The sequence below is a fragment of the Canis aureus genome, chromosome 13 (assembly GCF_053574225.1).
Source record: "Canis aureus isolate CA01 chromosome 13, VMU_Caureus_v.1.0, whole genome shotgun sequence".
Taxonomy (NCBI): Eukaryota; Metazoa; Chordata; class Mammalia; order Carnivora; family Canidae; genus Canis; species Canis aureus.
Window position 1 is genome coordinate 56,547,315 of NC_135623.1, and position 144,179 is coordinate 56,691,493.

General features: G+C 43.9%; 5 long non-coding RNA genes across 10 annotated transcripts; 2 read left to right on the forward strand and 3 right to left on the reverse strand.

The window, feature by feature from the left end:
* Nucleotides 1-40,570: 40,570 nt before the first annotated feature.
* LOC144282550 (uncharacterized) lies at nt 40,571-52,119 on the reverse strand. 3 transcript variants are annotated; one of them, XR_013351025.1, is made up of 4 exons: nt 51,981-52,119; nt 50,444-50,506; nt 43,911-44,028; nt 40,571-42,034 (listed from the first exon to the last, which is right to left on the reverse strand). It is a non-coding gene; the product is annotated as an uncharacterized LOC144282550 (long non-coding RNA). The 3 variants fall into 3 exon arrangements; XR_013351023.1 differs by lacking the exon at nt 51,981-52,119 and adding an exon at nt 51,030-51,611; XR_013351024.1 differs by lacking the exon at nt 51,981-52,119 and adding an exon at nt 50,671-50,787.
* On the forward strand, nt 51,702-86,966 carry LOC144282552 (uncharacterized). Of its 4 annotated transcripts, XR_013351030.1 has the most exons (8): nt 51,702-51,822; nt 52,782-52,870; nt 53,222-53,395; nt 56,608-56,703; nt 56,813-56,911; nt 76,573-76,732; nt 82,832-82,892; nt 86,510-86,966. It is a non-coding gene; the product is annotated as an uncharacterized LOC144282552 (long non-coding RNA). The 4 variants fall into 4 exon arrangements; XR_013351028.1 differs by lacking the exon at nt 56,608-56,703 and having other exon boundaries at nt 86,510-86,965; XR_013351029.1 differs by lacking the exons at nt 53,222-53,395; nt 56,608-56,703 and adding an exon at nt 78,488-78,550 and having other exon boundaries at nt 86,510-86,965.
* LOC144282553 (uncharacterized) lies at nt 86,487-101,735 on the reverse strand. Its single transcript, XR_013351031.1, has 3 exons — nt 101,597-101,735; nt 91,315-91,401; nt 86,487-86,617 (listed from the first exon to the last, which is right to left on the reverse strand). It is a non-coding gene; the product is annotated as an uncharacterized LOC144282553 (long non-coding RNA).
* LOC144282551 (uncharacterized) lies at nt 99,658-102,290 on the forward strand. Its single transcript, XR_013351026.1, has 3 exons — nt 99,658-100,151; nt 101,153-101,235; nt 102,118-102,290. It is a non-coding gene; the product is annotated as an uncharacterized LOC144282551 (long non-coding RNA).
* A 27,784-nt stretch (nt 102,291-130,074) lies between these two features.
* Nucleotides 130,075-132,499, reverse strand: LOC144281670 (uncharacterized). Its single transcript, XR_013350099.1, has 3 exons — nt 131,775-132,499; nt 131,123-131,278; nt 130,075-130,720 (listed from the first exon to the last, which is right to left on the reverse strand). It is a non-coding gene; the product is annotated as an uncharacterized LOC144281670 (long non-coding RNA).
* Nucleotides 132,500-144,179: the final 11,680 nt, after the last annotated feature.

The following is a 144,179-nucleotide window of genomic DNA, read 5'->3' on the forward strand; positions in this document are numbered from 1 at the left end:
TGCCCGGGCATAACCTACTTGCAAGATGCACTGGCAATTAATTTACATATTGCAAGCATAAAAACCCAGGCAAAATAAAAGTGAGAAGGTCCAGGGAAAGCACAAGCCACGCTGATAATCTCCTCACCCACGCTGATAATCTCCTTGCCCGAACTCGCCCTTGTGGGAAACTCGCTGAGCATGACTCAGAGTTCCAGGCTGCCAGGCAGCAACTGAGGGGAGAGCCCTGAAAACCAGGTTTGCTCTTAGGAAATCAGGGGTGGCAGCTGTGAAGTAGAGTTCAGTGAGGGCATGATGTACCATCCCAGCGCCTAGAACAGTGTCTGGCACACAGTAGATGGGCAAGAGAACTTTGTCCTTGGGTCAGACATTAGGTGGTCGCTAAGAGGTAGCTGTCTCAGGTTCTTGCAAGCAGTGAACACCAACTTTGGGTAGCCAAAGCAGAGTGGGTACTTAGAGCAATGCCTCAGGGACAGGTGGAAAAGCCAGACAAGAATTAGGGCAGTTCCAGGAGTTCACGTGCAAGAATCATTTGAGGATCTCTTCCAGATGCTGCCACTGGCTTGGATCGGCTCCAACCATTTTCAGCCTTTTTGCCACTCTGCTCAAGATTCAAATTTCTAGGAAGAGTGTCTGCAGTAGACTGTCCCTGACCTTAGCTTGGATTGTGTGCTCACCTTTTGCCTGGAGCGTGGCTGGAACACATGGGGCCTAGCTAGAAACTTTAAGATCCAGTCTCCCTTGCAGTCAAGTACAGCTAAGTGACCAAGCTCATGCCAGTGGAATATGACTTGAAGTGATACGTAGCCACTTACAGGACTGGCACTCCTCTGTGCTTCCTTTCCGTCCCACTGAGTGGAACGGGCAAAGACTGGGACAACATTGGAAACCATGCACTGAGGATGACAGATCTGTCCTGCTAAGCTGGGTCCCCAGATCACTGTGGAGCAGAGGCTGTTTCCTGGCTCCAGATTGTTATATGAGAGAGGAATAACCTCGTGTCTTGTTTGAGACATTACATTTTGGAGTCTTTCTGTTAGGGCTAGTAAGGCTTCACCTTTATACCAGGGGTGTGAAGAGAAACATCCCCCCCCCCAAAGCAATCTGTAGGGACACTCTCATCCAAAGAAGGAGAAACGGACACGTGGAAGCAAAGACAACAAATGCCTATTACAATAGTTGCTATTATTGGCGATATGATCATCATGCACAAGCCACATGCGCTGCAAGTATTCACAGCTCCTGCTTACAGACCAGACTGTCTGGTTTGAAATTCCTAACCAGCAAGTGCCTCTTTCTCTGACCCTCAAACGCAGGACATGTCCCCAGTGTATGGATCCCTTCCACTTACTGAGATGCCAATCACAGAATTCCTTTTTTATGGGACTGACGAATTAAATCTGAACCCACCATAAAATGAAAAGAAATGAAGTTTTGTGCCTGCCATCTTGTCTCTGTAGCTGCCACTAGTTGAGGCACAGACTAACCTCTAATACTGATTAGCACATCCCCAGCCTCAGTAAACACCATTTTGTACTAACAACCCCTAAGGAGAAGCTGTCACCAGTGAAATAAACAACTCATTAGTCCGGGGAAAGAATGGTCAGCAGAGGCACGAACTTCTAATTTATATTTTTATTTTGTGATTTATTTTCAATCAATCAACAAATACTCATTGATTGCTTACCATGTGCCCACCACTGCTTTCATTTTGAGTAGAGCAATGCATTGCTCTCAACAGGAGTATCATTATTGGTGTTTACCACCAACAACAAAAAAGTTTCTGACTTTTATTCCTGGTTAAAATACACACACATACACACTCACTCACGGATAGTCACATACTCTTGCTGGGTAAGAGCTCTTGTTAAGGATAACTTTCCCATTTCACACTGAAAGTCAAAAGAAAAATGGGATTTATTTAACATAATTCCCTTCTAGAGTAAACTTTTTCTGAAGTGTGTTTATTTCATTGGTGAGGCCTTGCCCCCCACCCCCAATCCCCCACCTCCACCTTCCTTGGTGTACTTATTCTCATTCCTGGGTCAATCTGTTTGCCACATTCTGGCACTACAGATTTGAGACCTTTCATCATTAACTATGTTGGTTGTTTAACCAGTTCGGGGTTCTCCTCTTTGATGAGAGAACTGACCCTACTGACCTCTCTGTTCCCTTCCATCTGTCAGTCTGCATATCTTTAGATATGGTCTTTCACGGTTTGCCCAAGAACCTGGTTCTAATTAGCTCAGCTCTGATCATCAGTGTCTGTACACAGAGTCTTCTAGCTGCCCACCTAAGTTGAAAACTCGGATTCCTCCTTGGTCTTGGTCTGCTGGCCCCCATGGAGGCTGGCTTGCTTCCCTGTCCCCGAAAGAAAAAAAAATCAGTCCAGGGATTCAGCATTCTAGCAGAGAGGAGATTCTGATCAGAGGTGGAGAGGTGGCCCTTTGTCATAGGGAAAACCTTTGAACAAACTTTCCTTATATAGAGATGTGTAGAGCCTTGACTAGGGAGGGGGCTTAGCCAAAGAGAAATTGTGTTTTCTTGTGTGTATTATAAAGGAATGGGGTTTTGAGGAAAGGGCAGTCGGGAGCTAGGAGAGTCTAGATCAGAACTTTCTGCAAGGATGGAACGGTTTCATTTCTCTACTGTTCAATTCACAGCCACTTGACCACTTTTATTTACTTTAAATTCATTTAAATTTAAGTAGCCACGCATGTGGCTAGTGATAATCCTACTGGACAGTGTAGATCAAGATGAGAAGTTCCAGCAAATTTTAGTTAGGGCCTCAGAAGAAAATGGCCAGTGAAAATTTGCCTCTGTTGAGGATGGCTGAAGGCCTTTGGTTTTCTGTCCTGGCTCACCACAGTCCACAATGCAGAGCTGAGAAGGGAAGAGGAAGACGTTGGGTTTGTAGGACAATGGGAGAGGAAGGCTGGAGGTTGGCCCAGCTGATGAGAGGGTGAGCATAGAGACTCAGGAGAGACATATCTCTCTGCACATCTGGTCCCCTGGTTTTGCCTCATCTCTCCAGGCCCCTGATGCTTGGCAAGTGTCTCTGACTACCAGGCCCTTGGTTGCCGTGAGAACTGGTGGGGCTGTGGCTGGGAAAGGAAGTGGGCATACTTGACAGCCCACAGCTCACAAGCAGCATTGACTGGATAGGGAGAAGGGAGATGGAGTTTGATCTGCTTTTTACTCACAGCCCAAGGACCCTGCTCCAGCTAGCCAAGTGCTGTCTGGGCAGGAGAAACAGTGAAAGAATGCAAAATTACAGGGAATGCCGGCTTCACTCCGCTGTTTCTCCCCTTTAGCACACATCCCAAACAGCCACCAGAGGTGAGACTCTGTGGGATCCTCTTCCTCCCTTGCCAGCCATCATCAGAGCCCATCCCAATGTGAACCTCACATTCGTAAACTCCCACTGGTTCTGAAGACAAAGTGCATCAAAGAAGTGGTACCAGGAGGTAGGGAGGAGTTGTAAGAAAAAAAGATTTATTTGCAAGTACAGAGAAAGCAATGTCTCCAACTTTTCCCAACTTACTGTGTCATAAGCATGACACCAGGCTGGAAGCAATAGATGCAGCTAGAAGTTGGTGAATCCAGATAAAGAAATAAGCATATCGTTTATAGTTATAGTGGTGATTACAATAAGAATGAAAATCTTTGCTCTAGGGTGGAATGAGAAGATGGAGGAGAGAAAATTTGCCTTTCCATTTTCTGTCTTTTTATAGTCCAACCCTGAATCATTTTCTCAAGAAGAGTCTGGCCATGTTTACAGTAATGTTGATATTGAGGAAAAGACAACAGGCCACAAGACAGTTCACTTTAGAAGGCTCTTTGGATAAGAATAGATAATTGGAAGTCTAAGATGGAGTTTCTTGAGGGTTCATGTCTAATAATGGGAGGAGTGTAGTGAGCCTATGCTTTGATAAAACTGTGGATCTGAACGTGAGGGAGGATTGGGTAACAGAGAGCTGAGCTCTGTGCTGAGAGCACTGGGGTCTTGTTTAAGGACATTCTGTGTACAAGACCCTATAGAGCCATGAGGCTCAGGGTATCAGAAGAGGTACAAGAAGAGCATCTGAGTTCTTGACAGAAAGATCCTTTGAACCTGAGTGTCCAAAAGGGTATCACTTAGATGAAACTAATTCAAACAAAGGACAGGGAAAATTAGACATGGGTCCAGTAGGAACTCTGAACATCTGATCTACAGGTTAATATGTCAAAGTTAGGCATAAGAAATGAGGCTGAGCTTACATCCTTTTTGTTTTTTGTTTTTTGTTTTTTGTTTTTGTTTTTGTTTTGCTTTTTTTTTTTTTTTTTTTTTGGCTTACATCCTAATGGAATTTGTAGGACAAAAGCCCTACAGGCTGCAGTTCCACACCAAGCTTTAGAGGATGTGATAGGCAGGGGAGGGTCTATTAGACACCCACAGGGCAAATACAGCATCCACCCCATAGCCTACTTTGGGGGAAATATTAACCCCTTGAGTGGCAAAAGCTAGAAGTGACCCTAGAAGATGTCAGGCTTTCCTTTCAGAAGCTGCCATGCTCTCCCATCAACCAGAAGGTTTTCTCCTCAAGCACTTTACTTTGCTTCATTTGTCCTCCTCCTCTTCCTTCCCTCCATTACATCATAAATACTTAGAGAGGAAATGAGCAGGATCCCTTAACACCCACAGGGAGGACCTTGCAGCTACGGTGGTTACCTGGTAAATGTGGAGGTAGATCTGCGTGAGTGCCCAGTTAAGGGACCTAAGGTCTGAAAGCAGCAGAGGGCAACACAAGCCTCCCAGCGTGCTCCCAGAGGCTGGACAAGCATGACTTATTCCCCCTTTGCAGGAGGCCAAGAGCTCTCTCGAGGAGGAAGGCCTCTACTGCTCCTCCTACCTGGGGGGTAATATCATCTCTGGTTCTCAGCTCATGGGATGCTGGTCCCAAAGTGCCTACATAGCTTCAGTTCCTCTTGGTCCTGGCTGCTGACAAAGAGAGGCTTATGCTCTCCCAGGCTGCCAATTCCAGCCCTCTTCCGGACATTACATTGGCTTAATGATTTTAATTTAAAAAATAGGCAACTAATGATTGCAGCTCTCTCAGTCAATATATAATGGAGCCCCAAAGCTAAAGGAGCTGAGGTTCACTGTGAGTTTTTAAAAGCTTCCTGCCTCAGAATGGCTCTCACACTTGGCTTGGAGCAGGGGCTCCCACTCCCCTTGGGAGGGCTAGTTAACGTAGTCAGTGTCAATTCATTCCTTCTGCCTTTTGTGGAAAACCCAACCCATAGCTCTGCCTGAGTCAAAAGGGTTCTGGAGTGCCTACGATTTCTGTCTTAAGAAAAAGAATGGCTTTTTGCATAATTCTGAGAGCAAGCAACATGACTCTTTACCACATCCTGGAAAATTCTGAGATACACAATGCATAAAATGAATAGAGGTCCCAGCACGCAAGCAGTGATAAGGAGGTGTGTGGCATTCCACAGCCAGTCTCCTGCCTGTGAAGCAACATAAAAGCCCAGTTAGTGCAGCATAACAGCTGTATTTTTCTTGTCTACAAACTCCAGTTGTATGAAAGTGGAACGCAACAAGGAAACACCGTGTCTGCCAATAATGGAAATTGCTTGAGATTTCCAAGGAATCGTCAAATGAGAGGGGGTTGCAGAGGTAGCTTTGGGAGTTCGTGTCTTGGCTTGAGATTTTGGACACAGGTGTGTGGCTCTTAACTTAGCAGCCCCAAAGAAGGGGTGAAAGCAAAGTTGGTAGGTACGTGGGACAGGGGGATAGTGGGGGGAGGGGCATGGGAATTGGAGGCCAGTGGAGGCTAGACTTGTAACATGAGGAGAGATTCAGGGGATGAAATTCATGCCCAACTAAATATCTCCAACCCCTCATCTGAGGTTCTTCCCATGTCTGCAATTGCCACCGCATCCTGAGTTCTCCTGCTCAGGATGAGGCCTTAGAAGAGCCAGAGCAGTGACAGAGAAGAAGCTTATTGGCTCTGAATCAAGGTGTTCACCACAAGGAGCCTCTCAATTGTTTTTCCACCTGCAGTTCTTATACCTTGTAGATCTCCGGTGTCTGGTGAGGGGAGACACAGGGCATGGAGTTCACAACTACTTATGAGGTGGACATGGGTAGGCGTCATTAAGTCCAGCTTACCAGATAAAGAGCCTAAGACTTGAACAGTTTAAATGCCCACATCTACGCAGCAAGCACAGAATCCGCAGAATCACATTTCAAACCTGAGCCTTTTAATATCCCTCTCATAGCACTTTATTACCTACATGACCTCTTTCATAGGTGGGCTGCTTTCTGGTCAACCTACCCACTGGGCCCCTCCCTTGCTTTGCCCTCCATTGTGTCCATCTGGTCCTAAAAGGCTGCTTGCCACACCCTAGAATCCACATGTGCTCCCCTTTAGCTTATAGGAAGGGCTCCAGAGAGCGTGGTGGTCATTGCTGGTTTCCAAACTTCCGACAGTCTATCTTCCTGCTTTCTGACCCCAACTTCAACCTGCACCAGATCTGACAGTCTCAGAGTTTTGCTCTGTCTCTGAGCTCCATTGGTCATGTTTGCTAGAGGACTGTCCATAAAGCTGGGTCATGTTTGCTGGGAGCTGGGCCAGACAGCAGGTCATTAGCCAATAACTGCTCCATTGAGATGTTGGACCAGATGGGAAAAGCAGAGTCAGAGCCAGGAAATGGAGCCAAAGGTACATTAGGTGCAGACTCTGAAGGGAAAAGGCATCAGAACCTGTGCAAAGGTCAATAGGATGGAAGCCAAGGGGAGATGCCAGGCAAAGTCAGATAAAATGGAGGTAGTTCTGGAGTTACCTCTATGACCACTGCGCATCTACCCATGGGATGTTCCTTAAAAGCACAACCAAGCACGTTTTACTAGTTGTTTTCTTTTTTTTAAGATTTATTTATTTTATAGAGAGAGCATGAGTGGGAGGGACAGAGGCAGAGGGAGAAAGAGTGAGAGGGGAAAAGAGAGAGAGGATCTGAAGCAGACTCCCAGTGAGCATAGAGCCTGATGCAGGTCTTGATCTCACAACCCAAAGATCACGACATGAACTGAAACCAAGAGTCAGTTGCTTAACCAACTGAGTCACCCAAGCACCCAAACTAGTGTTTTAACCATGTTACCTCAGGTGAGATATAGTAAGGCCAGATGCAGACCAAGGGAGAGAAGCCGAAGAGTGTTTTATAGTTATACTCACAGTTCCCTGGGAAGAACATAGTGCACTATGTGGAAGCACCAGGGTTGGTCACAAGGAAGAGAGAGAAAGTAGAACTGTGGGAAAGAGGCCCTTGTGGTTTCTATGGGAAGGAACATGGGAAACAAGTTAAACCAACTTAGGATTGACTAGTTGAGTAATGGGGCTCTGGGGCTTAGGACCTATCCCTGATGGTGTGGTACCTGGCCCTGGGGTGATTAGCACAAGTGTATAGTGGTCTGAAGTGGAGAGCACCATAAAGGAGGTAGCTGGGGTTGTGGAATTAATTGTCAGCTCAAGAAGGGGACCTGACCAACCTCTACCCAGGGCCTCAAAACTGGGTCAAGACAGCCTCTGTTACTACTGTGTTGGATGGACTCCTAAGGAGAGTCTTTGTGTATTTCTTTTATAATCACAAAAGTAGTACATGGAAGTTGAAAATTCAACAATACACTGAAAATGGATTTTAAAAGTGAGTCCCAAATGTCAGAGGGAGATAAATTTAATAGATAAATCATGTAGCTAAATTTAATAGATAAATATATATATTTTCCAGAACTTCGGCTATGCCCATAGGAAATGTGTGTTGGTGAATATACACGTTACTCACTCATATTCACATTGTTTTGTAGTTTATAATGAAGATAAAATAGGATCATACTATGGTGTAAAGTTATTTTTTAAGCACAGTAGTATAACATGGATCTTCTTCCCCATTAGTACATAAAAGCAACACTGTTCTTTTTAAATGATTGCATAGTATTCCACAGTATAGATCAACTGTAATGTTTTCTAAATCATTCTACTATTAATTAATATTCATGTTGCCATCAGATATTTCCTAGTACACTGATTCAGTAAACATTGTACATACTTGCCTGACTTTTCTGAAAAAAAAGTGTCAGTGGATTTCTGGAACAAAAATTATATGCATTTTAAATTTAATGAGAAACTATTGAATTTTTCTCTGAGAATGTTTCACCAGTTTATATTCCCACACAGTTTATGACTAGACATTGGATATTATTGATCTTCATTTTTCCAATCTAATTGGTGAGAAATGTGTCTATGTTTTGTTTTGTATGTATCTAATCACTAGGGAGGTTTGTGCATCTTCTTAAATATTTATTGCCATTTGCATATCCTCATCTGTAAATGAAATTTTCAGGTCTTTTCCCAATTTTTAGACTTTTTTTTGTATTTTAAGATTATTAACTTCTCATTGTGTAGATTATAAATATTTTTAGGAGTCTGTCATTTGCTTTTAATTTTGTTTGTAGTGTTTTTTTGCCGTATAAAAACTTTTCTGTTTTCTCTAATATATCTGTCCATAGTTTCTTTTTTGGTCTCTAGGTTTCTTGTCATGCTTAAGAAGTTGTTTAAATTCTAGTTAACATATAATGTAATATAGATTTCAGGAGTAGAATTTAGTGATTCATCATTTGCATGTAATATCCAGTGATCATAACACGTGCCACCCTTAATACCCATTGCCCATTTAGCCCATTCCCCACCCATCTCCTTCCATCGACCTTCAGTTTGTTCTCTATCATTAAGTCTCTTAAGATTTGCTTCCCTCTCTATTTTTCCTTCTCATATGTTCCCTTCCCATTTTGTTTCTTAAAAATCCACAGATGAGTGAAATCATATGGTATTTGTCTTTCTCTGACTGACTTCTTTAGCTTAGCATAATATACTCTAGCTCAATCCACATCGTTGCAGATGGCAAAAGCTTTCATTCTTTTTGATGGCTAATATTCCATTGTATACACATACCACATCTTCTTCATCCATTCATCAGTTGATGGACATTTGGGCTCTTTCTGTAGTTTGGCTATTGTTGATAGTGCAACATTGCTATTGTGATAAGCATTGGGGTACATGTACCTTTTTGAATTTGTATCTTTGAGTCCTTTGTGTAAATACCTAGTGGTGCAATTGCTGGATCATAGGGTGGTTCTATTTTCAAATTTCTGAGGAAACTCCGCACTATTTTCCAGAGAGGCTGCACCAGTTTGCATTCCCACCAACAGTGCAAGAGGGTTCCCTTTCTCTGAATCCTCGCCAACATCAATTGTTTCCCGTATTGTTAATTTTAGCCATTCTGACAGGTGTGAGGTGATATCTTGTATTTTGTATTTTTCTTAAGATGAGTGATGTTGAGACATGTGTCTGTTAGCCATCTGGATGTCTTTTTGGAAAAATGTTTAATCATGTCTTCTGCTTATTTCCTAACTGGATTACCAATTTTTTGGGTGTTGAGTTTGATAAGTTCTTTATAGATTTTAGATACTAACCCTTTATCAGATATGTCATTTGTAAGTATCTTCACCCATTCTGTAGGCTGCCTTTTAGTTTTGTTGATTGTTTCCTTTGCTGTGCAGAAGCTTTTTATCTTGAAAAAGACCCAATAGTTCATTTTTACTTTTGTTTCTCTTACCTCCTTGCTTGGGAAGCTCTTTATGCAACTCTGCATGGTCCACCCCGGATAGTCAACTTCCTCATGGCCCCCAAATGTAAGGGTGAGTGTCACCTCAGCTCATGACCAGTCACCCAGCCCCTTCCTTTCAGTGCAGCCTCCCCCAACTACACTCATGTGTTCTCTTGGATTGCTCTGACTTCACACTTGAGTTCAGACCCAAGGAGATGATTCTGAGGCTTCTACACATTATAGTGTGACTGAGGAAGGGACAGGGGTTTGCAGAGAGAGATGCCAAGGGCTGCAAGAGAGGTGCTAAGAACATTGTAATCTACTTATCTTTGGAAAGCCCATAATGAAGTTCAGTACATTTAGCAACAGGATATTACAAAGGCTCTGAAGGGGAGAAGTGAGGAACTTGGAAGTTCAAGGTCTCTTCTGGGAAAACCAATAGACTGTCATTGAGGGAAAAGGCTCAAGGACCTCTCCGAAGTGTTAGGCCTCCCCAAGTGCCAGAAAGAGAGGCAATCCATTATGGCCCTTGGACACCTAGGAACTTCAAAATAGATGCAAACATCCTCTGAGGTTATCTCTCTCTCTGATAGGAAATTCCTGGGCAAAGCTACACAGGAGCACGAAGGGGCTGCTCTCAGCTTGAGAAATGTCAGATTTAAAAGGTTCTGATTGCTTTCCACAGGGCTTTATTGGCAAAAGCCTCAGTGCAGAGCATGAAGACCAGGGCATTAGACACTCGAATTTAGGACTATCCTCTAACCGCCCCACTTTCAATAGGAATTCAAATCCCATCTGAAACAGGCTCTGGCTCTCTTCTAATCTGTTTCCCCCATGCATCCCTTCTCCACCTTGGATTTCCTTTGGTTATCTACATGCAACGAATAAAATGTTTGTTTGACTATTTGTGCCTTCAAACATATTCACTCTTAATCATAATCCTCCCAGAAAAATAATTAGACAAGATTCAACTCTTAGAGAAATATGGAGAGTAAGACACCAAACCCAAAGGAATGCAGATCAATCCAATTTTAGCCATAGGCTTTATTTCTCCCAATTGGCTATATTTGTTTTATCTTCCATTTCTCATAAAAATTCAAGTGAAGAGGAGGACGATTACTACCCACAAAAGAGATCTAGATGAAGTGGAGAAGTCCCAGGCATAAACAGCTGGCTGTGGGGGAGAGAACATTTTTTCCAAACCTGAGTAGCATCCAACCAATGCAGGCTTTACCAGAGAAAAGCCTGAGCTGAGCACCATTCCTTTCCTCAAAGAACTTTCAGTTCAAGAAGTTTCTACTAACAGAAATACATGGGCAAAACAATGGCTAAGTGCCATCCAATGTGCTTTTAGATAAAGCATTTGCTACATGTACCAATCTAATGTGTACAGGCCCATAGACAAGTTGGGAGTGTAAGGACTACTGCTTTCCTATTTTCCTGGGTACTAAATATTGACAGTAATAATGAAGCAATATCTTTTTTTTTCTTTTAAAGATGTTATTTATTTATTCATGAGAAACACACACACACACACACACACACACACAGAGGCAGAGACACAGGCAAAGGGAGAAGCAGGCTCCATGCAGGGAGCCCGATATGGGACTCAATCCCTGGACTCCAGGATCATGCCCTGAGCTGAAGACAGATGCTCAACTGCTGAGCCACTCAGGCGTCCCAATGAAACAATATCTTAATTGACATATTTATAATCAGCGCCTGAGGTGGTGTGGTGGTTGTTTTTTAATCTTGAGATTTTACTCAAAGACAAGAAGACAACCACTGAGCCCACATTCTAGAATGTGAACATTTTGGAAATATGTTACTCCAGCATTTATTTACATACAGCTACATATGTCATATCTTGAAGACCTGATATCAGTCTTCACTTATTGTTCCCCAGGGAACATATGCAGACCTCTAGTTGGTGAGTCAGAAAATAGTTTCTTCCTGGAGTTTTTGCCAGTACCTCTTTCATTCATCCTATGGTATGATTAACTTGTGGAGATCTCAGTTGGAGTATCTCTTTCTTGTTTCATTAGCAAGACATCCTTAATGTCACCTTGCCTTCACTATCAACTAATTTGTTTAAGGGTTAGTCTTTCCAAAACCCCTACAGAATGCTGTTTGTCCACAGCTCACCTCTTTTCTCTCCCTTGCTTGGTGTCTGGATTCTCTTTTCATCCTCTGCTGCGATCAGCATACTCCACACTGTGAAGATGGAAGGGAAATGTCACATTTATTTTTTTGGTGGAAAAAGTCACTTGTAGTTGGGATGTAAAATCAAAATTAATTTCCTCAACTTCCCTCCCTCAGGGCAGAAATATGAATAACTGGGGATTCCAGTGTAACACAAAAATCCCCGCCACACACACACACACACACACACACACATACATACATACAATTGCACAAAATCACAGTACGCCAAGAATGGTTCCTTCTTAGACTTTTATACCGTATGATAAAAGCCAAAGGGCAACACTGGCTAATCTGGGCAGTATTTTTAGTAATACAGATTCCTGAGCACACCCTGGACCTCAATTTTGGGGATAAGCCTGTAGAGTCCTTATGTCTAGGTAACTTTGGTGCTTTGCTTGGCTCAGGTGTAAAAACTGGGATAGGTTACAACAGCAAAAAATGCGCTGAGAACACTGCATAATTGTGCAAAGTAAGAGAAGCAGAGAAAGTGTCCCTTTCTTGAAATTGGGGAACAATTCATGGAGGAATGGATATATCAGAGTAGTCTGAATGAAGAGGGCTCATGGAGGAGTGGGGCATTTGAGAAAGAAATGAAGCCAGGTTGGGATTCAGAAGAGAGAATCCTTTTTTCCCTAGGACAAATAGAGAGGCCAGACTGAAGGGCTCCAGGATTTCTGATCCTTCGCTCCCCTGGGATTCTCAGTCTTTGATAAAGAAGCGCTTTCATCCCAAAGCCATGAACCTGGGCAGAGGGAAGGCTGTGTGATAGTGATGAAATTCCCGAGCAAACCAGAGGGGCCCTACAGCCCCCTCCCCCGGAGATCCTTGACTGCAGCTGTACCTCCTGCCTGAGTGGGCCCACTGCACGGGTGTTCGAGCCCACCCACCCTTGTTGCATATCAGATCACCTGGGAGTTTTTACAAATACCAGTGCCCATCCTCTTCCCCAATATTCTGATTCAATTGGTCTAGAGAGCATGCCCCAGTATAGGTATTTTGAGTTCTCAGTTTATTCTAATATGTAGCCAGAGCTGAGAACCATTCAACTGACCAGTTGGAAGTAACAGTTGAGAAGTCCCTGCTTGTCACTGTGCCTCAATTTCCTTATCTGTGCTGAAGGATGTTGCAGAGGTGATGTGGGTCTTCAGTGTGGTTGCACTTCTACCGTCTCTTACCTCTTCCGAGGCATCTGGTTCCCTCTGCAATTTGCTGTGTTGCTCCCTGGGTTATCTCCCTCCCATCTTTTCCCTTCAAAGCTTATGTTATGCTTTGGTTCCTCTGGGCTCCTGATCTCTGCTAAGTGACAAAGACTGCTAATTGCTTAATCAGATGAACTAATTGCTGTTAACACTACCTGGCTGAAGTGTTCTCCAAGCCAGTTAGAATTCATTCCCTGAGGAGCAGTCCCTACAAAGGGAATTTCACATAGGGCCAGTAGTAAACAATAGGGCTTCTCCGTCTCTCCAGTCCTACCCTAGAGGGACCAAATCTGCAGAGAGAGGAAAGAACAGAGCTCCATCCTTACTAGTTGTGTGAAACAGGGCCATTATTTAGTCTCTCTATGATTCAGGGGATAGCAACACTCACTTTCTAGAATCATTGTAGGGGCCCATCAAAGGGTGTGGCATTTGTAGATATTCTATAAATATTAGCTTCGTTTTCCTTTCTGCCAAAGGCCAGATCCAATTATATCTTTTGATAGCCACATCTCACTTTCAACACACGGAGACTAAATCTGCAGCTAAGCCAGGTCTCTTTCATCCTGCACTTGTGCAGTTCGTTTTTAGATCTAAATATTGAATTTTATATCTTTACCTCTTAAATTGTCTCTTGTTATTTCCTGCCCAGCACTTCAGTCTTTCCAGAGCTGTGGATCCAGACTCTATCTATTATCCTACATGGTGGCTAAACTTGCTGGTATGGCCCATCAGCGGAGATAGACAAAGGGCTCTCAAAGTCTTCACCTGAATCCCAGATAATTCCGTTGTTGAATGGAATGGGGCAAAAGATAAAGCCCCTTTTCACCCTAAGCTCCTAACATGAAGCTAATACATTAACCAGATCTCTTTGGTTTTAATATTAGTTTCAAACCAACTGAACCATACCTTCATTCAGTTTACATGTCCACATTTCTCCACTGTTCCTTTTATGGCAGAACTAGTTTCTTGTCCCAGTATCCATTCTTTTCTTCTTCCTTAGTGACAGAAGCCCATATTTAGCTGCATGGATCCTAGCCTCTCTCAAAGCTAGATATGGCCATATGCATCTGTTAATTTTTTTTTAAGATTTATTTGTTTATTTTAGAGCTAGAGAGAGAGAGAGAACATAAGTGGGGGGATGGGAGAGAGAGAGAATCTCAAGCAGACTCCCAGCTGAGCATAGAGCCAGCTCGAGGCTCGATCCCATGACCCTGAGATCATCACCTGAGCTGAAATCAAGAGTCGGATGCTTAGCTGATTGAGCTACCCAGGCGCCTCTGCCTCTGTTATGGCCAATGAATTGTAAGTCATTTTTTTTTTTTTTTTTTTTTTTTTTTTTTTTTTTTGTGGAACTTCAGACAAACCTCCCTAAAAGTGATTCAGCTGAGTGGATCTAGCCTTCTCTCCTTCCTGGTGTTTGAATGTGGATATCAAGGTTGAGTCACCAGTTCTCTTGCAGTTATCTTGGATCATGAGGTGACCTTGAGGATGAAAGGTCCTCCAGGGGCCTGGTCTTTGCTGAACATGAAATCATCATAGCAGTCCATGACTGCCTAAATATTTTCTTACAAGAGAGAGAAATAAGTTATTTTGTTCAAACTTTTGAATCTATCAATGCACCTTCTTAAAATCCAAATACTCTGTGTCTTTCTCAAGAAGAAGAAAGGGAGACAGAAAGAAAAGAGAAAGAGATTCTGTGCTTTCTGATGGGAATCTGGGATTTCTCCCATGTCTGAAAGAGTTCTATACACCCACAACCTTTTCAACCTTTGAAAAATAGCTTGGGAGGTCATTATGAAAAGAAGGAAAAAAACAAAAAGGGAAATTTGTCAGCATGTTTTTGAGTAGATCTCCTAATGTTAGGAGCTAGAAAAGCATTTCTTTGGAGACCTAGGCCATTTCTAACAGTTTCTTTTGAAATCACTAATTATGCTCTAAAAGAGAAGGCATCATCGGAGCCAGAACCAGCAGCCAATTACCCACAAGAAATCGCTCACTGTGTGGGCTGCCTTCTCTCTCTGTTCGCATAATTTCAAAATGTAATTTCTAGAATCATGCTAAATACTTGTAAACAGAGATTGGTTTAATTGCAAGGAGGAACAATTTCAGGGGATAAAAATGAGAGTTGTTTCTCATTTTGTCGATAACAGAGCAGTCCTCCTTGGGTCAGATTTGCAGTTCCCATCTGTCTTCCCACCCAACTCAGGTCTCTCTCTAACTCGCATGAGAGGTGCTGACCTCTACAGGATGCTACGGAGTCATGGAAAGAGTAAAGCACTTGAAGTCAGAAGGTATGAGTTCAAATCTCAGTTCTGTGACTTACTAGGTTGTTGTCACTAGGACATTACTTAGCCTTCTTAAGCCTCAGTCTCCCCATCTCAAAAATAGGAGTCAAAAGGAAGAAGTGGGTAATATGTGTGATGCACTGTGAAGTGTGCTACTGGGATGTAAGTCCCATGAGAGTTGTGGCTGTTTTATCCACTGTTGCCTTCTCCAGTGTTCTCAGCAGTTCCTGGAAGATTGCAAGGATGTGGATCCATGACTATTGCCACCAAATTGTGGCATAACAAAAACTGGAAAATGGTCATGGCTTAATTATCACCAATATTTATTTTTCACAGGTCTGCAGGTTTAGCTGATCTTGCCCAGGCTTGGCCCATCTAGCCCAGGCTGGCTGGCTCATGCCTCTGTACTCGGTTGGGCCATGGGTTTCTCATCTGCCTCGGTGACTAAGGGCTAAGCTGGGCTTTTCCATCTCATGGTGATAATATTAGCACAAGAGGGAGCAGGACCAGTATGCCCACTCTTTACCTACTGATATCCCATTGATCAATGGAGAAAAAGATTCATGGCTAAACTGAGGATGGAGATTTCACTCTGCCGACAGAGCAGAAGGATGCTGCAAAGTTACATGGCAAAGGACATGGGCAGAGGGAGGGGAAATATTGGGCCATTAATGCAACCTATGACAGGATGCAATGAACTATTTTTTAAAAAGATTTTTATTTATTTATTCATGAGAGACACAGAGAGAGAGAGGCAGCGACACAGGCAGAGGGAGAAGCAGGCTCCATACAGGGAGCCTGATGTGGGACTCAATCCTGGGTCTCCAGGATCATGACGTGGGCTGAAGGCAGGCGCTAAACCGCTAAACCACCCAGGGATCCCCTGAACTATTTATTGCTGGCACAAATACACCTGTTTCATGAATGAATGAAGACAGATGTGAGAGGTGGGTTTCTTAAAGCAAGCCCTCATATTGTCCATCAAGGCTCTCCTTCCCATACTTGTAATCCTTTAACTAATGGGGATAAAGCATCTACATGATGTGAGAAGGCCATGTAGTCAAAGAAATTCATCTGTGGTCCTTCTCTCTTGCCCCCTAGGGTTCCCTCCTTCCCCCCAGCCTTCACTGGGGGCCCCTTCCAGCATCTAGCCAAAGTGTTTTTAGCTCACTCTTAACTAGTTGTTGCTAAGCCTGCAATTGATTTCTAAGTGCTGCCTGAGATGTTGAGCCAATTTAAGAAGTACAGGGACAACCAAGGTGGAGAGGTACATCTCTGTCTCGTTTTCTCATAGGAAATGGTTAGAGAGTTTCTTGAATTGAAATAAACAATATATATAATTTAAAATTATAATGACTACCAAAAAAACTTCCAAACTGTTAATAGTGGCTCCCTCTAAGGAGTTAGTCTAGGGGTAAATAAATGAAGAAGAGATTTCCTTTATATATTATACCTTCCCGTGTTACCGGGGAAAAATGTTTAACCACATGAATGCTGTTTGCATAATACATTTTTTAAAGGCTTAAATGCACAATCTGTGAAACTCTATTCTTGTGTGTATGTGTATGTGTGTGTGTGTGTGTGTGTGTGCTTTCAAGTCCAGAGAGATGAAGCTATAAAGGTGGCATGACAGGCATTGGCTGTAGGAGATCAAATCCTACCCTGTGGACGTGGCTTGCCTACCCTACTCACAAGGCCTCCACTTTAAAAAGGGAAAAAGAAGGCAATTCACCCTTCTTCATAACAATACATAGATGAGAGCATGAATGAAATTAACATTCTCATCCGCTCACCTAGAATAAAATGTCACTGAGTGAGTAAGAAAGCGATTACTTCCAAGGCTGAATGAGCAAACCATTTAGGCAGATGGGGGAAGTTTTGTTGTACTACTGATTTGGGGGTTATTTCCCTTGTCTTTCCATTTCTTCCTGCCTCCTCCAGGCTTCCTGTGGGCCTGCGTTTGCATAAAGAGTGTGTTTGGGGGAGCAAATCTTGGGAAGGCAATGGCCTCTTTTTGGAATTTGCAATTTGGTTTTTAAATGTTGCTGTACAGCGGGAAGGCACAGTAGGAAAAGGCTTATGAGATAAGATAGATTTTTTGGAAAATGCTGTTCATAGCTCTCATCTGGTAAGGCTTGGTTGGATGGCTCTGGTCTTGAGGTTTATTTCTGCTGCAGAATAATACAGGTGAGAGCGACCTGCCTGGACTTTTACTTTGCATAATGGCTAGATAGAGTCCTCTAGCTACTAAGTCCATCTCCGACATCAGGGCTGATGAGAAATCTGCTCATTTTCTCCTTGGGATAGACTCAGCCCAGCTGCCACTGAAATGATGAGAGGGAGCAGACTTGAATTCCCAACTTCCTTATTTATGGCTGAGACACAAAGTTGGTGGGGATGCACATACTGGCGAATGTGTGCTAGGGAGGAGGGGAATGCTCTGGAGAAGAAAATCCTGGAGCAAAATGACTTTTCCAAAGAGGAACATCATCTACCTCATACTTCTGTCATTCAGGCCACGGAGAACAGAGCAAACCATAAAAATGAAAGCTCCAGCCCCTGATAAACTAAGACAAATGACCACATGCCTCAAAGTCACTCCAACCTTGAGACCAGTAAGAATGGGCCTCGAGTGCCCAACGACCTTGAAATGCACAGCTTGGCAAAAAATCTTTCCATAACAGGGAGCCACAAGTCATCCGGTCCCAGGGTGGTTGCCAGTAGGTAAGGGCTGCCCTCTCAGACTGGGGTCCTGGAATAAGAAGAGGGTTTGAGTCAGCCCAGGTCACAGTACCTTCCCCCCCAACCACATCCTCCCTTCCCCTCCTCCGCCTTTACTCTCTTTGCAGAGATTTTCAGAGTATAGCAGCATCTCCCCATTAAAGAGTGCTTTCCCGAGAGCACATCTTTGATATTTCTGCAATTGTGCCATAGCCAGCTAATGGGTAATGCTGTAGTTTAATAGACTATTAAAACACAGCACTGCACATTAAAATCTCTACTGTATCACTGCAGATCTACTTAACAAAGACGAGGTCCCCAGAAAGCACTATTCACTTGGTGAGATTTGCTGCAACAGAACAGGGGAAGCCTCTTATGGCAGAAAAATTGAAGGGGGAAATAGGGTGGTGAAGGGGTCAATAAACGCCTCCCCTCTGGCCCCATCCCTAGTAGAGCAGACCCTTTGCTCGTCTGGAAGGACCCAAATCTGCTGGTGCTACGGATTGCATCTGGAAATTCTTCAAGTTTAAGAACAAATCCCTTCAGATCAAATCTCATTACTCAGATCTTTATTTGGAAGCACTTCAGTTTCCCTTCTCTCCTTCTCTGAAAGAAACAGGGTTCAGGAAAGCTGCCCCCAGCCGGGAAAATGCTCAACGGGCTCCTCCCTCCAGAACAATTGCTAGGGCGGAGGAATTCTTCAAACAGCTGTAAATCCTCCCACCAACTTCTCCCTCCTTTAGAAACTACAACAGAGCCCCACATCAAAGCCTCCTGTCAGCTGCCAAGAGAAAGAATCAATAGTTTAACAGAAACAAGCAGTGTGAACGCTGGGTATGTGGTGTAAACACCTGTATTGCAAATAATCCAGGTATCACCTTAGAAACAGGGGAGAATCAGACTCCTGGCGCTGTGGCCTCCGAGGGCCTGGCAGCAGCGCGTGCCCACAAGTGAGCAGTGAAAACACCTGCAGTGGCTGTGCTGTCAGTAGGGGAAAGACAAGAAAGATGGGAAGCTGAGGATCTGAATTTGATGGTGGGATCGGCAGAGCCAAAGACCTGAGTCAAGAAACAAGGGAGAGAAATGTGGGAGAGACACCTTTTGGAATGGGCATCCAGACCTCTGCCCATCTCCAGGCTGCCTCCCAGGTGTTGTCGTGATGGCTCAAGCCAGTAGCCTTGGGATCTTCATCCATATGAGGAGGACAGAGAAAGAAACCGGCATATGTCACCCCAAATATACCTCTTTGACGTAAAAATTATTTCAAGCTGAAGGCAATTTAGGAGCAGTAAATGCAGGAAAAGCTCCCCCTTTTCTTCCCAAACGCAGGAAATAAATTCTTCTTCTACTGGAGACCCACTACTCTCTGCCCAGAGAAGACACCAGGAGAATCTGCAAACACACTTTGTTAAAGGAACCCTTATCTTCCTAGCCAAGGAAGGTAAGGACTACCTAGCCCTAGTTGGACTACACCCTCCTCCCCAGCTCAAACCCCTTGGTCTTGCCAATTCTTCACACATTTATTGTTTCATGGTCTTAAAGGTATAAAAGCCTCCTGCTCTGGCCATTTCTTTGTATCTTCATTCTCCTGTGAAGGCTCCCACTGATGTGGATGAAATTCCATAAAAGATGATGCTTATCTCTTATTAATATCTTTTTTCCAGTTTAATTTTTAGAACCAGCCAGGGACCCAAAGAGGGCCAAAGAAGACTTTGTCCTTCCTTACAACAGATATTTCTGGATTTTCCCCTCAGTTCTTCAAGTCCTTGGAATCCTAATGAGCCTGCACAGTGCGTGAGTGCATGTGTAGGGCTGCCCAGCTTTAGTCATCTTCGTTTTTGAACTCTGAGGACAACTTGATAATTGCTTGTGGTTTAATTTATTGGGCTGCTATGATGTCTACAGTGGTTCCATGTCATAAAGTCAGAGCTTGCTTGAATTTGTGGTAGGCCCGCATTTTCCAAGCAAAGGCCCAGGTTATTTTGATTTGGTGATTTATACCAGAAGTATCTGCTCCCTAGGTGTCCAACATGTGATCCGCCTCTGACAGATGATTATCCAGAAAGCAACCATGGTTTCGCCTCCTCCTAACCCTACACAGAGACTTCTGTGGTCCCAACACACTTTTCTCCCCATGGAAAAACAGAGGATGTTGCCAAGATCATCATTTTCGGTGGCTTTCTTTTTCAATCCTTTCCTTGAAAGTGCCAGTTTGGGCAGGGAGAAGAGGTCTGTGGGTTGTTGTCAACTCTCCAGCTCTTCTCAGAGCTGCTCATGTAATCGAGCTGCTTTTGTGTGCTGATTTCACTCCCGGCTTCCCCCCAACCCCTCCAACAACTCATCTTCCCCATGTCCCAGTGTCCTCACCAGCTTACTTTAACTCAATCTAAATGTGTATCTTACTATAAAGGCCCATGTTGATTTGATGGAAATCCTATTAGAGGTAGAGCAGTTACAAATACATGAATGAATAAACTGATAATTCCCTGACCTCTTTCTCTTCTTACAGTGCATGTGTGTGTAGGGAAGGGGGGCATGGAAGAAGAAAACAGAATTAACTTGGTGACTTGGGGTGGAGAAGAGGTGAACTTTTACTTGGATTCTAAGTGAAATGAGATGAGTAACAGTAAAAAGATTAAGGGTAGAGTCTTCAGTGAGTTCGTATGTTTTTAAGAGGACAAATAAAGAACACAAGGACAAAGTGATTGCCAAAGTAAAAGGTGATATTCTTCTTTGGTTTTCAATTCAGAACGAAGGCACAGAGAACCTGCTCTGGAACCCTGTGTCTGGGAAGGGACCTACGCTTCACTGAGTCCTTCAGGGGGCCAATGACTTTCCCATGCACTATCTCACTAGGTCGTTACCATGACTCTTCCAGATAGTAATTAGTCACATTTTATAGATGGAGAAGCTGAGGTAGAAAGCAGTGATGCGATGGACCCTAGGCACACACCAGCAAGGGGAAAAAATAGTATTTCAAGACAGTTCCTCTGATCATCTCCTTCCATACATCCTGGGGCCACTTAGCCCATTGAAAATATTGGACTATAAAATAGCAAATAAGCCAGTGTCTTCTCCCTCAAGCCATGAAAAATCTGGGAGATGGAGGAAGAAGTCTAGGAATGCCTGTTGTGTAAAGAAGGGGCAAAAAAAGACCAAACGAATGTTTTCAGGAGGATGGCAACACCTCTGCTTGTTCGGTCTGAAGGACATCCAAGGGAAGAGGAAGGTCAGGAAGCAGGCCCCGTTCGCTGCTCTGGGTCCACCTGAGCCTCAAGTCCAGGAGTGACCCAGATCCTCGGAGAAGGCTTCCCTGTGCCCCGGCAATCACCCCCTCCCCAAGATCCCCCCTGGCCTCAGGACCTGGAGGCATCCTGGAGGAAACGGAGGGATCCTTGTGGTAAAGAGATAAACAGGCAGGCTGGGAGCTGGGCTGATTTCTCCTCCCCTCTCTCCACACTGGAGACTGGTAATTGTACATGTTTGTCTTTGTGTGAAGGGCTCCCAAATTGAAGAAGTGAGAGTTATACTCACAAATCCAGGGGAAGGGCTCTAAGGGAAGAACTGCCACACCCTTATCTCTGCCCCCAGCTGTGAGGCTGATTGATGCTATTAAAATTCCCAGGGAGCCTCTGCTGGCAGCACTTGGGGGGGGGGGGGAGAAGTGTAGGGTGTGTGTGTGAGAGAGAGAGCACGCAAGCGCACAAAACAGTGAAAAAGAAGCAGCCTGGGAAATGCTTGTTGATTTCCTTCTCGAAATAGTTCAGGTGGGAGGGGTGGTAAGTGAGGGCTGAAAACGCCTGATAGTGAGGATTTCATGGCTGTTGCCCACGATAGTGTGGGGTAGGTGCCATCTGAAGACCAAGTCCTAAAAGACTTTCCTTTGCCACCTTAGATACAGGAATTTAGAACCATGTTTCTAAATTAGAATAATCAAAATGCACAAGTCTCATCTCTCAGGCTCTTCTTTAGGTTTCCAATACAGGATTGGAGGAGAATTTAGGAATGAAAAGTCTGGGCTCCAGGCTTTATCTTGGGAACACTTAGTAGCTTCTTGGGTCTAGATGGTTCATCATCAACTTCACCTTCTTGTTGTTATAAAATGAAAAGAAAAAGTGAAGGTGAACACACTTTGCACTCCGTGGAATGCTTTATAAATAATATTATAACCAAGGTTTAGCTCTGAGAGGCCCAAAACTTCATAGGCCAGTTCCGATGGATACCCCGATCTTGCCCAAGCTGTCCTGTCTCCCTCATAACTGACTTCACAGGGATCCGGCACAGGGTCCTGGAGGCTTGGATGCCTCCAGCAGCCTTCATGGGGCAGTGCCAGGAAAGGGCCAATGAACTTACCTCCAAGAGAGAGCAACATGTGGCCAGCAGAGAGATCCCCAAACCTTGCCCCCCAAATGAGTGCTTTGACAAGTCCCAGTCAGGCCTGAGGCCTGGGAAAGAAATTACAGGGTGTGCTGTTGTTCCTCTGGCCATGTGGACAAATGGAATGGGCCATGGGACATCTTTATGGGGGGGGGGGGGCTTGGTTCCCTCTCTGCCAAGGAGAGGGGCCCAGTCCTGCCCTCGTCCAGGAAATAGGGGTGCTCAGTTAGACATTTTCCCTCCTCCTCTCAAACACATACATGCACAATCTCTCCTTCGGATCAGCTGGAGAGACAGTGAGTCATTCTGTACCATCTCGAGATCTCCCTGGGCCTTTTTTGGGCAGGCAGGTTGGGATGTAGAGCATCATTTCTCATCACCAATGACTGTGGTTGGTTTTATAAGCACTCTTCTCTGAGCAAGCACCTCTGTGCCTCTCTGAGAACTTAATCTTCCACAGTGCAGATCCTCACTCCATGGTTCCCTCCACCGGCCTCCCTCACAGCTCGCTGCCCCTAAGTTCCTGAGACACAAAGTGCACAAGCATACCCAGCCTTACTCCTTCAGTGCTTTCCTCCTAGGGACGCTTGGTATGTCCTTCAGACCTTTGCTATGAACACCCCTCCCAGGCCCTCCATTGTTTTCCTTTCCACTTCTACTAAAACCTATTCTGTGGGAAGAAAAGCATCCCACCCTTTATACCCACTGTCCTGGGACAGAGATGTTATGTTCCTTCTCTGACTTCCTTAGCCAAAGCTGTTTCCACTCCCTCTTTTCCTTTCCCTCCTCCTCCTTCTTCTCCTCTCCCTCTCTCTCTTCCCCTTTCTCCCTCTCAGTGCCCCACATACTCCACCTCACCCCCCACTTTTGCCCTTGACTGAAATACCACCGTGGAAGGTATGGCATTTGGTTCCCAAGATGAGGGTCTAATAATATAATCTGGAAGTCTGGGGGAGTAGCTTCTTCTGCAGTGAGACCTGACAAATGGGAGGAGGGAGAAAGGTGGGGAGCCCTATAGATTAATCTCTCTCCTTTCTCTCCCCTGTGTACCATTCTGAGGTATGAGATGTGTTTCTCCTTGTACTCTTCCCTGAGAAGTCCCTCATGTCAAGTAAAGACCTTTGTTAAGCCTCTGGCTGTTTTTCTCAGCTGGCACCCAACCAGAGGGGAAGCACATCCAATGGAATCCCTTCTCATCTTGACTTACCTCCCTTCGACCTTCACCACCCAGCTTGTACCTCCCAATTGTTTTTGCCCTGGTCTCTGTGTTTCTAGGGGACAAGGACCAAGATGACCTTTTTATTTTATTGTGAGATCAAGGCACACATGTTTACTTCTCCTCAAAGGTACTTCTGGGAGAAGAAGACAGACATCTCTACCTGGGGTCTTTCTATTTTTTATTCAGGTAAGAAGAGGTGTGAGGGAGGAAGGGAAGCTCTGAGATGGGGGAGGAGAGACAGAGGGTCCCTCACTCGCTCCTAAAAGCTCAGTCACAGACCCTGTTTTATCCTGAAGGGGAATTCTGATATGTGTCTGTACACAAATTCCCAAGCTTTTTAGAAACAGGCGGGCCTGGAGCACAGAAGTCTTCACCGGGGTGGGATTTAGAGAGAACAGTTTGACAAGCCTTTTCCAGGCTGGGAGGAGCTTGGGAAAAGCTCTTGTTTGTCCATCGACAAAAAACTTGCTCAGAAAGGAGAAGGCAGGTGCAGTTCAGCCATTGTAAAAAAGACTTCTGTTCTCTCTCTCTCAAGACGATATAATCAATGAAAGGATTTAGAAAAAAAAAAAAGAGCTGCAGAGTCCTTAAGGAGTCTTGAGATGGACTTTTTATCTGCATTGCTTCTCTCCAGGTGGCTTAATTTTATTTGCCTTTTGAAAAATGGGGCTGTGTCAATAGCAGCCCGTCACTCCATTAGCCGGGCTGAGGGGCAGAAGTCACACCGGTAGATGGGGACGGAGTGGGGCGGTCCCCCTCCGGGCTCTTTGGAATTCTCCTTGTGGCCCACGCGCCCGTGATGGGCTGCTGACGGGCAGTGACCCGCGCTACAGCAGGGGTCTGGCCAAGATGTGCAAACTGCAGAAACTGGCTTCTCCCTCTGCCCTCCTGCCGGAATGTGAGGACCACACAGAGAGGAATGTTGAGTGCATGAGGAATGTTGGCTTCTGTCTCACTGTCTCTAGGTGCTGTGTCTGGTGGACGTGGGGAAGCCAGGAGGGGGACCAGACTAGATGGCTGAGTGTTGATGTGGGCCAGCCACATGGGGCAGGGAAGGCAATTTCAGGCACTAAAAGGCAGAGATGGCACCCGCATGCCATGTGTCTCCATGCTCATGCAGACCCAAACCCCAACAAACTGAGTTCATCATCTTCCCTCAGAGGCCTGATCCTTCTGGAGAGGCCCTTCCGTCAGCCTGCGACATTATGCCTCTTACCCAGTTCAACCTAGCTTCAGGGATGAGGGTCATCCTTCACCTCTCTCTTCTTTATCCCCCCATCCCATCACCAAATCTCATCCATTTCTTTCTCTAAGATTCTAAGATGATAACATGTCTGGATCGTCTATCCCCCACCTCCACTGTTCCGTCATAGCCTCCCCTGAATGACTGCGATGGTATTGTCCTTACTATACTTCTGTCCATTCCTGATGCTGCAAGAAATTAAATTGTTTGAAAAATATAAATCATATTATTATCCCTCCTGCTGTAAAGGGCTTAAATGTCTTCCCATTGTCCTTCAAGATGGTCAGGGTCCCTGGAAGCTTGAGTTCAAGTCCCAAGGCCCTTAACCAAAGGCCTTTCTCATACCTTTCTGCCACTGTTAACTGCCCTTCGCAGCTCTCCACTCTTGGGTCCTTTCACATGCTCATGCTGGCCCCAGAGCCTTGGAATATGTTGTTCCCTCTACCCAAGAAGGCTTCTACTCCCTCTTCACAGCACTCCACAAGCTTGCTCTAATTTATTCACCTAATTTTTGTATTTCTCTTTCAACAGCACCGCGGAAGAAGGTACTATGTCTGTTTGGGTTACCATTGAAACTAGCACCCAACCTAGTGCCTGGCACCTAGTAGATGCTCCAAAACATTATATATATAATTCTTACATACAAAACTACTGCAAAGCCTAGGGAATACTGGAGATTTTTATTTCTTCTTGCTAGCTCAGAACAAGCAGGATAGAATATTCTATTATCATCTGGACTTGAGTGGAACTTATTTATATCTGTGTGTTAAGGCTTCAAGGCATTTGCATCTTAAGCTTTTTATTTATACCTGCAGAATGAAGGGATTTGTGCTTCTTTAAAGGAATTTCTGGCAATAGCCAGCAGGTGGGTTCATTAAGGAAGCAACAGAACACTCTTATCCCTATTTTTATTTCTGTTTTATAGTTTGAGAACTGAAAAACAGAGAAGCAGCTGAGGCCAAAGAAAGGAAGTGGGGGCTCCACTCTAGCTTTGGAGTTCTCTTCTCATCTCCTGTAAAAGAATTGACCAGATTCCGCACTGAAGATGAGGGGCTGCTGGCCCACTGGAAAGCAGTTTTGTGGAGTAGGAAGAGCCAGGGCTGCCCTCAGGCATCCTGAATTCAAAACCTCTGTTACTCCTGAGACTGAACCGCCACTTAGTTCGTGCCTCAGTTTCTTCATTTTTAAACCAGATTAAATCTCTGCTCTCAGGATTATTGTGGGGATTAAAGGAGGTAATGTATTAAAAAAAAAACACAGTATAAGCTGCAATGTCAATTCAAGGTGCTGGACGATACCAGCACACTAAATTCCCCAAATACAAAAATAAGGTCTGATGTTTCTTAACCATGAGCTGCCCCACCAGTGTAACCCCATACGTGATCACGTGTCAGCAACTTTAAGACTAATGGTGAGTATTTGCATCTCACCCTCTTAGAGTGGTCTGTAAACTCAGAGATGGACCCAAATCATCTTACATCCCTAGTAATCAACAATGTCCAATATCCAGTATGCTTTGAATAAATGTGTGTTGAATGAATATAAGGTGGGAAGCAAGGAGGAGAAAGGTATGAAGGCTAGTAAAGTAGGGATGGGCTAGATCCCTAGGGAAGTTTACATTTTCTTAGAAGTCAGGGAGAACAACTAGAGGAGCCAAATTAACTAGGGTATATGCCCTCCTAACTCCTATGGCTCATATCCCAAGTCCTAGAACTCTCCTGAACCTGGGCCAGCCTCAAGGATGGGGATAGGGAGGGAAGGAGATGCTCTTTGTTTAGGCTTAATTCAGCTGCATTGGCCTCTCCTTGGGGTGGGGGTAGAGGGGGCGGGGTGCTGCTGAGCTGCTGGGAACAGTGGTAGAAGAATGCCCAGATTTCTAGATTTGGGAGTTTCTCAAGAGACACATGCCCTGGCCTCGTCTCCAAACAAAGCTGCTAGAGCTAAAATGCAAAGAAACCTATCTTCCCAGTCCCCCAAGCATCTATCCATCCATTAAATACCTGTGAAGTCCCTGCTGTGTGCTGCACTAGGTGTTGGAGAGACATAAAATGAATCATACCCTGTGCTGATCTCAAGCAGGGGGAACATGACTTCTTTTTCATGAGGAAAACCCATGGAGGAGGCAGCAATGTAACAGACCCTGGCAGGGGAAGAACACAGCCCTTGCCACCTGGCAAACCTGGTATTGCCACCTTTCTCTCCACTGCTCTTTTTTTTTTTTTTTTTTCTCTCCACTGCTCTTGTGTCACCGTTGGCCTGTGGGGGTGCCAGAGGTGCCTAGTGCCAGGAACTCGGGGGACTCCCTTGAGCCGTCCACCCTGCTGGGAAATTGTATATCACCAAACAGGATGTTTGGCACGCAGAAAGCTTTTGTGATCACTCAAAAGCTTTATGCAGCAGTCTTTTCTGGAGCTAACAAATAAGGAAATCATTCCTTTAGGATCACAAAGATTTTCTTTTTTCTTTTTTTTTTCTTTTTTTTTTTAAGGGATGTGGTTTTCCACTGTGAATTGAAACTAGTTTTCCCTTCTGCCAGAATGGAGCCCATTTGTCAGCACCACGCCAGACCTGGGAGATGATGATCTAGGGACTTTTCTAGGGTCAGAGAAAATGTTCTCAGAACCCATCTTCCCCACTGGCTGCCTTCTGCATCCACGTGTCAGGTGGTGCAACCGGAGGCAGAGAGAGCATGGCCCTGCACCCGATCACCAAGTGTCCTTCAGCGGCCAGAAGATCACTTCAGGGGAGAGGAAGCAGCCACAGAAGGAGAAAATGGTAATTACTCAACTGGTTCTAGGCCCCCTGTTGAATCTATCCTGCTCTTCAGGCTTTTCCACACACAAAGCAAGAGGCTGTCATTTGAAAAGATTGCACCGGAGCGTCAGTGTTGACTGACCCTTCTCTGCTGGAGATACTTTCTCAACACATTTAATGAGCAGGGGCTGCCAAGGGCCCTCGGCCAGCCTCACGCAGGCCTGGGGACACCTGAGTGAGGTTTGCCACAGCTCTGGCCAAGCCCCTTAAGCCCCATATTTGGACGAGCTACAACTAACCAGCTTTCAGCAGGAGCCCCCTCCACTCTCAAAGCTGGTCAGTCAGGCAGCTTGACTGTGAGGCCTTTCTTTCCAGGCCTTGAGGAAAGAACCAAAGGAAGCTGCCTCCATTCATGCCTGCAGTGTTTCTGAACAAAGGGGCCTGTGTGCGCGGCCACAGCAGTGTCTCTAGACCGGAGCACGGGCCTTGCGTGGTGCTTCGGGCTGGAGCGCCAGCAGCAGGGCTGATGGTGTGTGCTGGAATACAGATTGCCGCCAAGCCTGGGGGCAGTGCCCATAATGTGGGGGGGCCCGGTGTTGGCAGCCTGACATTCGGCTGTCAACAGCTCGCAGGCCTGTTTGCTGCATGGCCAACATCCTGTTCGGTGATTTGACAAGAGTCCCAGGCCCTCTTTGCATATCAGAACTGGGGGCTCTGTGTCCCGGGCAGGGGATGACTGCATCTGGTCAACTGCGGGGTTCTCTGCCATTGATCAGTCACTTGCTGGGCTCAGAAAATGCAGCTGGAGACTCTGGGAGAGCCCTCTCCGTACTGCCCTTCAGCCACAGACTCTCCCTGTGAAGTGGGGGTTCATTATTCACGGACAGACTCTGGTATCTGTTACAAGACTCTGCCTCGAAAAGGGCTGAAATACTTCACCAGATTCTAATAAAGATAAACAAAATCTGATGGTATCTTCCTTTATTTTCTAAACAATCCCCACCCCAAGAATAATAATTGTGACATGACTCTGGGACCCAGTCCAAAGGGCCCTGACCAAGGTAACTGGCATGCATCTTACGTAGCTTCTCCTTTAATCCACCTTCAGTGGATTTACATGAGCAGCTTGCCTAAGGGAGCCCGGACTCGTACATGTTAGGGTTTGCTGTTCACTCGTAGGCCGCACTCATAAAACTGTGAGTGGGGTAAGTACGTCTCTTCTGATTACTTCTGTGGGTCCTTCCAGCTCTCTTGCATCCCTGCTTCCCCTGACGCCTCCGTCTTCTCCCCATTCATCAAACTTCCTTCATCTCCTAGCTGGACCCAGTGGCTCATAGGTCTCACCGGATCCCTCAGTGCCCCCCAACTCTGACCAAGCCAAATATGGACTTGGATGTACAGAAATTCTCACTGCTGTTGTCTTTGCCCTATCTTTGAGACTGAACACTCCTGGGGAAATGGACACTCCTGTATAGGCTACACCACCACAAGTTCACCGCCCCTGGCCTCCTCAGGCCCTCATGCTGCCCATGTCGCCTTTCCCTGTCCTTGAAGAGCTTGCATCTCTGGGCTCCCAGGTGACCACTCTGAGTCTTCCAACACTCTCACCAAAGCTACTCAACCTTTATTCCGTCACACTAAGCAGATAAACTTGCCTCCAACTTCAAGGTCATCAAGCTCATTCTGCGACTTCCCACCTGCTTCGTACAAACAGCTCCACATGCATGCCCATCTTCACCTTCTGTGTCACAGGTGTGCCCCTTTCTGTGCCCTTTACTGTCTCCCTTGATGCCAACTCACACACTTTGATCTTATCCCTTGTTTCATTTTTTAAATTTCTTTCTTTATTTAAATTAAATTTAAAAAATAAAAGAAATAAAATAAAACAAATAAATTCAATTTAGGAAACACATAGTGTATTATTAGTTTCAGGGGTAGAATTTAGTGATTCATCAGTTGCATGTAACACCCAGTGCTCATTATATCACGTGCCATCCTTACTGCCCATCACCCAGTTACCCCTTCCCCCACTCCCCTGCCCTCCAGACACCCTCAGTTTTTTCCTGATTAAGAGTCTGTTATGGTTTGTCTCCCTCTCTTGTTTTATTTTTCCAATTCTTACCCTATGATTCTTTGTTTTGTTTCTTAAATTTCACATATGAGTGAAATCATATAATAATTATCTTTCTCTGTCCACAATAGACAAACTATGGAAAGAGCCCAGATTGTCTATTGGCAGATGAATTGATAAAGAAGATGTGTTGTATATATGCAATGGAATACTATTCAGCCATCAAAAAATGAAATCTTGTCATTTGCAATGATGTGGATGGAACTAGAGGGTATTATGCTAAACAAAATGAGTCAATCCCCTGTGTCATTTTGATAAAATCTCTTCTACCTCCCTTTAAGTTTCTAAATTACTCAAGTTTCATACTGCATGTCTTCCTCCAGTCACTCCGGACTTCTTGCTGTCTACACATCCATTCATCCTCAGCTCTTTGTCCTCTGGTTTCCATTCCCACCACCACAATACTAACACTGCTGTCTCTGAGTGGCCAGCAACTTCCCTGACAGAAAATTGAAAAGACTAGCTGCAGTCTTTTCCTTACTAGAACTTTCTGAGGCATTTAAAAATATGGGGGCCCTTCTTTGAAGTGTCATGATTCCTTAACCTCCACATGTTACATTCTCTGTTTCTCCACTGTCCCTTGGAAAAGCCTCCTCCCCCTCCTCTGTCAGAGGTGCGTGGGTGTTCTCCAGGATTCTTTTCTGACTCATGGCTCATCTTGCTCTGCCACACCCACTCCCTGGTGAAGCTCATTCTCTCTTATGGGATGCACAGGGAACTCCCAAATCTCTCTTTATAACCAAGATCTTTACCCCTAGCTTCTATCTCTCACAGGCACCACTGATTCAGTATTTCCAGAGTGGCAATTGGGGGCAATTTTTTTGTTAAACCACCTCTTTCTCACCTTGCTGAAGGCACCGTGGCCTCCCTTGCAATGGTGGGGATGTTGCTACCTTACTCCTCTATACTCAGCCACTGCAATCATTAAGACCCTCCAGTATCCCTCAAACTTACCCCTTCTCTTCCTGCTATCCCTATTACCATTTTCTCACTTGGCCCAACACTACAGCCTCCTGGACGTTTGGCCCATTTGCAACCCTTACTATCTTCTACCTAGCTGCTGGAGTGACCCTTTTGAAAGGCAAAACTAGACTTGTCAAGTCCCTGCTTAAGACTCTTCCATCATTGCTCTCTGGTTTGGACTCTGCAGGTCGTAAAGAACCTCTGTCACCAGAGGGCTGATCCTTCTGTGCGGCCTTGAGCTTTCTGCTCTAGCACCAAACTGCAAGTGTTGTCTCTGGTTTCCGCATGTGTCCAGTCCACCTCCTCCTTTGCCCACTCATCATCTCTTCACTTGGCTGGCTCTTATTCCTTAGGACCAATTAGGTGCCTTTTCTTTATTCCTCCTCCATAGCCATGTCATATGGGTTCCCATAATACCCTGAGCCAACCCAATGGGTTGGATTCTGTGCCCCAAATTGGTAGTTGAAGTCCTAGCCCCCAGTTCCTCAGAACGGGATCTTATTTGTGAATAAGGTCATTACAGATGCATTTAGTTAAGATGGTATTATACTAGAGTAGGGTATAATCCAATATCACTAGTGTCCTTATAAAAAGGGAAAGTTTGGACAAAGACACACACACACAGGATGGAATACTGTGTGATGATGAAGGCAGAGATTGGGACGATGCTTCTACAAGCCAAGGAATACCAAAGATTGCCAGCAAACCATCAAAAGCTAAGGGAGAGGCCTGAAGCAGATTCTCCCTCACAGGCCCATAGGAATCAACCTGGCTGACACCTTGATCTCACACTTTTAGCCTCCAGAGCAGTGAAACAATACATTTCTGTTGTTTAAATGACCCAGTTTGTGGCACTTTATTATGGCAAGTTAAGGCAGCCCTAGGAAACAAATACACCCACCATCATACTATTGTAGTGTATTGTCATTAACTGCTTGTGTCCCTCACTCCCCACTGTAAGCTTCCTAAGGGCAGGAGAATTGTCTTATTCATCCTTACATCCCCAGTGCCAAAAACAGCATCTTACAGCATAAAAAGACTCAAATATTTGGTAGAAGAACTAATGAAAGCACAACCTTCCCAGAAAGTCAGATGAGCTGCAGACTAAGAAGCTTTTTTGCACCTCAGTTCCTTACATTTCTTTTTAATTCCAATGGATTATTGTTGAACATCCATGTCTTCCTGTTCCCCATGGGTGAATATGCTGGTGATTCTCTGGTTGGCCTTCCGAGGAATGTTGTGCCCTTTACTGCCCATTTCATGCTAATGGCTTTAGGTCCTGTTGTGCAGTCATCTGTCCAGCTTCCAGCTCTCACTAGATTCTGACCACTCTTCTCTGTCCCCTCATCCCTTCAGGCCTAGAGATGATCAGGAACTTTATTTCTTGTTGTTGCCTTAATTTTGCCCAGTCCTCTGGAAATAGTTTCTCCATTTAGCTCTGGTGAACCATCTGTTTCCTGCCAGGACCCTGAGGAATACCATCAGTAGGCAGGCACGTGACAATAAACATGGTGCAAAAATAATTGCTTGGTTTTTAAAAAATAATCTTTTTAATCCCATTGCTTAATTCCCTTCCAGTTCTGTTTTTAAGGCATCACATGCCTAGCATTTTTACATAAAGCCTGCTATTTGACCTCATCTATGCATTTGACTAAATATAGAAAGTGTTTAGTTTAATTTGGCATTTTATTGAATACCTGCAGTTTTCTAGGCACAGTGATGGGCATTAGAAATCCAAAGTGGAAAAAGTCCTGTTTCTGCTCAAGAAGACCCAGAGGTTAGTGGGAGAGACAGACATGTCATTGACAGAGCATGGGGCTGTGGGACCACCAAGGAGAGCACTGTGCCTGGCATTGGGCCAAGTTTCCACACCTGCATTAATACTGAACTATGGATTATCTCCTCGCAATCTATACATTTTAGAATAAACTGGTCCTTTGACATCAGTCACTTTTCATAAAATCATATTCAATTTTTTTCATCAGAGAGATGCCTTCTGATGGCCAAATACACACAAGATAATCATTTATCATGTTTTGGGGTCAAACTTCTACCTTATATTTTCTCTTTACCTGACATTATAGGTCCCATGTATTAGAAAGAACTTTAAATGATCACCTGGAACCAGCAAGTCCCAATTCTGGATGATCAATGAGAATGACTCTTAAAAACAGAAGTTCCCTAGACTCATAGCTATTTGCTGAAACAGAACCCCGAGGCAGGAGAGGAAGCTGGGGGGAGAGGACACCTAGAGATCAAGACTTTTTCTCTTTGAAACCCTTGTAATGATTTTGATGTTCAATCTGGTTGGGAACCATTGTTTTGGATTAGCTCTTATTTACAAAAACTGTAATTTTAGATCAAGGATTTTCTAAATGTCTTGCTTGACCATCCAAGTGTATGGCACTGGCATACAAATGTATCAAAGGGATATAATTGAAAGTCCAAAAATAAGCTTTTACATTTATCATCAATTGATTTTCTACAAGGATGTCAAGACTATCTCATGGGGAAAAGAATAGCCTTTTTAAAAAATGATGCTGGGACAACTGGATGTCCACATATAAAAGAATGAGGTTGGATCTTTACCTCACACCACATATGAAAGTTAACTCAAATGGATCAATGATATAAATGTAAGAGCTAATAAAACTCTAAGAAGAAAACATGGGCATACATTTTTGTGACCTTGGAGTAGACATTGTGATCCTGGGTTAGATATGACATTGAATGCTCAAGAAATATAAGAAAAATAGATAAATTGGACTTCATCAAATTAAAAATTCTTACACATCAAAAGGCTATCAAGAGAATGAAAAGATAACACATAGAATGAGAGAAAATATTTGCAGATCATATATCTGATAAGATTAATATCCAGAATACATAAAGAACTACATTCAACAACAACAAAATATCCAAACAACCAATTAAAAAAATGAGTAAAGCACTCAAATAAACTTTTTTTCCAAGGAAGATACATAAATGTTCAATAAGCACATGTAAATATGTTCAACATCACTAGTCATTACAGACATAAAAATCAAGACCACAAGGACTTATGACTTCACACCTAGCAGGATAGTAATAAAAAAGATGGAAAATAATAAGGTTGATGTGGTTATGGGGAAATTGGAACCCTCATACATTGCTGATGGGGAATGTAAAATGGTTAAGCAGCTGTGAAAAACATTTTTGGCATTTACTCATGACCCATGAGAACTAGGAACATGCGTCCATACAATGACATGTATACAAGTGTTCAAATCAGCATTATTCACCCTAGCCAAAGAGTGCAAACAATCCAAATGATCAACTGATGGATGGATAAAGAAAATGTGGTATATCCATACAATGGAATATTACTCAGCCATAAAAAGGAATGAAGTATGTACGGATGCATGCTACAGTATGGGTGATACTTGAAAACATTATGCTAAATGAAAGAAGCCAGTAACAGAAGACCATATATTGTATGATTCTATTTATAGGAAATATTCAGACTAGACAAATCCCCAGACCAGAAAGTAGTTTAGTGATTGCCAAGGGCTGGAGGGAGAGATAAATGGCAGGGTGACGGCTAATGTGGATGTGGATGTGGATACAGTTTTCTTTCTAGGATGATAAAAACGTTTTGGAATTAGATGGTGGTGATGGTTACACAACTTGGTGAATATACTACAAAACAGCTGAATTATACAGTTTTAAAGAATGAATTTCATTATATCTCAGTTTTTAAAGTTAATTAATTTAAAAAACTACCTGAGCATTTAGGGCCCAGGAATTTGCATTTGAAACAAATCTTCAAAATGATACTTAGGCACATTGAGGTTTGAAAACCACAGCATCTCATTTATATCACTTTATCTACTGAAAATTTGAAGAATCTAAATATTAAAAACCAAAATAAACAAAAAGCAAAAACCAGGGCATAGAAAGTGGTCACTTATTGAACAAATATTTAGCTGCTGCCTACTGTGTAGCAGATAACATGCTGGGCCCAGTGAGCTAGTCATATAGGTGTTTAGAGTCCAGGAGGGCAGCGGACCTGCAAACAGTTACAGTACAACAGGACAACCGGGACATCTGCCTTAATAGAGGTTTGTATAGAGTAGGGCAAGGTCAATAAGGAGCCCCAGAGCTGGCCTAGAGTTGTCAAAGGATGAGATAGTATTTGAGTTTAGGCTCAAGCTCTAGATGCCCAGAAAGGTGGAAGAGAGTATGAAAGAGGGACAGGAGGGCTTTCCAGGCAGAAGAATAGCACGTACAAAGGCACAAAGGTTTGGGGGAGTTTGGTATACAAAAGCAACTAAAATACCAGGTTAAAACAAAATGCCCAATAGAAGAGGCAGGAGAGGGATCCCTGGGTGGCGCAGGGGTTTGGCGCCTGCCTTTGGCCCGGGGCGTGATCCTGGGGACCCGGGATCGAGTCCCACATCGGGCTCCCGGTGCATGGAGCTTGCTTCTCCCTCTGCCTGTGTCTCTGCCTCTCTCTCTCTCTCTCTGTATGACTATCATAAATAAATAAAGAAAAAAATATTAAAAAAAAAAAAAAAGAAGAAGAGGCAGGAGAGAAAGCAGAGAGTTAATCAGGCAAGGAGGAGCCATTGGAGGATTTAGAAAAACAGGACACCAGTCCTAGTTTGGGAAGATCAATCTGATAGCAGGATGAGAGACTGGACCAGAGGAAACAGGGAGCTGAGAAGCAGGTGGGAGGAAAGCTTTGTCTGAAATGCTCAAAGCCCAAACTAGGGCAGTAGAAGGGAGAGGCAAGTGATTAATTCTATACTTATTTAGGAAGGGGCACATATAGACACTGGAGATAGATGAAATGCCTTGTAGGAGGTTTAGCAGCATCCCTGGCCTCTGCTCACTAGATGCTAGGAGTGCCTCTTCAGTTGTGAAAGACAAAAATATCTCCATAAATCTCCTGGAATGCAAAATCTGAAGGACAAAATCTGGTCCAGTTGAGAACCACTGGCCTAGGTTATCTGAATCCTGCAATGGGGTGTATAGTTGCATCAGCCTCAAGGTGAGCTTTCCATGCAAGGTGTTTTTGAGTGCCTAGTCGGTAGGAAGCTAGGCTTCCACTGAGCTTACACAACTGGCCGTGTGACCATTTTTATGCTTGTCTGTCAGTCAATGTCTGTGAGGCAGAATTTGGTCTGAGACATGCTCTGATTGTGAGGTTGTTGGGGAAAGGGACTTATAGCCCTTATTATCCTCTCTCATTTGAGAGATGCCATTAGCTACTCAGTACAGAGTAATTGTGACCAACGAACCTAAGTTTGGTCAGTTTGCAACTGAGTTGTCAAAGATGGTTTGCTGTCTTCTGGTTGGATGGGTGATGCCATTCGCTGATATAGAGAATCCCCAAAAGAGTGCTCATGGCTCAGGACAAGAAAGAAGATTCGAGCAGAGCTAGCTCCAGGATTGGGAAATTTTAGAATGCACAGAATGGATTTCTTCTGGGTTTCTCAAGTGATGGGTCTATAGGAATTCTCACCCCAAACCCCCATGGGCCTATAATCATCACAGTGTGACTCAAGCATGGCTCCTGCTAGCTTTCATGCCAGGCAGATTCTCTCAACAAAGAGTTCCACTTTGCATTGTTTTAAAATTTCATTTATTTATTCATGAGAGACAGAGAGAGAGAGAGGGGTAGAGACACAGGCAGAGGGAGAAGCAGGCTCCATGCAGGGTGCCTGATGTGGGACCCAATCCCGGGACTCCAGGACCACGACCTGGGCCGAAGGCGGTGCTAAACCACTGAGCCAACTGGGCTGTCCAAGGGTTCCACTTTGATAGCCATGGTTCCCAGATTACAGTCACAGAATGTCTGAGTGTGAAAGGACCTTAGAGATATCTCAGCTGTCATCATTTACTACAGTTCTATGCCCCATATCAGCTAATGTGCAATCTCTCCACATCTGTCTGCCTCTGCCACCACCCTGATCCACGCCACTGTCATCTTCTACCTCCTACAAGCCTTGTTCCTCCATTGAACTCTAGTTATAGGGGCTTCTTTTTGGTTTAAAAGCTCTTTGGCCCTTAGAGCTTCCTCATCTGGAGGCTTTAGGACTTTGATGGTCTCTTTTCTAGGAATGCCTTTCTCCAGGTCTCTCCATGGCTGCCTTCTTCTCATCCATCAGGTTCAGCAGGATGATGCATTCTCAGAGAGGCCTCACTTGCCTTCTCTGCCTAGAGTAGCTCCTGGTAGCTGCACCCTCACTGTCATATCACCTTCTTACTCCTGTGCTACCACTTTCACTGTAGTAAATTACCTATGTGTTGATTGCTTGCTCTTCTCTCTAAAATGCAAGATCGTTGAGAGCAAGGGATGGCCCAGATCTTGGTCAGCATTTTATCTCACATGGCCTGACATGTGCCAGGTACTCAGCTGATATTCAATTGATATTTGGTGAATAGATGAGTGAACTTTATGGCTTGTGTCAGAATAAATCTATTTGACTTGTTAGATGCACATTGATGGCCAAAACAAGATCTCTCTGAATCCTTGTCTTCACCAGAAGTTGAGAACTTTGTCTTTACCAACTACGTGAAGGCCTACTTGTCAGTGTCCAATTATTTTAGAGCACCCCACCCATCCCACCACAGCACAAAAGAATGGAGATGTCCTTGGTTAAGGACTTCCAGTTAGACTTCTTAAAATTGTTGCTCCTGTCACTGTAGTTCTTCTTTTTCTCTCCCTCTCTTGCTCTCTCTCTCTCTCTCTGGCTTGTTCCTGAAAAGTTATGTGTTAATTGTATAGTTTAACATAGAATCCTTCTTCCTGTTAACTTCTAGAGTAAATTCAGAAGTTCTAAAGGCTCTGATTGGCTGCACTTGAGCTCTTGGCCTCTTTGTAAAATGATTAATGATCTGTAAACAAACACTTACATAGGCTGGCTAAAGTACTTGCTATTTAGAGGCCCCTTGTGGTGAATCCTTTTTGTAAATGGAAGAACTATCAGGTTTATCTCGTCTGTAAATATGGATTTTCCCATTTTGGAAGCTGTGTTGGCTATACCTGCCCCATTTATATGTATCCAAAACATGCTGCTTCCACCTCTCCCTCCTTTTACCTGATCATTCCATCCATTCAGCATACTTTTATTGAGCACCTACTATGTGCCACAGAGATTCACAAAACAGTCCCTGCTCTCTGTGATGCACCATGTGTTAGGGGAAATGGACACAGTAATTATCACAATATAGTCTGATGTAAGGAAAGAGCCCCTAGTTAAACCCCAGGATATCGGGGAATACTTTCATGACAATCCTTGAGCTTTTCAGGGGAAGATGAGTGGCAGGTAGCCAAGTAGATGGAAGGTGAGGGTCAGCTAGGGCAAAGAAATTTTACATTCAAAGGCATGGAGGTGTGAGAGATAGTGTGAGAGAGAATAGCTCCATTCAAGTGTGAGTGTGGAACACTAAAGGGCTGAGCTAGGAGAATAAACAGCACCAACATAGAGGAATTTGCTCTTAAGGTGATGGAGGACCATCAACAGGTGTTACACAGGACACTTAAGAGGCCATGGACAAACCTGCACTGCTAAAAGATTGCTTAGGCAGTGGGTCAGATAAAGGGCAATATATTAGTGGCAGAGGGAACTATCAGAGGACAGTATTTTAGTCCACTTGGGCTACTGTAACAGAATGCATGGAGTGGTTTATAAATGACAAGCATTTCTCACAAGTCTGGAGGTCAGGATGTCCAAGATCAAGGTGCCAGCAGATTTGGTGTCTGATGAAAGCTTACTCCGTCATTGACCATTGTCTTCTCCATGTAACCTCACATGGAGAAAGAAGTGAGCTAGCTTTCCAGAATCTCTTTCATAAGCCACTAATCCCATTCATGTAGGCTCTGCCCTCATCACCTAATCACCACCCAAAGCCTACCTTATAATACAGTTGCATGGAAAGTTGGGATTTCAACATATGCATTTTCTGGTGGGGGTGGGGCGGGGCACAAACATTCAGAGCCAAGCACACCACAGTTATTCATGCAAAAAATAAGGAGTCATTGAGCCAGAGATTTTTACCTTTGGATATAGTGGCACTTGGGGAGGGACATCCATGCTGGGCTTTGGAAAATCTAAAGACTCTTTTATGAAGAATATGTTGTTTCCATGCATGTTTTCCTGAGAAGACGACCCATTGCTTTTATTAAATTTACAAAGGGATCCATGATACTGAAAACAAGGTCACAGCAGCGAAGATGGAGAAATTAAGTGCAACAGGAGAGAGACTTAGGAGGATACACTAAGAAACATGAAAGATGGGATATGGGTGGAGAGAATAAGTAGGGGATGCTTCAGGCCAAGCTTCTGGCTTGGGCTATGACTGGGAAAATCATGCACTTTTTACCTAGAATCCTGGAGAAAGCACAGTTAGGGGGCAGCAGATAAGAGAGAAGAAGGAGATAAATAAATCATTTGTTCATCAATTATTTATTGAGTTCTTACTTTGTCTCAAGTATTGTTCTAGGTGCTGGGGATTCAGCTAAATAAACTTATATTCTAGTGAACAGGATAAACAGAAATAAACACATTCATGTAATGTCATGGTAACTACTTTGAAGCAAAATAAAGCAGGGGAAGGGGATAAGGATATTATTTTGACAGGCTGGTGGGAGAGGCTTCTGTGAGCAGCTGGTATTTCAGTAGAAAACTTAGTGAGGTGGGGAAGAGAGTTTTGTGGCTTTTCCAGCTGGGTCAATAGCATTTCAGGCAGAGCCCTGTGATAAGTACATACTTGGCGTATTGGAGGAACTTCAAGTTTGTATTGAGCAGAATGAGTCATGAGAAAAGTCTAAATAATGGGGTGGACAAGGGAGCTAGAGGTTATTAGACCATTTAGATCTGGAAGACCATAATAATTATGGATTTTTTTTTTCTAAATGCAACGGCAACCCTTTGAAGAACACTAAGTAGGGGGAAAGATCCAACTTCATTTTGGGACATGTTGTGTTTGAAAGGCTCTGTGAGGGATGCCTGGGTGGCTCAGCAGTTGGGCATCTCCCTTCGGCTCAAGGCTTGATCCCAGAGTCCCACATCGAGCTCCCTGCGAGGAGCCTGCTTCTCCTTCTGCTTGTGTCTCTGCCTTTCTTTCTCTGTGTCTCTCATGAATAAATAAATAAAATCTTAAAAAAAAATGAAAGGCTCTGTGAGACATCCTGGTGAAGGGATGCAATAAGGATTGGATATGAAGCTGCAAGGACCATGGATTTAGGATATATTGGTGAGAGTCATCATCATGCAGGGGAAACCATGTGCATGGATGACTTTGCCCTAGAATGTTGTAGAATGTGAAGACATCAACAGTTAAGAGGTAGAGAGAAGAGAAAGAATTTATGAAGAAGCTTAAAAAGGAGTGGCCAGAGAAGATGCAAAAAACTAGGGAAGTGGGAGCGTTCAAAGTAATGAGGAGAGATTTTGAAGGTTGATAGTCTCAGATGCTGCAGACAGAGTAAAATAAGGCCCAACAAGTATGCTTTGTATTTTTCAGTCTATAACAGTGCAGAGGGATTAGAAGTGGGAGGATTACAGTGGGCTAAAGAATAACTAAGCAGTCATGACTCAGTGGAGACATCAATCCCAGTTGACAGGCCTGGCTCAGACACATTAATGTGTACACTTTCTTGGCCATGCCCATCAGGCTGATGGCCAAGCTGTGGGCCTGATTATCAAGAAGACAGAACCAAAATATCTCATGCCAAGTGGTGGACCAATAGGCAAATTAGAAGGTTGTAGTGATGGAGTATGGGTAGCCTGGGAAACGCAAGACCAGAAAGCTTCTAATAAAGAAGAGTCAATGGAAGAGTAAGGGTCTAAAACTCTTTATTAATCTTGAAGTGTAGGTAAAGTGGGTGTAACAAGCTAGAGGACTATAAGAATAGGAGTCTGAGGTCTAGGGAGATACAGGAGTTACAGATTCAAAAGGTGACAAGGGGAAAAGCTGAGGGTGTAATTTTAGGAAAATATGGGAAAAGTGGAGCAGAGATGAGGTTCCCTGGCTTCAAGGAGAGAAAAAATAATTCTGCTAATGTAGGCTGATAACTGTAGGCTAGTAGACCACAAACATAACAAATCTATGGTTTATCTAAACAATTTAGTAATCTCAAGGAGCATTTTTTTAATGGATTGAAATAGAATTAAACAGAAATTATCTGAAGCATCATTCTTAATAAAATAAGAATGTTTCAAGAAACTTTTGTTTTAAGTGTGTATGTGTGTGCGTGTACTGGATCAAAATATAAAATGTGTTTATTATTGCGGGTCGTGACAAAGAAAGATTGACACTAAGATGATATGAGCTCCAAAGCAGAACTTTCGCAGGAAGGTGGAAAAGTTGTGGAAGATGAGACAGGAAATCTCAGCCTGAGCTTCTTGTGGTCTGAGCCACATGGAGTCCGGGAGAACGGACAAGAATCCAGAGGTAGACCTACATGAATAGTGGATATTTGTCCTGGACATGCCAATAAAGGAAGCCATTTCTCTAAGCTCTGGAAGTTCTAAGAACTGAACGCTCCAGAACAAGGTATGATCATTACAGATAGTATGACTTGGTGGTTTAGGCTTGAGTTTACAATAGCCAGGAAACATAAACAATCAGTTAAATGCTCTTATTTTGAGGAAGACTCAAGTTTTAGCTTAAATTTAACTGTGTCAAAACATCCCAAATCTGCTGATGCAGCTCTGTGAATGTTGCCTTGGTTTCTTAGAGGCTTCACCTTCAGAGTGTTGTATAAGCAGAGAGGCTGAATGTTGATTTTTCCCTCTTGGCGTAAATTTCGTTTGACTTTTCCCTTTGAGAGTCCTTAATATCTACCACTCTCCCTTTTATTCTATTTTGTCCCTGTACTGTGAAAATTTGCCTGTAGTTATGAACCTGGGGACCAAAGGACTAAATACCGGGGGTGTGTTACAAGAATGAAAACAAGAAAGAATGGGTCTTAGATTTCCCAAACATGGAATCCCTGGTGTTTGCAGGTGCACTGTGTAGCAGAAACTGACTGCTATTCTGAAAATCCATTTCCAGTTCCTGCTTAACAGATCGTTTTCCCAGCTTCCTTTGCCATTAGGTACAACCATATGACTAAATTTTAGCCAATGGAGTGTGGAGATAGAGGTGAGAAGTGTGCCTTCCTGCTTCCCCCATCTGTAGGCTGGAAGTTGATGCCAGGTCAGACTTGGGAGCTTCACGCTGAAGATGGTAAAGCCTCAGCCAGCCAGAGCCTGGAAGGACCCCTTTCACATCTCTTCCATCTCCAATTTTTTGGACTTCCTGTGAATGAGAAAGAAATATCTTCTTTGGGGTTTTTTCTGTTATAGCAGCTTGTATTACCTGGGCTACTCCACCTGGCTCTAGAGCATACTTAGTTGATCAACTTCGGTCAAAACTGGATATCCACGTTCATTTGTAGTTTGCCTTTGGAGCTGAAACAAATTGGTGAGTTCATTTTCTCTCTCCACAGAGGCTGAGCCTAGTGTTTTGAAAACAAGCTTTCTTAGTTCAGTTTTTATTTTAATTTGAGTTTTTATTTTCTCACTGTCATGGAAAAAGCAGGCAGTCCTCCCTGCCTCCCCACCCCCAACGAAGTCCAGAGCAGATACTCAGTAAATATTGCTCAGCTGTTTGTTGAATTTTGCTTTAAGACATTATTTTCCCTCACTTTTGGAAATCCTCAACTTAATTTACAACTGTGGGCCAAGCCAACAGTTAGTGGAAATGCCCAGGGATTATAAATACTAGTCACCACACAGTAGGCAATGCAAAATGACAGGCGCTGCGCTAGACATTAGGCATGCATTATCATGAATCTCGTAGCCCTGCAAGGTGAGCATCAGTACTTCGTTTAGTGATTTTGAAACAGAACCTGAGAATAACTACAGGACTTACCAACATCACGCAGCCTGTGATTGTTTGGAGCCAAGATTCAGAATCAGACACAACTAGCTCCAAAGCCTATTCTTGATACATTTGAATTCCAATATGTGCTTTTCAGTGGCTTATCTTAAATGTCTGCTCATTCCTTTCTTCTTCTTTCCTTTGATACCAATTTTCCTGGCTCTGCTCATTGACTGGCTAACACAGTGTGCCCTCAATTCAGCCAGGGCCACTTAATTTTGACAGAGGAAATAGAACTCGAGCCATTCAGTGCAGGGAGCTTCAGGCCTGCCTTGCTGGGTATTAGGATATATAAATGTTTGTGTAATTCCTCTGGCAAACATAGGAGCATGGACTGCTCACTTTAAAAGAGTAACAGGCATCCCCTCTCGGGCTCCTCCATGTCTGTCTGGCAAAGTAAGCCTATTGGTGCAGTTCTTGAAGGTTCTTGAGGTCATGTACCACATTGGAGAAGAACTTTGCACCCCGTCCTCCCCTCAGGCCTTGCCAAGGCCTGAAACCCACCATGCATCTGTTGAAAGAGTTGCCGAGCTTACATTTGATCACAATTTCTATTAAAAAAGGGGTGGGGGTGTGCAAGCTGAGTAAGCAAAAGCCAAGGCTACCAAGAGGCACACTTTGGTGGGAAGAAGGAAGAAGGAGGAGCTGATAGATTGCTTTTCTGAGGTTGAAATCAAGGCTTTCTGGATTGCTACCAAATAGCCTTGGTCATGTTTCTGGACTACAGACATCTGGCTTTCTTTCCAACACCCCTTCTCACCTCAGGCAAGTTTCTTAACTCCCCGGGAATAACACTGTGTCCGTGGGTGAGAGCCTGTTGGCACTGTGAGTCCCTTCTGGACTAAGACGCAGGAGGTACGAGTCCTGGCTCTGAAGGCCTTCAATCCAGGCTAAAGCCCTGGCCCACTTGCCAGCTGGCTATACATTTGGGGCATGAGGCTTGGTCCTCCGGACCCTCCTATTCCTCAGCATAGAAATAAGATTGATGTTATTACCTGTACCTCAGGCTTACGTTAGGGGCTAAATCGGCCGTGTTAAGCATTTAGCATGGTGCTTGGCACCTAGGAAGCACTCAGGGAATTAAGCTACTGCTAATGCCCATGTTTATTAAACTGGGCTTTTCATCCTGTGCCCTCACTGAAGCCTTAACTCATCCAGAGAAGGAAGGGTTCTGAACTGGCTGCTGGGATCGGCACAAAACCAAAAAGGGGGGTTTGGAGTTTATTTTCAGGATTTAAATATTAAGACTCACAAGATCTTGAGCAAGTGACTTGCTGCTTTTTGCCTGAGCTTCCACACGTGGAAGGAGAGAGTGGACGGGAAGGAATCTTCTAACCCAATGTGTCCACGGGCTTCAATGTTGGCTGGAGCTCAATTACAGACAGAGGAAAGAATGATTAGTCACCACCCTGGTAAACATAGGAAGGTTATCATCTCGTTTTATTAATAGACTCGGCTACGCAAGCCATAAAAATAGGGTAGCTTCAGATTTTAATTCTTTGAGTTTTAGTTTTTGTTGCATCTGATGAAATGTAAGAAGAGAATGGTGTTATGTATGGACTTTGTATAATGGTCTTCTATCTCACACTGCAAATCAATTACTTATTAGCTTTTATTGCCAAGGAAAGGAAAATATATTACTATTCATTTTAGCCTTTTCCTTATCGATTCTAAGAGTATACTGCTGGTTCTTTAAGAAAAATGGTTATATTCATTCTTCCGTTACAAAAAGATCTATACCACATTACATAAAATTAAAATGGGTAAAAAGCAGAAAAAAAAAGAGAAGCTTATCATGCTATTCAGCCACTGTTAGTATTTAAACATTCTACTTCCATTTTTCTTCTGCATAGTTACATCGACTATTACAGTTTTCACTAAACACTGTATAATGAGCATTTACCATGTTACTACATAAAGTTCATAACAATTTTTAATTGTGAAATAATATCCCAGGAGATATATCCTGGTTTATTTTACTATTCCCCATTCTTGTCAAAAGGCAGTAAAGAAGGAACATGAGACTTGGTGCCAGGGCTGGGTTGAGACGTGGCTTTGACACTTCCTAGCTATGTGACCTTGGTCAAGACACTTAATTTCTCCAGGCCTCAATGGCTGTGCTAGTACCAATCTCACCAAGTTGTTGCGTGGATGAGATGACATCACATTTGCAGAAGGCTCTCTGGGATCTGGAACACAGTAGGGTTCGGGGATGTCAGTGGTTGCTGCTGTTTTCACCTGCATTCCAATCTGATGAATGGTTTGATTTTTGTAAACATCGCACAAGACAATGCACATCAAGTATCAGGCCATGTCACTTCATCTCTCTGGGCCTGGCTCCGCATTTGCACAGTGAAGTGGTCAGACTACAAAGTGTGACCTCAAAGGCCCTTCCACGAGGAACGCTCCGTGGTATGCCGTCATCACTAGAAGTGGCTGTGACCACTGCAGGGAAATGACCCGTGGAAATGTTCAGCCTTGCTCAAGAAGAAAGAATCCTGCAAGGGCCTGAGGGCCTCTGCCCATCAGTTTCTCTTTTTGTCCAGATAAACATTTGACATTTTTGTTCTGTTGCCTTCCTTCTAAAGGCTCCTTCTAGTTCAGTTTGTGTACTCTTTAGATCTCCATTTTTCAAGTGGGTTCAGCAGCCAGAGCGCTCGCCAACGTTTTATTTATCCATTTCACATTTCTAATGTCACTTCGCTGCTGTGATCATTTTCCTATGTGGTCATTTAAGGAAGATAAATTGGACTACAAATCTCAGTAGAACAGGCATTGCTCTTAGTCCCTAAGGGACAAAGAAGATTTTTTTCCCCTACTCTTAACACCACCTGCTTGTGCTCTCCCTATAAAATCTCCTAAGAAGAATTTTTAATTTAAAAAAAAAAAAAGAAAATTCTGACACCAGAGTAGTGGAATGGGATCCCTCCCTGGTACGTGCACTGTTACCCCTAAAACTCCAAATTCTCTGATTCCCAGAGCCAAGTGCATTCACTTCACATAAGTATCAGAGGTGCCGCTGCAAGGGGAACAGACATTGTTAGCATAGAACTGCCACCTGCCACCTCCAACATCTTGTTCTCGGGGTATTTCAGCCTTCCTGCCACTCCCCGACAGTGCTTCCTGGGCAGGCACATAATTGCATTAGAAAGGAAATGTGGGATGGAGAGGAAACCTGGCCCATGTGAGGCAGAGTTATGGCACGAGATCAAGCCTGCAGGCTCTGGATCCAGACTGCCTGGGTTTGAACCCTGCGCTGTCCTCACTGTGTGACCTGAGGTAGGTTTTTTAATCTCTCTGTGCCTCCGTTTCCAAAATAAGAATAATAGAAAAGCTTCCCACAAGGCATGAGAGAACTAAAAGAGTTAATGTGTGTAAAAAATGTGGAATGTTCCAGCAGCTTCTACCATGGGCGACCATAGATGCTGTACTAAATGAATCTGACCATCATTTTAAGGGATAGTCAGTAACAGTGGAGAGTGAAAAGAGTAGGAGAAAGGGTTTTAGAGGCAGACTTAAGTTTGAATTCCACCTTCAGTTTGTATTTAACCTGCACTAAATTGCTGGACTTCTGTACCCTCAGTGTTTTCATCTGTTGAATGGGAACACTTTGTCTTGGAGGCTGACCATAAGGACTAAATGGCAGAATGTGTGTTAAGCACTTAACACAGTGTCGGACACGTAATCGTGATAATGTGAGTTCCAGACGTGGCCCGGCCAGACAGGATCCAGAGGCCCACCAAGCTTTTGAGAGGCATGCGCAGTTTCAGTTATTCCTGGCATTGGCTTTGCTGCTGCCAGCCTAGTCTTGGCGTTCCTGGGGCTTGGGCCATCAAAGCCATTGTGAAAGTGGGGGGATGCCTGCCACACACTAGGGCAGCTTATGGGATTCTAGGTTGCTCTGTAGTTGTCTAGTGCCTGGGTGGCTTTGTCCTTCTAAGGACCACCCACAGGGAGCCCTCTGTGCAAGCCCCCACTCCCTCTTTCCTCTCAGATGCAGCGCAGCTTCCTTCCACTACTGAGAGACCAAATATACTCTTAAAACCAACAGAGTCCTGTTTCTTATCCTCCTCTGGCTCACCTCTATGGAGGGTTGGGACTATGGAACATTCATTCTTTCCTGCGACTGTTTCTTCCAGTAGCTTCTCCTCCTATTACTATTTTGTTGTCTCCCCTTTTCTCTGTACCTGGCCATCTGCCCCACCCGGCATGCCTTCTCTGCCACCTCATATCCCATGTCCACCTCCTTAGTAAAGCCCTATCTTTCTCACAAAGACTTCCAGACCTCTCCAGGTGCCCAGGAGTTCTCCTCTGAACTTCCAGAAGGCTCACCCTTCATATTGCTCAGGAAGTCCTTGGGAGAATGGTTGCTGCATGTGCATACCTATGAGCAGTGCTTCTCTAGTCCTCTGGTTTGCAAGATCCTTGAGGGGCAGACACAGGACCTTCCATAAGAGTGGGGCTCTGCCAATATTGGTCTTAGTCGATATACTAGAATAGCTCCCATTTGTTGAGTGAAGCCAGGGTATGTACGTGTGCACATTGATCTATGCTAACAATGGATCTATTAACCTATCATCTACCAATATCTCTATCTCTCTCTACCATCTACCTTATTTGCTCGTCATAATATTCCCTGAAGTAGCTATGACTGTTGTTCATTTTACACTTGAAGAAAATGACATTTAGAGAGAAAAAAGTACTTGACCAAGGCCAAAGAGCCAGAAAAGGAGCTCAGAATTGGAATTCAAGCACATTTCTCAGATATATACTTTAAATAAGTAGGTCTCTAAATTGTATTTGGTATGTATGTTTCTTTGTCATTCATAAATGTTATCTACTTACCATAGTATTAATATATTATGCACATTTTTATTTTTAAATAGTTTTAAAGAATTTTTTAAAAAGGATAATCTAACCCTAAGTATAGATTGTGGTCTTTAAATACTATTTCCCACTAAAAGGAATCAGCTCCTTGGAGAAGTCTGGGAAGTACGCTTGGAACATCTTGTCATACCAGAAAACAAAGAAGCTATCAATTAGTAGTGGGGTCATGTCAAAAGGACTCAGGAACCAACTTGAATAGGTTTCCACTGGCCAAAAATTAGGGACTTTGAGTAACCACAATGGGTTAAATCACATTATATATGTGCAAATTCATATGCTTATAGCTACTGAAAGATAGGTGGTAATCACTTTTGGAAAATACTAGATGATGAACTTATTATTTTGAAAACTGGTCCAGGAAAAAAATCATTTGTCCTGCCTTTCCTATAAGAGTTATGCCTCGGGGTTAGCAGAAAGCTAATGAGAAGATTCTCCTTATAGAAGTATTCCAGCTAATAAATGAGGACAGATATATAGAATGTCACATTTTGTAATCCTTAGTGAGTTACAGGATTTAGCAATGATCATCACAGATTGCTGATATCACAAAAAAAGAGAAAACCAAATATTATGTTCTCCCAATAGATGTCCACAGCACCATCTACAAAGTGTTCTTGCCAGAAATATTTAATTTGAACCTGAGAGAGCCTCTTGATTTTTCATTTATAGCAAATACAAGGGATAAAAGCACATGATAAATGATACCATGGGAATGTAATCAGCAAAATCCAACCTGTAGATTAACCAGGAAAAATAATCCAGGTTCTTCAACAAAATTTGCAAGAATAGAATAAAAGGTTGAGAAAGGGATCAATAAATTAAAAGGGATATAAGGGACATATTTATCCATCACAATGTATTGACTTTGTTTGTATCCCAGTTCAAACTGTAAAAAAATGGGACAATTGAGGAAAAGTAAACAGTGATTAGATACTCAATTATGTGGAGGGATTATCATTGATGCTTTCAGAATATAATGATGGTATTATGGTTATGTTTTTAAAGATGGAGGACTTGTTTAGATCCATATATTGAAATATTTATGGCCATAATGAGAGAGTGTACAGCAAAACACAGAGCAGCAGTTATCAGTTCTAGGGAGCAGAACACTGTGCACTGGTTACCAATCCAAGGATGGACTCCAAACTCTTCAGTTCTTTTTATTGTGGTGTTGGAATCACCAAGGAAAATGCAAGGTGGAACATTTTCCTTACATAGAGAAGAAACATAGATTGGTCTCTCATGGCTGTTGGGTCTCACCCAGCAGCCAATAAAGGGCAATTGATCTATATGTAGGTCCTCTCAGAGTGGAAGGACCCCAACTTCTCTCCCATGAGGTCTGAAATACTGAAGACTGAGGACCTGTGACCCATTGATGTGCATGCTTAAGCAAAGGAACATCCATTGAACCTAAAATAGGGAAAGCTATTCCCACACAAGGCAATAAAACCCAGTACAGGCTGTGTGGGTGCTTTATCTTTTGGTAAGAAATGTTCTACGGGGTGGTGAGGAGTGTCCAATGACTGCATGTACAAGACTGCTTTTCCCAATGTATACGGTGGCATTTGCTTCAAAGAATGTGGGAGGAGAAGAGAGTGGAGCAAGTAGGTGGATGAATAGTGGAAAACAGCCTAGCCACGAATTATTGATGATATTTGAAGTCAGATGATGACTACATGGGTACATGGGAAGTTCATTAAGTTATTCTACTTTTATATATATTTAAAGTTTTAATAACCAAAATGGTTTTGTATTGATAACATAAAAAATAAGTATAAAAAGTGAATACTTTCTTCACTTCAAATGAATTGCTTGGGGATAGCACCCTCTGGGTATGACACCCCACCTTGGAGACCACTGCTCTAGTCTGTTATGATGCATCGTCTCTCAACCCAGGGTCCAGCAGGGACATGTCCCTCAAAGGATCTCTTACCCCTAGGAACCAAGGTCTGCATTCCATGTAAAGGAAAGCCTTGGTGGCACCCACCGTGCCAAATGAGCAGTACTTAAAACCTTGTCATGGGGATCCCTGGGTGGCTCAGTGGTTTAGCACCTGCCTTTGGCCCGGGACGTGATTCTGGAGCCCCAGAATGGAGTCCCATGTTGGGCTCCCTGCATGGAGCCTGCTTCTCCCGCTGCCTGTGTCTCTGCCTCTCTCTATCTGGGTCTCTCATGAATAAATAAATAAAATCTTTAAAACGAACAAACAAAACAAACAACAACAACAACAAAAAGCCCTTGTCATCAGGAATCCCTTCATTCTGAGGATCCCGAATCCCTTTTATAACAATGGAAGGAATCTGCTCTTCAAGATCCCTTTGGAAGGAAAGATTTGCATTGTTTAAAGGAGAAAAAAAAATCTAATGTTTAAAGAGAAAGACAAAACTCTCCTTCAAGAAGTAACAACCCTGCCAGCTTGCTCTGGGTGTGAAATAATGCCATTGGCAATGAGATTGGGGCATTCTATCATAGTCTCAATAAACTTTCTCTCCCCTGGGTAGTATTTTATAGTTACTGCTTCTATGCCCCATTGGCACAGGCATAATTTATTATTTGTTTACATGTTTCACATACTCGGCTAAGGTGGAAGCCTAGTGATGCATTATTACTGAAAGCATCAGTGTGTGTGTGTGGTGCGTGCACGTGTGCGCCCGCATGGACACACACGGAGAGATTCAAGACCTGCCAGGTTCTGAAAGTGGGGAACCATCTACTTTTCATAACACAAGTGGCCTCCCCAGGACTACAGGAGCCTGCCTCCCTGGGCTTTTGGCTTAGATCAAACGTATACTATGTCCCCTCCGTCCTTTCTCATTCTCTGAGAAGGAGCAGGACAATCCCATGAATCTGCAAGCTCCCGGGGACTGTCCAAGTCCGCTACCACCTCCTTTGACTTACCTTCCTGTATGAAGATTAGATCCTCCCACTTCTGGGCAGAACGTAAATTGGCACAGCACTTCCCTGGAGACAACCGTGTGAAGGAAAGAAAGCGGGTGTAAGTATCTGCCTTATGGCTCCATATGAGACCCAGCAAGGTCAAGGGTGCTTGGGAGTTCCAACAGCTGGAGAGGACTCCAGTCTGGGCAAGCTCTGGTGGGACAGGTATGACCATGCTTGTCACTCACCGGCTCTCTGACCTAGCGCAGGTCCCTAACACTCGGGTTCTTCAGTGTTAAAAGATGGAAATGATAGTACTTCATGCACAGGATTGTTCTGAAATGCTGGATTATTTTAAATGTTCAGCAGAATGACTGGCATGTCATAAATATGCAAGGAATGTTATCAACACTAGTGATCTTTGCAAAGCATTGTTGGCTGTAAAAGCTCCGGGATCTCATAATAAGAACAACAACAACCATAGGTAACCCATAGAATAATAATAAAAATAGGCGTCTTGGTACACACCGGGCACCATCTGAAGCCCTTTTAATGAACTGACCCATTTATTCATCACCACAGACCTACCTAGTAGGTAGGAACCTACCTCATCATATTATGGGTGAGGAACACACAAGATTGTCAGGTTAAGTAACCAGATGATATCCTTGCCTTTCAAAAAGAATAAGCCCACAATTGAAGTGTTTCCTCGCTCTGGCATCTTCTGGCATTTTCTGTCATCCTTCAATGGGCATGGACCTGTGCCTGCCACTGGGGCCTCCAAATCCCCCCTCAGCACCTGCTGAGAGCCCTCCGTGGCATCCACCCCCTAGCTTCTGCGACGTAGTGATAGTAGCAGTTTCATGGGCCAGGGTTTTCCCAGGGAGGAAACCAAAGCTCAGTGGGGAGCAGTGATTTGCCCAGATCCCTTCGGTGAGCTCTGAGGGTCAAAGCTGCATCCTTAGCGTCCATCCTTTTCCCTCCAGGCTTTAAGAAAGCAGCCGGGTAGAGCTGCCTGCAGCCCCCAGGCCTTCCTACAGCCTCCCTGGAAGGTTGGCCTGCGCCTCTGCAGGCGTCAGGAACAGAGGGCCGAAAACATGCAGTAGGGGGCACCTGAGAGCGCAGCTGGCCCCAGAGCCAGGCAGAAAGCGGCTGGCTCCCCTCCTTTGGGGCCAGCCGACTGGGAAGGGCTCGGAATTTAATCCTCTGCATTCCATCCAGGGTTCCTGTGACATAATAAAGCCCAAGGAGGGATCTTGAGTGACTTGTCAGCAGAACCCCCAGAGGGATTTTCTATAGATAGCCTGGGCGTGTCTCGAGCTCTGTCCCTCTCTGCAGAAGGGGGGGTGGTGGTGGTGGAGTTCTTTTATGCTTGGGCTGGGCACCGCCTTGTGCAGCAGGTGGGTGGGGCGGGGGGCCAGCCAGGCACTGAGCCCCCAGGACTTTGTAAGACTAAGACATGCATGACAGCGAGGAGGGGCGAGGAACCCAGGGCAGGGGAGGGAATTCCAACTATGGCGTTTTGGAGAAAACTATTTAGTTATTTGCCCTCACTGACCTCACCCCACGTTGGGACTTGGGCTGCAATGAGATGTCCCACATACTGGGCCTCACGCAGCCTTTGATGCTGGCTCTGAAAAGATTCCGTGGCATGAGCCAGGCTCTCTTTGGGGAGAGAGGCGTGTTTGGAATGTTGGTGTGCCCGGTGCTGTGATTGGAGGTTTGGGGTTTCAGAGTTCCTTAATTTGCATGGCCATGCTGCAGGGTTATTACTTTCCACAATAGAGGGTTGGAATTTGAAACTCTGTTTACCTTCCAGATTCCAAACAAGCAGCATTCCTATCAATAATGGCACATAAATACCGGCGTGATAGCATAGAATCCGACCATTGCTAATATTTTTTTCATCCTGTCTGCTGGTGGAGAAGAATTCTCAGAAGCCATGCATATATTTTACATAAAATAATAGCTAAGCTGCCAAGGACTTTAACGATATAATTTCATCATGGGATTCTGGGCTCTTTGGTTTATGCTGCCATCAGAACCCCAAGACAGAATTAATTCATGTAACTGGGACAAACCCAAGTGCTGTTTTTCCATTCCCCTCATCAGTGAACTCAAACTATCTCAATTGCTCAAGCATTTGGTGGGTAGCGTGTGAGATGGAGAAAAGCTTGTCCGATATATTCGTTAACCTCACAGTTAATTCATGGACAGCAACATACTGTTGTTAAAAATATGAACATTCAGGCCAAGCAGCCTGGGTTTGAACCCCAACTTGGTGGAAAAGCTGTGATTATATCTGAGCCTCCATTTATTCATCTCATATAACATGTGCCGGCTAATATCTACCTCTCAGGGTCTTTGCGAGGACTAAGTGCTGTCAGGATTGCCAGATGGATGCGTCAAGAACCTGCAAAAGGTCCTTCGTACGGTGCCTACGACACGGTAATGTCAATACAGGGCTGCTGTATTATTAGCTACACAGCAAAAGCAAAACATCCCTGGACCACGAAGTTCCAGGAATCCTAGCCACTTCCAGCCAGGAGCTTCTCTTTTTTAGCCCCTAAATTCCCCAGATGCTCCACATTTGTGAATTGTATTATTCCCAGCCGGAGAGAGCAGGGCGGCAGCCCCCACCCTGTCTGGAATCCCAGAGCACCTCAGAGATTCTGACCAAGCACAGCTGCCTGTTGCAAATAATTTAGGAAACATGAAACAGAACATAATGCAGTTTCGCAGAAAGGTCTGAAGAGTGAACTTTCTATGTCTGGCATAGACCTGCTTTTTTTTCTGCAGAGGAATGAAAGCAGGGCTCTGCCCTTTTGCCCCACGAGGCAGGAAGCAGCAACTCCTCAAGTGCAAAAGATGGGGTGCAGGAGGGTCCCATTTCTCCTTATCTTCTGCTACGATTCTACTTTGTCCAGAGTGTCTGGAGGGGCTTCGTGGTTGAGATAAACATACTTCCTGCCTGTAAGTAAGCCTCAGCTTGATAATAGCAGATTATGGCTTCCAATATTGCCTCCACTATGTGTTAGCTGTGTGACCTTGGGCAAGGAACTTCATATATCTGCACTTGTTTATTCTTAATATCTGCAAGAATAAGAGAATGTTAAGCCCCTCGCTGACAGGTTGGGTAGATTAAGTGGCTTATTACATGTAAAATGTCCCATATAACTCCTGGCACATGGCAACTCTCCCACGAAACTTGTTTCCCCTTCCAAATAGCAAAGACCAAAAGAGAGAGGCTCACCCCTATCCCTTTTCCCAGGGTGGTATATAAGCCTCAGTTACCACTCAGTTACCAGGCTGTCTTGGCGTCCCATACCTGGGATGGGTATCCCAGGGGGATGGGTATCCCGGGGGGGGGGGGTGGATGGATGTACATATGTATGTAACTAAATTCATTTTTCTGGGCTGCCTGGGTGGCTCAGTCGGTTAAGCATCTGACTCTTGGTTTCAGCTCAGGTCATGATCTCAGGGTCATGAGATCAGGCCCCAAGCCAGGCTCCACACTCAGAGCAGAGTCTGCTTGAGATTCTTTCCCCCTCCTTCTCCCTCTGCCCCTACATCTGCTTGTGCATTTATGCTCTCTTTCTCAAATGAATAAATAAAATCTTTAAAAATTTTTCATTTTTCTTCTGTTAATGTGTTTTTAGTATAGGGGATCTCAGCCAAGAATAAAGAATGGTAGAAGAAAAAAATATATTTTTAAAAGATTTTCTTTCTTTATTCATGAGAGACAGAGACACAGGCAGAGAGAAAGGCAGGCTCCATGCAGGGAGCCGGATGCAGGACTTGATCCCGGGACTCCAGGATCACGCCCTGTGCCAAAGGCAGATGCTCAACAGTTGAGCCACCCAGGCATCCGAAAAATTATTTTTGAAACTATTTTTCCTCTCCTACAATGTCACCTGCCAGCATTATTAGGTGGTGGGAACGTGAAAGGTAGCTGAAATGCACTATCTTGCAGCCCAAACCTGAGCAAGCTACAGGACCGTTGCCATCACAAGTCGCTTAGTTATCGCTACCACTCTGTCCTTTTCTGAGCACACCAACCTAAATGATGGGAGGAAAAGTATTTTAGAAATCCAGATTTTGCTGTTAGTTGTCGAAAGGAAATTTTATCTTAAAGAAATTTGTTTGGGTCACTCTATTTCCTTGCTGTGACCTCCAGAACTGGAGTCCCAGTTCATTGGGAGTAGAGTTTAGGGTCTTTAAATATTCCCATCTACTGTACTTGCCAAGCAATGGCAACCGGTAGCCATAAATGGAGAAGGGGAGTGACATGCCCATAGGTTGCTGGCAGGGTCCCATGTAGGATGCATGTTGAGATTTTTCTTCATAACTGGAGAGACTGCTACCTCCTCACAACCAACAGTTTGTGTTGGATTTATGCAATCTCAAGCCTTTTCTACTTATTTTATGTGACTTTTTCTCATGTACCCCTGCTCTCTCTGAAAATATTTTCTTCTCACCTTTGTGACTGAACTGGTCACAGTCATTTTTAGGAACTGTGAATGTAGTCGAATTTATTTGCAGGTCAATTCAGCAGCTGCTGAGTACCCAGAATAGATCTTTAGAGAGAAAGAACCCTAGTGACAAAGGAAAATAAATGTAGACTTGCTTGTTTTCCCCTCTAAAGCAAGTACCATGCCTGGTAAGTCCTATGTATTTCCCCAAAGCACCTAGAATAGTTCTCTCTGGTGATTGGCATTCCATAAATAGCACAGTCTAGTTTCAGGCTCAGGGGTACTTGGGAGTAAATGGACTGAGGAGGGGGCTTCAGAAAATGGAGTCCCTTCCTTTTAGTGATCCCTTGTTGGTGACCCACACTATCATACATCCTGAGGGAGCTAAGTATATAGTTTATGAGAAAGCATCAACATAAACATTCCTATGTAAAATTTCCACTGGACACTCTTTTAGATTATAATCACTAAAGAGGCTGAGCCTCTGCTTGGTGTGCTTTGAATCATGTCCAGCATCACATTACTTACAAATAAGCTCAAAAATAAATGCTATTAGAAATTGGCAATGATACTAGGCAGATCCCTGGGTTCAGATTGCCTCCATATTTGCAGTGAACCAACCTGTCTCTTTGGTAACTCTCCTGGCTTGCTGGGTCTTGGTTATATTTGTAAAATAACCAGATCATTGCCTCCTTTAATAATCAGACTTTTAAATCATCAAACAAATAATTATTGAACACCCTCCCCCAGCCCTGCCACTTCATTCATTTGCGTAACAAATATTTACTGAGCACCTACTATGTGCCAGGCATTCTGCTAGGAGTTTGGAATACAATTTGTGAGAAAAACAGATGCATTCGTTGCCCCCATGAAGCAGATAGTCTAGCGGGAGAGACTGACATGAAATAAACGGCCACAAAAATAAAAATGCAATTAGAAATTGTGTTAAGTGCTTTAAAAGAAAGCAGAGAGATCTGACTATAAACGTGGAAGCCTAATAGAGCACAGAAAAGGCCTGTGGTTGTACTTTTAATGTCCTTTGTGAAACCACATAATGTAAAAAGTTACTGTCAGTTGAATAACGCTTTAAAATTATTTACATTTAAAAATAAATAAAATAAAATCATTTGTATTTTACTAATTACAACACATGTGTATGCGTACGGAAAAAGGTAGTTTGTATGTCTACAATAGTTACAATCCATGCCTGCTTTGCATATGAATGTGTACATGGACACCTGATAGTCTACAAACTCTCCAGTCTCCCAGAGGACTGACGGCCACTTAACCAGAATACCCCATGGGATCTCCTGGCAACAAGCAGGGCTCCTCAGGAGAGATCTTAAAGAAAATCCTGGTTTCCCAATCAGGACTCATATCAACACTCAGTGAAGGCCAGGTCAGCTCCCTCCTCTCCCAGAGCCCCAAACATCCATCAGCTGTTGGCCAGAGGTGAACCACGTCCCCACCCCCTGGCAGAATTTATTTACCTCCAGGATGGTCTGATCTACTTCAAACTCAACATTCAAAAACTACACCAAATCTTTTCAACGTTCAGGAAAGAGGTTCCCTCCTTCCAAACTCCGACACTGTCAGTCTGTATTTTATTTCTCAGGGCTCAACTAGGTGATTGTATGTTACCTCCTAGGAATTTGTATTTCTTCCCTAATGGCCTCCTCGCAATGAAAATACATACTTGATTTATGTTTCTAGATTATAGTCTTTAAGGCTTTCTGTCAAGCTCTCCATTGGAAGGGGAAGTTCTCAATATTCTAATCCTTCTTGCTTAACCAGGAAGCAATGAATGAGGTAAGAAGCTGGGTCCAGGATGGGAATGATTCCTTTTAAAAGGCAAAACCACCAAAGGATAGATGAGGAATTCAAATTCTACCTGTGACTGATGGTCTATCTTTTCCAGGAGGAGGAGACAAGAGGTTTGCTGTGTGCAAGACTCAGGACTGAGCTTGGGGGCTGACCTGGAGCAGACACGTAGAAGAGGAAAGTCCTTGTAGAACTGGTAATACCTCATTTAGACCCTAAATCCCTGGATAGCAGAGATGACATCTTTGTCATGTGGGCCCAGTGGTGGCTAGCCCAGTGGATATATAGTTGCTTTTGTCCAAATTCCATATCTCCCATTTCTTAGCCATGGACCAGTGTGAATTGTGTTAAATCAGCTTCTCTGTTTTCTCTCATTTTATTGTGAATATTTCGTTTATTTTGTAATCAGTTTTAGTATTTTGATGATGTGGCAGAGAAATGGGTCTCCAGGACTTAAATTCAAATTTTATCAGACTGATTTATGCACATGATTAAAATATCAAATGGTCCAAAAGGTTTTGCCATGTAAAGAGACAGTACCCTGACCCACCTCTCCTCACCACCATTCCACTTCCCAGAGACGACAGCCTTTAACCAGCTTCTGTTTTTAGTTCTGCTTGTGGTTTCTTCTGCATCTTCAAATAATATGTTTACCCGGCTATGTCTTGATCAACAACCTCAGTAGACATTATCCACTTCCTTTTAGGGTAGATAAGGTTTTAATTTGTGTCTCCCCCACTCCTTGCTAAGTTTTGAAAGTTTTAGCTATTTTAGTTTCTCTGTTACTGTTGTAACTGTAGACAAACCTCTAATTCTTGTTCCATCAACAGTCAATGATACCTTTGACTGCTCATTCAGTAAGATGAAGATAGAAGCCAAATGTCTCTTTCTTCCACCTTCTACTCCTTCTACCTCCCAAACTCCATCTATTCTGTAACCACAATTAAGTTTCCTCTGCTTTGTTTATAGGTTGATTCTAAAAATTGAAAACCAGAAAACAGTGCTTACAATATGGCTGTGTAAATATTGTTACAGAGCTAAGTAGAGCACCATGATTGCATTTCTTTTCTATGGTTCCAATGTCACGACTCCACTAACTTTCAAAGAAAAATATTTCAAGAACAAATAGCATCTTCTTTCTCACACTCATCCAATTGCTCAAAATACTGCTACATTTTAGTTTAGTTCATATTTGTGCAATTTTTTGTTTTTCCTGGAGTTACTGATTGTATTTTTTTCTTCCGGTAGAAGAAACATATGCCTCCTTTATCATATTTAGTCTTTACTCATCTTACTCTGTTGAGGGGGTAGGATGGGGGAATCCATTCCATTCTTCTTGAAAACATTTTTCTTAGAGCCTGTTGATATTCTTTTAATTTGGACAAATGATTTACTAGGTCACTGACAATTGGTATCCAGGGATTTTTTTTTAGTAAATTCTATGATTTCTTCTATTTAAAAACTTTCCATTCTAGGATTTTTGCTTTACCTTTGCTGGACTTGACACACTCAAGTAACCTCCCCAATAAACATGTGTGGGAATACATTTCTTTCCTTCTCGAATATCTGAAACAGACTTCATTAGATGCTCATGCTTAAATATTTGGTTTGATATAGATTTCTAGTTTTAAAATAATTTGCTCTGAGAACTCTAAAAGATTTTTTTTCTACTGCATTTTGGCATGGGTGGTTTTGGATTAGAAATCTAATACCAGTTGGATTGGAAAAATAAGGAACTTACTTTTTTTCCCTTTGGAAACTCTTAGAATCTCTGGCCCTTGGTGTTCTGCAATTTCACAGTCAGTATGTAAAAACAGAAACATTCTCTTTTTGTTGTTGTTGGTTACTCGATAGCCCTTGAGTTTAAAAAATTCTGAGTCATTTCTTCTAGCATTTCATTTATTATTATCCTTTTTTCTTTTCACTGTTCTCTGTTTTGAACTCTTTAAAAAAAAGCAGGTGTCCAAAAAATATTTATATTTTATATATCTTTGTCCCCCTTTTCTTCATATTTTCCATATTATTCTCCTTTTTCTCTATGTTTTGATGATTTTCTCAACTTAATATTCTACCATTTCTATTAAACCTTAAAATTTTACAATCAAATATTTTAATTTCTGAGAATTCTATCTTGGTTTCTGATTGTTCCTTTTTCTTAGCGTCCTGTTCTCATTTACATATATTATACCTATTCAGATCTTTCAGGAGTAGGGTGATAGCTTTAGTCATGCTACAGACTGTGTAGCTAAGACAACAAACATTTATTCCTTTTTTTTTTAAAGATTTTATTCATTCATTCACGAGAAACACAGAGAGAGAAGCCAAGACATAAGCAGAGAGAGAAGCAGGCTCCTCATAGGGAGCCTGATGTGGGACTTGATCCCCAGACTGGAGGATAATGCCCTGAGCCAAAGGCAGACACTCAACCACTGGCACCCAAGGCATCCCCAAACATTTATTTCTCACAGTTCTGGAGGCTATGGAGTCCAAGATCAAGATGCTATCAGATTCAGTGTCTGGTGAGATCTCCACCCTTATGGCCTAATCACCTTCCAAAGAGCCCACCTCCTAGTACCACCACATTGCTGGATAAGATTTCAATATATGAATTTTAAGGGGACACAAATATTCAGTCCATAACAGCAATCGTCTATCTTGGTTTGTTGAGGATAGTCATAGTTTATACCTGTCTGTCCTGGCATAAATATTAATAGTTCACTGTATCACTCTCAACATTGTCCCAGCTTGAGTGATAAATAACATTATTACTCTCAAGATATTGATGAGAATTTCTTTAAAGTTTTTTTGTGTTCTTGAGTTATTTTTGTTTCATCAGGGTGCGATTTTCAGGTAATTGTTTTTTGTAACCTTGATTGTCCATTGATAATTAAGAATGAGGAAGTAGTAATTAGTAGCTCTGGGTATATAGGGCTTGTTGACTAAATGAGCTTTGTTCTAATGGGGTGGATAGGGAACTGACTCCTGTTCTGTAGACTTCTGAAAGAAAGAATAAGAAGGATTGTATTCCGTGCTACTAATAATCACACGAGTTAAATTCGTCTCATGCCATTTTTAGAATTTCTATAAGATGTATAAATCTTTTTCTTTTTATCTTTTCTAGTGGTGATCACATCATGTCCTGGCAGTCATGCAATCTATGTGTAGATATTGGGAATAGGGGTGGGTGGGAGTGGGGAGCAATTGTTTCATATATGAACCTTTAATCAGTCCTCATTTTTCAGTTCCAGTTCTCAGTCTTCTCTCCTGCCTTCCCTGCCAATTCAGGCCCAGAGCTTCTCCCAAGTTCTAGATGATCGAATCCATTCTCTACTGTGAACCCTACCAAACTTTCTTGCATGTACTTTCTGGCTGCAAGAAATTTGCTAAAACTACTCATCCACTTATAGTGTCCCCTCTCCATGTTCTTTGCTGTTATGTGTTTATGGGTTTTTTCCTCTCTCTCTATGTGTGTGTATGTGTGTGTGTATGCATGTGTGTGTGGTAACAGGTAGAAAATGTGCTCAGTCCAGCATCTTGAACAGATAGAAAGTTATTTTTTTATCCTTTATAATGAGAATACCAATATTTTTCCCATTTACTTTTTGGCAGATTCAGACTGAACCCCAATATCCATTCTCCTTAATTTGTCACAGAATCCCAATTTTTAGCAGGCACACAGTAACCCGGAACAATTCTAGCCTCCCTTGCAACTTGATGTGACTAAGTTCTGGTGAAATGGGTTATAAGTGGAACGGCCTTAGAGCAACTCCCTAGAACTACCCTTAAGTGATAGGAAGTCTTTGGCACTGTCTTGAGCCATGAGCTGAGGCTACATAAAGAGCCTAGGTTTCTGACACCATGAGCCCAATACTAGTCCTGGACCACTCACCTAGACTTTTATGGGACAGAAATTTTGTTTTGCTAAAGGCATTGTTATTTTTATGTTTTCTTCACCAACTAATACAACCTTAAAAATTATCAGATACTATTTTTTAAAATATTTCATTCATTTATTCATGAGAGAGGCAGAGACAGGCAGAGGGAGAAGCAGGCTCCCCGCAGGGAGCTTAATGTGGGACTCGAGCCCAGGACCTGGGATCATGACTCAAGCCAAAGGCAGATGCTCAACCACTGAGCCACCCAGGTGCCCCTAGATACTATTATTATATCTTACACTAGATTGTATTTTAAACTGCACTGGCCCAGTGACTTTTTGGAACCCCTTGTCTTTGTCTTACTCATTTTTCTCATCAACAGCTGGCATAGAGTAGAATTCCTTATATTTATTTATTAAATAAATTATCTCAATAGTTATTAGTTCTTTAAAATAATTTAAAGCCATAAAACCACAAAATAAAAGTGTTAAAATGATTTCAGCTCATTAATGTTTCTAATATATAAAGGGCTTCTAAAAAGAGAAAAGACCAAAAACTCAATAGAAAAATGAGCCTAGGACATGACACTGAAGGTAAAATGCAAATTGTTCTGAAATATACAAAAAGGTGGTTGGCCTCACAGACAACATAAATACACATGAAAAATTATGTGAAAATACTATTTCTCACCTATCAGATTAGTAAAAGTCTAAGTATGACCTCATCCTCTGTTGGTGAGGCTGTGGGGAAACAGATGTGTCATGCACTTTTGGTGGGAATGCAGCATGGCACTACTTTGTGATAGGGAATCTGTCCATAGCTACCACAATGTAGAATTATTTATGTATTCACTCAGCAATCCTACTTGTAGAAATCTCTTATACATGCTTGATATATATATATATATATAATATATATATATAATATATATATACACATATATGATTATATATTATAGCAATGAAATAACAAAATATTGGTAACAGCCCAAATATTCCTTGGTTGGGGAGCTAGTCAAATAAATTATGGTCCATCATGCAATGGAATACTATGCAGCAATACAAAATGAAGATCTTTGTAGTTTGATATGGGAAGAGTCCCAGCATGTTTTCTGAAGTGAGAATAGCAAACAAGGAACTAATATATTTAAATGTTGCCTTTTATGCAAAGAAAAAGAGGGAATTCAAAATATTAATTGATAACATAAAGAAAACTTGTCAGGATAGATAAGACGCTAATAGTTACCTAACTGAATGAAGAGAAACAAAGATAGAAGTGAGACTTTTTAAAAATTTCCATATAGTTAACACATAGTGTTACACTAGTTTCAAGTGTACAATATAGTGGTACAATTCTATACATTACTCAGTGCTTATCATGATAAGAAGTGAAGCTTTTGTTTTAAAGGTTTATTTATTTGAGAGAGAGAGAGAGAGAGAAAGAGAGGATGTGGTGAGGAAGAGGGATAGAGGGAGAGGGAGAGAGAGAATCTCAAGCAGAGCACAGAGCCTGATACAGGGCTTGCTCTCACAACCATTAAGATCATGACCTGAGCTGAAATCAAGAGTTGGATGCTTAATCAACTGAGACACCCAGGTGCCCCTTGGTTTTGTTTTTGATTCGTGTAACTCAAATGTATATTTGAAAAAAAAAAGAAAATATAAGTAAAAAATAAACAAGTATGAAAGTTTAAATAAACGTTATAATTTCCTAAAATATAGCCAGTGCCTGAAAGGGACTATAGGACCCACTAGAATTCACAGGCATGCAAACATATTTATTACACTAGCTTGATTGTAGGTTTCAGACTTACAGAATCGAAGACAATTAAAATTAGTAAGGATCTGGATATTTGCTTGTTCCAATCCTCTCATTTTGCAGATGGATAAAATGAGTCCCAGAAAGGCTTAGTTACTTGACCAAGGTCACACACTTATTAAACAAAGCCAGATTTTACTATAGTTGGCTGACCTCTAGCCAAGTGTTCTTTCTACTATTCTGTGTTCTCTAGATATGTAAAGGATGAGTTAAGTGACACATAATCTCATACTGCACCATATTGCTTAAACCAGAACCTCAAAAAACTAATCAATTTGTTCCAGTATTTATCATGCCCCTCTATGTCCCAGAGCCTATGTTAGGAGCTACAGTCAAGTCAAGGAGGTCCTGCCCCCTCTGTTATCTGCACTCTAGCTCCTACAGAACCTGGTCCCCAAATGAGATTAGGACAGTTAGTTGTGATAGTTCCTATCTGAGCTCACTCTTCTACCTCCCAGGAGATGTCAAGAACTGCCTGGCCTCCAGGTCACTCAGGTTTTGGCCTTGGCCATGGTCAACCTTCAGAGAGCAGATGCCAGAAGTCTCACACTGAATGTGCTTGGGTCAACCAGAACAACAAAGCCAAATCCCCTGATTTCCTAAGCCTTGAGGGAGCAGAGTGAAGAGAAACTAAAATGTGGATTCAAAGTGAGAGGCAATTAAGGAAATGGGAAAAGCAAGAGAGAGGAGAACAGAACAGGGGTGGTTTGGAGGCATCGTGGAGACAGAATTATATTAGTCAGGACAGGCTATGGTAACAAATAATTCCCCAAATCTCAGCTGCTTATGACAACAAAAGATGATTTCTTGCTCATGAAAAATCTTCTCTGAGTTCAAGTGACTGTTCAGAGCAGCTCTCCTCTCTTCAATGACTCAGGGATCTAGACTTTTCCAGTATGTCTCCAAGATTGAGTCTTTGGGTTTACATGGTGACAGGGATTGGAGGAGGGAGAATTGGAGACAGTGGGTATGGTAACTAGCAGCCATGAAACTCTCCAGCCCAGAATCACATACACCACTTCTGCTCCTAGCCCATTGGCCGAAACTAGTCACAGATCTCACGGGCCCTACAAGGCAGGCTGAGAACTGTGGCAGCACATACGGGGTATTTGGTGAGCAATACTGTTTGCCATGGAAATTACCAAGATCACAACTTTCGTATTGTCCCAACTGTCAGTGGGTTGATTATTTAAAAGTTGCAGAGTAAGACAAAAATAGGGCTGAAAGTGATCCCTCCTTTTTTTCCCTTAGTACTCACACATTATTAACATCCATTTTTTAAACTCAGTTTTTATTTAGAGTTGGACCAGGACAAATTTCGGTCCTTTCAAAATAACAAAGCAGTAGAAATTTCAGGATGCTAAGAGACTTAGATCATTGAGGAGTTATTCTATTATCCTTTTAGTCTCCAATCCCAAGCATTACTAAAAAAACAAACAAAAACAAAAACAAAAAAACAATAATCAGATGTTACCTACACAGTTTGGGGCTTCCAAAAGCCAACTCCATATTCTTTACCAGCAACATTCAATTGTTACTCAACATAATTTGGATGCAGACTATCTCATCTCCCATACTCCCCTGTAAGTTCCTTAGAGTCAGAACACACAAGATAATACACACACACTTAAGAGTGCATTCATCTCTCTCATGGTACCCACCCACAGTAGGTGCTTGGTCAGTGAGGGTCCATGAATTAAGATCTCTCAAGTCCCCAGGGTGCAGGATGCACTTGCAGTCCCATGGGCTGGAGGCTGTGCTGCCTTAGTCTCTCCATCTCTTCTGATCACTCGGGCCTGGTGGCCCAGACTGGTTCACCCAGTGCAGCTCAGGGGGCCCCATCTCTCCTCCAAACTGTCACTGCATTCACTGAAATGGCTTATGGTATCTTCACTGTTGTGCCAATCGTTGTGTCACTGATCTGTCACCCTTTTTATTACTGGTAATACCTCATTTATTCAAATATTTTTTTGTAGAAATGAGACATTTTCATTGTTTTGAAAATGTATGTACAATTGGTCCTTGAACAACACAGGAGTTAGGGGGGCCGAGGTATAGAAAATCTACGTATCACTTTTGACTCCCCCAAAACCTAACTACTAATAGCCTACTGTTGACTAGAAGCCTTACTGATAATACACAATAACAGCACCAATAATAGTCAATTAACACATATTTTGTATGTTATATGTATTACCCACTATATTCTTAAAGCAAACTAGAGAAAAGAAAATGTTATTTAGGAAATCTAAGAAATATATTGAGGAAATCTAAGAAGATACATTGATGGTACCGTGCTATATTTATTGGAAAAAGTTCATATATAAGTGGATCTGTGCAGTTCAACCTGTGTTGTTGACAAGGGTCAACTGTATTCAGTTGTTTTAACATGCATATATGTTTTGCCTACTATGTTAACCAGGCTCTATTTTAAGTACTCTACGAATATGAACTCACGGAATTCTCGTAACAACCCTTTATGCACTCAAAAAACACAATGAGAGCACTATTCCTAACGCTGAGGCACAGAGATGTTAAGTCATTTACCCAAGCTCACAGCTAGTGAGTAGCAGAGCTGAGATTTGAACCAAAGCAGGTATTCCCTAATCCTTAGTAAAATGTCTCCAGCAAAGGGTTTTGTCTTTTTTTTTTTTTTTTTTTTAATGATCTTTTCACTCGGATACTTCAAACCAGATAGTGACTTCAAGTCATTGGGCGAAACTACTATCCCAGACAGAAACCCTGCAGAACCCGAAGCCATTAGGGCAACTGAACTCCCACTCTTGTTTGTTTCCCAGAGGTGAGCCTCCTGCAAAATGTGCACTGAGTAGATTCCAATTATGCTCTCACCCTTGTGCCCAGATTGCAGATCCACGGCCACTTCAGTTTCCTGTTATCTTCCCAAACCTTCACTCACACCTCCTGCCCCATATTTTTTTCAAATGGGCAGTTTGCTGAAGGGAGAGATCCAACTGGGGAGCTCTTGCTGGACATATTGTGGTTTCCAGTGGGGTAGTGCTGCCCCTTTGGGGCGTTTGGAAAGCAGAGAGCAGTTTCCTGGGTGGTCACAGTGATCCAGTGACTCTACCAGCATTGAGTGGACCACAGCCCAGGACTGCTGTCACAGCCAAGAATTGTCTGTCCTACATAACTTTGTCCTACTGGACAATTACACAGATGAGAAACCTGTTTTATTTTCATTTAAATTCAATTAACTAACATATAATGTATTATTAGTTTCAGAGGTAGAGGTCAGTGATTCAACAGTCTTACCCAGTGCTCATCACATCACGTGTCCTCCTTAATGCCCACACCCAGTTACCCTGTCCCCCCTTCCCCCTCCCCTCCAGCAACCCTCAGTTTGTTTCCTGTGGTTAAGAGACCTGTTTTTAATCATCTGATCATGGAACCTTACCACAAAGTTTTGAAGTTTTGGAGTTTGGGGAGGTTTTATTTTGTTTACACTATAACGTACACTTAATTTCCAAGGAATTCGACTACTGTGCAAATCAAGGAAAGGCTGTTCTTTATTTTGTTTGGAACTTTATCAGAGGACTATTGACTATTCCAGTAAACACATCACTGACAGTGATCCCAGTCAGAGTTTCCAGTCACCAGTCTACTAATGTATTCCCAGTCTGCATCCGTAAGCACATGCAAGCAAGCGCATCCATGAGGATTTCACATGTGCAGGCATGGAGCACTTCCCCAGAACTAGTAGTACATCTTTTGCATTGAGATACACATGATTTTATTGTGAGTTACCTTCCTTATGTAGTCTGGCCTATTTCTGGGTTTTGGAGGAATGATGATGAAATTTGACACCCCTGACTTGACCTTCCAACCAGAGAGATATTCCTGGCCAAACTCTCATCATCATCATCATCATCATCATCAATTTTTCTGAGTGCCTGGATATTACCATTAGGCAAGATACTAATTTACTCGAAATTATGTGTGCATATAGGTTACGTTGTCTGTGGATTTCACTTTGGGAAGATAAGGGGGCATTATAAACGGTTTTAAAAAACATCATCAGGACTGATGGATCAGAGAATAGCCTCTCAAGCACCCACATAGAAGGAGGCAGGGCATGTACAGCAAACCCTCAGTACTGTAGTGAGGGAGCTAAACAGGGACAAAGCCTGCCCCAATCACAGCCCAGCCTAATTACCACGTTGCAGATAATGATCAGCTTGCTGCCGTACCCTGCGAGCAGCTGCAGGAAATCAGTCTGGCTGAGGGCATGCTTTACCCTGGGTTACTGGAGTCAACTTGGCTTTGATTCACAAGAGCTGGCAATTGCACTAAGTATATGACAGATCAACAGAAGTCTTTCCATTTGCAAAGCACCTGGGAAAACCTCCTAATAGGCCTACTACACGATTGGCACTTAATGAATATGTAACAGAAGTACAATTTGATTGAAGGAGGAGATTCTGGCCTATTTTTCTGGGTTTTGGAGGAATGTTGATGAAATCCTACACCTCTGGCTTGATTTTCTAACCATAGAGATGTTCCTGGTCAAACACATCATCATCATCATCATCATCATCATCATCATCATCATCAACGACGGCTCCTGAGTGATCACTATTCAGAGCCGCAGTGCCTGAGACTGCTTGCTCATCTTGATAGTGCCGGGTGTGATCATTACGACTTTTATTATCCGACGCACTTATTCAACATTCAACAAATGTCTGTCAAGCACCTACTCTGTACCAGACGGTGCCAGATGCGAACAAGATGTGGTTCCTACTGTCAGGAAAGTTCACAGATTCAGGGAAGAAATGGATATTAATAAATAATTATGCATTTATAGCTGATTTAATTATGAAAAAAGAAATTATTTGAATACCCCATGGGCACCTGAACTCATCAGTCTTTGCCTCCCACAACCCAGGTTGCTTCTCCCCAGAAGTCCTCATCTTAGCTGGATTTTTATCCAACCAGTTCCCCACGTCAGAAAATAGTCATCTTAGCAAATTGCTTCTTTCTCACTTCTGACCCCTGACACCCAATTAATCACCAAGCTTACTGCTACTTTTACCCTCCAAATGTTTTTCTAATGTGTCCCTTCCTCTCTGTCCCCCATGGCCCTCTTTCTCATCAGCCTAGACACTTGCAACAACCCTATGACAAGTTTAGTCTTGTCCCCATATTAAGCAGAATTCAGGCACAGATAAAAGCATCTACTCCATCCAGTTTGGGTGGAAGGGGATTGGTTAGAGGGCCTTAAATGGCTTACAGAATTGTTGGAAAGCTGAATAAACAGGTTGAGCTTTTGAAAGTGGCTTTGACAGCCACATTTCAAACCTGGACACCAAGGGAACTACTGCCTCTTTTATAATCACAAAGCTGTGTGCCAAATACAGAAGCCTGAGCTTCAGCTGCCAGCTCCAGAACCACGCCGCCACTGCCATAATCAGGATTCCAGTACAACCAGGAAGCCATGACAATTAGGAAACAGCCATGATGAGAAGCAGCCATGACCGGGAAACCACTGCCGTAAACCCCAGCACCTCCATGAGTGAGTTGGCAAGCAAACCAGCACAGGCCCCTTGCCTCATTTCCACCTTCCAAATCTCAGGCGAGTACTTCTGTGTAATATAACCTAAGTCGTACCCAGAACCCTAGTTTCAGTGGAGTCCTGCAAGTGCACTTGGAGCTCTCTAGCCACCGCAGAGCTGCAGTGTAGGAAGGCTCTCCAGGAGATTAGAATAAATGTGCAAGCCCACTACATCTACCATTCCTTCCTGAGTGAAGTATCTGAAACAGAAATCTGACCACATTGCCCTCCTGTTGAAATCCTTTCAGTGATTCTCCACTGCTCACAAAATAAGGTGAGTCCAAGTTCTTTGGCTTGGCTTCTCTTCCACCATATGCCGCCAGCCACTCACACTCAACCCGCTGGTAGCACCAGGGTGCATTCTCTGCTCTTGTAGGACCCCATGTCTTCATTCCTGCTACCCCCTCTGTCTGGAATGCACTTTCCATCTTGTCTGGCTTTTACTGATCCTTCCAGACTCTGTTCAGGTGCACCAGGAAGCCCTTCTTGAACCTTAGGGGCCATTCGCTACCATTGCAGGTTTCCTGGGCATGCCTAGATCTTGAAATTATCTGCTCATATTTCTGCCTATGTCATTAGATATGTGTTCTCCTGGAGCAGCAATGAATTCATTTTTTGTACTTTCAGTGCCTAGCACAGTACCTGGCCCTAAGTAGATGCCACATAAAAATGTGTTAGACTGAAAGGAATGGGAATGAATTAAGCATGTCTTCAGTTGGGTTCTCTAGGAGTCAGACTCTGAGGCAGGGTTCACATGTAGGCAGTTTATTGAAAATTTGTTGGGGATCAGTCTCTGCAAGGGGGCAAGAAGGTGAATGGGGACGTGAGGAAAGCAAGGTTCGATAGATGGAGGCACTGAACAGTGGTACAGTGGTAATAGACCTCAGCCAGCCCCACAGTGAGTGCAAGAGCTGGAAAGACCCTCTGAGTTGTCCCACCTGGAAGCAAGAGGGCTGGGCCTTTATATCCCCATATTAACTCATCATTCAATGTGGAAGACAGGGTGTCGTCTTGGTCTCAGCAACCCCCTTCCCCTGAGGGCAACTTCAGAAGGTGGCTGCATCAATCAGAGTTTGATCAAGAAGGAGAACCACTATGATAAATAGGTGGATGGAAGGATGGAGGGATGAATGATAGATAGCATTTGTAGCTGATTTAATTATGAAAAAAAGAAACAAGATGATATGATATGATATTTACTCATTTATTAAAGGGATCTGGCTTTATGCTATCATGGGAGCTGATTACACTGTTTCTGTGAAACTGTTGTTTCTGTGTCTGGGGTTGGAGCCTGAAGTCTGCAAGACAGGTGGTCAGAATAGAAGATGAAAGTGAAGTGGGGGGAGTAGGACAAACTGGAACCTATGAGGCTATGCTGGAACCCAAGAGAATGGGCTAGAATCCATGTCAGTCTCTTTATCCAAGCCACCATCATAGCCAATGGGTGTGTAGAGAAGCTGGCACCCTCCATCAGGGAGCTAAGACTTGTCAGCTGCCAACACTGCCAGATTCTGGGAAAATGAGTGCCTCAATACTAAAACAGGGACCTGGACAGAGATCCACAGCAAAGTGCTGTACAGAGAACACCACTCGGCAAGATTCCTGCCCTCTTGGGCCTCGCTACCCAAGGATGACAAAATCTGGCCTGGAAAACTGGTGAGTCATGTATAGTCAATGTACAGTAAATGAAATAAAAATTAAACCAGTTAACAAACACCTTACCTACTATCACAGACTGTGAACTTTGAGATGAAAGAAAAGAACAGAAGATATCTCTAAGGGCCAGAGGGGATTTTTCAAGGGTTCGCAAGATTAAAGGTGATAGTGGGAGAGAGATTGGAGCTGAGAGATAAGGACAAGGAAACAAGTTATAAACATGCACGACATGTTGTAGTTTTGATGAGGAATGTGGGAAATGGGATTTGGAGGATGAAGGTCTGGGAAATATTAATAGAAAACAACATATAGTGTCAGAAATCTATTCATCTATCCCTTCTTCCAGCCCTCCCTATTCCTTGGCCATCATCTTAGTCAAGGATGGCACTCTGTAGTTCCTTCTCACTTCTTGCCCAAGAAATCACTAATTAACGAAGGCCGTCTTTCCTGATGTGCCCAGATATGGTTTCAGAATTCTTCTGAGCTCAGCTCTCCAGGTAGCCATACCACCCAACTGGATGGAGCGCAGCAGTCCTCCTGGTCTCTATTTCATTCTATTCATTCATACTCACTTTACCATTTCCCCTAAGGATGCCCGTGTCTCACACCACCTTTAGCTACAATGACAGAGCTACAACCTACAATGCTACTTTCCGCATCCCTGGCCTTAGTGGCAGAAGGCAGAGGGGAAGGACTGGAGGCCTTTAATGCTATTTCTCCAATTTCTCCAGCACAACACAGTCCTGCTTCTCTGAGATGTGGGTTTAGGAAGCAGGATGAGGATTAGTGGGAGCAAAGACAAGTGTTGGGGATAAGCCTGTCTGCTATTTTCTGAATAATTGTTCTTGAGAAGCAGGCATTGGAAAGAAATTGGAGGAATTCTGTTTTTACTAGTAACAATTATGAAGGAGATCTATTTAGAGCTCTGCCTTGCTTTTAGCAATGGGTAGATGTTAATTGAATGTTTAAAATCAACCTATTGGCTTAGACCATCATTGCAGAAAACTTGAGTTCTGATTTATTAACTTAATATTTTAACAATGCATTAATAGTGCATTCCTCTGGCCCTATTCCCCAATTAATTTTTTGTAAGCAAGCATTTAAATGTTAAAGAATGTTAAGGAATCTCTTTGTAAGGCAAATGATTGCTTTGTAGTGTAAATAACTCCCTCAGTTTATCTAATATTGATATTACCTGCTGCTATTATAGAAATTTATATTTTTCAAAGCACTACCTTACTTAAATGTATTTGATCATCCAAATGACTCTGCAGGGTAAGTGTGGGGCTGCTGTACTCCCACTCTCTGAAGAAGAAACAGGAAGTATACTTTTAAGTGTTTTGCTGAGCTAAGTTTACATGGTTTGAGTTGTTAGTGACAGTTAAGACTTGGTCCCGTGTCGTCTGACTTGTGGCCAAAACTGAGTGCTTTCCATTGAAGTGTATTATGTCAAGTTATATATCTGCTTGTTTGTTTGTTTGTTTTTATTTTTTAAGTAGGCTCCACACCCAGCATGGAGCCTCATGCAGGGCTTGAACTCATGACCCTGAGATCAAGAACTGAGTTGAGTTCAAGAGTGGGTCATTTAACTGACTGAGCCACCCAGGTGCCCCATCTGCTTATTTATTTTTTAAGGTGATAACAGCTGTATGATGTTCTCTGAGTTCAAGTATATTCCAAAATGATCTCCTTGAAGAGGAACTGAACTATGGTCTCATTGAATGATTGCAATCTTTGGTCTAGAATTTTCAAGCTGGACTCCTCAGGACCTCACTGTGCTTTGACTTATCTCAGATGTTCTTAAAAATGCAGATTCTGGGTCCCACCTCAGACCCATCAAATCTGAATCTCTGGGGTGGTAGGAGGGAAAACATGTGCATTTTTAACAGGGTTTTCAGCTAATCCTAAAAGACCTCAATGTTTGAGAACCACTCATTGAACATACCTGTCTTAAGATGAGCACACATGACCATCATAAGCTTTGATAATGCAGTAGCCAGACTCAAAAAGCTAACGTGCAGCCATCAGCTATAGATCATATTAAATGTACCATTACGTTCATAATGCATGGACTGATCTCGGTCTTCGTCCACAGAAATATGGTGATCAGAAGAACCAAAAGAATTTGTATTACAGCACCGTTTGCCACCACAAAACCATTAAATAGCTTTTCTGTGTGCTCTTAGATATATGCCAAGGAAAAGGATGAAATCTCCTGGGACTTCCTTGAGACCTTCACCTAGTAGGTTTTATTAGCATTTGAGGAAGGGCTTGGGGATCAATTTTTGGGGAACCCAGAAGTTTAATGTGACAGAAACAATACCACAGGCTCACTGAGCCTGCTTCTCATTTTCCTGGCAGCACCAATATGCTAAAGCCTAGTATTTTTGCAGTTAGGTGAGTCTATGGGACTAGTTCCCACTCTGGAATATGAGAAGGAGTATGGTGTACTGCCCAGGTAATGATAGCAAGGCTGTCTTATTTATGAGATCTCTCTTTCCTCCTGCTGGAGGCAGAGGACACAGTGAAGAGCCCCCAGCCTTGGGGGTAATGCCAGAGACACAAGGTGGAGGAGCCTGGGTCCCTAATGACTAGGTGGAGCAGAGAGCAGAGCCTACCATCCTCCCCTCCCCCCCCCCCAGCCTCCAACTCACATTGGGTCAGATGTGAGTGATGCCAGAGAAAAAGAACGTTTGAGACTACGTCACCACCAAGCTTTGGGTGTCTGTCACAGCGTACTGCTGGCTCTGATGACATGGATAGATCCTCCAGCATTTCGTCCTCCTCCCTCTTCTCAGCTTCCCAGAGGCAGTTCTGTGACCTAAAGAGTACATGTTTGTTGTCTTCTCGCCACTTTCTGCACCATCCCTCTTAGCACTTGGAAACCAGGCCCTTCCTCTCCGCCCCCCGCCCCCCCCCCCCCCCCCCCGCTCCCCAGAACCTACACTAGTTTTCTGGTCTGCAGTTAAATTTTGCCTGGAAAATGTGGACTGCAATTAACCATCAATGCAAAGCCTATTTATTTTCCACCTCTCTGCTGACATTTAAATTCAGTATTTAATACAAAGGGAATAAAGTGGGGACAGATCCCTCCAATATGAGTTTCCAAGGTCTGGTTCCCCAAGGTGGCTAACGGTAGAAGCCAGGTGTCCCAGGGTTGTCCTGTCCTTCCCAGAACCCAGCTTTAGCATTAGGTGGCCTGAAAGAGGTTTCCATAGGCCAAATATCTATCCCCAACTGGGGGCAGTAATTGCATTTAGGGAGGTTGTTCTAGTGATAACCCCAACTTTACCTTCTCTGGAGCTCTTGGGTGTGCTGCAGCGTCAGTCATAAGTTGGAAGGGAGTGTGCTTGGTGGACAGAGGGCGGCGAGAAATGCCCCAGATCTCTATCACTTATGAGCTATGTGACCTTGAGTGAGTTCATTCACCTTTCTGGGCTGTGGTTGTTGCACCTGCAAAATTAGCACTTAACTAATAAGTCTGTTTAAGAGACAGGACTACAAAGGGCTTAGTGCCTGGCACTTAGCGAGTATCCATAAATGCTAGTTGTTGCGATGGTAACCATGCTTGTGGTAGTTATGATAACATCTGGATTTCTTCTGCTTCTGTTTTGGTGGCTGTCCAGTTGCTCTACAGGAGACTCTGTCCCCAACTAGAGGCAAACTATGACTTTCTAGAATTTTAAAGAAAGAAGGGACCTTTGTGAAACCCCTCATTGTACCGGTGGGTGTCCTGTGGCCCAGAGCGGTGAAGAGATGTGCCTAAAGTGATTGATGTCAGCAGTGGAACTGAGGCTTCGCTCCCATGTGCTTCCTGTCCCCCAACCCTTGCATAGAGCTTTCCCTACAACACTCAGGTTCTGAAAGCAAGACCTCCTGGATTGGAATACTGCTTCCTGATTTGAATACTGCCGAATACGGGAAAGATCCCTGGTTTCAACATGCCCCAACGTGTCCTTGTCCGCAAAGTGGGGAGAATAATTGCTTGTATGTCACACAGTTTTGAGACTGGAACAGTTTCTGGTTCATAGAAATCCCTCTGTTAAGTTTAACTGTGCTTAGCGATCCAAGCCCATGAGATGCAAGCTGAGCCTGCCTTCACATCTAGAACAAGAGAACTTAGCACTCCCTAGACCACAGCTCCGCTAACGTGTTGGACTCCATGGGCCACGGCTGACCCATAACCTCACAGTCTTTATCACTTCTAGCAAGTTTTCCCTAGCAGCTCTGCCGAGTGGCATGGTCTAATCCTGCCTGCCAGCTTTACAAAATCAATCTAAAACGACTTCATGAGGATGACAGGCCAGGATTAGGAGACATTTCTGATGGACAAGAAAATGGAGACCCAGAGAGAGTGAACCCCGTGTCTTTCCTCATGTGTGTGAGTCAGTGACAAAAACATAGTCAGGGCTGAGCCCTCCTGGGCTCTGCCTGGGAGCCTGGGGCCTGTTCCTGTAAGCCCCACTCGCCTCCCCACACATGTCTGCCCTCCCACTTTTCAATCTTGGACACCCCGATGAATGTGGGGCTAGAATTCTAAGCTGAACTCCCCAGGATCTCACCTGGCATTGACTCGTCTCAGACAAAATGTGCCACAGTCAAAAAAACAGCAACGGAGTCCCTAGAACTCCCAGTCAGCAGAGAATCTTCCCTCTGCCAGAAGTGGGATAAATGGAAGAGAGGCAAAAATACTTCCACAAACACTCTTAAGCCCTATTTGATAATGAGAAGAGGAAAGGCACTAGAGGTAAGACATGTCCGTTAGCTTCCCCTGGGACCTGACCTTGATCAGAGTAGCCTTAGACTACTTGCCCAAATCATAAAAGCAATCACAGTGGCTACGGAGCTGGATTTTTCTAAAGAGGAAACCACGGACCTCATTTCCCACTGCTCTTGCCTCAGCCCTCTTTCCCAGGCTCCTTCTTCTCAGTAGCCAGCAGCTGGCCAAATTTCCCCTTGTCACTTGTGTGATCCCTTCGGGGAAGGCATGGGGGGCCAGGGGCTCTAACCAGAGCCACCTAATTTTGAGCAATTCTGCTGTTCCAGCCCCCAGCCCCACCAGCACCTCTCTCAGTTTCAGCTTTTGCAATGGCATGGGCCGCCTCTTTCTGTGGCTGACAGCAGCCCCCTCCTGAGCCCCAGGACCACTGTGCCTCGGTGAGCATTCATGCGCAGGCTGAGGAGACCGTGCTGGGGGACAGCGCTTCTCAGTGTCTAGCAGAGGCATCTGTGGCCTGTGTGGTTGGGCCACCATCATCACAGACACTGCTGATAACAGCCAGCGAGTGCACCCTGAGCACTGAGACCCGACTGTCCGGCTGCATAAACGAAGCATAAACCCTCATCACTTATTTTCAACCTCATCACTTCATCTTCCTCAAAGGAAATTTCAGCCTCACAGAAACAGCCCTGCAGTTGCTGCCTCCTGCTTCCCCTACCCTGAAAGTGGGGGCTCGTTCAAGGTTGAGACTACAAGGTGGCACTTTGGAGACTTTAATGCAAACATGATGTTCTGGACCCGACTCTGGTGACCCCCCAGGTCCTGCCCCCCCCCCCCTTCTTAATCAGTGAGCCAGGATTATGGTCCTGGTGAGAAATGATATGAAGCCCCGTGGCCAGCATACGGAAGCAGCCCCCAGGCTTCGATGCCAAACAAAAAGCGGACTCCGAGGAGGCCTTGCAAAACGGGGAGGCTCAGGACGTGGGGTGTGACCCACAGGACACGCTCCTGCCCACATTGCGGGCCACTTGTAAAGGACGAGGGAGAAAAGCCACGACAACGCCGGCATTGTCTCGGGTTTGTTAGCAAAGACGAGATAAGCAAAACATTCTCTCTCTAAAATTCAATTAATTTTTTTTTTCCAGGCTAATTCGTTTAGCCTGGTTTATCGCAAAGGCTGAGACGTCAAACCTCGGGGTGGGGGGGGCGGGGAGGCAGCCTGCCCCCACTGCCACGTGGTGCACGAGGAGGAAACAAGGCGCCCCCGGGGCCAAGGTCACCCATCAGTCATGTGGCGCCGCTGGAGCTGCTCTTGGGGGCTGCAGGGGGGCTCCCCTGACACCTCCCTCCAGGCTCCCTCCAGCTCACTTCCCGGCTCACACCGGGCCCCTGCTCCCTGACGCCCATCTCTCCTCCCGCCCAGCTGGAGGGGAGGGCCTCTCCCCCACCCACCTTTGCATTAAAGGATCTTTGCCATCGAAAAGCTATATTCTCTGAGCGTAGAATTCTCTGGGACTCTTGTAGCATAGGACCTCTTGCCCACGGCAGCCGAATGTTAAAGAGATTAGTTAATTAAGTCTCAGAACACTGTCATCACTGTCTTTTTCCTCTCCAGGCCAAGAGACAAAAGAATAGGTACATCCAGTCGAGGCCAAAGGACAAGACAGTGGGGAAAGAAATTCCTCCAGCCCTAGTATTTAGCAGAAAAGAGTAGATTCCAGATTGTTTTAGGCATCTGAGAGCGAGGCTGCCTTGAGTGGAGTGGGCTGTACCCTGGACCCGGTTCAGGAGGCCTGACAACAAGCCAGGCTCTGTCCCTTCCGAGCTGTGAGGCTTTGGGCAAGTACCCTCAGGTCTTCGAGCCTCTGTGCCTACCTCTGAAGGACAGAGCATTCAACACCTACCTCATGGGGCGTTTGCTGGAAGAACTACCTGTAGGAAGATCTAAGAAAGCGCTGCAGACATGTTTGTACCCGTTGGGTCACATGTGCCTTGAAGGGGCAGGTGACTTGCTGAGGCTCCCCCCAGAGCCCCGGCGTCCAGCCAAGCATACCCCAGAAGTCAGGTGGAAACTCCAGAGCTAGCCCAGACGTGAAGTGTTCACCTCATAGGATGTGGCCTTTCCTTTAGAAAATGCCACAGACTTCTGGCGCGTGTCTTAAAAAAAAAGAGTGACTTTCTAACATATATTCAGGTAAGTTTCTACATTTGTTCCTCAGATTTTAAAAGCCTAATTTCCGAAGCTGACTTCTCATTCTGAAGTCACTGGGCGTGCTCGAGTGTGTCCTCTGCGCCGCCCCGACGCGCCTCTGTGGAGCCGACGGATGCCATCAACAGTGGGCCCCGAGACTGCGGGCAAGCGACAGGGCCGGCTTCAAGGTGCGCTAAATGAGAAATGTGCAATTTAGGCAAAGCATTCACGTGTTTGAATGAAGGACGGGAACCGTCGAAGCTGCTGCGGCTGACAGGAAATTGATGTGGCCGTTGCTATTTACTTAGCAGAAATTAGTTCTCAGAGATCGACCTCGGGGAAAGGCACGGAGGGGCAGGCGGTTGGAGGAAGAAAACCAATTCCACTGAAGGAGTTTCCTCCTTTGTCATTTGCATCCCCCGCCCCCCCCCAAGCATCCCTTCTGGTAGTTTCCTCGTGGTTCTGTGCTGGTTACCTCAGTAAATCTGAGCTGACCTCCAATGCAGAGCATAAAGTAGCAGAAGCATTAACAAAGGAGGGCAGGGGACACCCAGCAGAGACCCAGATCTCTCATGAGAAACTGCAATCTGGGAGCAGCATGAATGTACCTTGAGCAGAAGGGCTTAGTGGTGACTGTTGGCAGGACAGATCCCCTCTGCTTGTATTAGGGCATTTGTCCCAGCCACGCTTGGCAGAGGAAGCGGAATCACTAGGGCTGGAGGAAAGCCCTTGGCCCAGTCCGGCAACCCCTGCTTCTCACAGTCCCCATCCTGGGACATAGGAGGACCCAAGGACTATGCGAGACTGCAGGGCCCCTCTTGGGGAATGGCTGAGGCCAGACATGTCCCGGATGAGGCCGGGCTGGAGGGCTCCTGGGTGAGACCCCTCATCCCTCCTCAGGGAAGCAGGGAAGCAGACAGGCGCTGCTGTGATTACCAGGCTATTCCTCTCCTCTCTGTTTCAGCAGCAAAAGAATGCTGAGCCCTCTCTCCCGGCCTCATGCTTTCACTGGACTCCAGATCCCTTTGCAACTACCTCTTTCTTATGCTGATTGTTTGCTTTTTTTTTTTTTTTTTAAGATTTTATTTCTTTATTCATGAGAGACACACAAAGAGAGAGAGAGGCAGAGAGAGACACAGGCAGAGGGAGAAGCAAGCTCCCCGTGGGAAGCCTAATGCGGGACTCAATCCCAAGATCCCAGGATCACGACCTAAGCCAAAGGCAGACGTTCAACCACTGAGCCACCCAGGGGTCCCTGATGCTGATTGTTTTTACATCAATTCCTCACATACCAGAAATTAGCACCACAGAACAAGCAGACCTTTATGAAAAAAAAAAAGTGTCCCCAGTAAATCCCATATCATTGTTCAGACATCATAACTTCTGGGTGTGTATTCATTCAATAGGTCTTGGCTTTTAATGGTGGGGTGTGTGTCAGGTGGGGGGGGGTTGTTCATAGACCCCTTTGGGAATCCAATGAAAGCTAAATTCCAGCTACAGAATAATGAATACACATGCTAAAATTTGTATATAATTTCAGGGGGCTCGCACATTCTTTGAACTTCAGATTACGAACTCTAACTTCAAACAAAAAGGGGAGCACCTGGGTGGCTCAGTGGTTGGGCGTCTGCCTTTGGCCCAGAGCATGATCCTGGGATTCTGGGATAGAGTCCCACATTGGGCTCCCTGTGGGGAGCCTGCCTCTCCCTCTGTCCATGTCTCTGCCTCTTTCTCTGTGTCTCTCATGAATAAATAAATAAAAATAAAATCTTTAAAAAAAAAAAAAGGAACTCTAGCTTCAGTTATTTTCAAACTTAGGAAGGCGCCTAGATCTCTGCACTTGTGCAGCATTTTGGTAAAGGCAGTGATTATCCAAGGACTCAACCACCTCGGGCTTGGGCAGGGAGAATGACCTCTTTGATGCTTGTCTCCTTGCTCTTTAGGGAAACAGTGCTTTTACTGGTAACAGGAGCCTCACCTAAGAATGAGTGGAGCCAGACCACGGAGTATGTATATGTAGAGAGGCATCGGAATTAAAAAATCACTCCTCTCACCCACCAGATAACAATGTAATCTGATGGAAATTGTTTTTTCTATTGACGTAAGGGTTTAAAGATAAAAATATAAACTGCATTTCATGAACTACTTCTTAAAAGCTCTCCAAATGGTTTTATGCCATGATTCAACATCATCCACATCCCATCCACTGTCAAATACCTACTATAAGATTGTGCCTTTTTCTTGAAGGTTAGTTCCCAAGGGAGCTATAGAAAAACATTCATGAAATACCTCAAGGGGTTGGGATTTATGGTCTAGAGAAAAGGACTGCCCAGTGATTTCTGACTTGCCCTTGTGCTGGTTCAGAGGAGAACAGGGATTTAGCAACTCTAGTTACTTGGCTATGGAGTCAGAAGTCATAGAGGTCAGGGGACTCCAGGGCTGATGGCACCATGCTAGGGCAACTGTCTTAGAACTGGGTGCTAAGGAAGAATGAACAGATCTGCAGAAAAAAACAGAGGCAAGTGCCAGGTAGACAGGGAGGAAGAAAGGTTAGCCTCAGGACCTGTGGCTAGCTAGGAAGATTGTCCGCAATTACCTTGTCAACAATTCCTCCCATCTTAGGTGTGTACGCTGCTTTTTCCAGCAGGAGGTAAGGTCTATCTGCTCTCCCCTTGAAGTCCAGCTGGCTTTCTGACTTGCTTTGATCAGTCACAGGTGTGGAGATTGATGCTGTATGACTTCCAGAAGAGGTCTTCAGAGGCCTTGTAGGTTCTGTTTCAATCCCCTTAGAAGCCAATCACCATGGAAAGATGCTTGGACTAGGTTGCTGCATGATCCAAGCCTGTGAGCCAGAGACAGGTTATGTGAAGGGCAACATACAGCGCCCAGTAAGCCCTGGATCTGTGAGTGAGGCTGTCTTAGATCCTTCAGCCCCAGTCTAGCCATCTCAGCTGATCCTGCCATACTAGCCTGCCCAGGTCTGAGCCACTCCAGCTGAAGCCCTAGACACTGTAGAACAGAGACAAACCATCCATCCTGAGCCTTGTCCCACAAAGTCAAGGGAAAATAAAGTGGTGTTGTTTTACGCCACTATGTCTGGGGTAGTTTGCTGCACAGCAGGAGATAACTGCTACCCGATGTCCCTTCTTCCCTCATCTTTACCAGCAGGAATCAGATTGTACTCTAGGTAGCAGTATGTCTACAAAACACACACACACACACACACACACACACACACACACACACTTAGTCCTCTTTCTTTCAGTTGACTTTTCTTTTATCTGTCTCTCAAGGTGACCACCAGTAGGTAGAAACTCCAGGCTAAGTTTTCCAAAAGGTTAAAGGTATACAGTATTCCTTTTTCCTAGAAGCCCTTTGCTTCTCTACCCCTCCCTCTTCTTCCAGACTAGGATGCAGATGCTATGCTTGGATGGGCAGCAGCCACCTTGCACCGATGAGGACAAATGTCCCACCTCTGGATACCTAAGGACAGGAATGATTGACTACTTTGAAATTGTTTCATGAGAAAAATAAGCCTTTTGGTCATTTAAGCCAATATTATGGTTTGGCTTTTGGTTATTATTCTGTTGGGTTTTTGTTGGTTGTTTGTTTCAGTCACTCATATCAAACACATTTGTAATTTACAAGTTACAAATTCCTGGCCTTCCTAAGACCCATCTATATTTCTGCCCTTGAATCCCATGAGCTATCTCTGTATCTTAAATTTTTTTATATCTTGTCTTTAGCTAGCTTGCGTAGGTTTCTGTTGCCAATGATTAAGCAATCCCTTGCCAGGACAAGGATGCTTGAACTAAGGATACGAAGGAAGAATTTTGCAAGGACAGTGTTCTCTTTCACTGATGACAAGGCCCAGAGACTATTTGTCAGTAGCAGAAGGCTGTGAATAGTTTAGGTCGTGAACCACTGGAAAGGTTGCCAGGGGTCTTTGACCAACCTCCTTTCTTAAAAATCATTTGAGCAAGATAGGCAGCTGCCTTTAGGGGCTGGGTTAGTTCAGTATGGCCCTCCCTGTAGACAAGGACATCAAAGCTTAAATCTCGGATGTGTGAGACGTGGTACCTTTGGAAAATCAAACAGTCAGATCAAGCAAAGAGTTAAAGACATCTCTTGGCCCTCAAAGGAGAAATCACCAAGCTGAAGAAAACCCTGGACATGATCCCTCTATTCATATTCTATGTCCACAGGCTTCAGTGCTCTGCTTCATGGCATGGAATGGAGTCAGTCCATTGACATTTATTAGTTCTGGTTTCTTGGAAGCATCTTTTCCACAAAATCCTCCAACTGCAGGTTTTTCTTTTCTGCTTTATTGAAGAAGTGGTATAAGATTTTTAGATCAGACTCTTGCCACCTGCAGGGGAGATTGATCCTGAGTAAGCCTTGTCAACTCTGCTGTAGAACATGTAGACTCTGAGGGCTCTGGCTCTGTTTTGATGTGGTTTCTAGGTAGCACTTATTTCAGCCTTCCTGCTATGGTCAGGGATGGACTTCCTAAAATTCAGGGCCAGTCCCCATCCTGAAAGGCTGGTAGATCCCACGTATGCTGCTTCCTGTGAGGAAAGGACACTTTCTCCTTTCTTTTTTTTTTTTTTTTTTTTCCTTTCTAATTCAGAAAAGACCTCCAAGAAAAACAAGCATTCATTTCCTTCATGGAACAGCTGAAAGCCCCCCTTTTTCGCACAACCACAAACTTCCTTCCAATGGATCTATCAGTATTTAAATGTCATCTCAATGGTAGCAGGAATCTTTAACTTCTTAGTTATTTGAGGGGAGGAGGATGGGGAAGGAGGAGTAGAAAATTTGATAGTTCTTTTTAAAATGCCTTATGTAAAAGCATTTTCTGAAAGATGTTGGTTTGTTACTATCCAGCATTCGACCCCAAGAGAAAATTGCATCCTGATGGAAAACTAGAAATTCATTTCCGAGCACTAAATTGTAGACATTTATCTGAAAAGATGCTCAGCATGTATTTTTAAGTGAAAAAATGTGGGTTACAAAACTGTGCATAGAATGATATTAATTTTGCTAAGAAAGAAAGAAAGAAGAGGAAAGAAAAAAAGAAAGAAATCATTTTAAAGATATATTTATTTCCAAAAAACACTAGAGATTTTAAATAGTAAAAATCGCTATAATACTTATTGTGGATGGAACTATATATACTTTTTTAATTGCTTTTACTTACTTTCTCTACTTTTTAGATTTTCTATAATAAACAAGTATTTCTTTAATGTTATTAAAAGTGTTATTTTAGCTGACATTAACTAATCTCTTACACAATTTCTAAAAACTTTATATTGTTGGTTTCTTAGAATAATAATGTATATATGTGTTGTTAGTGTATTTTCTAACTATATTAGTTTCGTTTTTGCTACTAAACAGGGCAAAGAATGGAATAGATAAAATAAAGCACATCAAGAATTCAACAATATTATCTTAGAGTCCTGTCCTCCAGCCTCCAAGATTATTTGCTTCTATCACCAGTCATGGCCCATTCTCTTAACAAATATTTTTTGAGCATGGGGTGAACTAGAGCAAAACTGTGGCTAGGAAACACAGTCTCTTTTGGGTTTACTCAATAAGTAGGTTCCATCCAGAAAACCAGCTTCCTCTGTTGGTCAAAGGTTGCTGTAGAGCATGTGGAAGAAATGTTCTGGGACTACGTATGAACTCAGGGGAAAGAGTACCATTCATGATCAACAACTAGGGTCTGCTGTGACTGTAGGTAGGAAAAATGAGGGCAGGTACACTGGAGATTGACTGTACCCAGTTGCTTCTGTTCAGATCACAGAAGCAAAAAAAAAAGCAGGGAAGAAGCAAAAGAAAAAAAGCAAACAATCTGCTTAACCTATGTAAGAAATAATCCATTTGCCTAAGACAGAGCCAGCCTTTGCACTGTCTGCACTCCACCCCCACCCAGTGCTGCTGGTTTTCCAATCTGCTTTTCCTCTACATGAAAGCTGAGAGCCATGTCTAGCTAAAGTATTTTCACCTTCTCTTCCATACCCCCACCCACAGGGAGCACCTTCAAAGACAACAATCCTACCAGAACCAGGGTCCATTGCATCCCTGCTAAGATCCTATCTGCACCTCAGATGGCATGGGATGCCTGCTAAAATCTTATTTCTTTTCCATTCAGAAAGCAAAGATCAAGGTCAAGTACTCCATTTTGACAAAAATAAAATAAATTTGAAAATGCTAGAGATATGTGGTTTGTTGGTTCCCACCTCGACAGCCACAACCATTTACAAATCTTTCTAATGTTTTGTCAGGTTCTGGATCCAGTGCCTTGCAGTCATGCAGAGCTGCCCATAATGGTTATTTATGTGCTTGGTGAGTTTATGTCCTCCATTCTGCTAGGGTCATTTATTTCTATGGGAGGGTGATACATACAGTATTGGCTTCCACGAGGTGCCGCGCAGGCATGTTTGTACTGCAGGAGCAATGGGGGTTTGGGAAGGCCGACCAAATTCAAGGATACCCAGCTCAGGAACAGATAGGAGCTGAGCAGTCTACGATTTCTTGTCATTCCCTCAGCCACATCCTCTCCCCAAGTTGGTGTGTTGTCGTCATAGTCGTGGTCGTTTTGTTTTTGTTTTTGTTTTTTGACAATTCTGAGCATTGCTTTTGTTTTGTGTTTTTAATCATTTGTGCTTCCTAGAGTGGGGTCCCAGGAGTGCCTGATTTAGAGAGGAATTCGCCTCACTGCCGTGCTTGGTTCACCTAGGCCTCCAATACTAACATATGAAATGACAGAAAATTCACAGGCCCGGGAATGAATTTTCCCAGGGAAGTGAATCAGTTCAGTGAATCAGCTTAGTGACTTACAGAATTTCTGGGGAGAAGTGCAAAAGCCACATAGCTCAAGAGAATGTAGACAGGGAAAACCTCTCCCTGGTGTGGGGCCACACCCAACTGAGTGCATTCTACCTCAGGCAGGTTCTTTAAAAGCTGGGGCACCTGAGGAAAAGGGGAGTTTTTTTCTTTCGTGGAGTAAATAAATAGTGTAGGTTAACATTTGATGGGTTGTGTGAAATCCCCAGAAGTCTCAGGGCATTAAACAGCACAGTAGATTAAATGACACCAATTACCATTATATTACCGTGAGAGAATGATTAAAGTGTAAGCCTTCACAACGAATTTGAGTGATCTACATGACTCAATCAGCAAAGCAACCACACCATGAGAAGCCTTTGATGCTAATGGAGAAGCCCCCCTGCATGTCAAGTAGCAAAATGTATAAGTTGCAATTCAACGTGCTCCAGGAGCTCAGGTACTTTCAAGCCACTCCACATAAGTATATATCAATTCCTAAAAATTAACGCTATGGTATTCTAATAACTTACATTGGAATAGCTCTTTGCAGACACTCAATATAGTAGTTTTCATTAAAAAGTTGACACATATTATTGCAGAGCATTTCTCCTCCAATGACAATTCATTATACGGATAGAAAACTCACAACAGAGAAATATCATTATTATTAATAAGCATTTATTACATCCCCACGGCATGCGACTTGCTGAAGAGGATATACACGTAGTGAGGAACTCTACACCCAGCTGAATTAAAATCTAAATAAAGGAATATTAACAAAAATTATGCACGAGGCTTGGTTGTATGGGTATATGGAGCAAGCTCTGGTTATGAAAAATCCAGCAGGCTTTCTGGCAGGTGAAGGGAGAATGAACCAGAACGTGTACTTTCCCTTCAGTTGACAATGACAGTGAACAAGAGGACATTACCCTCCTAGCTTATTTACTTCCCATCCTAGTCCTGCAGAAATAGAATTAGAAATGCAACTGCATATAGAATTTTTCCCCTTGTAGGCAGTTATTTCTAGGATACTCTCTGTCGGCCAACCTGTCTTGGTGACATTTCATATAGAAACTGTAAATGTCCCTACTTCAGTAGAGACTCCTAATATCACTTAGTTGAAGAGAAACACTGTGGCATCATTGTATTCTTTCCATCTTACTTTAATTCCCTCAGTCAAACACAGCTCCCGGTAAAGAACCACCTATCACTCTGCCCAACTCTCTGACCTACTTTGACCAAATGAAATAACATCCAGATTTGAAGTGGTTTGGTTTGTTTCTTTTTCCTGACCAAGCAAATTCTCTTCATAGATGATGCTAGTCTGCCCCATAATCTTTCCGTATTTTTCATGCTATAAGCTATGGTCATTCTTGCAAATTAAGGGTGATTTGGTCTAGGTGGACATACCCTCTGGGACAGTTTTCCCCTTTCTGCCTGAATTTTCCCTCCACTGTTCCAGTGCTCCTTATAAGAGAGAATGGCTTGGTGTAGAGGATCTGAATTTTTGAAGGCCAGTGGCCTTGGGGTATAAGTTATATAAGTCAGGCTCTTCCACATACTGGCTATGTGGCCTTGGGCAACTTACTTTACTTCTCTGAGTCTAGGTCTCCTCCATGTAAAATAAACAAGATAATTCCTCCCTCAAAGAGTGGCTATAAGGATTACATGAGATAATATATGCCAAGTTGTGGACATTTGATTGATGATCGACGTTAATGTGCTGCTTCTATGGTAATTCTGGAGCTCAGGACCTGGTTGCCTCATGCTCACTTGGCTTCATCACAATTAATTGTTGAGGTTGTCTTTTTTGGTTTGGGGTGTGTGTGTGTGTGTCTGTGTGTGTGTCGCCCTTAAATTAAGAATGCAACACTTTAAACTATATAAAGGATAAGCAATGCAAAATGTGATTGTATCATTTTATTTCTCCATTTTAAAATATTGATATATTCTGTTTAACTATATATTAGAAAAAGTGAGTTCTGGAGTAGGCTGAGAACTTAGTGACTACAACATTTCTTTTTTAACAGAAACTAATTTGGATACTGAGCCAGGACTGAAAAAAATGGTGTCATCTAATATTACAGAGAAAAGACTGCTTTTGATGCTACATTTGGCCAACAGGGAGTTTTAGAGTGATTTTTACCAGTGTTTGTCAAAATTTGGTGTACATGGGCATAACCCTGATATCCCCGGTGGGTGCTGAACAGCAGCTTGCATTTTTGACAAGCTCACCATGTGATTCTGATGTAGGAGAACCACACTTTGATAAACACTAACTCAGAAGCCCCTGATTAGAAAAAGAGATCAGCAACATAAACCAAGTGCCAAAAATATTTCTTGTTTCCTTCTTATTATTATTTGCCTCCTTCCTCCTTGTGGTCTTCCTCCTCATTCTGTCTGTCTCTGTGTCTCTCTCAATATGACTCAGCCATGAGGCAGGAGAAGAAATGAATATGTAATTGTTTCCCCCATGTAAACAGCTGAGGTAGGAGTAGAGCATTAGGAAGAAGTATTAGCAGCACTGCTGAATGAGAAAACCTATGGTAATCAGAAGATTCCTTTCCGGGGGGGAAAAGTTAAAATCTGCAGCAGCAGAAAAGTTACAAAAGTTAACTATTTGATGAAACTCCTAAAATTCCTAGAGTCACAATCAAGTGTAGAAGGTGAGCATCTAAGAAGAAGCCATAAATAAACCCTAGCCCAACCTAAAACCACAGAACATGAGACTGGATTAAGAAATGTTTAAAAAGAGTTCAAAGTTAGTGAAGAAATCTAAATGTACATCACCATTTAGATAGCTCCAAAATGGTTATTTTCACACTTGCAAAAACTATGTGTATCAGTCAGGACACGCTGGGTTATACTGCAGTAACAAATCAACCCCAAAATGTTAATGGCTTCAGATAACAAATAATTTTTTTTAAAAAGATAACAAATAATTATTCCTAGCTCATGCTGAATAGTTTGAAATGGCTGAATGCTCTTCTCTGTTATCCTCCTCATTCTCATCCTGGGATCCATGCTGATAGAGTAGCCACTACATTGTAGCCATTTGTCTGAGTCTACACAGGCTGCTACAACAAAATACCACAAGCTGAGTGACTTAAACAACAAATTTTTATTCCTCACAGTTCTAGAGGCCAAGGAATTTCAAGATCATGTGCTGGAAGATCCAGTGTCTGATGAGAGCTCTCTTCTTGGTTCATAGATGGTGTCTTCTTGCTGTGCTCTCACATGGCCTAGAGCAGAGAGAAACAAGCTCTCTCTTGTCTCTTCTCATAAAAGCATCAATCCCACCATGAAGGCTCCACCCTCATGATCTAGTTATTGCTCAAACTCCCATCACCAAATAGTATCACCTTGAGGATTAGGGATTCAATATCACTTTTGGGAGGACATGCAATCCATAATACCACGGCAAAGAGAAAAGGCAAAAGTGGAGGTGGTCTGGAGGGTCATGCATTGGGAATTGAATGTTCCAGGCCAGGATCATACCCTCATTGGCCATAATTAGTCCTATGGCTCTATCCAATCATCAGAAAGTCAAGAACTACAACTCTACAAATGCTGATGGGGGTGGGATGGGAGGGGAAGAATCAGAATATTTGGTGGACAACAATAATGTCTCCACACTATGGAAACTTTTTTATTCAAATAAAATATTATGCAGGACCTCAACATGAGATTTTCAGCTAGAGCTGCTCTGAACAAAACTGGAGGGCTGAGGTCAAAGTTCATTCCTCACAGACACCTCCTTGGTGGCCTTGACATGTATTCAGAGGACCCAGGATTCCTGGGGACAGTCTGACAACCACTGCTCTAAAGCATGCACTGCACTGAATATCTTCTTTAAATAGTGTTCTCTATTTATTGACAATTGTTTTACTAGATTATTTTATTTTAATGGAAAAAAAGTAAAATTGAATGGAAAAGTACAGCTCTGTGGCAAGCCTCAACCATTTGAACAGGGTGGTTGTAAACAAAGCATTATTTTTACACATCATAAATGCAAACAGAATGCTTATGAAAAAATAAGCATCTCTAAAAATAGTCCTGGACTTTACATCCAGCCTAATCAAAGGAAGCAGGCACAAACACTGGTTTTGAAAAGTGTACCCAAGCTACAGCAGGGGTGAACCTTGAGGACATTATGTTAAATGACATCAGCAAGGAACAAAAAGACTCATACTGTACTGTTCCTTATTCCACTCTATGAGGGATCTGGAGTAGTTGAATTTGTAGGAACTAAGAGTGGAATGGTGGTCACTGGGGGCTGGGGGAGGAGCGAAAGGTGAGTTGTTCAGATCCACAAGATGAGAACATTCCAGAAATTGGTCGCACAATAGCGTGTATATACTTAGCACTATTGAACCGCACACTTAAAAATGGCTAAGATGGGGGCCCCTGGATGGCTTAGTCATTAAGCGTCTGCCTCCAGCTCAGGTCATCGTCTCAGGGTCCTGGGATCGAGACCCTGGTTGGGCTCCCTGCTCACAGGGAGCTTGCTTCTCCCTCGACCCCGTTTGTGCTCTCTTTCTCTCTCTCTCTCTAATATATAAATAAAATCTTTTTATAAAAAAAATGGCTAGGATGGTGAATTTTGTTATGTACATTTTAGCACATACAAAAAACTTTTTTTTAAAAAGTGTGCCAATAGTTCCAAACCCATTCCTTAAAAAAAAGTTTGCTTTGTTCTCTCTCTTCACTAGCTAATATTTAAAACACTTTTCTTTCTCCTCTACATAGCTTATCAAAATTAAACATTAAATGTAACCTCTTCACCATAACAATGAGAAATCTGCTGGCAGTCCAGGCTTTATTTGCTGAACTCTTCACCCTCCACTCTGGGTCGAAAGAAAAGGTTGCTCTCATTATTCCCAGCCCTGTCTGATAGGTGGCTCACCTCGTATCAGGCTACCCAAGGGTACGGTGAGCTTGCACCCGAGCCTTTGGAGAATCTGCACTTTCTGAGCTTTTCTGGCCCAGATGGGAAAGAGATGCTGCCGTTTCTGGAAGTTCTGCCTGACGATAGCTGGCATCCGAGGAATTTGCTGAACTTGCTTTTGTGGAGGCTGGCGCGCTGCGGAAGCCCTCCGCCTGAACACACGGGTGGGCAGGGGAGCAGGTGTGAGGTGAGGCCCGGAGGGGCCCCTCCAGAGGGTGCTGATGGAATGCTAGTCATTGTCATGGGTGGGAGCATGTGTTGGGCTTCGGAGTGACCAGCCCTGTGACTACAGGCTGGTTGCTTAACCTTAAACTTCAGTTTCCCTGCCTATAAACTCAGATTGACTACAAATCTCAGAGAATTCATTTACTTACTCAACAATACCCTCTGAGTACCTTATAATGTGCCAGGTGCTGGTACACCCATAAACAAAAAAGACCAAAGTCCCTATTCTCATGGAGCTTAGCTATATCCATCATTTGGGAATACTGACAAGAAACAAATAAGTTCAGTGTATGACCTGTTAATGGTGCCAAGTGCTGTGGAGAAGACGTGTGTGTGAGTATGTGTATATATGTGCATATATGGTTTTAGATAGGGTGGCCAGGGAAGCCCCCAGTGGGAAAGTAGTACTTGAATAAAGAGAGACTTGAATGAGGCAAAGGAGCAGGCCACGTGGACATCTGGCAGACAGAAAACCAGTGCAAAGGCCCTGAGGCCAGTGTGGCTGGATTAGAATAAGGGATGAGGATAGGAGACACACTCAAGGCAGTGACAGGGCACGGGCCACAGATCACTTAGGGTATTATAGGCCATTTGACTTTGGCTCTGAGTCAGAAGAGAGGATGCTGGAGCCGTGAGGAATGACATGATCTAACTCATATTTTAGGAGGCTCTTTCTGACTACTCGGCTGAGTGTAGACCAAAGGGGATAAGGACAGGGGAAAAGACACGTGTTGGGAGCATTTGCAATGGTCCAGGTGAGAGGTAGCAGTGGCTTGGAACAAGGTGGTAGCTGCCAGGGGTAGAGGGGAGGGTGAAATGAAACTTAGGCAATCCTGGTAAAGTACTCACCACCGTTTCTGGCATATGGGAAGAGCTCAGTGGATAGCCATGTGTTTATTAATATTAACAAAGTATGTGAGGAAAAGTGTGAAATTGAGGGCAAAAAAGACACAACGTTCCATGTGCCAGACATTATCTGGATCAGGAGAAGGCAGAGCCAGAAACCTGGGATGATGACAGCCGGGGCATCAGGGTAATCATAGAGGCACTATTTTGGGACCAGGGAAAAAGATTGTTCTAAGCTTCAAAGGCACCATGCGGGTACTACGGCGAGGGATCTGTCCCCATGCCAAAGCCTCCAGAGAAGCAGAGAATTAAGAAAAGTCAAGGTCAGCTGGTTTCAGGGACACAGCGAGACAATAGCGACAGCATTTAGTTTGTATATTTTTTATGTACTGAAATATATAAAATAGAAACCTCCCTGGGAAGTTGGGAACTACATAAGCATCTCAGGCAAAACTTGAACACTTTATTTCTCTAAATCAATATAAAAGGAGCAAACATAAAGCAAGTTTGGCCTTGCAGAAGCCAAAGAATCTCTCACCCTTTCTGTTTGGAGTAGACACTAGGACTTCTTGCCATGGGCCATGCTAGAAAGGGAGCCCCCCCGAGACAGTGAATGTTTCCAGAGCAACATTTCTTTGAGGTATTTGAGATTGCCCATTGGTCACTGATTGCATCACACCCCTCAATGCACACACGTATTTGGAGCAAAAGACAGTCGCCTATTTCTCCCTGGATTCATTGTTGTCTGTAGCTCTTTGTAATTGCAAAAGAGGCTTGGGGTGCGAAACAAGCAAGCACTAAAAAAGGGAGACCCAGGGGTGCATCACCACTGAGAGCCCCTCCTCCACAAAGAACACTGTCTTGGAACTGTAAGAAGTGGTGGATGTACAACAATGCCTCCCTTCTGCACCAATCCCCCTGTGGGTAGGAAAGGGTCTCAAACAGCACTGTTGAGCTCTTTCTGTGACAATGCATGTGTGCTACCTCTGGCTGCCCGGGATGGGTAGCACCAGCCACAGGTGGCTATTGAGCTTTTAAAATGTGGCCATTGAAACTTAGGAACGGGGTTTTTAACTTTATTTCCTTTTAATTAGCTGGAATGTTGATTCAAAGGGGGCACATGGGCCTAGCGATCACCCTATCGGGATAACACAGCTTTGGAAGGTTCACAAACTTTAATCCCAAATCTCCTCCTCTCAACTCAGTAAGGAATATAAGTGTCCCTGAGCTTGGGGTCTCAGTTTTAGGAGTCTAGGGGCATGGGACCAGTGAGCCACTTGGCTCCATGAGAATGGCAACAGTCCTAGAGGAATAAGAGCAGCCATTCCAGTTATAGGACGAGGCCAGGCCCTGATGTCTCTCTGAGCCTTCGTTCTTGACTTCCTCACAAGGACCTATGAGAATCGAACTACTCTAAAAAAGGAAGTGTTTTTTTGAAGAAATTGTACGTTTCTTTAACTTTTTCAAGGGACTCTGGGCTTCCCAATAAATGGGAAACCGTTTGATGATAAAGACACGTAGAATAGTTGGTATTCTTCATTAGTTTCTAAATTCATCCCATCGAAGGAAAGAAGAAAAACAAGTAGCCTTTTTTGGCTTTATTCCCTACATTTACAGCGTGAAACCTCAAGGCCAGTGTAAGCCTAAGTGACAGAAGTGCAGACAGTGCCAAACTCTGAAAATAGCTACCAGAACAGCTAATCAAAGGACCCAAAGTATAGTGTTGTGCTGTTGTTTACATGATTTATCCTCCCAAAGAAAATCACAGGGACAGAGAGTGATAACTTTGTATAAGTTACTTTATCTTTAAAGGGAAGATAAATGATAACTCTAAGAATCTATGTTAGAGGTACCTAGGCTGTTAAGTGTCCGACTCTTCAGCTCAGGTCATGATTTCCAGGTTGGGCCATTGATCCTTACCTTGGGCTCTACACTGGGCATGGAGCCTGCTTAAGATTCTCAGTCTCTCTCTCTCTCTCTCTCTCTCTCTCGTTCTGCTCCTCCTCCCTTAAAAAAAAAAAAAGAAGAAGAAGAAGAATCTATGTTAAGGTGCAAATTTGTTACTATTACTGAAAAGTGGCTGAGCCAGATACTCAGTGGAACAAATTCCGAACGGTGAACTTCACAAACAAGGCTGGACGTTGAAGCAGGAACTATGGGCATGACTCATCTATTATGGGCAGACACAGAAAGACTCTCTCATGCATGCGTCATCTCTCTTCTGATCCTTTCACCAACCCTATGAGGTAGCAACTTTGAGATTGGTTAGGTAGCAAGCCCGAGGTTACATAGATGACAAGTGGTAGGGCTGAAATTCTAACCAGGCTGCGTCCGCCCCAGCACCCTGGCGCTTGGCACTCGACAATAGAAGGTGGCTCACAATAGCTCTAAGTTAGTCTTTATTTGTTTCACTTAAGATTTGTACTCACTTCCGAAAGACTTGAGGCAGCTTAAAGATTAAAACGCAGCACAAGAGCAGGTATTTAAGGATAGCACTCCTGCTGAAGAAAGCAGAAGAAATAAATAGATGCTTTCAGACACCTGAGTGGAGCAGATTCTAACACTTGGACTTTTAATTTGGTTCTAACTTTTCTGACAGCTTTTTCGCTAAGCCAAAAAGAGAAGCGTATTAAGGTGCCTAGATTTCTGTCTTCTCGACAATATATGACATCTACAACATGTTTTCCTGAAATTAAAGTTAGGTAAAAATGTATCACATAGGCCCTTGGATAAAGGATATTGAATAACAGAGAAACCAACTCTCCTCATTTGTAAAATAAAGGAGCTGCTTTACAGTCACCTTCGAGGATGGGGAGTGTACAAAATCCTGATAACTGAAGTTCCACGGCACAGGGACACTGTTAACAGAGTGCCACTTTTATTGACCCTCCATAAAGACAGAAGACATAGTACACTAAAGCATAGCTTAGTGAAGGAATTTCTATAAGGAGCTAAGTGAATATGAGCTGGGATTTTGCTTTATGGGACCCAGCAATGCAGGGAGAGACTCGGAGAATGTCAATGATGAAGAGCTACACCCTTTATGTATTGCGCGCGGTGGCTAATGGGACTATTATGGGCGTGATGCAGAGGACAGATCGCTCTTTGGGTGGTTGGCATCTATATATGGGTTCGACACAGAGTGAGTAAATGTATATTAAACATTTATAGTTGCTCATTTAAAATAATTGAACAAAATTGCATTTCAAAACTGTGTACTGTGGAGAATAAAAGGAAGAGGAAGTGTGGTTTCTGCTTTCAGGAAGCTTATAAGCTAACTCAGGGTGTCTCAGTTTTGATAGTGTTGACATTTTGGGCTGGATTATTTTTTGCTGTGGGGGGCTGTTTATAGCAGCATCCCTGGCCCCTACCTGCCAAATGCCAGGAGCTCCCCCACAGTGTGACAACCAAGCATCTCCAGACATTGCCACATGTGCCCCGGAGTAGGGATGGGAAGTCGCTCCCTGGTTGAGACCACTGATTTATTATGTAAGAGAAGGGGAAACAATCATACATGACACAGAAAATTCTTCTGATTCTAGTGCAAGGAGTATGAATTGTTAGTGATCCAGATGCAGAAAAACTCTCTCCCAGTGAGGAAAAGCAAAGATCGAAGGACACTGAGGAGGCATTTAAGCTAAGCCTTGGTGGATTTGATTAGATTGCTCCTGGTGGTTGAAGAGGAAAGCTACCCTGGAACAAGAGCGGCCTCAGCAAAGGCACAGGAGAAAGGGGTCATGGAGCAGGTTTGGAGCATCATTTCCAGTGGCCACACAATGTATGTGGAAGGGAGAGATGGAGATAAAGCTGAAACCAGAGGGCAGAGCGGGGAAGGCTCTAAAATATCAGGCAACAGATTTGGGACCTGAGAGAGTCGTCCAGGGGGAGGTTTAAAAATTCTCCATAGAGAGAGAATCATCCACCCTGTCCGAAGCAAGTAACAGAGGCCGTGTAAACAAGGCCAGGTGGGGGACGACGACAAACAGGTAAGAGAGCACGAGAATGGCAAAATCAACACAACACAGGCAATGGGAGAGGTCAGGGAAGAGCAAGGCCAAGCAGGGGCTCAAGATATGGGGAGGGGAGCCTTCCATCAAACGCACACACCCCCTTCCAAAGACCCCACAGCTGCAGCCCTTAAAAGTGTGGGCTTCCCCATGAGATGGCTCCTCTAAGGGAGGGGAGGAGAGTGGTCCCTGGGGACGCGGGACCATCTGCATTTGATAAGCCATTCAAGGCGCAGATTAGAGCTGCATCGAGAGCGTGGCTGTTGCCATGTGTCCACAGCCCTGGGCTGTCTCTGTCCCCATGCACCAGATTGCCCCAGCCACTCTGCTCCCCAAGGGCTCCCAAGCTCTGCTGAGCTGAAGGCTGCTTGGCAGTGAGAGCACGGAGAGGCCCCTTTGCTCCTGCACAGTTTCAAGCTTCAGTACAGAAGACATTTTATAGTCTCTCTGTTCCTTCCAGGCCACTGCTCTGGGGGTTGAATAAATATTGACCAGCATATAAAACATAAGACCTTTTATTTACATGCCCTCTTGCTCTGAAGGTCGCCCTGGAGCCTAGCAAAGGACAACATGGCACGTGTGGTGTGCTGGGGGCACCGCTGCAGAGCAGACCGCTGACCCGCAGAGGTCGGGTGGGGACTGCCTTCTGGGGCGCAGCCTGCAGCAGCCAGGGTGACGATTGAGCAGACGCCGGTGGAGGAGACAGTGGCGCCGGGTTGATCTGGATGGCTATTTTCTATCAGATGGGAATGCTTTGGTCACAAACAGCAGAATAGCCAACCACTGCTTGTGGCGTAAGCAGTTCATGGATTACCATACGAGAAGCGTGGAGATAGGAGTCGGGACTGTGGCGTGCCATGCAGAATCCTGGCTCTTTCTAATTCTTTGCTTTGTTGCTCTTAGGGGTTCGCTTCTCATCCTCAATAGTGCCATCTCATGGCCCCAAGTTGGCTGCTGAAGTCCAGCCACTGGGAAGCCCCCATGGATTTCTGCCTCATTTCTCTCTGTGTCATTGGCCATGACCAAGTGACATGCCCGATCATTGGCAGAAGGGAGGGAGATAAGTTGGCTGGCTTAGACCAATTATGACCCATTCCTGGGCTTGGAGAAAGGGTCTACTTTGCCCAAGACCAAGAGACCTCTGGTCTGACCCAAATCCCAGGTCCCATCAGCAGGAATGAAGGGAGACGATGGCTGTAGGGCAAGCACTGACTAGAGTGCTAGAGTGCCATCAGCTGCCCTCAGAAGGGATGGGGGCGGGCAAATGCGCTGTTGCTGACTGACCTCGTTTTTTTTAGCAGCAAGTGTCTGCTCCCTGGAGAGTGACCACCCAAGTGCTGTCTTCCTTCTTTATCACAAAATGTGAGCCAGGTCTTCTTGGTGGTGGTGGTGTGTGTGTGTGGGGGGGGGGTGTTCAGTGGTCAGAGCTAACCCTTCTCTCCCACAGACCTGCAGACGGACACACGTCATGGGGGAGACAGTGGATAGGACAAAGGCCTAGATCCAGCGAGGCGAGGCCAGCATCTGAGCACCCACAGTCGTAAAGCAGGGTCCAGTAAGGAGACAGGAACCACACCAGTTATGTTGACTGGGATGATTTTATAAAAAGAATTGTTAACTATAGGGAAGAGTTGGAATTAGGAACACACAAAAGCTTGTAGGAGCAGAAGAGGTACTGGTGGTGTGCAAACCTCTGACAAGTGGGTGCTTGTTGCTCGGCGGGTGCTGGAATCCCAGAAGGAGTGCACAGTGGCTGGTTCTGCAACTGCTGGTAGAACCACAAAATGGACTCATCCACCCCTGGATGAGGGAGGACAAACAGTGGAAACTGACGGACAGAAGCAGCCAGGAAGCCCTCAGAGAGCACCCCGGAGGGCGCAGTCCCTCTCTCTCCGAGCCTCCCTCCAGTGCCCCCATGGTGAGAATTTACCAGACGGCAGGTGGCAAAGGCACCTGGCCTGGGGGCCATGGGGGCCTCGAGCCGCTCCAGCATCATGGAGCGTGGAACTGAAGGGGGATCTTGACCTAACAGGCAAGGACTTAACAACAGACACATTGTGGCAAGTACTTTACATGTCACAACCTAAATTCTGTAACTCCTACTCGCTGCAGCACAGAATGGGGAAAACAGGAAGGTCTGAAGATCAATGGCGGTGCCCTTCCTCCAGGCTTCCATGTGTTGCTAATTCCAACTCTCCCTTATAGTTAACAATTCTTTGTATAAAAGCATCCTGGTCAACATAACTGTGTGGTTCCTGTCTCCTTGAAGGGGGCACATTTTGTCTGCTTACTTACTTGCCACTTGCTTTTTCTAGCTCCTCGAATAGTGCCTAACCCACAGTGGGCATTCGAGAGTAATGGTAGTAATTGTTATATTATTACTAACAAACAGACTTCAAAGCCTAGAAGTTAATTTTTTTTTTTAATTAAAAAGAAAAAGGTGGGAGGACTTGCCCAAGATTACTAAATTCTCCAGTAAATGAGTGCCAGGGCCAAGAATAAAGCCTGGGCCTGTCCTGAACCCTGATGAGGACATTACATGCTAGTAATGTTTTTATTCTTTTAGAATAGTGATGAGAATGTTATAAAACAATTTAGCCATGGCAGGGATGAGGCATTATCTGCTTTTCTGTGAGGATGTTTGCTCATCAATGGCTATTAGTGGTGTCCAGCACTGCTTGTACTTAGGCCAGTGACGTGCATGCCTGAGGTCCTCAGAGGCATTTCCCTGGGTGCGTGGCCTCAGTAGTGCTGAGGAAGGGATTTGTCTTTCCTGGCAGGCTCCAGGACAATGATGCACTCCGTCCGGCTCAGCTCCTCTTGCTCTGTATCCTTCTTGAACATTCCTGTCTATGAGCCAGCATCAACCTGCTTAGGGACCTGGGACAGGTCTCCTCAGGGTGTGTCATGAGCCAGGCCAGGCTGCGATGGGTATGTCCGGACTGTCTGGCAGGCTGTTGGACATCTGCTGGGTGGACTACTTTCCTTTTTTGTTTTGTGAAAGGGCTTCAGGGGAGGAAAAAGATTGCCAGATAATCCCCAGAACCTCTTCCTAGGGACCAAGCAGTGGACTTTGCTCCAGCGGCCTTCTGAAGGAGCTGAAACCCGGGCTGCAGCTACTCTCACAGCCAGTCTGGGGCCAGCCACCTGGGAACTTCCTCTCCCCCTGGGCCATGGGTCGAGCAGAGATGGGCTGAGTCTCTGTGCGACTCCGGGGCCTTCACCGGGCAGTAGTCTGCGAGCACACCTGGCCACGTCTCCCTCCTGGTTTCAGGGGAAAGATTCCCCGGCATGATCTCATTCCAACCCAGTGTGTTTCCACCCAGGCAAGAAGTCAGGACATCTGAAACTGGCAGACAGCCTTGTTTTCCTGTCTCTGTCAAAAATGCAGAGTAGAATGAAAAAGATCAGTCAGATGTGGGAGCAATTGCAGAAGAAATGGGAACAGAACAAATAGGCAATGTCACCTTCTTGGACCCAGAAATGGCCTTTACGACCTTGTGGTGCCGGAGCCTTGAACATTCCAGGGAATTCTAATACTGGAAATAGAGGAGAGTTACTATAAAAGCTCAGGAGGAAATGAGTTGTCACCAGGGTCCATGGCTTCCTGGGCGTTCTACTGGAATAAAGGACTCGCCCCAGGGCCGGGCCCAAGCAGTCTTCCTTCCAGGAGCTGTCACAAAAAGGGACCTCTCCTGACTTGGGGTTCCAGAGTCTCGGGTCATCCCTCCAACCCCAAATCTCACTGGGCATGCTAAATCCCCTAGGATCGTCTCCAGATCCCTGGGATTTATGACTGACTTCAGAGAGATAGGCCTCTTCTTTTCCCATGTCTCTTCTTTTCCCAGAGCAGAGTGTGGGGCTCCTTGCCCCTGCCAAATGGGCTCATGCACCTGTAAGGCCACATCTTGATTTGAGGAGGCCTTGTGAATGCCTTCTTAGTGATGCGGCCTGGCCATGAATCTCAATTTCCTGATTCAGAAGCAGCTCTGGGGATCCCTGGGTGGTGCAGCGGTTCGGCGCCTGCCTTTGGCCCAGGGCGCGATCCTGGAGACCCGGGATCGAGTCCCACGTCGGGGTCCCGGTGCATGGAGCCGGCTTCTCCCTCTGCCTGTGTCTCTGCCTCTCTCTCTCTGTGTGTGACTATCATAAATAAATAAAAATTTAAAAAATAATAATAAAAAAAAAGAAGCAGCTCTGCCCTAAGGTCCTGCAAGGTCCCTCAGGCACTTCTCAAATGGTGTGGGAGTGGGAGTGATTGAGGGAGGAGCGCCTCCCATCTCCCTTCTTCCCCCCTAATTTCAAAAAGGTAGTTTCAATTTTTGTTGTTGTTGTTGGTTGATCTTCATTTGTTTCCACAGCACAGATAACATTTTATACATGTCTACACACTTACATGCTCCTTCTCAAAGCAATTCCCCTGCATAGGCAGTATTCCAGTAGTACATTGGGTAACCTTCACCCAAGAGTTATTAAAAGTGTGGGTAAAAAGGAGGTGGAGCAGGAGCTCTCAGACCAGTTGAGAATTGCCCCCTAAGTCCATCTTTACCATGACTCTCTCCCAGAAGGTACCCTTCCCTCTGGGAGACCACTCTGACATGTATCGCCATACATGAATTTTCTTTCATCATCATGAACTCCCACAATATGTACTTTTAATTTGGCTGCTTTCACTCAGCAAGCTGTCTTGTGTATGGGTAGCTCATTCCTTGCCATGATGAGTGCTGTTTCAGTGTATCAAGATACTCCAATTCACTTTTGCACTTTCTGGTTGATGGGCATTCAGGGTGTTTCGAACCTGCAGTAGTATGAATAATCTTGGCGAGAGCATTCTTCTACAACTCTTTTTTGTAGATTTTTATTTATATTGGATAAATGTCTCAGAATGAAATTTCCAGGTCATATGGTAAATGTATGCTTGACTTTATAAGAAACTGCCAAACAGCTTCCAAAATACTTACACTGTTTTTTGTACTCTCACCACCAGTATGTTAGAATTCCAGTTGCTTCCTATTTTAGCCAACATTTGTATTGTTGGCCTTTGATTTTAGCATTTTAGTGGGTATAAAATGTTAACTTATTGTGCTTTTGATTCAATTTTCTTTGATGATTAATCATGATGAGCCTCTTTTCATGTGCTTATTGGCTTTTCATATCTCTTCTTTGTTAACTGCGTATCAAGTCTTTTGCCCATTTCTAACCGAGTTATTTTTTACTATTGATTTGTTGGGTTTTTATACATTATGGATACAAGTTCTTTATCATATACATAAATTTGTAATTTTGATGAAATCCAATGTATCAGGGTTGTTTTTTCTTTTTATCAGTCCAATATTAGAATTTTTAAAACTGAAGTGTAATTGACATTTATGTTAGCGTTCAAAATAGTGATTCGACATTTATATACGTTATGAAATAAATGATCACCAAGGTAAGTCTAGTTGCCATCTGTCAGGACACAAAGTTATTACGGTATTATTGACTGGATTCCCTGCACTGTACATTATTACATCCCTGTGACTTACTAATTTTATAACTGGAAGTTTGTACCTCTTAATCACCTTCACCTATTTTGACTGTCCCCGTGCCCAGCAGTTTCACTTTCATCTATGATATATACTGGGGACACACTCATTCATTCATTCAGTAATTATTTCTTGAATTCCTATAGTATGCTAAGCACCATGCAAGGCATCTGAGGTGGGATACAGAGGCAAAGAAGATGGACAATATCACGGCTCTCACTGAACTTCAGTCTTAGTTGGGGAGACAGGAAATAAGTAAACAAACACATAATTTTAGGTAGTGGCCCATAGGTTAGCTTCCACAGGAAGTAGACTGTGAGACAGAGATTTATAGAAATCCTGTCAGGAACAGCACATGTGAGGGGTGAGGGGTTGGGCAGGGTTCTACAGGCTGGGCAGAGGGGAAAAGTTGAGCTGTGAAGCACTGGGAGCAGAAGCTTCATCCAGTGCTAACGGTAGCTCTGGAGCATTGGTTAGGAGAGTTGTCTCCATTGAGAGCAGGGGATTGAGAATTTGTACGCCTGTATGACGAGCTGTTGGAGACAGGCTGCCTCCAGGGAATGGACATAAATGCAGGTGAAGCAGCTTCTTCGGGCAAAGACCAATGCCTGGAAAGTGTCTCAGGTGTAAACTGATGGCAGCCAACACTCCGAGCAGTGAAAGCAGTGAGTCTCACTCAGTCCCCAAGGGGGAGCTGGGTAGCACACCACAGGGTCCTCTACAGAATGCTGGGGTGGTGGTGGGAATTAATCAAGGAGCTAGTGGGTAGGAATGAATCAGGGCAGTTATTTTGACAAGGTAGTGAGGGAAGGCCTCTCTGAGGTATCATTTGGGCAAAGACTTGACTGGTGTGAGGAAGTGAGCCATTCAAAGTCAAGGGTACCAGTGGTTCTAAGCAGGCACAACAGGGAATGCAAAGCAGAGAACAAACTTGGCACAGTTGAGGGACAACAATAAGTCCAGTGTGTCTGGAGCCAAGAGAATGAGGGGGAGAGTGGTTTAATCACTGACACACCAGGAAACCAGATGGTGGAGGGCCTTGCAGACCACGGGAAAGAGTTTCATTTTGATGCTAAGTATGTTGGGAAACATTGGAGCACTTTGAACAGGGGAATATGATCTAATCCACAGTTTTGAAGATAGTACTTCACTACGTAGACAACGAACACACAGATGCAGAAGTGGAAGCAGGAAGACCTATTATAAGGCTAGTGCAGTGACCCAGGTAAGAGGGGATGTTGGCCGGCAACGATGTTTCATGACTAGGGGCCCTGGCCTGGAAGGGGTGGGATTCTAAATATATGATGTGTGGAGAAGCCTGAGTTTGGGAAGAGGGGACCTGAGAATGATTTTAGGTTTTTGGCCTGATGAAGAAGAGCAGGCATGGAGAAGGGCAGGTCATTAAGAAAGCTATTTCGGGTGTGTCTGGGTGGCCCAGTCAGTTAAGCATCTGCTTTCAGCTCGGATCATGATCCCAGGGTCCTGGGATGGAGCCCCACATTGGGGAGTCTGCTCAGCAGGTAGTCTTCTTCTCCCTCTACCTCTGCTTCTGCTCCCTGCTCATGCTCACTCTCTCTCTCTCTTTCTCTCTCTCTCCCTCTTGCTCTCTTTCTCTCTCTCTCAAATGAGTGAATAAAATCTTTAAAAAAAATGCTATTTGGATCCCTCTTATTTGAGGTGCCTATTACACACCCAAGAAGAGATGCCTGGCATATGGGTATGTTTATCTGGAGCTTCAGGTCCTTTGTAAGATTTTGTTTGAAAATAAATGTGTTACTAAAAATTTGTTAAACACAAACACCAGAGAGACAGAGAGACAGAGAGAGAGAGAGAGAGAGAGAGAGAACCACTATATCTAACCTGTCTATAGTTGAATTTTTACATGCCTTGGAATTTCAGCCAGAAATCCTGTGGAAAAATACTGAAGAAACCCTTGGACCACTGATTTTAGTTTTGAAAGAGGAGCTGGCTGGCTACTTCTAAGAAGCATTTCTATGCAGCAAGTTTGGGTCTTTCTGTTTTCTTTCTTTTTTTTTTTTTTTTTTAATTGGGGCAATTGACTTTGTTTGCAAGCCAAGAAAGGATTTCTCTCACAGGGGGATGTCACTTGATCTATGTGATCAGGCTCCCAAGAGACTGATAAAACAGAAAATCTGTTCGTTTACTTTGAAGAATACAGTCATCTTATAATCGTGTAAGCCTGTCATGCCCATTCTTTCCCTATAGGTAGAAACATGGGTAACCACATTCAAATCAAAGGATTGCTTGATGAGTTGGAATCAGATAAAGAGAAAGAATGATTCGAACATGTAAGTTATTAAAATAACAAAATAATTCTGGGCTGATTGATAAATAGCTTCTGCCCTGAGCCTTCTATATGCTCCTACTCACTGCTCTTCCCATACTAAGTTCCCCATAGACGTCCCAGACATTAGAAAATAAATGTGTAAATGCAGGATATGTAGGACCCTAGAGCCCTGTTCCAGCTGTAGCTAAAGACCTTCCTGTTTGATTGGCACCTGTGCCAAGTGGATTGTTAGCTATGTGGACTCTCATCCAGTGCTAGCAGCTTGAATCTCCTCCCCATCTCTACTACAATGAGGCAGCCAACAGCAGTCCAGAGTCTTCTAACATGTGGGTACCCTGCCCACTGCCTTGCCCCAGCCTCACCTTGGCCAGATTTTGAATCAATCCCGAGGAGCTCTCCAGCCTCCCTTTCCTCCATGTCTTGATGCTCCATCCCATTCTGACAGGCCATTCTGTCCCTGGGGATGTTTGCGTTGTCAATCCAGACTTCTCTGGTCTGCGATCCATCCTGTCCATTTAAGGAGACTTTGAATATATCTTCTTTGATCTGGTGCCAGCTGGTTTTATAATTTTTCCCTGAGAGGGAAATTACATTTTCCATTTCCAAGTTCTAGGGGGATGCCTCACAGTCAACCCCCACAGACTACCTACCCTAAGGAGTTTAATTTTCATGGAATCCAACAGAGCTACAGCTGAAAGAGACCTTAATAATCATTTAATTCAACCTCCTTGTTTTATGGACAAGGTAACTGAGGACCAGAGAAAGAATGGCAGATTGAATTATTGTTTATAATGAATATAATATTTACTACCAGTACAAATCACAAAGAAGACATTAATAAACTGATCCATACCAGAAAGCTGCTCACTCTGCTTTTTTATAGCAGTATAAGCCTTGGTGACCTTCCTGAACAAACAGAGGCCAACGCCTCCACTGGGGAGACACCGGGGAGAGGTCAAAGGCCAGGGAGGCACCACAGGCAATAAAGAATCCAGGAGTGGAAGTCTCAACACCCACCTGACAAAGAAAGGGGAAGATCTCAAGAAAGAAGTGGTAGGGAGCTTTCGTAAATGTTTAATGAAGAGAGACATAGCGGTTGCCTGGTCCAGCCCCCTTTTCTCAAGCAAGGGATTAGTCATGTGACAGTTGTTTGTCCCAACATCCACTTCCTCTTTGGACAGTTGCTGATTTTCTCTTGAGGAATCACTCCCTCTGAAGAGGGGAGGTCTTGCACAGCTATGGACCCTGGTGCCTGGTTTCCACCACTGAGGCCAAGGCTCAGGGTCCTTCCTCCTCCTCCCCCAGCACAATGGTGAACCCAACAAGGAGCTGCCCTTTGGCACTCTTGAGCTCAGTCATGTCAGCTACCACACCCTGATCCAAGCATTTGCACGACAGGGCAGTTCCTGGGGCTTCTGCTTCCCATCCCCCAGGGTGCCAGGGTCTCTGTCTGGTTCCCAGCCTTCCCGCTGTGTCAGTGTGCACCCAATAGCGTCCTAATTCAATTGCCCTGTTGCTCAAATGAGCCTGGATTGTTTCTGCCGTTGACAACCAAAACCTCCAGCTGACACACTCCTCAAAGTCACTTACCCAGAGGCAGAGCTAAGCCTGAGACCCAAGTGCCCCTGAATTTCATATAAGGGCAACATTATGAACTTAACTGTGCTCCCCGCCTCCCCCCTCCCACATGTTAAAGAAAACCCTTAATATCTCAGAATGTGACTCTGGAGATAGGGTCTCCACAGAGGTGATTAAGGTTAAATGAGGTCACTGGGGGGGGGTCTTAATCCAACATGAGGAGGCAATCAGGACACAGTCATGCACAGGGGAAGACCGTGTGAGGACCAGGGAGAGGACAGCCACACACGAAGGAGAGGGGCCTCAGAAGGAGCCAACCCTGCCAACACCTTGATCTTAGACTTCTAGGCTCTGGATCTGTGAGACAAGAAATGTCTGTTGTTGAATTCCCCGAGCCTGTGGCACTTCGTCACGGCACCTGAGCAGCCTAACGCAGGCACTTTCCACTGCCATGGCACCGCCCTGGTTTGGACATCATGCCAGCTTCGTCACACGAGTCAGCTCTGAAGAAGCTCAAATTAGCAGGCTGTTCTTAGAACCAAATTTCCTGGACAGGCTTCAAAAAGCATTCTCTCTGCTGAAAGAGACATTGAGAGCCACTACAACCCCCACGGCTGAAAGTGGATCTTTCCCTCCCTTCGTTTCTGTAGTAATGGACAGTGCCCAGGAAAACAGGATAGATGGCTCCTTGGAGAAAATGGCATCATTTCTTAATAAATAAATGAGAAGTTAGGGCCCCAACTGAGAAGGAATTTTATCTTGTTCTCCCAGCATCTGCATGGAGGAGAAGAAGGAAGCAGAGACTTTATTCTAATATTGGATTGGAAGGGGGAGGGTGAAGACCTGCAAAAAAGACTCCCTTTCTCCCTCTCCTACCCCTCCGTGAACACATGCTTCCCAAAGCATCGCCAGGCTCCCTGCTGTAGGCAAACAATCACAGAGGTCTCTTGGGGGAAAAGAGTCCTGATGTTACCTCCGGAGGGTCAGAAGGAAGTGTGTAGGGCTGAGGGAATGGGAGAGGGTGGAGGCCAAAGGGCTGAATATTAATGGCAACTATCATCACCAGCTCTTAACATAATGGAAGAGCCCTTTGCAGGGCAATGCGGGGGTTGGCCTCACTCGGAAACGCAATCTCCTGGAGCACAGAGTGGGCAGTGACAAGCAGTTTATCTTCCATTACTCCAAGTCCTTAAATCACTATCAACCAAAGCCAGCAAAGGAATCGAATCACTGACTCCGAATAGGACAGTCCCTTATCTTCTTAGCGAACGCACATATACACAAGACTAAGGTGCATTTTTATGGGTTGAATTGTATCTCTCCCTAAAAAAGTCCTTAACTCTAGATATTTCAGAATATGACCTTGTTTGGAAAGCAGGTCTTTAAAGAGGTAATCAAATTAAAATGAGGTCCTCAGGGGGACCCTAATCTAATATGATTGGTTTCCTCATAAAATGGGGAAATTTGCACACAGCGACACACACAGGAACACCATGTGATGATGAAGGCGGAGATGGGAGTCATACTTTCACAAACTAAGGAATGCCAAAGATTGCCAGCAAATGCCAGAAGTTGGGGAAAAGGCCTGGGCAGGTTCTCCCTCACAGCCCAGAGAAGGAACCAACTCTGCTGACATTTTGATCTCACACTTCCAGCTTCCAGAACTGAGAGACAATAAATTTCTGGTGTTTAAGCCATTCAACTCACTCACGGCTCTAGCGAAAACTCTCATTTACTCAGGGAAGGTAAAGTGATCCCACCTCATCATAAAATACTCCACAGCAACGGATGGAGAAGAAGGAGTCCGAGTCATTCCTTGTGTCATGAGTTTGCCTGGAGAACATTTACTCAACCTAGTGGAGGTCCCAAAAAAAAGTCATTTTTCAAAGGGGCACTTCCTTTTTTGAAGAGTGCCCTCCCAGCCCCACTCCCAGACCAGCTGCACTGGGATTGTAGGTGATGGCAGCAAAGTAAGGAGGCTTTTTCCTGAAGTGGCAATGGACTTCCTGGACTGGAAGTCCAATCTGGACTTCCTTGCCAGATTTAGGATGCGTGATCCAATTTGAATTTCAGGTGAATGATGAATAAGTTTCTAGTGTATTTTCCAAATATTGGGCTAAAAGATGCCTATTTTTTTTTTTATGGCAACCCTACCCTGTGTCCCTCATTCATCCTCCCTGTCCATTCTCTCTTTTATCCCTAGTGGAATGGGGGTGATCCCTTGGCATAACAACGTATGAAGGTTGAGGTGTGCAACATGAAATAACAGCAAGAGACAAGCCGGGTTGTCTCATGGATGCCCCCCTCTGGAGGAATGGCCTCCACCTCCGACCGTGGAGAAGGTTAAGGCTGTATCTTGTAAGGATCCACTGACCAGGCTGACAAGGCACCCTTATCAGCTGTGATGATATGGAGCTCCCGCCTGGGGATGAGCAAAGGACCAGGAAAGGAAAAAGAGACCACAGCCAGAAGGAAGGGGACTCCTGGGCAGCTTGTCCATAGCTGACTCCATGAAGCTACAGGGTCACCTTAAGGCCCAGTTTTGAACCATCCTCTGGATTCAAATGTTCACATGATTATGTATTATTCTTCAGTTTTTGATCTTTCTGGTAAGAACTGCATGGGTGCATTGCATGGGATGCCCAAACTTGCCTGGGCTTTGCTTGCTCCTGGGCATGAAGCTGGGCACCCTGGACCCTGCCTGGCACAGGCGGTCATGTGAATGGTCAGTGAACCTTTGTCCCACAATGAAGGAACAATGGTGACCAGAAAAGAAAGTCTAACCACTCTCTACACCTAGGAAATAAAAAGCCAGGAGGTCAACTCCAGAGGGTCCGTCCTATCCAGGGATTATAGGAATTGTCTGCCGGCAGAGTGCCATGAGCCTGGCTGGGAGAAGTGGAGGACTCACTCCCTATAGGGCCATGAGCTGGAGTGTGAGCAAGGCTCAGCATGGGAAGCTGGCCCGTCCATGGCTAAATAAGGTCTGCAGGAACATACCCGTGTCCGTGTAGCTGGAGGAGGGTCTGGTTGGCAAGCCCAATGTCCAAGACTTTTGTCATAGGCCAGAGAGAGTGAACCGGTGGGTCTCCAGTGGAAAACGGCACTGCGCCAGCCAAACCCCAGAGGTTCGCAATCTAAACAAACTGCCCAGGTGATAATTTCTCTTTTAATATTTTAAAAGTTGAACTTAGAGCAATTGATCTGGTGTCTGCTGTCCACAACAGAGAATGTCACCCTGCTTCAGATGTAGTGCACATGTGGAAGGCAAGAGTTTGGAAGGAAGGAAGGAAGGAAGGAAGGAAGGAAGGAAGGAAGGAAGGAGAAAGGAAGGACAGGGGGGAAAAGGAAGGAGGAAAGGGAAGAGAAAGAATTTGAATAGATATTTAATCTGACCTATTTCCAAATCCAGTTTCTTCCTCTCGGTATGAAGTGCCCTGATGGGATAAGGAATTCGGTGCGAGCCTCTTCACACAGGCCTGCTTCCTTTTAGAGGATAAAGGTGCATTTGATTAGTTGCCCATGAAATCATAAGGAAAGGGCAGGGGTAAGGAAGAGAGGACAGTCAGAAGCTGGCAAAACGGGGACTAGCTTCCCTTCCAAGTCCCACAACGTGCTTTGAACTCATTGTTTTCCTGTTAACAAATCCCAGTGCATCAAAAACAGTTTTAATTACTGAAATCCACGTTGACTGATGAACAAAGGGGTTCAACAAACATTTACAGAATGCCTATTAGGTGTGAGCTGGCACCAGGCTGCCCAGGGGCAAATGCTGTAGAGATGCTGTCGTCAAGGCCCTCTCGGCCCAGTGAGGCTCACTGGCACATTGAATAAATCAGCATGTTCAGCTGCGCACAGGGACTGCTCCATGGGTACCTGGAGGGGCGACCACCAGCCTGGGGATGATGGGCGGGGGAGGGAGGCTGTGATGCTATCCAAAGGCTTTGGCCTATCAAAGAATGCACGTACCTTCACCTCTTTAGAGACCTACCGTAAAGATGCTGGTGCCAGAGGAGAATCCTGGGCTTTCCAGCCAAGGCAGCCATTTGTCCTTCTAGTCTGGTGATGCCAGTAGTAAGAGGCCAACAGTGACTATTTCATGGGTTTCCCTTTCCACGGCATGTTTCATACAGTACAAAATCCTGTGCACTATACACACCTGATTGTAGGAATGAAACTCATGATAGGAGTCCTGATATCTCACAATCCATTTCCTTTGTTCCAGTCATTGGTGAGGAGGTGAGACTGTTCTTACCTTTTTGTTTCTCTAAAACCTTCTGACATGCCTCATGAAATTTTGTTCATTCATTCAACAAATACTCACCTGATGCTTGCATATTTTCTAAGCACTGTTGGTGCAAGAGAGAGGATGACGGGAAAGGGCCTACTTCTCAGAGTTTACTGAGGCTCTCAAACTTGGCCTAGGGAACTTATTTAAAGATGCAAATCAGCGCTCGCTTCGACAGCACATATACTAAAAAAAAGATGCAAATCCTCAGCCTGATCTTAAGAATAATTAGATTAAAAAATGTCCCAAACAAGGAGACAAACCAGGGCATTGGGGTGAGGCTGCTAGGGTCATGCGCCCTCTGTCTTCTAGCAAAGGTTGTGTGAAGATCCAGTGGCTGATTCTTGAGAACTCAGGTCTGCGGGAATGTGGGATTGGAGTGAGGGGGTCATCTGTGTCAGCTCCACAGGCATGTTGTCCCCGCAGAAGGGCCCAGAAGGGGAAAGGAGCATGAGAAAGGATGACCCCCTCTGCGAAAACTCCTCAGTACTTTTGCCTGATTATTATTCCATTTTGTCTAATTGCATTTTAAAATGCTCAGTGGGAGAAAAAAAAAAAGCCAAGTCTTTTAATAAATTAAAAGCAGGTCTGCTTTTTAACCTGCAGCAGGTTTTTAAAAAGTCCTGCTGAGGGCACGCCGCTCAGAGAGATGCGGTCTTTACAGACGAAGCTAATTAGTGAACACCTTTGCCTCTGGAGTTGGAGGGAGTGTGAGGGCGCTGGGTTGCTGGAGTAACCTCATCCAGATCGGGAGGCCACTGGGCTTCACAAAGGATGACTATAGATTCAGACGCTATTTTCTCTTACAGCGAATCAGGAGGCAGAGAGTGTGCGGTAACCGAAGGCTCATGGGACCACGGGATGCAGCCTTTCTTGGCTCTGATCCTGGGAGATCATGTCTGATGTTTCCTCCCCGACACACGGTGATCAGGGACACTTGGATGCCCAGCAGAGTCAGATTTAGAGGCAGAACTGGGCAGCTGTCCCAGTTACCAATCTATGAAAGGCGCTAAAAGATCACGGGGAAAAAAAATCAGAAACACAGAGCCAGTTAACTCAGGTTTCCATGCATGACTCCTGATATAATTGGCAAAACATAAACTTCAGCCAAAGTACACCCCATCCTTGAGTAAAACCTAAAATACGCTCCTGGTGGGTGCAGAGGCTTTGGTGGCTTTCAAGCCTAGTACCGACCGGTCCGGGTTCAAATCTAGGCTCCATTGCTTATTCGTGTGTGACCTTGGGCAAGATATTTGCCCCGCTTACATTCCTACTTTCTCAGCTAGAACATGAGGGTGACAGCAGTTCTGGTTGGGGGATGAAACAGGCACCCATGGAGCGCTTAGAACACAGCCCGGCGTGCAGCCGTCACTATTTAAGGGTTAGTTCTTCCTTACTATTTTTGTGACCAGCTCAAGCAACTTGCCTGGTGCTTTTTGAGTCTGCACATTTATCTGAGGCCAGCCAGTTGCATGTTCCGAAGCTGCAGGCTCCCTTTCCTGAAACTCTGGAAGTCCTGCATAAGAAGCATTTATTACGTAGGAGTAATTAATTTTACTCTCTTAGAAATGTAAATCCCTTGGTAGGTTTTTAAAGAAACCACCTGATTTAGAAAATATAGAATAAATCTGAGCAAGGTCCAGTATCACAGAAAAGTGTCACCCACATGGAATCCCACTCCCCTCCCCTCACCCCCAAAAAAGCCAAGTAACTTTTGGAAATGTCGAGCAGGTCTTTGTCATCGTAGCCCTGTATGTATTACTTTCATGCTAAGTGGGCAAGTAGCTGAGTTCTCTCCAGGTACGAGTGCTGGAGAATCTGTGAAAGATCATTTTAAGTTAAGTCAAAATGCCATGCTGTGTTTGGTATTTGTAAGACTCTTAATTTGAGCATAGGAGGTTTACTCATAGAATTTCCCTACCCCCCACTAAGTGGATGCGGAACAATATTTAAGGATACACTTGGGAAGGTGCCAAAGTATTGGCTTGCTCAGGCCTCATCTGTCAGTTTGATCCTCAGACCCCCTGCCCCTTCCTACCCTTCCCTGAGCGTAGCTGGAGGCAGGGCGGAAGCCAGAGCCCAGAACAAGTGCACCTGTGAGAGATTCCAGGCCTGGCAAGGAAGTCTCTAAAGCGGGACCAAGTCTTAGAAGATCGCTCAGCATTAGACGAGGTGTTGATGGGGAACAGTCAAGGCCCGTTACACTTCACCCCGAGAAGCTCAATCTCCTTTCAAATTACATCATCGTATATTTACCTAAAATCTATTACCTACACTGTATTTGTGAGCGGCTGGCCCGCTGTTATCCTGTTATTGAGTAATTTTGCTGTTTTACCAGTTGTGTCTTAAAATGTAAATTAACCTAAGTATTTTTTCACTGTAAAGATGATACGTGATTACTTTTGAGAATGTGCAAAATACAGAATCGCATCAAGACGACCAGAAAATGTGCTTACAATCTCACCACCCGGAGGCAAGAGCAGTTAATCATCCCGCGTATTTCCTCCCAGTCTCTCCCCACTCTCATGTGTAGATATGTTTTCCTTTTCTAAATACATTCATTTAAGTACAGAGTCGAGATTATGCTGTGTCCTGGTCTGATTCAGCCACTTAACTTTAGATCGTAAGCATTTTATTTCCTGCCTCACATCAGTTAGGGGCCTCCGGGAAACAGTTTCCCTCCAACCTCCTGAGGACAGGTGAAGGGACCCGGAGGGGTGCTGGAGAGCCCAGTGAAGAGCTCCCCCTGCTTAGCCTGCAGGGCCGGGGGTGGGGGCTCCCCACTGGAACCGGAGGGGTGAGGGTGGGAGGGCCAGGGGAGGTGCTGGCTGACACAGTCAGTGGCCCCCCAGGAGAGAAACAGCCCAGGAATCAAGAACCCCACCTCCACGCTCCTCCTGCTGTGCCTCCCACCCCACAGATCCAGAGAGCAGTCCAGGGCAGGGAGCCCAGATGGTGCAGAGTGGACCCGGAAAGCAAAAGGAGAGCATCTCTGAGGCGTATCATCATAGATGCTTTATTTTTTTTTTCATAGATGCTTTAAATACACTTTGAAAAACAGGACTGCCTAGTATTCCCTGGTATTCCTTTAGAGGAAAGTGCCTTAAATTATTTAACCAAATCCCTGTGGATTCTTTTGATTTTTTTTTAACAGTATAACTAGCACTGCAGTAAATATTCTTATACATACAGTTTTTGGCTACATCTCTGATTATTTTCTCTGGATAAATTCCCAGAGGTGGAATTACTGAGTCAGGGGAATCTACATTTTCAAGGCTTTTGATATATATTGCCAAATAGCCCTCCAAGAGGCTATTATACCAATTTAAATGTCTACGAGCAACGCATATCGAGTTTCTAATCTGGGGAGAACCTGTTAATTAATCTATGATGCAGGTTACTAAAAGCACTGCCTTCTGGAGATCTAGTGAGAGATCCCTGGGTTGGAGAAGATTCTGGAAGGAAGAATCAGCCTCTCCAGGGCTGCCCTGGAGCCCCAGGTGCATGAAAGGTCACACCTCTTGAGCCCTGAAAACTGACCTGTTTTCAAGACAGAAGAAAGCTTCAGAGTCAGTTCACTGGGGGGTCACCAGGAGTGTCTGACAATGGGACATGAGGTGATGGCCACCAGGTTGGAATTTTGTTTCATTTGACCTCATTTACCCAAGGCCAAACGTACAGTAAACAACAGTGGATGGTCATATAAGGCTCTTCGTGAGGTCATTTCCTTCGAGAATAGTTCCACCCAGCCAAGAAAGGATCAGAGCAGGACTGGGGTGCAAATGAGAAGCCAGGGCAAGTTAGGACAGAGGGTTAGATAAGAAAGGGGAGGGAGGGCAGAGGAGGAAGAGGGAGCAGAGGGTGAAGCCAGAGCTGTGGCTGGGGGCCTGTGAAACTCCTCTCCTGTGAAGAGCCCCCAGTCTATGACCCTAACTTGAATGGACAGGGTCAAGGAGAAAGGACATTCTGGAAGGGAGCAGGGATCCCTTACTGAGGAAGCACACGCTGGATTCTATTTTCCTTCCTTCAAGGAAATAAACAAGTGCCCCAGGGGCCAGAGACGTCCATCTCCTTTGTGCATCAAGAAAAGACTTTTTCAAGAGTCTGGGGTCCCATCAAATAAAGAATAAGAGTATCATGAACAGGGCTGCCTATATTTGTGCCTTGGCAAATAAATCACATGAATCTTTGGTAATTTAAATTCATCACAAAGAAATAACAGGCCAAGTCCAAGGAGGCATAGATATATATAGATGTATAGTCTATTATTGCTCGAGGAGAGTATAAATATTAATAATAGTCAACTTTGAGAGTGTATTTTGTGCTCTTGATGCAATTTAATCCCCTGACATCAGGAGATGAGTCAGGTAACCTATCCGGCCCTGCCCAGGCCCCACATCCTAAACCTGCTCCTGACGAGTGCCTTCCACCCCTACCCCCCACTGAAGGCACACAGGGAAGGGCTGCAAGGCATGTTGTGAATATGGGAGCCCTGTTTGCCACTTGGGCATTCATTCATCCTCCATTTCCTTACAAACATTCACGTGCCCCCAAATGACCCAGAAGGCTTTTCTCCCAAGTGTCTTTCCCAAGCTGCTCCCTCACTACATTCAGTGCTCAATGCTGCCTCCTCCAAGCAGTCTTCCCCGACCACCCTATGTAACATAGAGCCCATTCAGCTCTCTACTCCCTTATAGCACTTGATGTTTCTCTTATCACCATCTGATACGTGTGTGTGTGTGTGTTTAAATATTTATTTGTTTGCTTATTCTGTGTCTCCCACTCCAAGAGTGGCATTCTGAGTTCTTGCTGGAAAGTGGACTTGCACACAGAGTTTGCCCCTCAGGTCCGGCTGAGCCCATTTCCAAGGTCCTGAGGGCTTAGCTGTTTTCCATTGTGTGGAGGTTCTTGGTTGCCAGCAACAGAAACCCAGTCAGACCAACGTGGGTGAAAGGCCAGTTCATTGGGAGACACAAAGTCTGGAGGGCCAGGCTGGGCCCAAGAGACATATAGAAAGCTGAGGAGGCCAGGGAGCTGGAACCAGAGCCCAGGTCACCATGGGAAGGGGTGGTTGGACACCAGTAGGAGGTCCCTACAGTGACACTCAGTGCGGCTGCCTCTAGACCTCCAGTAAATGGCAACAATTTGTAAACCATACCTCTTTCTTTCTGTCTTCAGAGCCCTGTGGATCAACTCAGCCTGAGTCACAGGCCCACCCCGCTTCCCTCACCTCAGCTTTGGCTTCCAGAGGGGAAGGCAGTACTTCGAGACCCTCCAGGGTAGTACACACTGAAAGATTATTCCTGATTGAAGGCAGAAACCCTCTATAGATAGCTACAACACGTGTCAATGTGAAGCAGCCTCATTCCCAAAATAGTGACAGAGATTCACTAACTCCCCTCAGTAACAGGTAACTAGCCCATACACCCAAAGTCTGGACTCTGGAAGCTTCTTCTTTGGCCAGCTGCTGGCCAAAGCCAGGGCATCTGTTTTAAGACCATACATGGATGGATCTAGCAGCATCTTGGAGGCTTCGCTCTCATAAGGGAGGGAGGAGAGTGGTCTGGGATGGTGAAGCTGTGCTAGCCAGGGTCACCTGTGAGGAGCCAGGGGACACATGTCTATGGCAGGCAATGGAGGCAATGGCAGGCTCCTCCTAAACCAAGATAATTGGCTGCCTCCCTAGGGCACTGTCACACCACATATGGGATTTTTTTTTTCTCTCTTTGGTGGCCTCTCCTGAGGAAAGATCAATTAACCTCAAGCCTGTCTTCAAAAGGAAAGACTCTTTTTTCTTCTGAGGACTAGAAAAGAGACCCTGGAAGCTGACACATCCTTTTGTTGATTCTCCACTCCCCTCTCTCAGGGTCCTGGAGAAGCGATGCTGGCCGACAGTCAGCCCAGGCTGGTCCCTGACACCAGACTCAAGAAGACTTAACACTTGCGGCATAGAAGCCACCAAGTCAGGTCTCAGCGCCTTGGGGTAACCTGCGCCGGCCTGTGCTGGGGGCCTGGTTTCTGACGAGCACCTGACTCTTCCTCGCCGGCAACCAGGAGGACACATACCAGGTTTCAGGCTTCAGAGGGAGAGAGACGAGCACTCCCAGAGATCTCAGCTCTTGGCTCCTTGCAGCCTCTGTGTCTGTCTCCTAGATACGAGGCAGGAGGCCCCTAAACCATCCCCGGATGATGGGCCTCAGTCCTATTTTTAAAAGCCCTCCAGGAAATACACTTGCTGCCTACACTTCCTCCCACCCACTCGCTCTTCACTGGCTTCTGATCTGGCTTCCGCCCCACCTCGCTCCTCCTGGAGCCTCAGGAAGGACCCCACGGGCCTCCTCCTCAGCCACAGAGCAGCAGCCTCGCCTCAGCCTCAGCCTCAGCCTCAGCCTCAGCGTATGACAGGAGATCCTTCCCCCCCTGGTTCCTGGGACAGGAAGTGCTCCTCGTTTCCTACCTCCTTCATGTGCCACCTCCCCACGGAGCTGCCCTAACTCCTGCCTCCTGCCCCGCCCTGGGGCCTCCCCTGGTGCCTCCCAGCCCATGGCCTCCCACCCACCTGCAGGCCGAGCCGGGTCTCTCCTGGGCATCTGACTGTCCCAGACCCAAAGGGGCATTCACTGCTCCGAACCCATTCATCCCCTGCTGGTGCCACCTCTCTTCAGGGCGCCACCAGGGTCCGGGGATCCATTCTCAGCCCTGAGTACTATGTCTGGCCTGCCCACCCGTCTCGCCTCCCACACCCAACCATTTGCCAAGTCTCTCTTCGCCCCACCTCCGTCACCATCCTTCCAGTCCCGTCACATGCTCGTTTTCTAGTCTTCCCCAGATCACTGCACTGATCTCCTAACCGATTCACCCCCCCCCACCCCTCCCACACGCCTCTCCCCATAATCTGGATTCTGAGCGTCTTCAAAAGTACACTTCTTAAAGTTCAGTCCAGAAGGTGTTATCTTGTCACTCCCCTGCTCTGAAACCTCCAACGGCTCCCATTGCTGGGAGGATAATCTCCCAACTCCTAGGCCTGATATTAAACTCTTCATAAGTCAAGGTTCTGCGGATCTATGTTTTGTCTCTTCTTTACGTGCAAATTTCTGCCTTTCAGCTCAGGTTCTCACTCATTTCTCTGAATACTCTGTGCCTTCCCATCTCGAGGCTTCTGCTCAAACTGGATCATTTCTCATGGAATGCCTGTACTTTTTACTTGTTTCTATCAAAATCCTACCTTCCCTTCAAGGCTCATCCCAAATGCCACTTCCTCCCTGAAGCCTCCTTGGATTTCCCCAGCCAGGAACGCTTTCCCTTCCTCAAGCTCCCTGAGTTGACTTGTGTTTCTCTCGTCACACTCATCATATATGACCTCGTGTCACAGCATTTGAGTATGTGCATTATTCCCTCCACCCAGGGCCACCTCGCGGAGGGATTTTTGTCCTACTGGCCGAGTAATTTGCTCAGGGTTGGTGTTTGTTGAGTTAGGTCCTCAGGCTAGCTAAGGATATGTTTGCTTCCTTTTCGCTGCTTGAAAATGCACGCTCCAAGTACAGCATCACAGGATCACATCAAGGTCAGGAATATGGAAATGTGTTCTGTTTGCAGCCACGAGCGCAAATCCAGAAAGCAGATCAAAATCCAGTTCTTGACAGTCTCCCACCACTGCTGCATAGACCTTAATTACTCTTATGGAAAATATTCAAGGGACTTAATGAGCCTGGCGAGGAGGAGGGGGCAAGTGTGAGGGAGCCAGGGCTGCTGCTGTCAAGAAACGCTTTCTTCCTGTAACCGTATCCCTGGGGCCAGGCCAGTACCTCGGCTTAATCCCCCTCCCTGTGGTCACTCAGGATATGATTACTGGCATCAGATGCAAGCACATGTTCCTGTTCCATTAATCTGAGAGAGGCTGAGAGCCTGAAAGGGGAGCCACTAGGGCATTGCCGAGTTGGTCTAGTTACCACCTCAAAGAGGAGCAGGGGAGGGGGAGAGGAAGGATCCGGCAGGTGGGCCAGCAGAGGGGCCTACGGAAGCCAGGCGAGATGAGAAAACCACACGGGCGACAAGTTCCTGTCACCGGGAGGCCGAAGCCCTCAGCTGTTAGGAGCTGGGGCCTGCAGCAGGGCTGGGCACACCCGCACGCGGGCACACGCGGCCCGATGCAACCGGGGGGTGCCGCGCTCTCCCCCTTGGGTCTCGGCAACCGGCCTGTCACCCCCTGGGGACACTGCTGCTCGGGTGTACAGTGAGCCACGTGACATAACCTGCTTCGCACACGGCACCGAGGAAGGCGCCGACAGCTGCCCGCCTGCCAGGTGGCGGTGGCCACGTCTGAAAGCCATACTCTGCTGCTCGGCGTGTTTCTGTTCCAGGTGCCAGAGCCCGTGCAAGTGCTCAGGTGGCCTTGTCTCTCCCGAGCAGCGTCTCCCCGCACTGGGCTGGGGGCCAGGTGGCCTTGCCTCCCCATAGGTTTCTCCTGTGGGAAAGCTTGCGAAGCACCCCCTCTGCCATCGGATGGGTGCCAATGGAGGAACCCACCAGCCTTAAACACACATCTTATTCCTGAAGGGGGTGTGTGGGGGGGTCTCTTAAATGACCCAGTCCCCTCAGTCTAATCCAGGTGTCCCCGGCCAAACATTTCTTAAAAGTGCCTGGGAAGGGCCCAATAATTTTGGCCGAGTCAAGGTCCTGGGGCAGCTGGAAAGCCAAGGTCATAGGTTATGGACGGGGAAGTACTGGATTCAGTGTTCAGCTGTGAACCCCGTCGTTCCATCTGGGACTGCTCCCTCCTTCCTTTCTCTCCTCCTCCTCCTCCCCCTCCTCATTGCTAGCTTCCCAGAACCTCAGCAATGCAGACAGGCAATTTCTTCAAGAATAGGCCTTCAAATTAAAGGCTACATTTTCGCGTCTAGCTAGTTACCTGGCAGTTAGGGGGAGTCAATGCAGGAGTAAAGGATTCTAAATGCAGAGGAAGAAGGGCTCCCCAAGCAAGCAGGGTTAGGCTTAACCCCCAGGAAGCTGGGAAATTCGGAGCTCCAGGCAGAGTGGCCTCATCCACTGCCCGAAGCCTCCCTGCCGGGCCTCCGGGCCTCCACTCGGCAGCCAGAGTACAGCTGTGGACCCGCTGCCCCCACCGCCTTCCTGCCAGGCTCGGCCGAGTGGGCGGAGAGGATACAGGGAGAGTTAACAGCAGGAGTCTTAGCTCCTGGCCCGGGGCCCTTCCACAGGCTGCAAAATGAGCTTAAGCTGTCACCCAAACAGGCCCCTGGCTGCTGCAAGGCCCCTGCACGTGCCCAGAGCCTGTGCTTCGAGGAATGATGAGCAGTCGACCTGAACTGTACCCCCAGGTTTGGAGACCAGTGTGGGGGTCACCACTGACACCTCACGTGTGCATCAGAAGGCGGCTCGGAATCCTCCATCACAAGGATACCTACAGAAATAAGTGTGGTGGGCACTCAGCTCCCGCTGGGCATCGGTCTGAAGACATCGGTGAGGGGAGCAGAGTCCGAGACCGGAAAACCGCCTGCCCCCCAGAAGCCTGTCCTGTGTCTGTTTGCAGAGAGACTGACCCTGAGCCCTGTGGATCCCCAATCTTCTCCCACTCAGAAAGTAGCGCTCACCCCTCATCAGATGGAGATGTCAGATCACTGGGGGACGAGGGGACTCGTGTGGCTTTTCACTGTTATAGACATTTTTTTTTCAGATTTACATTTTATTAGGATATAATTTATAGACAGTAAAGTTACTCTTTTTAATGTAACAGTTCTATCAGTTTTAACCACCATTTACCACCACGTAACTCTCATCCCAATCAAGATATTAAAGCATTTTCATCATCCCCAAAAGTTCCCTCGGACCCCATTGCCATCAATCCTGATAGCTCAGCCCTGACTCCTTGGCAACTGCTGATCTAGTTTCTGTCCCGATAGTTTTGACTTTTTCCAGAATGTTCTAGAGTTGGAATCATACAGTATGTAGCCTTATAATCTGACTTCTTTCACTTAGCACGATCCACTTCAGATATATATGCGCCGCTGCGTGTATCTGCAGCCTGTTCCTTTGTATTGCTGAGAACTGTTCCAAGAATGGATGTACCAACAGTCCATTTAACCATTAACCAGTTGATGGGCATTTGGCTTATTTCCATTTTTTGTGTGTGATTAATGATAAAGTCGCTAAAAACATTCAAGTGCAATTTTATGTGTGACCATGGAGTTTTCATTTCTCTCTGGTAAGTACCTAAGAGTGAGATTGTTAGGTCTCTGGTAAGTGGATGTTTAACTTTATAAGAAACTGCCAAACTGTCTTTCCAAAATGGCTGTACCATTTCACTCCCCAACAATGTTGAGACTTCCAGTTGTTCACATTTACATCAGTTCTTCTTGTTGTCAGGTTTTATCTTATTTTATTTTAGCCATCCTAATACATGGTTGTATCTCATGATGGTTTTAGTTTGCATTTCCATAATGACTAATGATACTGAAAGTCTTTTCATGTGCTTATTGACCATTGATGGAGCTTCTTCAGTGACAGGTTTCTTAAAATTTTCTACCCATATTTTATGAGGTTGTTTTCTTATAATTGAATAGTAAGATTTCTATATATTCTGCATATAAGCCATTTATCAAATAAATGCCTTGCAAATATTTTCTCCCAATCTATGGTTTCTTTTTTTAGTTTGATAACATGGTCTTCCAAAGGGTAAAATTTCTTGATTTTGATAGAGTCCAACTTATCAATTGGATTGTGTTTTTTGTTTTGGCATTAAGAAAAAACTCATTGCTTAACTCAAGATCACAGGTTTTTCTCTATGTTTTCTTTGAAGTGTCATAGATGTATGAGTGAATGTTATCACTGTTGCATCTTGATTATTAGAGCTTTATAATGAGCTTTGAAGGTAGCATTGGATTCCCAAACTTTTTGTTTTTTTAATTGGCTTGGCTATTCTGGTTTCCATTTACATTTTAGAGTCCACTTGTTGATTTTTATTAAAAAATCTTGCTAAATTTTTACTTGAGATGTTACTTGAGATTTCATTAAATCTGTAGATCAGTTTAGGCAGAATTATGTTCCTAACAATATTGAAACTTCCAATTCATAAGCATAGTATGCCTCATAGTATTTATTTAGGGGTTATTCAATTTTCTTCATGAAAGTTTTGTAATTTTCAGAATACAGACCCTGCATAAATTTTGTTAGATTTTAACCTAAGTAATGAGACTTTATTTTCAGTGGTGTTTATTTAATTTCAATTCACACATTTTTATTGCTATTGTAAAGAAATACAGTTGCTTTTGGTGTATGGACCTTGTATCATTCATCCTTGCTAACTTCACTAATTCTAGTAGCTTTTCTTCATAGATTCTTAGGACTTTCAATATAGTCTATTTTGATATTTACAAATATATTTCTTCCTTTCTAACCTATATGTCTTTAATTTCTTTTTCTTGTCTTATTGCACTACCTAGGACTTCCAGAATAGTTTTAAATACAAGTAGTGAGAATGGACATACTTACCTTGTTCCCAGTCTTAGGGGAATATTATTCTTCATTAAGTATTTGACCGGAAAATTGGCTTATTTTTTTCTTTTGGCTTATTTTTGGCTTTTTTTTTTTTTTGGCTTATTAAGTATAATGTTAGCTATAGGTTTTTTTGTAGTTGCCATTTACCAGATTGAGGATGTTCACTTCTATTCCTCACTTTCTGAGACTTTTTAAAATCACGAATAAAAAAAAAAATCACGAATAGATTCAAATACCATCAAATGCCTTTTGTGTATGTATTAAGAAGATCCTATAGTTTTTCTTCTTTAATCTGTTATATGATGAAATAAATTGACCAATTTTTAAAATGCTAAATTAATCTTGCAGTCCTGGAACAAACCCAACTTGATTGTGATGTATTATCCCTTTCATATGTTGTTAGTTCAATTTTCTAATATTAAATTGATGAATTTTGCATTTTTTTCCATGAGGGGTATGTGTGTGATTTTTCTTTTCATGTGAGATCTTTGTTTTTGATATCACAGTAATGTTGGCATCGTAAATTAGGAAATGATTGCTCCTTTTCTATTTTCTGAAAAAAATATTGTGGAATATTGGTATTATTTTTTTCCAAAATCATCTGGTACAATTTTGCAGTAAAATATTTTAGGCTAAAGTTTTGTTTTGTTTTGTTTTTTATAGGAAGGCTTTTACTATAAATTAAATTTCCTTAATAAGATATAGAATGATTCAGGTAATCTATGGTTTCTTGAATGAATATTCCTTGGAAGAAATTTGCCCTTTCACCCAAGTTGAATTTATAGACATAAAGCTGTTCATAATATTCCATTATTAGCCCTTTAATGTCTGTCTGATTTGTAATAATGTTTCCTTTTTCATTCTTTTTTTTTTTTTAAAGATTTTATTTTTTTATTCATGAAAGACACAGAGAGAGGGGCAGAGACACAGGCAGAGGGAGAAGCAGGCTCCTCGCAGGGAGCCCAATGCGGGACTTGATCCTGGACCCAGGGATCACGCCCTGAGCCAAAGGCAGATGCTCAACTGCTGAGCCATCCGGGCGTACCCTTTTTCATTCTTTATATTGGCATTTGAGACTTTTTTTGTTGTTCAATATGAATAGAGGCTTATCAGCTTTATTGATCTTCACCAACTTTTTGTTCCATTGCTCATTTTTCTGTTTTCAATGTTATTGTTTTCTGCTCCTATCTTTATTATTTCCTTTTTTCGGCTAATTTTAGGTTTAATCTTTTTATAGTTTCTTAAGGTAAAGGCTTATTAGATTATTTATTTGAGATCTTTGTTTTCTAATTAAGTGTTTATAGCTATATGTTTCCCTCTAAACACTATTTCAGCTGCATCTCAAAAGTTTTTATGTGCTTTGTTTTCATTCCATTCAAACTTCTTTCTTTACGACTTACTTTTTTCCTTATGACTTCTGCTTTGACCATAGGTTTTGTAGAACTGTGTTATTTAAATTCTAAATATTTTTGACTTTCCAGTTAGATTTCTATTGTTGATTTCTAGTTTAATTCTATTGAACTAGAAATCTGGCCAAAGAATATACTTTGTATTATTTCAATTTATCAAAATTGGTAAGGTTTATTTTATGGCCCAGAATATTATCTATCTTGTGAATGTTTGATATATACGTGAAAAGAGAATATATTTGCTATTGTTAGTGGAGTGTTCTATGAATGATGACTAGGTAAAGTTGGTTCATGGAGTGTTCAATTTTCTAACGCCTTACTAATTTTTACCTACTTATTCTATTCCTGAGATAAGAATTGAAATCTTCAATTATTATTTGGATTTTTCTATGTCTCTTTTTACTTCCATCAGTTTTTGTTTCATGTATTTTGGAGTGCTATTATTAAGTAAAAATCTCTTTAGGATTATTACATTTTCTTGATGAGTTGACCACTTAATTCTTATGTTACTTCATTTTGTAATTCTGGTAATATTCCTTGTTCTAAAGTCTATTTTGTCTGATATTAATATAGTCACTTTAGCTTTCTTTTGATTAGCATTGATATGGTATATCTTTTTCCCATCCTTTTACTTTTAACCTGATTATATATATATATATATATACATATACATATACACTTTATATATTATAAAATATTAAATATTAAATAAACTATATTTAATATAATTATAAATATAATTATAAATATAATAATTAAATATATATTTTAAATATTAAATATTAAAATATATTTTTAAAAAGATTTTATTTATTTATTCATGAGAGACACAGAGAGAAAGAGGCAGAGACACAGGCTCCATGCAGGGAGCCCCACGTGGAACTCGATCCCGGGTCTCCAGGATCATGCCCTGGGCTGAAGGCGGCGCTAAACCACTGAGCCACCTGGGCTGCCCTAACCTGACTGTATTTTCAGATTTAAAACAGGTTTCTTGTAAAGTCTACTAGTTGGATCTTGCTTTTTTGTCCCATCCAACAATTTCTGTCTAGTCACTTCACTTAGTGTAATCATTGATATTGTTGAGCTTAAATCTGTCATTTTGCTACTTTTTTAAAATTCTTTCCATCTATAATTTTTCTCTTGGCTCCTGTTTTTCTGCTTGCTTTTAGACTGAATACATTTTATCCCATTTTATCTCCAGTATCAGCTTATAATTTATATTTTTAAAAAAATTATGGATGCCCTAGGGTTTATAATTACACCTTAATTAATTATATTCTACCTCAAGTAATATTATAAGGCTTCATATATAGTGTAAGGGTCTTATAACAGTAAGCTTCCAAATCCTCCTTCCTGTCTTTTGTTCTATTATTGTCATATATTTTACTTTGACAGATGCAATAAACCCACAATATCTTCCTAACAGTTTTGTTTTAGAAAGTCATTATCTTTTGTTTTAGAGAATGATTAAAAATAAGAAAAAACATTTTACTTACATTTTAACCATTTCCAGGTAGCTCTAATTTTGGAGGAAGTTGATCTAAGTTTTTGCTAGATACCATATTTATTCTCCTGGATGAGGTTTCTTTAATATTTCTTGAAGTGAAAGTTGCTGGTGATAAATTGTCTCAGCTTTTGCTTTACTAAATAAGTACTTGTTTCATCTTCATTTTGAAAGATGGTCTTATTAGGTAGAGAATTCTGAGTTGACAGAGATTTTCTTAAAATTTTTAATTCTACTATTTTAATTTTTAATTAAAAATTTTAATTCTATTGTCTTCTAGATTGTGTAGCTTTGGAATAGAAATCAGTTGTAATTCTTAACTTTTTTCCTTATCTTTGGCTTTCAGGAGTTTGCATATCATATGTCAGGTGTATTATTTCCTTCTCCCCTTCTTCCTCCTTTACTTTCTACTCCTCTTCCTCTTCCCTTGTTTCTTTTTATTCCTCCTGCTTAGGTTACTCTGAGCTGCTTAGATCTGTCAATTGATGTTGGGGATTTGCTTTTTGTTTTTTCTTTTCTTGTTTGCTTTTGGAAAACTCTGCCATTATCTCTTCAGGGTTGTTTTTTTTGTTTTGTTTTGTTTTGTTTTTTTTCTGCCCTATTCTCTTTCTTACCCTTTGGAATTTCAATTACAGTTACATCAGACCATTTTGTATTGCCCTACAGTTCTATTCTGTTTCTCTTTCTTTTTTTCTTTTTGATGGTTCAGTTTGGGAGATTTCTATTGACCTGTTTTCAAGTTCACTGATCCTCAGCTCTGTCAATTTTATTTGTGAATTCAAAGGAATTCTTTATCTCTGTTACCTTGTTTTTTACTTTTGGCATTTTCATTTGACTCTTTCATATAGTTTCCATCCCACCGCTCAAGTTCTCCATCCAAGTTCATGCGTGTTGTCCATTAGCTCACCAGAGCTTTTACTTATTTATTTATTTTGGGAGAGAGAGAGAATGAGTGCAAGTGGGGTGGGAGGGGCAAAAGGAAAGGGAGAGAAAGAATCTTAAGCAGGCCCTACACTTAGGACATTGGGCTCAATCTCATGACTCTGAGATCGTGACCTAAACCAAAATCAAAAGTCAGACGCTTAACTGACTGAGCCACCCAGGCACCCCTCACCAGGGCTTTTAAATATTAATCATAGTTATTTTCTGTCTGATAGTAACAATATGTAGGTTGTCTCTGTAGGACTCTGGTAATAATTTTCTCTCTTAAAATTAAAGCTATTTTTCTTTGTTTCTTTCTCTATCTCACAATTTTTTGTTGAATGCTAGACTTCAGATGTAGATTAGTAATGACTGAGGTAAATATTATTTATGTCTGGAAATGGGCGTAACTTTTCTTCTAGTAGATCTTTATTTTTTTATTTTTTAGATAATCATTTGAGAGAGAGACAGAGAGCATGAGAGAGAGCAAGCATGAGCAAGGGAAAAGGGCAGAGGGAGAGGAAGTGGGCTCCCTGCTGAGCAAGGAATCCAATGCAGGGCTCCATCTCAAGATCCCAGGATCATGACCTGAGCCTAAGGCAGATGGTTAACAGACTAAGCCACCCAGGTGCCCCTTCGGCTAGGTCTTTAGTGTTGAAATTGAATCAGTCTAATCAGAAGGTGAGGTGGATTTGAGTTTTATTCTTATGGTCACCTGTAATGTACTACTTATCTTCAAATTTCTCTAATGCAGTGGTTTTCAACCAGAGGTGACTTTGCCACCAGAGAACATATGCCAATCTCTGGAGATGTTTCTGATTGTCACAACTTGGGGAGGAGGATCATACTGGAATTTAGTGGGTAGAAACCAGGGATGCTTCTGAACATCCTGCAATGCATAGAACAACAATGCAAAGAATTACATGGCCCAAAATGTCGATAATGACAAGGTTGAGAACTTTGTCTTATGCTTGCAGTGTTGTGTACTCTACCCTCAAGTTTCAGCCTTCCTTATGTGCTTGGGCCTCAAAGAGATTCTATTTCATCGTTCTTCCTTCTCATCCAAGAGGAGACAGCTGTTGCTTGTTACTTGAATGGTGGTGGATGGTGGGAGGGGGATGGTGTCTTTGTTGTTCTGGTTTCCCCTCAATCTTAGCTAGGCTCTATGTTCTGAGTCTCAGTTTGGGGCTTTCTCAGTGATCCTGGCCCTCCTCCCTATGGCAGCCAAACTCTGCCTTGTATCTTTGATGGGTCTTGCAGGAAGAGAGTTTCCTGCCCTCTGTCAGCAATAAGAGACCTCTTGTGGTATTGGTGTAGGATCCTAGCCCAGAATGTCTCCTTCCCCTTTTCCAGAAGTAGAAGAATTTTTTCCTTACCTTTCCCTCATGCCCTGTGGGTATCAGGGTTGGTTCACCACTTTTAGGTGCTCAAGGCTCTTGCTCCATAGGAGAGAAGGCTTTGTACCATCCCTGCAAGGGCAGTTGCTCCTTCCTCCAGGCTGCTTTCTCAGGTCTCCCATCCCGCCCACAATCTTCTGAGCACCCTGAAAAGTTTCAAGAAGTAGAGCCTGGAAGTGAATGCAATGTCTCATGTTTATGGCTCCCTGAATTCTATGCTCTTACATAAAAAATTTCAGCTCCTCTTCTACCCTTGAGTACAGCACAAAACATCTCTTTCTCCCATGCTCTGCCATAGGTGATTTAGTATTCATCCCCCTCTTTTTTAGAAGAAGCCCATCTTTCCATAGATTTTAGACTTCTTGGTTACTCTGCAACCTTAGCTATCCATGGTTCAAGAAAAGCTTTAATTTTGTAGTTTATCCAGATTTTTCTTCTTGTTTCTCTTTCCAGTTATCTACAGTCTAGGTACCATATCTAATGGACCTAAAATTTTTGGTATAGTCTATTCTGTGACATAGCTCTCTAATATATATTAGCTCACAAGTGATCAGCAAGTAAGGGACGAGGTCAGTATAATTCAGAAGTCATGTTAGTTCTTAAGTAATTTCCACTAGCATGTTAAAACTTTGAAGCAATCTAAGATACACTTTCTCAAAGTTAAAATTAAAGGCTTATAGGGACCCTGGGTACCTCAGTTGGTTAAGTGTCTGACTCTTGGTTTCAGTTGGGTCATGATCTCAAGGGTCATGAGATTGAGCCCGAAGTTGGGCTCTGCACTCAGTGCAGAGTCTGCTTGACATCCTCCCTCTCCCTCTCCCTCCCCCTCTCCATCTCTCCCCCTCCTCCTGCTCAGGCTCTCTCTCTCTCTCATAAATAAATAAATAAATAAATAAATAAATAAATAAATAAATAACATTTAAAAACAAATTAAAGGCTTACAAATGTTTGCCAAACTTCAGAAAAAAAAACTGAAACTTTATAGTCTTTATTTTTTTTTTAGTGCATATATTGTATGGTTCAGTGGCTTCCAAGACCCTACGTTTCCACTCCTTCAGTTATTCTGGGCAAACTGAGAGTGAAAACAAAGAAGCTACAAAGATATTATGCTCTATCTTAAGACAATGAATTAATGAAAAAGGCTATATACCCCAAATCCAAGTTTTAATATTGGCAAAATGTTCTCTATCAGAAATGAATGCCCTCCAAGACATATATTTCAGAAGAGGAAGTATGAGCTACAGGTTTCATATGTTTGTTTATTTACTTATGCCAGTATTTTTATTAGAATTACCACTGATTTTTATTAATATTCTGGTTTTCAACTTCTGTAGGTTTGAGTGATCTATTCCAATTCTATTTTCCCCATAAGCTCTGTTATTTTTGGTACATGATTTTGCAAAAGAGGAATTTTTAAGAATTCAAGTATGGTAATATAGCAAAAAAAAAATGCCTGTTATATGTTAGGGTTTTTTTTCCAATCATGAAAGCAATACATGCTCATTGTTGAAAAGTTGCAAACCAGAAAAAAGGGAAAAAATTCAATAATAACTATCTCATTCAGAGGTAATTTTCAATTCAACATATACTTATTTCAACATATACATATTTTAAGTATAATTGGAATCATGATGCTACATTTTTCAAAACTGAACAATGCAAATCATTTTGAAAAAATAATTTCTGTACCAGTGAGGGAGAGAATACACATAGAAAAACTTACACACATACCAAAAAAATAACCCCTCTGCCCCAAGAAAATATCTCTTTATGGCAGAGAATAAGCACGTTAATATTTTAATCCAACTGAAGTAAAAACAGACGGAATCTAGTTCATGATGATTTTTAAGCAGTTCTCAATTTTTCAAACCCAATGAGATTTTAGACCTTTAAACTTTAAAGACATATTCCTGAATCAAGGGCATAAAAATTTATGATTCATCCAGAATCAATTAAAACTTTTTCTGGCGTGTATACTATGAGAAGTAATCCATATTTGTATCTTTAAGCACAGCTCTAACACTAATTGCATCATTGTGTGTTAGCAGTGACTATCTCCTTGAATCGGCCTGAAGAATGATCTTCTACAGTGCTTTCTACTCTGCAGTCTTAGGAATTCTGCAAAGGACCAGGAAGAAATGAACAGGGCAAAACATCTAAGGTAATTCAATAAGAACATAATGTGTGAACCATGTAATGGTCCAGGCATTGCAAATAAACCTTTGAAAATATTTTTTTGCCTATAGGAAAAGATCCTTCCTTCTTTCCTCCCCCATCAAAGAGAGGAGTCTCACAAAACAAGAGCAAATACTCTGGCCTCCAGATAAGGGTTGATGGTAGTTTCATTTCTCAATAGCGAAACAACATTTAGTCAATATGCCAATGTGGATGGACAGACACAGGCAAACACAGTTATTATTAGAAAAAATAAAGCTGTCACTGATGAAAAAAACAAATAAACAAACAAACAACTAACCAACAGGTTTAAGGGAAATTCTGTGGTACTTAAGTATACGCAACTGCTGGGCTTGGAGAATCTATTTTTGATTGCCTTTCTAATTTACTTTGATTTACTAGAACTAATTTGCAATAGTGACTGGCAGTCAGCCCTTGGAAAGGGTTCTTCTAAATTTAAAATTCAATTTTAATTCATTTCAACAAAGGCATATTGAGCCCTTTTTGCATGCCAGGTAATATGCTAGGACCTGGGAATAGATATGTAAACAAGACACATAATGGCCCTGCCCGCAGTCTAGCAAAACATCAGAAATGAAGATTATCCACTGATTTCCTTCATAATACATCAACTCCAAAACCCTTTCTGGGACTCCAACCCGTGCCTTCCACTTGGCCAATCATCTGGAGTTTCCCTCATAGGCTCAGGGACCATGAGGCATGCCCTCTGGTAGTGGCAGGGTTTGCAAAAAGATGGAGCTGCTGTGTTGGCAGTGCCGGTACTGGCGGTGTGGATGGGACTGGCTACAGCTTTGCAGTGTGATTGGGGACGTTGTTCTGAATGTGCATCCTCTATGGAGCTTTAGCAGCTCCGAGCTAAATGTTATAGCATCAGTACATTCCTCTCTGCTTAAAGTGTCCAGAATCTGTTTCTGTTGCTTGCAATTTAGAATCCTGACCAATACATATGATTAGACTTCTGCCCCCTGGGAGCATCCTGTTCCATTTCGAATCACAGAAAAATACCTAGGGAAAAAGAGGATTATGTTCTCTATGGCTCTTACATATTTTATCAAATTAAGAAGGTCCTCTCCACCAGTGGTTCTCAGCTGCAGTACTAGTTCATACAGTAGCAACTATAGATCATGTCTTGATACGAACTGAAGTTTAGGAATTTTGTTTTCCTCTTCAATTAGAACAAGTTTAATGGCACCCCTACCACTCACCTCATAAGTGCTTTCTTGGGTGAAGGAAAAGAATGGAACTCAGGTGCTGAATTTTTTTTTATTTTTTTTTTATAAACTACAGCTGCTTCTGTTTTGGCTGCAGCCGAAAAAGTGTCTCTGGTGCAGGTTTATCTGCATTAAACTCTGTAGCCTCTTTCCCATGTGCTGGGGGAGTACCCACTTGCACACACTGAGCAAACAGCATTTCAGAGAGCCTGGACTTGCGGAATATAAGAGCACTCAAGAGCACACGTGCTCCTTGCAGGTGCCTTCTACCGGCTTTGGTGGCCATGCTATCGACCCATCCATCAGCAGCCTTTCATATTGAGTTACAGAACATATATCATGGGGGCCCAATTTAACTCGAGGATGAGGAAATGTTTTAAATTCTAGAGCTGCTCCGGGCCATATGAGACTGGTCACATTGTGTAACCTTTCTTTACTATTTCTATGTGCGTTCTACACACAGCTGTTGCAAGGTACGGTATTATACTTTGCCCAGACTCTGGCACCTGTTGCAGGCAATTTGAAATAAAAACAAGTTGGTAGGGAACATGATAAGATATCTGAGAGCACATTTCATTCACTCAGAATACCCCGCAGACTATTCCATTTCAGTAAACTCCGCAACCATTCTTCTTTGTCATTATTTGCCAAGAGAGGGGGGGAAAATAACACATCTCTTTTTATAGAAAACAAATCAGCACTCTGCTGGTCCCAGGGCTATACACACAGACCTCTTTTGCTTACTCTCCCGCAGACTATTCTCCCTTCTTTTGTTTGTCCTGGTATTTTCTCCACTCTTTCAATTTGTCACAGTTGCCTTTTCCCAAAGAGCTTTCATTTCCTCTTGTTTCCCTGTTCTGCACTCCCTTGGCCCTTGCTTTTTATGAGAGGACATTGAGACCCTCCCTGGCAGACTAGGGAAGGGAAATAAACTAATGTCCCAAGCCCCGTGGGGCAGATGTGTCTAGCTGCATGAACAGAGGGAAGGCCTGGCATCAGCATCCACCTATGTAACCCTGGGGTGTCCTACCTAGGACCTCTCTCATGCCCCTCCCACCTCCAAACTTGTCTGCCCGACCTTGAGATTGCTTGGGACCACCTTGAGAAAAAGCTCAGAGGCCAGCAGTGTCTCCAAGGACCAGAAAAAGAGATTTCGAATGTGCACGGAAATGTACCGAAAACTCTAGAGTTTTCCTGATGCATTCATTGATGCCCCGACTGCTTTTTTTTATCTCTGCACTTCTGTTTTGAAAATGAGGTGCTATGCCTAAACTGAACTCTTTTTACAACCTGTTTGGAGGCTGGACTATAAGAGCATACAAAACTCAGAGTAGGACACAGAAAGAAGAGGTGTGAGGGAGCAGATTGTGTCCAACAAAACATGGTTTGGGGAATGGGTGGGTAGGGAAGCAAAGGAGCTGGCTTTAGAGCTAGGCACACCTTGACTCAAGTCCTAGCAGCTCTACTTCATAAGCACATGGTCTTCGGGAAGTCACTGTGACTTTGAGCTCCAGTGTTCTCATCTCTAGAATGTGGATCACAATAACTCCCTTGCAGGCTTATTGACTGATCTGAATAGATATTATGTACAAGTGCTTGGTGCAGTGCTATTGAATAGCCACTCCATGAATTATTGCAAATATTCTCAATACATACAATGACACTGGAGTCATGGCTATTGGGAAAAATAATTCTGGCTACAATTTTTCATCTCCTTGAGCACTGATGTCAGTGCACTTTAGGGATCAGCTGATGAGCCTTAGCCCACGCTCTGAGGGCATGAGTTCTGGGTCTGCAGTGAGCAGGATTGCTCCTGGAGATCTGAGACATCATTATCATGAGTGCCGCAGCGACATCCGTTAATGGAAAAGGCAGACAGACAAAGATGTGGAGGAAAGGGGGCCTTTGGGACCTCACCTCCGACAAGCCCTCCCTTTCAGGGACCCAAACCTGCCTGCAACAGCCTCTTCTCTCTGCAGGGCGCCCTCAGTTTCACCCTCTCCTTGCGCAGACTTCTCTTTCATGCTTCTCTTCAGCAAAGGCATTTGGTCTCTGTGTGCAGCTTCTCCCCAAGGGAGCCAGTCCCCTCCCCGCCACCTGAACTCTTGCTCACCTTCTCCACATACACAGCTGCCACTCACTTCGATGGAGCTTCCAGCCCACGAGGAGGGGGGAGAAAGGGCAGCGAGTGGGGAACCCGGGGCCTGCCTGAGCGTCTAGCTGGGAGTGGGGCTCCTTGAAACCACCACGAGCTGAGAATGGCACCGAGCAAAACAGAAAAGGCGAATTTTGCATCTCCGCCAGCCTGTGCCTCTAGAAGCCTCATTAGGCCCAAGTGTCTGGTAAATAGAAAGGACCTCCTGACATGACTTGCGGGGTTAGCGTGGAAACATAAATCTGCAAAAATAACTGTAAAATTATAAAGAAAAATTACCTTAGAGGAAGATGATTAGCATTCCCATATTGAAAAAATTTCAGTTGGGAAGGTTCAATCATTTTTCTCCCTGGCTTTTCTTTTTTTTTTTACAGCTCTATTTACATAGAATTGAGGCATAATAAATTACATATATTTAATGTGTATATTTGATGATATTTGACATATGCATATGCTCGTGAGATGCTCACCACCATCGAGATCATCAATGTATCACGTCCAAAGGTTTCCCTGTACTCCTTTGTACTTTGTCCTTACCATCCATCGGCCCTAGACAACCACAATGCAGGGTCTTTTTTGTCGTTACAGATTAGTTTGCATTTTATAAAAAAAAATTTTTTTAAGATTTTATTTACTGATTCATGAGAAACACAGAGAGAGAGAGGCAGAGACACAGGCAGAGAGAGAAGCAGGCTCCCGGCAAGGAGCCGGATGTGGGACTCGATCCTGGGACCCTGGGATCACACCCTGACCTGAAAGCAGACGCTCAACCGTTGAGCCACCCAGGTGCACCGCATTTTATAAAATGTTATAAAAATGGAATCATCTGCTGTAATACATCCATTTTGGTCTTGTTTCTTTTACCTAAAAAAAATATTTCAAAATTCATCCATATATTTGCATACATCAAGATAATAGTTTATTTTTGCTGTCATTGAAGAAAATGCCACTGGACAGATAAACCATAATTTTTTTTTTATTCACTATTCCAAACCTCTGTTTCTTTTTAAACGCTGTTCCCACCTGCTCTTCAGTGAATGAATGGTAGATTTGCAATCATGAGAGTCCTTCACCCTTTTATAGACGAAATGACTCCCTTTAATGTGTTTTGCTGAAGTGGCAAAGAAGTGGGTACCCTGTGTTCATCCAGGATTTGTCAGCAACTGAACCACATGTCAGGTTTTTAGGGAATGGAGCAATAAGTGGAGATGTGTAGGGATTTTTGTATGCAGACCCGAGGAAGAGAAGGTGCGTTAGCCTAGAGGTCTCAGAAGAACAGAAGTGGTCAGATGGAGATAGTGCTCATAAAACATTGCCTGAAAACAAAACAAGCAAAACAAAAAAGTAAACTTGCCAGAGCTTTTCATGAGTGGTTTTTAAAAAATTCTTAAAGTGCTAGCATTCAGGAAATTCAAGGATTTTCATTTTTACCCTCCTACTGTTCTCTCACAGTTTCCATTAGTGTTTCAGCAAAACAGTAGAATTTACTTTATTTAGAATACAGTGTAGTAGAATAAATACAAGTATTCAAGAACACAGCTCGAGATTTCAATTATCTTCTGATCCGGCCTAGACTGGATACTCATCATACACTTTCACTGTTTTCTTCATTTACACATTAACGTTTTATTGACTTCGAGATTAGTCCCACACTGCCCCTCTCGTTGCTGAGAGTGTAAATGGGTATTTCCTTTCCAGCTGAGATGGGCTGGACTTACTCATTTTGTTCCTGTGGACAAAATCTATCACGTATCAGTTTGGTGGAAGCCTGGTGGTTTCCGGCTGTTCTTGCGGGTTGCAGGATGAATGGGCAGGTTGTTGGGTTGTGTGGGAGGATTCAGAAGCCCCGGGCACAGGCAGTGCTGGCAGTTCAGCTGTCAGAGGAACAAGTGGGGGTGGAAGCAGAGGAAGGGAAGAAAATTTCCACTGAGGTGAAAGAGTTGAGGATTCTTTTGGTCAGAGCTGTCTCCCTAGGCCAGAAAACCAGCGATGGAGAAAAGGGACCTGCTAAGAGAGAAAATCCCTCAAGCTAGATGCCTGGGAGCCACTTCGGGTCTCTCTTTCTCTCAATTTAATTAGACACAAAGTCCCGTTGACTGTGTTTCCTTAGCCTCCCTTGAGTGCTCTTTCCTTTTATCTGTCCCCATGGTGTTGGCTTAATGTCCATCACCTGGATGGCGATAGCAAGGTGCTCATCTGATTGTGTCCCATGAGACAAAGTCCCAGCCCTGACTCCCGGCCCTGGCTTCACCTGCCCCCTGCCCACACCTGCGGTCTCTTGTCCAGCTACACTAACTCTCCAGCCATGTCAAACCTTGCACTGTTTCCCACAATTGCAGAAATACCCAGAGAGCTTGGGGAAAAAAATACCTCCTGAGGTTCTGATTCAGTGGATCCAATGACTCTTCTGTTCAAGACACCCCCAGATGTTGGAGGATGGTCAGAAGGCCGACTAGATTTTGGAGTCCCTAGCCAGCATCACAGCTTGAGGATGAACAAGGTCAACACGGGAAAGCACCTTCTAAGTGGTCGATCTTCATGCAGAGGTCAGCCAGTGTCGCAGAGGGGAGGAAGTGTGCTGAAGGGCAGGCTTAGCTCTGGGTTTAGCGTAGGCGTGGGCTCTCGCCTCCCTTCCTGCAAAACTGGCTGGCAGCAAAAACAGTCCCCAAGGCCTGGCCCTGGAAGAGTTCTCAAACACCCAGAAGTTTTCTTCTGAACATTTTTATTTTTTAGTAGCAAAATAGTTTTATTAAATGACTCATATAAGGAATCCAAATCCTAGCAGATACTGTTAGTAGAGTCCCAAGAGCTATTCTCTCCTATGTTCGTGCTGGCTCAGCCCACATTTTGTTCAGAGTCCACATCTCCCTTCCACAATTCGGGAAAGGCCAATTATGCTGGGCCTTCTCTTTGCAACAACTGGTGTAAACAAGTTCTGCACAATGAAATGCCAGGGGAGGCCTGTTTAGTGGCTTCTGGAAAAAATTACTTGCTCCTAGGGAGAGATGTTTTCTCCTCACTGGATACTTCCCGTGTGTGCATGGATACTTGGAACTATGGCAACCATCTTGCTATCTTGAGGGGAGTTAGTCCAAAGACAACACCCTGAGGAAGGCTAAACAGAAAAGGAGAGGGAACCTGCGTCCTCATTGACGGCGCTGAGCCATCAACTTGGCCAACCCTGAAATTTCTTTCTTTGTAAGATGATGAATCCTCTTAATGCTTAAATCATTTTGACATGGATGTCAAGCATTTGGATGCACGGATGTACAAAACAGATTAAAATTGACAAATAATTATGAAACATATATTTTATAGGTTTTAACTCATAACTTTTATGTATTAGAAGTCAATCAAGAAGATAATAGTGACATGAATTTTTGCAGCATGCAATTTAAAATGGCGAGTTATGGATGTAAAGTGATGTCATATCAATCTAAGCATCCAATTTATTTTAGGATTTTGTTTTGATTGTTTAATAGTGAGGAAAGTCTGATTCCCCCAAATGAGTAGCTGCAAATGGTAGCAGTTTTGAAAAAAACAATCACTGGCTTTGCAAACTCAAGATGCTTCTCTGTTAATAGTGATAACAGGAAAAGCTTGATTCCAATATCTGGGCTCATCCACACCAAGTTTGCCTGGCAGGCACAAGCTAATGTGCTGATTGTTAAGAATTGGTGTATATTACTTGTTTACAATTAAAAACATATGGTATTTTAAATTTTTAAATGGATTACAAATAGGATATTTGCAGAAGTCCCAAAAGATCTCCACAGAATCTTGGGTTCCTCAGAACACACTTTGAAAACCTCTGTCCTAAGTGTAATTAAGTTATGCTAATTATGTATAATTAATTTAAAATCCAGATTTCCAGTGTGGTAGACAAGATCCTCCCCTCCCGCTCTGACTCCAATTTCTAAGAGCTCAAAGCCAGACCTTGCATAATATCATTCAAGTCTGGCAATAAGGCAAACACTCCGTTAGCATAATAGGAGATGTGCTCCTGGGAGATTATGACTCACCGAAGGAAAGTGCTGACTGTGGGACCAGACCACACAGAGGGCATCTTTTCCTTCACCATCGCCTCCTTCCCAGTCCAAATCATTCCTTACCCACCATGTCCACCCCCAGCAGCAGAACCACACTGAGGCCAGACAAGAGAGAGCAAGAGCTGGACAGGTACCTGTGGGTTTCCTGGAAGAGATGAGTCAAGGACCACAATGAAAGAGAAGAAAGTTAAGGAGTTAGCCCAGGAGACACTGTCTGTGCCAGCTGTGCATTTGGCTTCCTGATGCATCTCTGGAATGCAGAACTAAGGCCTCTGCCTGAGAAAGAGATAAATAAAATGAGAAAAGACACTAATTTCCCTTACTCATTGTGATGGTTTTAAAATATGTCCGTGAATTCTTTGTCATCTCTTGTTTTAGCAGGTGGAATCTAATTCCCCTCTCCTTACCTGTGGGCTGTATGTCGTGACTTCTAACACATAGAATGTGGTGGAGGCAAGGGTATAAGACATTTGAGATTAGCACTGTGGCCTCCTCCTTGTTCTCTCTCCTAAATTACCATGCGTGATGTCATGAGGACACTCGAGTAGCCTTCTGGGAGGGCCACCTAGTAAGAACTGAGGCCTCCTGCTAACAGCCATGTGAGGGAGTCAGCTTGCAAGAATCACCCAGCTAAGCTGCTTCCACATTGCTGACCCACAGAAACTCTGAGATAATAAATGCTGGCTGTTTTAAGTCAGTAAGTATGGGATAATTGGTTATGCAGGGATAGACAATGACCACCCATGGATATCAGATGTCACTGGAATCTGAATAAAGGGTTCAAGGAACCTTCTCGTGGAGTTCATGTGAGCTGGCTGGCAAGACCATTTTCCTATACAAGGCCACCCCTCACTTCCACAATAAGTGCTGGGCTGGGGTTGCACAAGTCTTTTTGCATAAATAATACGATACAGCCACCAAAAGCCTAAAATGGAATCATATGGAAAACTTTAAAAGGCATAGTGTCTGGATCCCTCACCCAGATTCTGCCGTAATAGGCCTGAGAGTATCCTGGGCTCTGGGAGCCGTAAAATCTCTCAGGTGTGTGTCATGCTGCCAAAGGTAAGAACCTCAGGTGTGGCATGACCTGTGCCACCACTGCTCCCTCTCTCATCTGCATCAGGCATTTGGTCTCTGGCATGATCATGGTCGAGCTGACAGGGCTTGGACAGTTTGATGCATTCTTCATTGGTAGGTGCCCAGGAGATTAAAAGAACTAACCATCAATAATATTTTTTAATGGAATTTTTTTTCTCAACAAAGTTCAAACAGAAGACAATAACGAATACAGGGAAGGAAAGAGCCCAGCATTCCTTTTTGCACTGGGCATTATTAAGGTTGTCAGACAAATCAATAGTCAGCAGATGGTCAGTATGCAAAATGAGAAATAGGCACCTGGGAGAGAGACCCTGTGCGGATAATGGACAAGGCAAGGAGGAATCATGCTTCTTAGCAGCAGACGAATAACTCCTGCTTAGGGGTTTGCACACCTGGTTTCCTACCTTCAGTGCTACCCACCCAGACAGATGTGAAGGCCAAAGCCCCCTCTACCTCCTCAGTAAGTAGGAACACAGGTGCCCATACCTGAGGGCCAGTGAGGAGACCCAGGATCCAGATGGTCTCTCATCTAACAGGTTTAGGATTAGGTTGGGCCAAGGTATTCAAAAGGCACAAACTGCCAGATGCAAGGTGAATAAATCCTGAGAATGTACAGCCTGATGACTATAGTTAATACTGTGTAGTTGAAAAGTTGCTAAGAGAGGAGATCTTAAAAGTTGTCATCAAAAGAAAAAAGAAATTATAACTAGTCAAACAATGGATGTTAACTAGACTTAGATTTGTGGTGACCACTAGAAATATATATATATATTGGTCTGTAATTCTCCTTTTTGGTGGGATATATATATATATATATATATATATATATATATATATATATATTATATACATATCTTGTGTGCCCAAACTAATAGAATATCACATATCAATTATATCTCAATAATAATGGGGGGGGGCAGGTTTACTTGAAAATGGTGAGATGGGCTAGGGCTATCAATGAGATCTCAGACTCTGAAGTCAGGCTCCCTGGATTCAGACTCCTGTTCCATTGCTTATGACCTTTGTGACCTTGATTCTGTATCAGTCTCTTCATCTGTACAATGAGGGTAATAATGGCATCTAGCCCACAGGCTGGTTCTATTACAGGATTAAAGGAGATCATTTTCCCCACAGGTAGCTTCCAATGACAATGTGAGGTACAGGTGGTGGCAAGGCCCTGCCTGGCTGTATCCTTGGAGAACTGTGGCTAGCACTTACGGAGAGAAGCTTCCATAAGTGAATAAGTAGACTCACACTTGCCTAATGCACTGATCATTATAAGGTAAATTAGCTGTATCTGCTCACTAAAACTGGTCAGTCTTTCCTTGGCTTTTCATCAGTAAGGATGGCAGGCACAGAGCATACTGGGGAGTGTGCTTCCCACCCGTCCTTACCTCTGAGCTCCTCTTCTCTCACTGAGCCTCCTCACCAGCTCTTGCCATTGTCCACATGCCCAGGTCCCACCCTCTGTCCAGATCCTTTCAGAAGGAGAATTTTTTACCACTGACTCTCTGCCTGGTGAGATGGAGTTTTTAATCCATCTCTAGGAGTCCCTATGTTCAGGTGGGGAAGCTCTGGCTTTGGGCAGAGCCACCAAGAATGCATCCTCCCTGCATGGAAGAAATTTGATCTCCCTGCACCTGCTTCACTGTCAAAGGACTCCTGGGTTCTAGGAGAGCAGTCACACTTGGGGGACATTGGATGCCCAGAGAAGATCAGCAAGTGTCACTCTGAAAGTGCCACATGGGAAGACCAGAGCTGGTGTCACTGTTGTCCCTCTGACCACCTTCTCCAAAATGGGAGCTTTTCCAACAGCCTTCATTAAAGATGGCAAAAGGTCTTAAGGTGACGTGTTGCTCTGATCATTGTTAATAGGATAAGCCAATCTCAGAGAGAGCAGTGTGAACTATGAGAAAATTAGCTTAGCGGCCTGACCATGGAACAAATAAAAAAGGTTCTCAAAGGGCAGAGCCACTGTTCTGTCAATTACATCACCATCCCAAAGCCCGGCCCTCCCCTCCCCACCTGTAACTTCACCCTCCCTCCCTTTGTGGTTAAAACTTGGCCATCCCTTTGGTTCTCCTGTGTATGTTATTTTCTACCCAAACACAGCTTTTAGCTGTGTGGCAGCTCCTCTCTGCAATTTTTCTACCTCCATCCCACTCCACTGGGCATATGATTTCCTATATTTCAGTTTCTCCAAATGATCCCAACAGGAGACGATCTGGTCTCAATATGACTCTCAAATTAAAAGACACCAAAACACTACTGTTTACTTATTGGAGAAATAAAAGAGTGCAGTATCTATTGATGGAAACTGAGACATTACTCACAGATGGGAAGATTCGAGGGGAAATAGGGAAGTTCTCTGGTCTGGAAAACATGTTATACTTAAGAACTTACATCATTTTAAAGCCCTGTGGACCAGGTGAAAAGGGACATAAAAGGCTCTAAGATAATCTATTTCCTAAGCTCTAAGTTCCCCACCTCTCCACCCAGCTGTCAGGGATCCAGAAATATGAGTCATGCATACAGATGTACAGTACACAACCTACACAATTGTACAGAGTGGCCTTCCCAAAACTCTTTCCATTGCTCCTTCTCAATGCTCTGTGCCATCATCCTCATTCAGCAGCAGACCCCTGTAAAATGTCTACTATGTGCCAGGCACTGCACTAGGCATTAGACAAATAAAACTCACCCTTTAGAGTGCATAGTCTAATGGAGAAGACAGAAGCTGGAGATAAATATCCAGGACTGATGAAGTTATATACAAAATATACAAATATACAATGAAGTTATATACAAAATACTATGGAAGCAAAAAAAGAAACTTTAACATTGTCCAAAAAATGAGAAAACTTCAAAGAGGAGGTTACATTTGGGAATCTTGAAGGAAGAAAAGTAAAAATTGGTTAAAGAACATTCCAGATATAAAGCACAGTCCAGATCAACATATGAAGACACAGGACAGGGTGACTCATATACAATAGTTTGGCTTGACTTCCACCCCCGATCTCCCCATCACACCTAGAGTCTTCTTATAACCTGTTGCTTCCCAACCTCTCAGGCACCTCTGCCTCCCGGGTTTTCCTTCATCTTAAGCTCCTTCTTCTCCGGGACTGATAAGTCAAGGAAGCAGTTCATCAAGTGCAGGCAAAGCTGGAGGGCCTAAAAAGAGGGCTGTTTGCTTGCCTGAACATATCCAGCAGTGTGGATGAGCAGCCCTTACCGACCGTAGCAGACTTCTTCTAACTATGATATTCCCAATCACTCATTCAATTGACAAACACGGAGGATCTTTGAGTCCCAGAGGCCGTGGGAGGAGATTCCAGACACACGTGCAGTTACTCACCAGAAGCTTTTTGACATGTTCCCTGGACCCACAACAGTGACCAGCTCTACTGAATCTGAAAAGTGGGAAAACCATTCCTTCCCAGCCCAAAACCAAACTCCACCTTCTTTATCAGAGCTTTGAAACTCCAAGAGCACCCTGTAAAACTCCTGAATGGGGTTAGAGAGACCTCTGTGTTTCAGGGAAGCCAAATGAGGATACTTGGATAAAAGGAAAACAAGAGAGTGGGGAGGAAAGAAAGAACCATTATTTTGCCTAACACTGCCCAGCACCCATGAAGAAAGTGAACTATGACTGCACCATCCGCCAGTGGCCTCCGTCTTCACCAACACAAAGGGCAATACGTGTTTACAGGCATTGGCTGTTCCTGTTGTCTATTTCTTCATTTCTCCTCATTATGTTTTTCCCTTTGACTTCAAAAATAATCTCTTAGGACAGAAATATACATCCTTACTTCAGTTCTTACAAATCATATTTGATGCACAGTTATCCAAAACTTGTATCTTATTCAAATAACTGATAGCAGTTAAGTTCTAGGATAATTTAAAAAAGGAAGATGTGATTTATTAAAATCAAATGTTTTTAGAGTGTGCAAAGATGTCCCCTAGAAGGCAGCATGGCAAAAATCCCCTAGGTTTATGGTTATTTAAGGGTTCAAGCCAGTCTCAAGTAAAACAGTATTTAAAAGTGTTCATCATTATCCAAAGAAGGAGAAGGAAGAGGAAAAAAAAATGGAGAAAACGCAACAATTGCCAAGAGACAGTTCCTCAATCCAATAAAGTAATGATCTGTGCAAACTCTAATTATTGTATTTGCAAAACAATATGTGTGTAATTTGTGGACATTTCCCCCCCCTCCCTTTCTAACACAATAAAAGATTCATTTCACGAAAACCTTTTATGTTTTCCTTAGACGATTTGGACAAAAACAATGCATCTTTAACTCTGAAAACAGAATAATGGATCCTTGAAAGATTTATCTGAAATCAAAAGCAGTTGTCATTCTATATTGGTAATCTTTGCTATTCATTATCATATTTAGCCCGTCATTTATATGCAGATGACACTATCATTTATGGTAGTAGATTATGCTGGGAGAAAGCTTAATATTATCTTCAAGCTGATTTAAATGAGCTTTAAGATCATCTGGCACAATCTAAATTACTCTTAAATATTAATGAAACAAAGATCATGTTATTTGGCACAAAACAAAAAGTTGGGAGCACTGAAAACCTGGCGACGCAGCATGACCTTGGGGAGAGTAGACAAATGTCAAATATTTAAGATTTAGGGATACATCGTGCCTTCACGTGACTGATAACATAACTCAGCAGCAGTGAAGGATAGGAAGATCCCAACTCCTTAATCAGGTACATATACTTCTTAAAAAAAAAAAAAAAAAAAAACACGATTGTTTTTCATCTCTCCAATGTTGCAATTATGTGTCTTGGGTTTTGTCGGTTTTATTTATCTGAATGCCGCTCACCATTTGTTAGCCAAGTTAAAGATGCTTTATCCTCTCTATCTGGACAGATTTGCCTTGAATTATACATCTCATAAGCATTACCGTCTGTCGGCTTTTAAACAATTGGCTAAAAATTAGAAGACTCTCAACATTTTGTTGGCATAATAGCATCCCTCACACTCTATCCCCAACATCAGACCACTTAACTCTTCTTTCTCAGTCATCCACATTTTCTCAGCAAAATTTAGTGAATGGAGAGAAAAAGCAACAGTAGAGAGAAGCAATCGTTTGACAGCTCACAGTAGGTAGCCCTGTGTGCGCGAGCACAGGTAAATGGGTGCACACGTCTTATGTTATATAGCTGACCTTTCTAGACTCATTTTCTCTCTCAGATGTCTCACTAAATGGATGGGAAGTCCCTCAACTGCCAACTCAAGGCATGATGGGGCTCATGGGATGCTCCAGTTGAAGCAAGAACAGGACCATTTCTTTGGCTGGTTTCCCCAGAGAGGATGCTGATGAGCCCCAGGCCTGGCCAACAGAGATAGCTCAGCCCCTGGCTGGTGAGGGAGTAGAGTCATCTTCAAGGTAGGAACTGGGGGTGTTCAGGACAAAAATGATGAGAGTGTTCTTGCGGCAGACATCCACCTTTGGTGTTGTTACTGTTACTGTCATTGTCATTGCAAATGGTTTACCTTGACTCCAACCTGCTTGACTCTTGAAAAATATGTCCAGTAATCATTGTAACTGAGATGCATCTAGATGGCCTCATCAGAACCATTAGCAGCGACTGTTGCCTTTTGGGAGCAGAGATGTCACTTCCTAGGGACCTCCTGAAGATATTGTCTCTGAAACGGTATGTGTACATGGGTCTCACATCTCGTGCTTATTCTGTACACTGCCTCTCGCGTGTGCACGTTCCTCCATCTCGGCTCTCCAAGAGAAAGAAGCTGAATCGGAAGAGGGTTGAGGGATCCCTGGGTGGCCCAGCAGTTTGGCAAGCCTGCCTTTGGCCCAGGGCATGATCCTGGGGTCCTGGATCAAGTCCCGTGTCGGGCTCCTTGCATGGAGCCTGCTTCTCCCTCTGCCTATGTCTCTGCCTCTGTCTCTCTCTCTGTCTATCATGAATAAATAAATAAAATCTTTAAAAAAAAAAGAAAAGAAGAGGGTTGAATAGGTGGACAGGTGGTTGAATGGGTGGGTGGATGGAGACTACACAGAGCAAGAAACGAAGGAGGTGTTTCATTGCTGGTTCCACAGACCTCCCTCTATATCTTTAGAGGGGGAAAAATGAGAGCAAGAGGAAGAATGGCTTGGGAACAGCAGTCATTTCTCTAAGTCCTGGTAACATGAAAAACTTCACTTGTACCAGAGAAGTGTGGAAACCCCCTCACCTCCCGGCAGAACTTGGCTAAACCATGCTCCTGTAAAGTGATTATATTTAATCTTATTCTTCAAGGCTCACTTGACTTGGTTATTTCATCTTATTCTTCTAGGCTCAGTGAAATTTAAATTTGAATGAATTAAAATTAAATAAGTTGTAAAATTCAGTGCCTCAGTTGCACTAGCCACATATCAAGCGTTCCATAGCCACATGTAAGTAGTGCAGGATTATAGAACATCTCCAGCACCTCAGAAAGGTGCACTGAACAGTGCTGCTGTAAACTGCAAACCCCTTGAAGACAAACCAGGTACCGTATTTGTCTCTGTTCCTAGTACCAAGCCAATCATCATGCAAAATTAAGTAAATTAATGAAAATGCTGAATAAAGAAATGAATGGCTTAAGAATCATCTATTCTGAAGGAACTGCTCCAATGGGGTTCTGACTCATTTTCAGCCCAGTGATTTGTGGGTTCATGCAGGTGGCAATGTCTGCGGTCACTGTCACCATACCACTTACTCCTCCCCAGACATCAGCTGCTGTTCCTTTCCTTCCTTTGGCTCCAGGAACCCACCTTTTCCCAGCCTCACTGAAAACTCTGAAGCCTTCATGATTGTCTGCCTCTGAAAGACAGAGCTGCATATGCAATCATCACTGGGTCGGTGTTTGCTCCATTCCTCAGGGTAGGGTAGACACAAGAATTGTGTCAGTGTAGACAGAAGGTGCCCACGCCCTGGCCAGACATGACAACATTCCAGCTTGGCCTGTTAAGAGCCAGTGGCTCCACAGGGGCAGCACCCCACACAAGCCGGGTATTTGTTCTGTTACCAGATGCTTTGTCACTGAAGCCTGAGGCATTTTCCCCGCCTCTCAAGGTGAGAGAGTGCACTTGGAATGAAGTCTGGGTGAAAGTCAAGGTCACATGTTGCACAGAACTTCTGCAGATGCATCCTGCTGCTCCTCTGCAGTGCAAGAGTGGGCTTTCCTGCAGTGGCCTGGGTAAATGGCTGCCCTCTCCTTCAGACTCACTTTTCTAGAAGAGAATCTTGTTTGTCTCTCCCCAGAGAAGCCCACTTCCTCTTGTTTCAATGGCCTAGGGAAGAGTCTCACGTAAGCCTGATAGAGCTCAAATCAGCATTTCTCCTGCCCTTTCCCCATTCCCACTATCTCCCACCCCAACGAAGTGCTATAATTCTGCATTCGATTCCTGTGTGTGTGTGTGTGTGTGTGTGTGTGTAACACAAGAAGCAATTCTCCAACACCACCTGGATGTCCTACAATTCAATTCAATCCTGACACTATCTACCCATAGATAGCATCAGATCTCACAGGTCAAGAGCTCAGACTGCTTCCCCACCATATCAGACACGATCACACATCCCAGTTGTCACCTGTGCTTCTGACCAATCTGCTATACAGATTGGAGATTCCAACGACCTCTTCCTTGGGTTCAATTAACTTGCTAGAGTGACTTACAGAACCCAGAAAAATATTTTACTTACTAGATTGCTGGTTTATTATAGGAAATAACTCAGGAACAGCCAGATAAAGAGATGCAGAGGGAGACGTATGAGGGGGAAAGGGCGGGGCTTTCCTCCTCCAAGCACACCACTCTCCCCACATCAACCCAGAAGCTCTCTGAGTCTGTCCTTAGAGCTTTTTTATATTATTATTATTGAAGTATAATTAAATATCCTTCAGGGGTTTTGTGGAGGCTTCATTACATAGACAAGACTGACTCATAACTCATTGGCCATTTTTTTTTTTAATTTTTATTTCTTTATGATAGTCACAGAGAGAGAGAGAGAGAGAGGGGCAGAGGGAGAAGCAGGCTCCATGCACTGGGAGCACGATGTGGGATTCGATCCCGGGTCTCCAGGATCGCGCCCTGGGCCAAAGGCAGGCGCCAAACCGCTGCGCCACTCAGGGATCCCAGCCATTGGCAATTGATTCAACTTCCAGCCCCTCGTCCCACTCCAGAGATCTGGGGTAGAACTGAAAGCTCCAAACCAGTAATCACATGGTTGGTTCCCCTGGCAACCGCCACCTCCCTCTTAGGTTATCTTAGGTTGCCAAAAGTCACCTCATTCACAGAACAAAAGATCACTGTCACCACTTAAGAAATTCCAATGGTTTTAAGAACTCAGTGCCAGGAACAGGGACAAAACCAAAGAAAAATTTCTTATTTTAAAATCACAACATCACAGGTGCATATGCACTTAAAATACTAACTATGTTTTAGAGTTTTTTGCTCTTCTGGCTGTTTAAAAGTCTTGGGTCGTAGGGCACCTCACCAGAGGAGGCTGAGAAATGAAGCCCTTTGGGTTCTCATCTCAGCTCTTTTATTTTATTTTTTTTTAAAGATTTTATTTATTTATTTCAGAGAGAGAGCGCGTGAGAGAGAGAAGGAGCGGGAGCAAGGGGCCGGGGGGGGGTGTGGCAGAGGGAGAAGCAGCCCCCACTGCTGAGCAGGGAGCCCAATGCAGATGCCAAACTCCATTCCAGGACCTCAAGGGATCCTGGGATCATGACCTGAGCAGAAGACAGATGCTTAACCAACTGAGCCACCCAGGTGCCCCTCGTCCCAGCTCTTTCGACAGTCCCTCACCACACCTTCCCCAGCAGAACTGCCATTCCTTCTTAGGAACTCTATCCCTTGCATACACACCTCACATGCACACTCAAATGGCTTATAAGGGCCAGATGTTGCTCAGTAGACCGTGTTTTAGATTCTGACCAGGTTAAGCCACTTGGACATGGACGCTGGATGCTATTGGAAACTGAGGGGCACCCAGAGAATGATGGATCGGTTGTTCTCTCTTGGATGCCAAGGAAGGTTCCCTGTGAGCTGCATGATACCCAGGCCTCACGAGGGTCAGGCGGGAATAGTAGTAGGGGAGGGGAGTCATATGTATGCCCCAGGGGCCATAGGTTTGAGGAGGTAATTACTAAGTTACTAAGCCGTGTTCATATGCTTGGCCTCGGCACCTTCACGGTGCACCCATTGGAGCTTTGAGTATGAACTTTGAACTACAGTGCTTCATGTGTGAAGGAGAAGGACCTAAATTCAGCCAGGGGGGGCGGGGTGGTCATGGGCTTTGGAGGCAAAATGTCCTTCATGCAATAAGAAAACTGAGGTTGGGACCCATTGTCACTTCAGGCCCAGGCTGCGCGGGCAAAAGCTTGCGAAAAGGGTTCCATTAGTGACAAGTCCCAAGGCACAAGCAAGTGGTTCAAGTTCTAGCTTCAGAACCAGAAAGACTGGGGTTCAACTCCAGCCGCCTTGATTTATCAGCTGCTATAGGACATGTGTCCTAGATCTCTGAGTCAGTTTCCCCACTTCCTGAAGTTTAGATTATAATAACAGAAGCTTTCCCCAAAAGCTGCTGCAAAGATTTGAAGATATAGTGCATGTATGGTGTTTAGC